General features: G+C 42.7%; 1 protein-coding gene across 1 annotated transcript; it reads right to left on the bottom strand.

Annotated features, from left to right (window-relative positions):
* Window positions 1–3,852: 3,852 nt before the first annotated feature.
* SNTB1 (syntrophin beta 1) lies at window positions 3,853–122,890 on the bottom strand. The gene is made up of 7 exons (XM_067290205.1): window positions 122,232–122,890; window positions 61,689–61,905; window positions 45,976–46,183; window positions 17,069–17,208; window positions 8,474–8,670; window positions 5,883–6,073; window positions 3,853–4,531 (listed from the first exon to the last, which is right to left on the bottom strand). The coding sequence occupies exons 1-7, from the start codon at window positions 122,758–122,760 to the stop codon at window positions 4,439–4,441; spliced, it is 1,575 nt and encodes a 524-aa protein (XP_067146306.1). The 5' UTR covers window positions 122,761–122,890; the 3' UTR covers window positions 3,853–4,438.
* Window positions 122,891–125,402: the final 2,512 nt, after the last annotated feature.

Raw genomic sequence — 125,402 nt, 5'->3', positions numbered from 1 at the left:
GCTGTTAAATCATGAAGTCACCTTTGAAGTCAGGAGCATCCATTTTACGTATGATTCCTAATTACTTTATAGAGTGTTTTTTGTTTCCTTCTGGCAAAATAGCCCCAGTAAACAATTATAAAGTAGTCTATTTATGAGTAGGAAAAATAAGATAAAGAAACTTAAAAATCAATGCTAGTAATAATCTGGAGCATGTGTGTGTTAAGGTCCCAGTTCTGCTTCTAGTGAAATCAAAGGCCAGTCAAGTGCCAGTTCACTTTTAAGCACTGGTAGGAGGACAGGGGGGAGTCTGGTTGCAGACTGAGGTTAGATCAGACTCTGTTTGAACCCAGCCGTGCTTAGGCATGCGAAAAGCTGGATGACATGTGCTTCCATATCCTGGGGGAAGGAGGAATACTTACCTTTCTTCAAAGAGAAAACACTTGTTTATTTGGCAAAGGCAAACTTCCAATGAAGTTCGTGATAACAATTTACCTGGTAGCACCTGAAGAGTTGCATTTGAATTTATAAAGCACCTTAAGGGAAATGGTGGTTCCAAAGATGTTTTTAGGCAAGTGAATAGGTCTTGCCCTGCTTGTCCTATTAAAATAAATTGACTTTCCCTTCTTTGTGGGAAGTAGGACAAAGGAGCCAGCAGGTGTGGGTTTTGTTTGTTGTTTTTAATACATACATACAGACTGTAATTCTTTAAGTGTGGACTCTTACAAAACATCAGTACGCTTCCCTGAACACATCACATCAGCTTTATTTTATGTTTTAACAAACAGCTCATATCACACTTCTCCAGTAACATGTATGTTCCCATATGTGTCCAGACCTTTCTAAAGGTGAAGCTTCTGCACAGACTTTCTGCTCCGACTGTTCAGCTTACAGGCAGCATCTTGTGAAAAGAGTGACATGCCCAAATGACACCTCTGCAGGGTTGCCGTGGTCTGCTCTACCCTGGGGAAGAGTGGACGAGCAGCCCGACAGTCGCACAGCTAACTTTTCTAGCTGGGGCTCTGAATTAAGAACTGAAGTGGGGGCGGGGGGAACAAGTGCTTTTTTCCACAGGCGTTTCTGAGAACTGGGCAAGGCGTGCGTTTGCCTTGCTCCTCGAAGGCCGAGGCTTGAGCGGATGCTTCTGTTCTGTGTGTGCTGTAACCACCGTGTAAGTGCCTGCGCCCGAGCAGGCCCTGCACCTTCGCAGGCCAGGCTGGCCGACCTGGCCCGGGACCTCTCTTGGCCTCTAGTAAACACCAGCAGCAAAAAAATGCCATTTAAGTGTGCTTGGAGACTGTCAGCGAAAGCACCACTACTGCATGATTACTGAGCTTACTTAATAAAAAGCACCAAGGCAGCATTGAAAGTATATTAATACTTTTTTACTGTTTTTTTTAAAAGTCACTCGGTCAATATGGTAAACCAGATAGATAGTTCTTTCAAGTAACTGAATTAAGACAGAATGACTAATGTTTAAAATGTATTTTCCCCAGCCCCAAAACAAAGTACAGCCTTCTAAACAGCTTGTTTGGGTACAAAGTAAGCTCACCTCACAAAAATCCAATAAATGACTTTATTAAATATATTCTTTTCCTCTAAAATATAAATATTCACTATACTCTTATAAATGTGGAGTAGGTCCATATTTCATGTGTCTATCCCATCCAAATATGAATCAGTCCAAAATCTGAAAATGAAGAAATAGCATCTGTAATTATATTTTTTCTATAAATATATATAATATGAACTTTCTTTGCAAACTGTTTAGTTATTCACTTATACTTCATATAGTACTGAGCACCTTAGATTACATACTGTGTAATTTAAATGTTTGTACTAATATAGGAATTTGTAGTATTTACAATGCACGTACATGTTAAGTATAACATTCCAGTGATTTTTTAAGTGTTAAAGGAATAAGGAGATAGTGCAGTACAATCTACATATGTATTTAACCTACCCCACAGTATGTAAGTTCTCACTTTTACTTCTGGAACGTTTATAGGAATCTGGGTGCAAATTTTTAAGTTATACTTTGGAACATCAATAAAATACTTTGCACACTTGCCCTGAAACACACTTTTTAAAAACTGCACACAGCACTTCACAACGGGATCTTTGAGTCTGTGCTCAGAGCCCTGCTCCCACAACGTACCGACTGCTTGCGGCTGCTTGTCCCAGAGGCTTCCAAAGCAAAGGACACCCAAATAACTGCTATGGCAGGTTGTGTGAATGGCAGCGAGAGCTGCGCGTGAAATGTACGTTTTGGAAATTATTGGCAAGTTATGTAATGTGTCTCCTAACTTGTGAATTTACGCTAGGAATCCAATTTTAACTGCAAGTACCGTGACAGTAAAAAAAATGGAAGTTTCCAGATCCATAAATCACCTTTCTGACTCTTTTTTTGACTGCAGGGAGGTGCTGGGAGTGGGGCTGCTACTCCAAATGCCAACTTAGCTACTGTCCTAAAATGATTATCATCTTCAGCATTTGTGACTTCAGCCTATCATCTTAAATTTTTAATTAGTTTTTATGATCAAGATACCTATGACACCAGAAATTAATTCCTACAATGTGAATAAACAGTATGACTTACTATTAACTCTCAAGACTTAGCTTAAAAACAACACGGAACCATACTGTGTTTTTAATTTTCTTTGCCAGCCAAGTGACATTAACTTCAAACTTATTGGCTTTCTCAAGTATGAAAGCGTTGCACTATTACAAGTGACCTTCTATCAACTTCTGATTTATTACTTCCTATACCGTTCCTGTCCTTCCAAGTGTGAATTTAGGGCAAAACTTTAAAAGCAACCAAAGAAAACACTACATGCAGCAGTGCTGCATACAACCTAAGAGCAATATCAATGCAATCCATATTCTGTTTCTCTTTCTTCCTACCCAACCACGTTAGGCCAATTTAGGATTTCCAGGTGCAGCTTGTGCGTATCATCTTCAATGGTGAAGGCAGTTTCCAGTGCTCCTGCCTTGCTGCCCCCTTTGTCCCCACTGTGACGGTGAACCAGGCTGACTTAGTGATTCCTGTGTTTTGACTTCAAACAAAAAAGCGTGGTGCACAACAGCAAATAGTCAGTTATGGGTACAGGGGTCAACATCTTAAACAAGTTTTACCAGCAAGGTATGCAGCTAGAATCACACCCGAATGCACTTAAAATTAACTTAAGCTAAAAAAAAAATCAAGTCTGTCTTAATGAGTTCCTTAATGTAGCTGATTTAGCAGCAGGAAAAAGGTCTAAGCTCCAAGTCGCTCTCACAGGTGCAGTTTCATATTAAGGCTTTTCTGGCAGTAAAGCTTGTGTTCCTGCCTCTGTGCTTTTCCTCAGTGTTGTGGAGCTGCTTGAGTAACTTTTCTGTTCTAATTTAAAAAACTTTAAAAAACAAGTCTTCCTCATTCCCCAGATTTGTTCTTCAATCAAGATCATTTGATTGACAGCTAAATCTACAAGCAGAATCAGCAGAGCTGATGAAGTGGGGTGGGGTAGGAGGACAGGGAGCTCTTAGCCTGACTTTCTCTTGGAAAACGCTGGAGTGGAAATGTGCTGTCACAAGCTTAAGTCACGTTTCAAAACGATTCAGCTAGCTTTTAACTGAGCCTGGGATCCTGGGTAGCTGAAGCTCAAAGTCATTTGAACCCTTCTGGAAAGGGACTATGAAAAATATGTCCTGTGTGCTCATTAATGAAGGATGCGCCCACCCTACCCCGTTGTGCTCTGTTCTCAGCGACAGCCTGGCTCTCAGTACATTCCTACAGCTGTTGTTTCAGGTTCACCTCTAGGAACATGCACAAGATGCCCTATCATTTAATTTGAAAGTGCCACTCAGCAGGGACCTCTCCCCCCCCCCCCCAGCTCTTCACTGACCACCTCTGTATTGCTTTAGAGCAGCCTATGCAAAGATGCGTACTTGCATGCTCTGCTGGGTGTTCAAGCAACAGGTTCTGATCCCCCTGCCGCCAAGAAAAATTGATTTAAATGGTGCACAGGTTAGAACAGAAAAAAAAATACATGAGTTTTTGGTGGTGGGACAATCTTATTTATAGAACTTCTCAAGCAACCTTGATCTTGCATTACAACCAAGTGCCCACTCTTATCTGCTTAGCCCTTTACTTATTCTATATAAACAAATACATTGAAATAGGCACAATTTATGATTCTGAAACTTTTACACATATAGTAAGTACTATACTCTTCTGCTGTCCAGTATGGGATTTAAAAATCCCGTTATTTACAATGAAATCCACTGTTTTCCTTTTCACGTCATCTCTTTAGCTGATCAAAATGAAAGCTGGGCCCTGGAGATTGCCAGAAATTACCAAGGCTCAGTACTGAACTCCAGTCTCGTGTACACTGCTAGCTGTTACAGGTTTCTAATGGTGACTGTACTTCCGATTAGCATGGTTGCTCCGTTTTTCTTAGAGGAAACAGGTGTATCCCATTTATGCCACCAATCCGAGTCTTGTAATCTTAGCTGACAGGAAGGAATGAATGATGAACACAATTGGCTTTGGACAGGAATGAAGGTCCAGTTGCTGAAATTGCAAAAGAGATCAGGTTGAGAATGATTCAATTAGATTACAGCTAAAATAAGCAATCATCTACTGAGTGTTTACTTGATTAACTGCTGTCCGGAATTTTCAATAGACTTTTATTAATAACAACCCTTTATCACAGCTGTCATATTGTCTCTTATTTGCAAACAGCTGTAAATATTTAAGCAACTGAAAGTAAGTAATAAGCATGTTGAGAGCCCATGAGATCCTTGAGTCTCGGGGCTTGCATTCCCCTGGGCGAGCAGCAGGACACTAGGGGTCGGACACTGCATGCACTTTTCCAAGGAGTTCAACCCCCTACATCTTTGCAAGCTCTGCTTGAGAACAAGAACAGTTGTGGGACTGCTGTGTCCACCACCCAGTTCTCATGCTTTTCCTTATGTATCTGCTTTTGGTCATTGTTAAAGACAAGATATTGAACCTTTATCTTATTCAACATGGTTGCTCCTGGGTTCACACAGCTGCAGGGAGCGAGACTGAACTGAGATTTTTTTCTTTTTCCTCCCCATGGCCACAGTCCAACCTCACCATGTGCTTGCTAAGTGTGAGAGCCTTGTCAGTGTGGGCAGTAGATTCAAGAGTAGGATAACATCCAAACAAACCAGATTTGTCTTTCATCAATCATATATCAATTTTATCAAGAGCTAACAAATTCCATTCAGAAGCACACTGACAGCCTGCACAATAAGCAGTTTGTAAAGTGCATGTTACCAGGGGTGAAGTGAAGAATTAAGCACCAGTGTGCTCAGAAACTGCTGAAAATTTTGGCAGGAAAGACCATGTTTGCATGCAGAGTTTATGGTATGTAATCTGCTCATAGGAAAAGCATCTTCTTTTTAGGCATTGTGACAGCTAACTTAGAGACCTATGGAGACAGTTTGCACTACATCTGTAGTCCTCAATTTTTTTCAACAACTAGCTGATCAGAAGTGTTTAAAACATAGTTTGTTCCTTTAACAGATAAAGTGCATATGACTAGGTTGGAATTATTATATCTCATTTGTAAGTATTTTGTCCTTCTACTCACAAAAATTTTAAAGTGCTGTGGATAAGTGTAACAATTCTAACATCTGGCCATGCAGGGATACAATTTGTTCTAAAATATAAGAAATCTTTCATCCCTCCTTGCATGATTTCACCATTTCATCTTTACTTTCAGTTTGTCTCTTTTTAAAGTCAGCTCACCACCAGGCACTAGGAAGCATAGCATCTAAATGTTGGTAGTGGAATCCATACTGGCCAGCTGTTATTAGCACTTTTCCACCTTACAACCTTAAGGCCCACCGAAGAGACAGTAATTTGCATCCCTCTTGCTAAACGCAGTACTTACAATTTCTCCATCCTTTCCTCCAAAGTCTAAATAAAGCATCCTAATCCCATCATCTGAGGACATTTTTAGTTTTTCGTAGGGATATTGTGCAATTGTCTTAGAGAAGGCACCATCTTGTGGTTCAGTTGTAAGAGAGAATCCATGTTCGTAATGGATGGTCAAACGGCACTCCTGGCTTTTATATGTGCAAGCTGAACAAGAAAACAAAATTTAGAATGTAACATTCTTAAAAGCAACAAATTACATTTGGCTGCAGTACCACACGTTAATGCTGATATCTGTTTTTACTGTAATAGTGAGAGTGGTGCCTTCCTGCAGTATATACATCCAGGTGCTGATGCAAAAACGATCTGATGACATTTAAGAAGATTCAGCAAGGCATTTCCTCCTTCCAAACCTTGACAAAGTCACAGCCACTCTTCTTGCTAAGTGTGACGTAGCCACAATCAATAAACATGTCACACAAAGCCTGACAAAAATTAGAAGCTGTAAAGAGTATCCCTAAAGAATTTTGACAAAGATGAAGACACTCTTGAGTCCTCATTAGTGTCACGGTAATTGAAAAAAGGCCCAGATAATTGTATATAATAGCTATTGCAGCAGAAAGTCTGCATCTCTCCCTTAGCTCAGAAACACAGAACTTGATCCAAATTAAGAAACAGAAGAGTTTAGGTGCGCACATCACAAATTCTCTTTTCCCCTTTACATCTGAACTCCTTTGATAACTAAGGTTTTTATCTAAAAGTTTCCCCGAAAGCTGTAGTATTCCTCATATTCCCAGCAGCGCCTCTGCTCCGGCAGAGCTGAGCAGGCTGGTGACTCTTACACAACCAAGCCAAGGATGCAGAAATTAAGCACTCATTTTTTTAATCATCTCCTCTCAGGGGCTCATGCTGGTAGCCTGTCTCAGCACGTGCCTGACAGCACCCATCTGTCCGCCTTCTGCACACCACGCAGCAGCAGCAGCTGCCACTTCCATTTCAGCCATGGAGAGAGAAGACAGCAGGGTTCAAATACTGATTTCCAGTTAGTGCTCCATATAAAATACCTTTATCCTTTTCAGGAGAGTGATGTCAAGAACAACCCAACCGACTGGCCCAAGCACACAGCAACTGAATCACGGGCCCTCGTTCACTCTTTGCGACCTTGGTAACCTGAGCTTAGTTTCTGGATGGTGGCATAGCTCACCAGAAGAAATGGCAAGGGCCCACAGCTACACGATCGCTTACGCGCTGGGACACAGACGTAAGCATGACGCTGCCAAGAAGGGATCAAGCACTACCTTCAGCACTGTGTTAAAAGAAAGGGCTGACGCCCTCCTGCTGCTTTTTGAAAGGAAAGGCCAAGGCATCAACATCAGGGGAGGGCGCTGGGCTCAAGGAGAGAGACCTGCTCTTGAGCTGGTGCCCCACTAATCATCGGGGTTGGCTTCAGCTTCATTCAGAGGCACTTGTAAATGAACCCAAGCTCCCAACAAGGTGGAAGGCTGGGCAGCTAACGGCCAGGCATGCCCGTGCTCAGGGACGCACATGAAGTCTTCACAGAGCCAGCTCTGGCCTTACTGTGGAGCAGGTTCATCATTTGGCTCTCAGTCATACATTTTTAGGCTGAGTGGAGATACAGCTCAATTTTAACAGCCCAAACAACCAGACAGCTAGTGAGGGAAGGACTCACAAATCGTATTGTCGTGATGGGCCCAGAAGAGGGCAGAGGGGAAGAGTGGACCGAGGAGCAGAAAGGGGGAATTCAGCCAGATGCTCAAGCCCAGCAGCGCTGCCAGATGAGGCACTTAAGAGAAAGGTGCAACCTCAAAGCACTAGAGCTGTTCCAGTGTAATAGCTGGGTTAATAAATGGGGAATTACGCCAGAGTATCTGCAGCTGATTACTTTTATTTCAGTCAATTTTGCATGTAGGAAGCACTGAGGACTGACACTGGCACTGGTGTTCAGTGACTCCCGGCTGTATCTTGAGAGGGAAATGACTAGGTGTCAGGATGCGGCTATGATACTGGTTTGTATTTCTTCACTCTTTTGAAGTGTGCAGATCTGGGTGAATAATTGAACAACTCACACTTGTGAACACACAGTATATATGGCCTGTCCTCCTCTGCCTCTTCCTTTTGCAGGAAAAACTCCCACCAGTCTCTCAGGTTTCTTGGGTCTCACAAAAATGCTCTTTTCTGTAGGTTTCTGGAAAACAGCAGGCAGCTGCTCCTTTCTACACCTGACAAGCACTTCTCAGCGACACACAGTCCTACACAGCCACACAGGGCTGGTGACAAACGTGTGTCTGAAACAGTGTGAGGAAAACAAGATGAAAAATCAGAATGACAGCAATGGTGGCCTAGTTTTATGGCACTGGCCAGAGATGCCATACAAGCTGGAGCTGGGTGGGAAAGCAAGGAAACAATATTTTCAGCACACAGAACCTCAATTTGTACATTTTTGAAATGAACCCTCTCTAGCAGAAATGACTTGAACTTCCCAGGACTGTGGACTAATGACTAGTAACCTTCGGCCTGTATAATAGAGCAGGCATGAGGACAAAACCCAAGGAGCATGTGTGAAGGGACACTCCACATGTTACTCACATGTTGTGATTTCTGTGATAAGCTCTGCAGAATTGTGACAGCCCTGTACAACGCTCCTTGTCCACAGTGAGAGGTCTCTGCTAGTCTCTGTCCGGAAAAGGTGGGTTTCGATCCCTTGTCTTGTACCAGTACGGGTTGCGAAAGACAAATCCACCCCAGACTGCGGTGAGCCTTTTCCGGGGCCAGAATGGACCAACCTGAAATTGGATTTGAAAATACATTAATGAATAATAACACCGACACAAGCTGGTAGTTCGAGCTGTTGGTAGTCTTACATATAGCAGTTGGGTGCAATGAAGGTAATTTAGTGCTGGTCGGATTTGCTGGAGCAATTTCTGCAGTGAATTAAGGCTTCACTTTATCCATACAAGGGGCAGAATAAGCAGCAGTGCAAGTGCCCACTGCACTGTCAGATCCTACGATGGCAACAGGCAACTCGGACCCAAACGCTGGCTCAGAGAAGGTAGCTGAATCCCATCCTTCAGCGTCAAACTGCATTCGCCATAAAGCTCAAGCATCTGCAGGCAACCTCTACAATAAATGCTGTCAGATAAAGTAACAATTCCCATAAAGTAACAAGTTCTGTAAAATACGCAGATGCCAAGTACCATCTTGTGTATACTTTGCCTAACGTAACTGTAAAATGCAAAATGCTGCAGCTATTTGTAATCCTGAAATTCTCTCACATATTGCTGCCATTAATTTTTTTTTTTTTTTTTGCCTGGCATGAACAATTGATTTCCTGTGACCAAGAAAGGTTTGTTCATCTGGGCAAACACTAATCGCAGGAAAGGTTTTTTAGAGATAAAATCAACACCACATAATATTTCATTTCTCTTTTAAGATAATCCGTTCTTTTTTCCTATGGAAATGTGGGACAGTAAATACAGAAGCCACTCAGGGACATCACCCTGGTTCCACTGGAAAGAGTAATGCAGAGGAGCTTTTCACCTTTGAGATCTAGGTACTTCACCTCAGAGGGAGTCACAAAATGAAACCAGGGAAATTCTTCTATAAATCTTATTTCTGTTTCATGTCTCCTGCCTATGGAAAAACACATCTCCTGTGTCTTTCCGTAGGCAAACCATATACTTTACATGAGACTATAAAACAAATATGTAACATGGTAGTAGAACACACTCTAAAGCATGAAACATTTGATTATGCTAATTATCTACTGAATACTAATTCACCCTTAAATTATTTTTTTCCATTGGGAAGAATAGCTGCCTTTTGGCTGCCATGACAGAAGTTCGTCATCAGAGATGTTTTAATAGGAAGAAGAGAAAAAAAGGAAAAAAAACTGCAGAACTTCAGCTTTTCAGATATTGAGACACTAACCATAGGGCATCTGAAATTTTCCAAAATTCCCTGGCAGTCCATGCTGATATTTGGGAGATGTTTGGAGAAGTTCTTGGGTACAAGGTCTGTGAAAGAAAGGGCAGACTAAACTGTTGGTGGGTACAGTGGAAGTAGGTCATTTTGCATCAGCTGCAAATCTGTTCTTCACAATCCAAAAAAATAATACGGGATATGGCGTCATGGTATCCCAAACACTCCAAATAAGCTAACCATGGTAAAGAAAAAGCAATGTAACCACTATAACACAGCACCCGTGTGGCTGTGCTTCTCCCAGGACTTGAAGTCCTCTCCCCCAAACTAGCTTAGACCTCTCTGTACAGCACTTCATTGGGCCAAACAGATGCCCCCCTCTTTGGTACCCGCCTGTAAGGTTTGCTATGTTTGTTCATGCCTAGGTACGTGGTAACTTTCTGTGATTTTTTTTGCAAATTTGGTGATTAACGTAGGAGACCAGGAACTAAAATTTCCTGTGTTTATTTCTGCTGCTTTCAAAAAAACCCTGGCTTCATGCTCTATCACCAATTGCACTGGCATTCCTGGTTTAACAGTGTATGAATGGAATGAAGATGTATTTTACAAATTAAAGTATGTTGAACACATCCAGCATGAACCTTGTTTCTTGCCTGCCTCCTCAGTCACAATATTATCCCCTCAATATCAAAAATTCAATCTCATTATTTAAAAATCCTCTTCTATCATACAGCTCCAGATCATGTTCTGAAAAGTCAGGCAGTTAAACATGAACTAGACAAATACGCAGCAGAATATTTGATAATATTTGTGTATCAACTATCAGCACTAATGTGTCTGGGTACAAGTCAAAGGATTCCCAAGCTTTAGTAAATTCACATTCCCCTGAACTGTTTAATTTACATAAAAGTTCTTTTCTCCTGAAGGACATACAGATACTTTAAAAGGCAAAAAAAATAGCCCTCTTGACTTCACAGGCAGCTTCCTCAGGCACGTGCCACCCGTCGCTCTGAACGCAAAGGAGCTCGCGTGACCGGCGCACCCTGCGCAGAACAGCCATAAAGGCAAGGCAGAACAGCGTTGTTAATATTCAACCGCGGTGGCGGTCCCTGAAGGTTGCACAGATGTTTCCAGGTTTATGAAATATCTCTGCAAGAGCACAGGAGCCCCAAGTGCTTTTTCCCTGGAGCCTGCAAGAGCCGCCAGAGGGCAGGAGAATGTCGCTAATGAAGAAGTGCGTTTGTGCAGCATTTAGGTAACAGGCAGTGCCTGTAAAACGCAACTTTTTGCATGCTCCGGAGAGCCATGAATACACTCCTGATCTTCTCTAGTTTCTCCCTTGTCTCTCTATGTTTTGGGGAGCTTTTGGGCATCATTCTTCATAAATGCCTAACAGCGAGAAGCATGTGGCACAACTCAAAGTGTTGGTGTGGAGTGAGACTTGCTGGGAGCCGCTTTTTATCCTAATACAATGAAAGGAGTTTCAAGCATTTGCTGCAACACCAAAAAATCTAACGGCCTCTTCGAGAAGGACAGTGAAACCAGCCCTGACATTCAAAGCAAGTGCTCAGCTGCTCATTTTAGATTTATCTCAGAGGAGGCTGTGACACAAGTTCATCAGCATTCAGGCAGCTCTGCCCAGTAGAAAGCCACTATAATCTGACCTTTCTTACACTGAAATCGCTCCTTATCCCTGACTTAGCATTTGAAACCTGTTCTAGAGCAGCTGTACTCTTTGGAAACCTTTGCACACTCAGCTTCTCCTTCGAGCTCTGCCCTGGAGGTAACCGCACTCCCAGACCATGGAGGAATGGCAGAAACCCTGCGCACCACGTTACGGACCTACATGGTAGTCCTTGGCGACAGAAATACTCTGCCTCTCTACGTGTTTGCACAGATGATGAATCGGTACCCAAACTCCACTCCCAGCTTTCCACCCAGGGCCCTGGTCGCTACCTCGCAATACAGCTGCAGGACAGCCAGACAGGTTTAAAGCAGTATTCCTGTAGCTGGTCTGCTGCATATTCAGAAAGTCATACAACAGCAATTGGTGAATATTTGCAACAACGGATGAGTCAGAATTACCTCGATAACAAGAACAGACAACCCAGTGCTTACAATTACCAAATGGTTGCACTTCATATTGGCATTAAATATTTAACAGCTCGAATGCTCTTTGGAGACAGCCCTCAACTTTGCACAAAAGCAACTTAGAGATACCTCATCTTCAGACTGCAGCATGTGGTGCTTTCTTTCATATCTGGCATGATAGATAATGCAATTTGTACTAGTGTTCTTGAATTTTACTGCACTGCATAAACATTCAAGATGTAATTATTTAAGCCCCATTCCCATGCTATAGGGAGACACTGTTATTCTTACTTCAGGCATAAGGAAAAACTGAAACAGAGATTATGACAAAAAGGTCCCTGGAGTCAGGGCTACGAGTCAATTGCTGTGCCTCCCAGTGTAGAGATTTAAAGGAACAACTTAAATCTCCTGATCTCAGTTTTATTTGAGCTATTGCTTATATTCCACACAAAGGTGGGAAAGACTGGCTGGAAAATATTTTTAGGTCTTAATAGCATCCATAGGTTGAAGGCAAGCTGATCAAAAAAAGAGGGCATGTTGAAATTCTGCTGTTAAAAAACACTGTAGGAAGACTGCAACCCTTCTACCACTTTCCAATTTTCTCTGCTCATTAAGTCTTGGGTAGATTAAGCATGACTCTGTACAGTATCTGGCACAGAAGTTTTCCAGTTTCAGCAGCTTTTCAAATATGCATTAGCTAAGCAAAAATGTTTTCCCAAGGACTCATAAAAATGTGAAAGATGGGAGCAGCCAGGATTACAACATGTGGTTTGCAAGCTTTCCAGGTGAAAAGTTCTAAATTGCACTGATCAACGCACAAGGGGGATTAAAAAATATGTCACGAGAAGGGTAATCACTGACTGAGTACCAGCACAGCAGGCGATACCAACAGCAAAGCGTGTGTATTTTTTTGGTATAACTATTTAGTCTGGCACATCCTAAAATTAGTAGCCTGCAGGGTTTTAATCAAAATGACCTGAAACAGTAAGTGTGATGATTTAGGGAATCCATCAATTTATATATCCTGTTCACCTTGGGGATTCATTATTTATCTGTATGTATCAGACTGCAAATTCCATTCCAAATGTCATGTTTGGTCCATCTGTTGTCTTTGCACCTGCATGTCAAATTCATGGTGATATTAATAAAAAATCATAGAAACATGCTGGAAAGGTTCGCAAGAGGTCATCCGGTGCATCCCCCTTCCCAGAGCCAGGCTGACTGTACCAATGACACTCCTGACAGTGTCACCTTTCCCTTAAAGTCCCCCGGAGAAGAAGATCACACACCTTTGCCAGACGATTTCATCCAGTACCCCACCTGACTACTGAGTTTCCCCCAGTACCTGCCCTGAATGTCCCGTGCCACAAATGCATCCCATTATGTCCCATTTTATCCACAGTGGACCTGGAGGACAACACATGCCCCTGTTCTCCTTGTGTCTTATCTTTTGCATAATTGAAAACTATTCCCCGGACTTCTCTAGATTAAACAATTCAAGTTTCTTAAATATCCCCCCATTGATAGTTTTTGAGTCTTATCAATTGTATTGCTTTCCTCTGGACCTTCTACAAGTAGTTGGCATCTTTTTGGAAGTGCAATGCCTCACATGAACGTGTTGTATCAACTGAGGTCCTACTAGTGCTGTGTAGGCAGGTTAGATTACTACATCCGTCCCACAGGCAATACTTATGTTATAGTCCAAGATGATTGCTTTCATTTTCCCTTCTCAACAACATTAACACTGTTGATTTATGCTATTTCACCATAATGCCCAGATGCCTTCCAGCAGATCTACTTTGCCTGCCATTCTCCACCCAAAACCAATGTAGCTGATTATTCCTGAGTGCCGAACTTTGCATTTGTCCTTACTGCACTTCATCCCATGTGTTTTTACAGGCCATTTTTCAAACCTGTAAAGACCCTTCAGCAGTCCGACACCAGTGTCAAGCAATTTCTCGTTCCCTTGCAGCTTGAAGGCTGATGCTCCTCAATTCACACAGAAATCCTGTTCAACACAGAGATAACTATCCCCTCAGGGCAAACCAGTCTGCTATCAAATCTGTAGTCAGGAGAAAAAGTAACTAAGCAGCCGGCCACCTAAGAAGGAGGTTATTTGGTAAGGTTAATCAGTGGTCACTGACAAAGGGGGCTGGCAATGCCCACCAAAGGGCTGCTTTTGCACATTCAGATGTGTGGGCAGGAAGGGGAAGGGTACACAGGCTGGGGACCCTGAACCAAGCTGCAGCTGATAAGAAGAATAAACAGGTTGAGAAAGACACAGGTGTTTCCGAGCAATGTGTACCTGCCTGCCCACAGCGGAGTGGTAAAGCAGGCGTGTGTGGTCTGTTCAGGAAAGGAGCTCCCGCAGCTTGTGTAGGATCCCTTGAGCCATGTGCAACACCACACATGTGCGGTAGGCAGGAACCATGTATTTTCACAGTCTTCATTTTCTAAAGGTGAGGAGCACCCTGCTCCTGGCAGGAGGATGATCCACCCCAGGCTTATCAGAAACGCCACTCCTAATTACCCACTTACCTTCCTCCTCACTGCCTGGATCAGCCTAAAAAGCCCTTAGGAAGGAAAGGTTCCCCAATGAAATAACTGGCAGTTTCTTTAAGTGACAATACCGTATTGCCCAACAATGTCTGCAGTTACTGTCATTTATCCCTCCTGACACGCTATGTTTCCCAACATGCCTAAGCCGCATTTTCTAAAGGCACTTATGTCCCAGCACAAGATGTACTGCACTCCAGCCGAGCTGAGCTAAGCCTGGAGATGTACTGCTTTGCCACGGCAAAGCCAGGTAAAGTGACTTTGTTGAACTGCCTTTTACGGCAAGCTAAAATTAGTTAAATTACCTCACACTTGAGACAGGCTAGAGGGTATTCAGACTGTTATCAGCAATCACAGTGGTTCAGCTGACAGGACGCTCTGTACGTTAGGACATCGCAACCTCCCGGTGTGTCGGAGCTGTGGTTATCAGAGGCAGGATCCCCCGTCACTTAAAAGAGCAGGACTTTGGTCCGTTTACAAATAACACCCTGAAGCGGTGGGGAGGAGTTGCATCACCTTCTGCTGGGGGGGCTCCACTAAAGGCAGCAAAGTTTATTTTGGGGGCAGAAGGAATGTGGCCAGATAACTGACACTCTATAAAACAGGGTGAGAAACTCATAAAGAAATAAAAGAAAGATTTTGCCTTTGAAACTCTCTTTTGGAGCACAACCGGTACTGCAGGCAAAGCAGTGCATGGAGGGCTCAAGGGGCTGCCCCGGACCTCCTGGGCACAGCAAGGACAGCGGTGCCAAGTGCTTCCTGGCCCGGCCCCCAGTCTCCATGGGCCTATGGTTATGATTACTCCCACCTGAGGCAGCCTGGCCTGGCTGCCCCTCCTGGTTCAGCCAAAAACTGCCATCTTCTGCGCAGCTCGCAGCATGCAACACCACCTGCCAGCAGTAATCATACACCGGCTGCGGCGCCGTTCCCTTGGCAAGGATTTTCATTTTCCCTCTGTGCATCACGCTCAGTTGGCTGTAGGAACACCAATATCCATGGAGCCCTCCTACGATGGACGCAAGGACTGCTGATACACAGTCCCCATCTCCTGAAGCCCTGAACACAGGCAGCTCCCAGCGTTACTTCTCTTCATGAGAGATTCCTCATCCCAGAGCCAAGTCTCCAGATACTCAACCAAAGAGGAGCAAAGGTCACAGAGAAACATCCCCCTCTAGTTAAAAACTCAGAGTCAGCTTCCACCTGGCACTGACGCTATCCAGAGCTCACTCCCCACTGGGTCAAAAACACTGGCCAGCCTTCCTGTAGCGAGGATGTTGCAATAGGAACCGCAATAAATCGCTGATGAGGACATTGGCCCAGTCCCCCAGAGGCCAGATTACCGCGCTGTGAGGCAATGCTACGTGCTATTCATCATGGGGCAGGCACCGTGTCAAGGCCTAGTGATGTGTGGTCAGCACATCCGGGCACAGACTCGTGCTGCAACACCTCACCCAAGTGTTCAGGAGGAATTCTTGCACTGGGTTTGTCAACCCTCACCGCCACCACCCACGGCAGGCTGAAAGCTTGCCAGTGTCCTGTAAAGCACAGGACAGTCTCCTTATTTTATGCTAATGCAGGGTAAGCCAGAACACGGCTTCTTGGGACGTCTGAAAGCTCTATCATGGGTAGGTAGATTGGGACAAAAGTATTAGCACAATTTACCAAGTTTAACTTTAATTGAATGATTTACCAGCAAAGTTTCAGCTCATTTGGGAAGAGAATAAAGAGAGGGAGAACAAAAATTAACTAATGAGAGTGCAGTAAGAGAGCCACTACTTTTGGCCACGTGTTCCCAGGCCTTCCGAATGAGAACCCATTGAAAATAGTACAATAGACGCCTGTAGGAAGGCCAAAACAATGAAACAGCAGCTCTTTCTCAAGCCCTTTGACCATATTGGCAGAAAAATGTGATTAAGATGCACATCAAGAACCACAGACCGTTTTCAGCCTATAAAGACAACCATGGGAAAGCTCTCTCTGGATTAATGTTGATGGATACCTTCGAAATAGTGTAGATGATAGACAGATTCAAGAATGTGTCTTCCGAGCTCAACATTTTAAGCTAAAACAGCCAGATACTAGCTGCTTAGAGTAGGAACATAAGATATGCTGAAATTAAGTGTCTTCGTCTTACGTACAAGCCTCCAGAAGCCCCAGCCACAGGTGGTGTACTGCACTTGGTGTAGTAATTTCATATCAGCAGGAGTATACCAGTACGTTAAACTTGGGGTAATTATTTCATAGTTTTCAGCCTGGAAAAGTAGCTCTGTTCTGAATGTATCTGCCAAGCTCTCAGGTCTGCACAAAGAGATAGAAATCTCATGAGATCAAGCTCTCAGCTTTTTAAGCACTTCTGCTTCTGGACCTGGGCCAAACTACCACATTCATAATCTTTCTGGTGTGATTTTGGCAATTAGTCTTGGCCAGAATTTGAAACTTGGGGGAAGTGAGGATGAACAGTTAAGCTGAACACATCAGCCCATTTAAGAAGAATCTAGTTCTTAAACCATGACATTGCAAGTGAGATACATGGCTATGCACCAGCTATTTCTGATCTCAGCTGATTCAGCCATTCCCAGAGCTCTTGAAGTGGCTATGACAAAAAGGCAAAGGTACCTGGTTGCTAGCAGGGGGTAGGTGTGCAGAGGGTTGAACCAAGCTTCCTTCATTCGCGGCATGCTCTCATATATTAAAAGGTCTTTCTCAGTCAAGACAACTAGCACTGGCTTCCAGTGCTTCTCGTTGTCTCCTGGCACCTGAAAAAGAGTAAAGTTTCAGTGAAACAGCAAGAGACAAAACTAGCATCCTGCAAAGCCTGCCAACATGATCACGTTCGGTCCTGGGCAAGATCATGAACAAACAAGAGTTTCACTCCTTTGATTTTCTGACTTCTACTGCCTGAATTTATAACCAGATGCATCAGAAATGGAGCAAGGAAATCTGCTGCTCACATGAGCACTACCATTTCCAAGCCTCCTTGCAGCCTTCGCTCACTACAGGCTGTTCCATAAATGCAGTAGTGGAAGAAAACAGTGACAGAGCTGGCTGTTACTTAGCTATGGTATGTATGAAAGAACCTAGGAAAGAATCTCTGCCTTCAACGTGTATTTATAATGTGTAGCACTCGCGTGTAGCTTTCAGATAAACCTGAGTGCTGGACACTGCTGCTGCTGTTTTTAGCTTTGTGACCCAAAAAGGCTACATCAGCACTAATGAAGAAGAGTGTCAGGTAGTAAAAAATTGTGTGTTTGGGAGCAGGTGGGTTTGCTTTTTTCCTCAGCAGCTCATGTTTTCATTGCTCCTCTTTCCTTCACACCATTCTTGCTTCCCAACAGCTTTACAAGTGCCAGTTTGAAAAAAAACCCAAACTAAAGCCAGGATCGATCTGTAGCATTGACCAGATCTCCTCAGAATTAACAGACTTTGCACCTACTTGCATCTGCAGAAGATGTCTAAAACCTGGGACATCTACTAGTTGGAGAATCCAGATGTGGAATTATATTTTGCAGTTTAGGCATGTTGTAGTTCACATGGCTACACAATCACATTTACAGGCATTAAGCATGGACCTTGATTTTTATTACTGTACTCTGGCAGCATGGAAAAGACTAAAAATAGATGGGAATATGAAAGGGTCTTAGTTTCAAGTAAGAATGAAGATCTTGGCTATCACAGACAAGTTCATCATTTTACTTTTGGTCCACAGAAAGAAAAAGAAACCACATTATGCAATAACAGTCTCATGGCCATGATTTCAAACTGGTATTAAATGGAATTAATTGGGTATTAAATGGAATTAAACAAATTCTGAGATTCATCAGAGAATCTGGTTGTGTACATGACTCCTTAATTGAAACCTTCACCAAAACACACTATCTACCTATGTGTTATGGGCGACGCCAGCCTGTTTGCCATGGATGTGTTTGCCATCCCTGGTAGAGAAAAATCCAGAAGGGATCAATCAGAAGCATCCCTACATTTAACAATAAAAAATTTAAGGGTCAAGCAAAGATCGGCCCAGGCTGGGAATGGCACAGCTGGGAACCATGATTCAGGTCCTTAAGCATGATGTGCCTGAAGTGATGAATTCAAACTGAGAACCACATTTGAAACTCTGGCATTTTATACCAAGACAGGGTTCAATACATTTCTAAACTTTTAAGGAAATTCAAGCCTGTAGTAAGAAAGTTTCACACCAGAACAGCAGCACCTAAAGCAGTCTTAAACTTAAGCATAAGATTTTTGGCTTGGACTATTTTTAAAAGATATTTTTCCTTCCCAATTAAGCTTTTCCAATAATCATGTTTCTGTTTACATCATTATTTTTTCATTGGTTGCACATACCTATATGTTAATAAGATAAAAAAGCAACTTAAACTGATAAAAGGTTCATCTGTTTAATGTTTTCAGGAGCATCAATATGCACAATTTTCTTGTGGTGAGTTTCTTGATATGCAACCTCTCATTTTCAAAAAGAGCAGAGTAGAGCAGCAGCTTAATTAACCCACCTATTAATAGAGTCCAGCAAGAATGCAAAATCCAAAGTTTTCACAGACCCCATGTACCACCCAAGCATTCATCATCAGCGCAAAGCGTCCGTGACTGGTTAATACCACAGTTATTAACTACAATCAATACCACAGTTCTTAGCATGGGGATAGAAAAGTAAATGTTACAGTAATCTTAACAATTAATTTTTGTGCACCTGCCTTTGTTCTATAAATATAGGGGTTTTAAGTACATATTTTTTCAGATTTTTAAAAAAGAAAATAATAGAATATAAACACAAAGTCTATCACAGGATGAAAAAGCAGGATCTTTAGATCCACAGTTGAGTGGAATAAGCAGGCAGAGTGTGGGGCTATTTTTCTGTTCTGTGACCACGAGCAATGTAATGACAATGGGAAGCTGTTCATAGCTTTTCTGCAGGACTACACACACTGCATTGTACTTTCAAGCAAACGCTCTGTTATTAGGTGGCTGGGTAGCCTGCTGCTGCTCCAAAAACTTTGGGGAACACTGTTCCCTGTAAACCAACCATGAGGAAGGGAATAAAATCCATTTTGCCAGTTGCTCACACAACTATTTGTGGGAGAGCAAAACATGCCAGAGCCAGGATTCCTCGCTGGGAAAAGAGCGGAGTCCAGCACGTGCAACCCAGCCAGCTGAGCCCACGGCTTTCCTCGCTCCCAAATAGCGACGGGACCATGGAGAAGACATTCCTCGGTCCTAACGTACTACTGCGGGCTTTTTCCCGGCTCTGCCTGAGGTGACCTGATGCAACCTCTCCTATTTGCAAGATGCATACTGGGGAGAGGGTTGGGGGAGAGGGACGACAGTGTTTGCCTGCAGGCTGCTAGGAAGCCTCACCTAGGAAAAAGGGCTCTGCGATACACACACTTTTAATCGCATTTTTTAAACCCTTGCCTGGATGATAGCTGTCTAATCGGTGAGGAATGCTGGTGTAAGCAATCCTGCTTCTATTTCAAACCTGAAGAAGGATCTGTGTGCCTGAAAGCTTGCCTGTTTTTTCCAGCTGTAACAGCTGATCTAATAAAAGATACTGCCTTTCCATAAAAACCTTGAATTGCATTACTATTCACCGATTTCAGCAGGTTTGGGATCATGCCATAACAGTTCAGGCAGTGCTGTTTCACAGCCAGTCGGCACTTGGCTAAGGTGTCAAAGAGGACATACTGTCCCAAAAATGATAATAGCAAATTCTACAAAGCAAGAACAGGGTCTGCAAATCCAGAGTTAGCCTATGTGGCACATCTTGAACGAATTAGTAGAGGAAATTAATCTGGATCAAGCAACAGTAGCATGCCAAACACGATTAAAATACCAAATTACAGTAGCAAAATACAGTAGCAAAAAGCAAGCTGTCTATTGGTAACTAAGTGAAGGATCTGTTCAAATTTTAAAGGATTAAAATCTGATGTATCATAAAGACAACATGAAATACTTCTCTAAAAGTATATTTAAATGTAATTTCAGGCACATTTTAGAGGCACTATTTTAGTTGTTAGCTAGGACCAGCTTCTCAGTCAGAATTTTGCAGTGTTCTGGCACTCGTGCTGCCGTCTCTTTACTCCACTTCCCAAGTGGCCGCATATAATTCAAAGTGCATTTATCTATGTTGCAGACAAATAAAATCACCATCTACCATAGAAAGCTTTTCAAACTCAAGCTCTTTTCAAAGTCAAAACATTGGCTCAAATCTAGATGAAGATAACTACAGAAAAGAAAACTCTTCAGCTCATCTCAGCTGAGTTCACTGCTTGTATTCACAGGTGAAATTGCACTTAAAGTCAATGAAGCTATAAATGTTTATAGCAGAGGTAAACTTGTTCTTTTTTCTTTCTAGACACATTGTGCCATAAGATTGAAGTACGCCAGTACAAACTTGCAAATGGAGAACATATTCTAACAACAACAACAAAAAATTCAGCAAAGCATCTGCTCTGCTGGTCACAACCCAGACCTTCTTGATCCTCAAGTACTCATCGTGAAGTGAAATCCTAGGTTTTTCCCTTATGCACCTCTCAGTTTTGCCTTTCCAAATGTAGAAAATAGTTCGTGTGTGGTGGGGACAAAACCTAACTTCTTTGTATACAGCCACCTTCTGGTTGGACATGGGACCATAACAGAGGAGAGCTGCGCTCATGCCTCACTTTGCCACCGACTTCCCATGCAAAGACTCTTTAAGTGCTCCACACCTCATTTCCGTAAGGCCGCCCTGGTCTCTATCAGGGTGGCAAGTGCTGCTGTAAAGCAAACAGATGCAATTATGAAGGCGGACGAAAAGCGTGGAGGAACAGCTGCTATATTTCAGCAGCTACCTGTGGGCTTAACAGTCAGACTTGGGCTCACACAAGACCAACAGTGTTTCAATGCGGAAAGCCCACTTGTCACTGAGCACTAAGACACACCAGACCCCGCCGCGCTGAGAACACGGCTGAGCAGCCGCTGGTCTTGACCGCCTTTGTCAGGGCTGGGCAGCGTCGCTCCCAGGCTCTGCTTCAAGGCCGGACCAGCAGTCTAAAGCACGGACTCTGCAAATAATGAAGTAGCAAGCTGAAGGCTGCTTGTGTGACTGTTCCTGCTGGTTTTATGGGGACTACTCACACGCTTGAAGGCCCCGGCTTGCAGCCTACCCTTAAAGAGTAGCTCCTTTGATACACAGCAACCACCACCGCATCTCAAAGAGGAGCTAGCTTGTTTTTCCTGCAGGCTATGGGAACCCCTGCCCCCCTTGATGGGTATCGCAGCTTCCAAATCTTTAATAGTTTTCACATGCAATTAGTTGCCATAAACGCAATGGGCAATTCAGTGAAGCTACATCCTTTTACAAATGGTTTGGTCCTTTACTCTTTCATCTACCAGGTCTCTCTTTCATAAAGTTTTTCTTTGAATTTCAGTTATTCATCTACTTCAGGCTGTCAGGAATGGATGAAAGAATACTTTTAATCTACGAGGCTCACAGATAATTAAATTAGAGGCCTTGGTCTATTCTGGAAAGCTGTTTTATATTTTCATTAACTCAAAAGGGACATTTCAATTACATTCCCTGTTTAGTAAACAAATTATATATTACCCCAGACTCCACTGCAGCAAGTATCCAAAATGTGGCCTTTCAGAGACCTTCTGTTATGGTAGCAAGTTTATGCTTACAATAAGTGGTTTAACTCTCCTCTCCCTCAACCTCTCCCCTCTCCCTAAATCCAGAAGTTATAATATCCCCTCACACAGAGTGCAAGAGGAGCAATCAAGAAGGGATTTTCTGAAACTTTTTTCTTGCTCTTTTCCTCTCTCCCCTCACTTAAAATCTTTCTGTGCTGACAAGAAATGGCCATGATACACACTGGGATATGCATTACGTATTTTCTGCCTTTATGTTGTCTTTTGATGAAGGACTATGTCCATGTTCAGAATAAATTTGATTCATTACAAAAACCTGCTTGTCAGGTCCTGAAAATAATGGCTGTGACTGAAAAGTATGCATTCGTCCAAGCCGAACAGCAGCAGTGCAGAAATACATCATGCAAATAAGACACAATGTGCATATTTCTGTGAGTTCATTTGATGGGAGGCAATTTTCAACACAAGAGTGGGCGTAAGAGACAGCCACAGGCAGGGGATATTAACACCTCCCACACCACACAAAGAGGAGAGGTGTTTTGCTGCTAAACTTTGTAGTTTTAAACAGGAAATAATATGCACGTTGTTTGGAGAAAAAGCTAATGAAAATGTGTCTGTTTTCGTTCTCTCTCCTCGACCTCAAAGGCGTCAGCTCAAAGGCGCCTTGTGCCGTTATCAGACTTGGATTGTAGTCAGCACACCCACAAATCCCCCAAAGGGCACGATACTGCATCCTGTGACCAGCTCGCAGTGACCAAGTGATGCACACATGATGTACACGCGTGGCAGCGGGGCCACGGGAACCGACGGTGAGAACCGCAGGAGGCAGAGAGTTGCGGGACCTGCGCTGGGTACCACGCTAAGTCCTCCTGTCTCCAGCCCAAGCAGCTACCCCTACCCCCTGGGGTTGTCAGAAACAGCCACCTGACAGACAGTTACAGTTACTGGCACTGATGAACATGCGAAGGACACCCATTCTTGCAACAGGTCTGTTCAGGTCTAAACCTGTTCTAAACATCCTTCAAAATGACAAGGCAGGAGCCAACTTTTGTCAGAAGTATCACAGTCAACCATGTCTGCGCGACAGTATGTTCAAGCTAATGTCCTGACTCTCCCGGACTAATACGGTGTTCAAACAGCTCTGGCTCATCTCCAAACAGCTCTAAATGTCAACAGAAGCATCTCAGTCCCGTCAGCATTCACCAACGCAGGAATGGTAGGCAATCTCCTTAGACAATTTCTACAGCCAAACAAGAATGCCCAATGTGAGTTTTGTAGTTGAGGTTTGCTCCAGATTTCAGTGAAGTCAACTGGAGTCTCTCTCACGACTCATTAGGTTTTGGACGAGGCCCTTGGGAAACAAGCCTAGGAGGCAGCACATCTCCCAAGGGTACAGAGAAGATGGAGCCAGACTCTCCTCGGAGGAGCACTGTTATAGGATCAGAGGCAACACCCACAAGCTGAAACAAGGGAAATTCTGATTAGATATTGCGAGAAATTGTTTCACCATGACGATGGTCAAACACTGGAATAGACTGTGAAATTTCCACCCTCAGAGATATTCAGAACTTGACTGGACAAGGTCCTGAGCAACCTGGTCTAACTGGCTCTTAGAGCAGGGGGTTTGAACCAGATGATCTCCCTTCCAACCTATATTATTCCATAAGTCTATGAAACTCTGGAAAAATGAGAGTAGAAATCCATATTTGGAATAGAAATTTGTGATTTAGGCTGCCCCTGAGTTACAGTTGGCTGTACAGTATCCCCCACTCATGCAGCTTTTTGTGCATATGTATACGTGTTGCACAAATATAGCATCAACATGAACATAGTAGTCATACAAATTGGTTATTGGAGTCCAAAGCGTTGCAGGCTGCTTCATAGTTGCCCTGTACCTTAAACCATTTATAGCAGAGTAAAATAGGGCAAAACACTTAATCCTTCTGACTTAGTGGAGTTTAACACTCTGCACTTCATTTGTAGTGGATTCCTTGCAAAAGACAAGGAATGTAAGGTAGTGGAAAAGCCAGCATCACATGAACTGTACTCAGTGTACAATATGCCTTAAGTAATATATTTAACAACTGCATGAGAAATTTTTAAAACCCAGATGCATTCTCTTCTCCTTATTCATGTGTCCACAGAAACTAGTTACCTAGATACATAGAAATCCAACTTCAGAGGACTCAAAAAGGAAAAATTATAATTCATGTATTTTAGAAATCTCTTTTGCATTGAGATAGGAGACTCTAACTTTCTGATAATGTCAGGAATATTCCCAGAGAGGAGACAACCAGGCAAGGAGCTGGGGATGTGGTTATGTGGTTAATGCACCACCATTTGTTCAGGACACTGACTGTTTTTCATGTTAGAGGAGGTGAAGGGAACTCTACTGTTTTTTTAAAAAGTATTCTGATGCTTTCTGAGTAAAACACCTTTTCTTGTATAGCAGCTTCTTCACTCCATGAGTTTGAAAGCTGAAATTTATTGGTGGCAATTTATCAGTGGTAAGATAGCAAAGCTTTGTAAACAGCAGAGGTCCAATCCTGAAAAGATGCAGTGTTGAGCTAAATGATTTCTGTAGAAAACCCTGTACTACTTCCTTTACTTTTCCTTTTAACTCCTCAGAAATTGGCAGGGGAGAGTGGGGAACAGAAGAGGACATTTCATCAACCCAGGGCTGAGGCAAGGAAGACTTGCTCAACTTGTAATGCACAAGGACAGAAAAAAGGCAAGTCAGACACTTACTTGGAAAGGTCAAAACAGCTCCAGCTAGCACTGGAAACTGAAGGTTGATAAAGAGATAGTGGAAAGGCCAGCTGTAGTTCAACTGACCTTCAAAGCCAGTTTGTCTGGGAACAAACCTGTGCTGGAAGAGGTCACATTTTAAGTATCACTTATAAAAGTGGAATAGGGGAAGGAGGGAAAAGGGAAGGAAAGACCATTAACCTTGGGCTTTTCTGATCAGTTACACTGACTGAACAAACGAATGCAAAATCTGAAGAGCTGGAGTGAGCACAAAGCCACTTCATTAGTACAAAAACCTAAGCAAAAGTGCAGGCGATCGCAACTACCTACCCACATGGCCTACAAGCATCTGTGTTTCACCCAACAATCTCTCTCTTCCAACATGCTCACACCACACGTTTGGAATAAAAGTGAAGATGATATTAGTAGACACCTTTGCATCTCTTGTGTGCATTTTGAGTTGGCATTGCTTACATATGGGATGTCTGGGCTCTTCAGATTGCAAAGTGAGGGTGGCCACAACTTGCTTTCTGAAAATGTCTCACAAACATGTAACTATAAGATTGGTGATAGCAGCTATCTGAAGTTTCATAAGTATTTACATAAAAATCACAATTAAAATGAGGAACAGACTGTATGTCTAAGACACAGCTCAAGCCTGGGAAAGATGAGCAGCTGTATTGTCTCCAAAATAATCACTGGACCTCATGGTACAATAATCCTAGCACTGGGGAAAAAGCACTGTACCTCCCTTTAAAATGGAGCAATCACCTTCCTCCAGTAAGCCAGCCTTGCCCTAGAAAACACTGGGAAGGGACCGCAGCATGGTCCTGTATCTACCACTTCAGTCCATGGAGCCATTTTGCACATCAGGCTCAGCTCCACGAGAAAGGGGATCATACTTGTGAACAGCTTTCAATTAGAGGCAAGAAAAGAGGTGGGGAGATTTGGAGGCTCTACCGTATCTCCTATGTATCTGCTCAAGAACAGATATGGTCTTGGATTACTGTTATTCAATGATGGGGAAAAGCAATTTTCCCCAAATTCCCACAATACCAATAACATCCACCATTATCTGTTACACTCTGCAGGTTGCTATATCCTAGAGTTTTGCTGTGGGCAGAGTTTTCTGTTCAAGACACAGTGAAACATTCTATGAGGAAGTTTATCCTCATTAGTGGACTAAAATGGTAATTATACAGGAGCAGAATCAGTGTAAAGACAGTGCAATTTCAAATCACTGACTCTAAAGAGTCTTTAATTTACAACTGAATCTGATTTCAACCAATCAAATAGGTACTATATTAGGATAAACTAGTAAAAATCCCCATTATCTCAAGACATATACATTTTATCTTTCAATTCAATAAAAATGCATTGATTTCTAATTATCAGCTCAAGTACACTTGTCAACAGAGCCAAATCAAATGTGAATGCTGGAGGTGGAGTTTTGATTCGAAAGCAGCTTGCAGTTTTTAATGATGCCTCAAACAGATGTAAAATGTCATTTGAAATGATTACACATTGTCTGGTGAAGGACAGGTAATCATCAATGTCTATATTAGAACTACAGTGACTGAAATTTGTCTGAGAAGATGGGTTGTGCCTTTCTCTGTTGCACTGTCTTTTCCAATATTCAGTCTCAGAAATGATGGCCCATCATGAGTTGCACCTTTTCAAGACTGACAGATTTGACTACTTTACTCAAGGGTCATTGTAAATCACAAGTGCTGGAACAAAAAATAGTAGGACAGCCATACAGAGAGAACAAGATGTTTCTTTGTCATTGTTATTATGTTGTCTCAAGGACAGTCCAGAATACTGTGTCGTTTCAGTCTACTGTGTCACTGATCAGTATTCAGTAATATTGATGGACTGCAATGCAATTAATGACATCAAGCAAATGAGTGAATTCACTACACTCCTGGCACAAAAATGTATTATCTTCAAAAACTATTGATAAAACCTTTACGCTATACATCATCAACTAGAATTTTCAACATGCTGAATATATCAGGAAAGAGTAGAAATATTCGGGAGCCTGTTTGTTAAAACAAAACCTTAAACCAGAATCCTTAACAATTTGCCTTATTTTGAAAAAATGATGAGCAAACACAAGGTGCTATCAAATTTGCTGAAAATTCCACAGTGTGGAATCCAGACCTGCTTATTTAGATGCTTAAGTAAAGATCTAAGAACACAAAGTTCCTAGATTTGTCTTTTGGGGTTTTATTTTGTTTATTTATTTGCCTGGTTTACATTTTCAAAGCTATTCACTTATTTAAAACCATATCCTTTATTAAAATGATGGAAACAGAAAGTTTGTATGTCTGCCAACACAATGTCCGACCTCCACAAGCTATCTGTAATACTCACAGAATATATCTGCTTGCTTACTGGGAAAGAAAAACTTGAAAAAATTAATTTACATTTGAATTTGTTAATTAAAAAGTTTCAGAGGCAGTTCAATTTTGGTCTTTTTTTTTGCCCAGAAAGCTAGCTGAGCTCCACAAGACTTCTGCCCACCAAACAGGTTTCCAGTTTGCTATACCTATAGCCAATATGGAGAGCTGGGAGACCTGGGTAGGTCTTCATGGTGAATCTCAGCATCAGTGGATCCCAGAAGCAGGGATGCCAGTAAAGTTAGGAAACGAACAGTTATTGCATGTAATATCCAATTCTCTATCTTTCTTTCCTTAAGGAGGATAAAGTTGAGTTTCAAAATTTCAAAGCACTCTATGAAATGCAATTCTTGTTTTCCACCTGCTTCTCCATGGTGTTGTATTGCACCCAGCACAAGTAAAAATGGTTCTTCCTCCCTTGCGATCAGTTTGCCAAAATCAATTCCCAAAAGAACTTTGTGGCACTTCTATACTTTGCCCTTTTGTGTTTCACAGAGCTCTGGTTTGGTATTTGTTAGTAAAACAGGGCTGAAAAATTACTTCAAAGATCCACTCATTGAACCCCTGCTCAAGAAGAGATAAACTTTCTTTCCAAAATCTCTCTAGCCTGTTTTTTAAAATCTTCCATGATGAAAATCCCACAAGCTCCCAGGTAGTCTATCATAGTGCTTAACTAGTTTTACCATTGGGAAGTTGTTTCTTGTGTTGGAGCATGTGCCATTGTGATCTTGGGGATATTGTGAGGGCAGGTATTACAAGTTTGGGAGACAAATAGGAAACGTGTTCTTGTTTTTTAGCAGAATGTCTTCCTAAGATGGTTATTATTCTAACCCTCTCAGAGGTAATTTTAGGAGAGCAGTGGTCACAGAGGAAATAGGTAAGTGGGAAGAATGTAGGAGAGGAACTCCAGAGCTAGATGGTAACTGTAGTCTGTCATTGGGTTCTGTAATTTACTGCTAATTAATAGCTATCACCACTATGTACACAGTACATGAATAAACACACACACATCCCTGTTGTTGCAAAAATAAATGACAAGGGAGCTTTAATGGGTAACCAGTATTGCCAAGTCTCATCAGCCAAAGCTCCCGTGAAGACGCTAAATGGCCTGAAAATCAGAGTCTGAGGTTCACATGGTATTTAAAATACATTTTGAATACTTATTGATCCATCAAACTTTTTTTTTTTTTTTTTACTGCTGAACTTCCATACTTGCAAGCTTTTCTCTGCAACCAGGAAACCCACAACGAAAATGAGAGCTCAGCTTTTCATAAAATCTCTTGATTTCAGAAAATGGCAGGAGAAGAAATATCCCTAAGGTACAAAGGCTCATAATAAGCTATGAGGGTTGTACCTACAGTCAGGACAGTCATAACAACTCAGGATGTGAGCTGTTATTTCTCATTCAACTGGCATTTCCAACGTGATTTTGGGGAACTGCCCTAGGACACAGTCAGCCCGAAGCTTGCCACTGACGGAATTGACACCACGAGTTCCTGCAGCACCTACGGTGGTGGCCAGAGGCAGCACGTCCCCAGACCTGGTACTGCTTATATCACAGGATCTGAAAACATCACAGCGCAGAGGGTTATGGCAACAACTCTTCTAACTAATCTATTATCCCTGACAAAAATGTAGCAAATATTGAAGGGCGTGTGTTAATAGGAACTATGAATATTCAGCACAGCCATATTAGCAAACTAAACATAAAGAACCTTCTACTTGGCAGCTATCTATGCCGAGTTTTAAATTAGCCAGCAGACCAAATGGATTTAGTGCTGTGCCGTGTTACTGCATCTAGATTACTAGAAGATATGCAATTAGGGCCATCAATCTACAGACCCAAATCCTACAAATATCAGCAAATTATATGCTATAAGCTATGCAATTTTGAAAGCTAATGCTCTTTATCTGTTTTTAATCCTCAGTTTTTCATAGTTGTGCTATAACCGTAGCATTTAATTACTCAGAGGACAATTCTACTGAGAACTGAACATTTCTCCAAAAGAAGTATTTTGGAGGAATAAAGTGAAGTCAATTTCCAGAGCTAGTATAAGCCGATTATGTCCTGGGGCTCAGATGAGGAACTAAGGTTTCAGATTTAAGAATCACCCCTGAAATATTTATTTTAATAAAACACAGAACTTCCTGGTAACAGCATTAGACTTTCATACTTCTTTACAAACAAGTCACATATCCAAAGTGAAATGCTTTTTGGCATGAGAGATATGCGGTCTCATAATCCAACTGATTTCATCAATAGAAGAATCCTCCCTGCTGTGGCTTAATAAATCACTCCAGCCAGCAAGTGCCAGCCATTTACAGTAAGAACTAGCTTAGAGTAACAACACTAAAAGCAAGTGTAGACCTAACATGACTTTTGCAGCTACTTCAAAGTGAAAACCCAGACAGGACAAACATATATGAAAATTATCAAATTCACTACCCCTAATTTTACCCTCTGTGTTAGAAATGTATTTGCACTGAAATCACTGAGAAATTTTACAACTTATTTCTTCCAGTTTTATTTCTACTACCAAGATAAGTATTTGTCCTTTTTTGAGCTCTCTCTTTCAGTCTTTACTGGCCTAAACATCTTCTTACATATCCTGCTATAAAAATCAGAAGCAACTCAGTTGAATATAGAATAGAGTATAAAAATGTGCAAAAAGAAAACTACAAACTACGTGCTTCACTGACATTGTCATTTGCTAATATTCATATAACTCATTTCAGAAGTATGGTAAACATGATCGGATATCGTACCAGTGTTTTCATACCAAAATTCCTGGATTTTTAACTACTGTGTTTTCCATTGGCTTTTTTATTTCCTTAACCATATAGAAAATAGTCAGGCACCATTAACTATTTGTAACAAAACAATATATTAATTAACACCATTCAGTGAGAATGAGCTGAAAATCATGTTCTTCGCTTGCCAGAAAGCTTCCATTTCTGTCTCATGTTTGTGTTCAGGACTAAACATAGCTACAGATACACTACTTGACATAACTGACCAAGGGAAAAAAAGAACAACTGCTGTAGAGATTTTTCAGAAACAGCAGCCAACGAGATTTTCTAAAGATAGGTAGGGGGTCAGAAGGGCTTCACCTTTTCATCTTGGAAAAATTCCTTACTGACAGATCTTTGATTAAACTGGGCAGAAATAGACTAAATCCCAATTAAGACATTCATATTTGTGGCAGGGCTTGAAAGAGAAAAGAAAGTGATGGGGGAGAGTAACTTAGAGCATTTTCTAGGCTTAACCTTAAAAATATAGGACCTGACTTCAATTATATTTATATCCATTCAATTCTAATGACGTCAGTGGATTTACTCCTAAATTATGCCAGATGGAAATCAAGCTAGCTATTACCACATTTTCATGCATATAAGCAGCACCTCTTTAAAAGTACCATTTAGTCAAAAGTACGTCCTTGGACAACATGCATCCTCAGAAAACCCAATTAAAATCAGAGGAAGGGACAATCAGTGACAGGGAATTTTAGGGGACAACTACACAGAGTTAGGAAGGGGAAGGTTGTTAGGAAAAGGGGAGATCCTAAAGAAGCTTCCTTTTGTCTTATCTGCACATAACTCTCACTGCTGCTGAATCTGAATGGTTCTGGGCTTTAAACAGATAACTTCTGGGGCTAGCACATGACAACACAGTGGCTATTTGCTTCCCCAGTTTAAAGCAAAAATCTGTGTGATCTACATTACCTCTGAGACTGGTGTTCTGACTTTTTTTTTTTAGCAGAGCAGCCTGCAATGCTCCTGCTGTCAAAACTTTAACATTCAGCCCCCTTTACAGATCCGTTCAGGGTTACAGGTGCAGAGCAGTTATCGGTTAGAGGTTGGTTCCTCGTAACTGGCGTTCAGAATTGTTCATTGGGTTGGATGCAATCTTATAACCACTTCCCACTTCTTCTGCTTATGCTTGCAAATATCCGAGCAGCTGTTTAAAGCTATCTGACCAGGGTAGAGACTGAACTTTTACTCAACGCTTCCCCAAGCTAATGGAAATGGATGATATATGTGGTCTTTGATGAGTGCAAACAGCCCCTGTTTCCAACATGAACTGAAAGAACACAGAGAAGCTAAAATTCCTTCCTCTGAGGTCTCCTCACAGCTGTAAAGAATTAATCTTATAAGGTTATAAATGGTTCAGAGAGGGCTGGTCTTATTCCTTTCCATAGGGGGGGTTTCAACACATTCCAGTCCCCTCAACAATTTGGACACCTGTCTGCACTCAACAGCCCCTGCACGGCATCCATGGGCTGCATCTTCCCCCGTCATCTTCCCACTGGCTCCCATTACGCTCAACTGCCCAAGCTCTCTCCCAATGCTGCCATCCCTCCTTCCTCCAATCTCTCCTCATCTTTCTACGTTCGTTCCCTTTGGCTTATGTCCCACAGGAACAAATACCATAGCAGAAACACAACATCTGTTGCCTGGTTCCATACGTGTTCCTTCTTTTACCTTGCCTACTGAGATGGTTAGATTTTGGAGCACAGCCTATTCCTATTATTATCATTTATGCTGCAATCCAGCCCAATGGCATTCCAGGTTTGGCTGCTTCTTCTGCCCTCTTCTGTTAACGTGGCTCGTTATGTTATTAAAGTGTTACATTATTAACCACAACAAGCACCACCAAAATCAGTGTTGCAACTGTTGGAACAACAAAGCAAGAGCCCAGTAATCAGTCAATTCTTCCTCAATAAACAACTCTTCCAGTAAACACAAAAGCTGTGGACCTGCAGACAAAATGTCACGTAAGAAGTTTCCCAAACTACCACATGCAGCTATGCAATCCCTCTCCATGCTACACTTCCTCTGCGGTATGTCCACCACCAACAGCCTCTTCCGTCTCTTCCAATTGCTTTTGCTCTGTTAACATCTGACTGCAGTTTTGGGCACACAAATTTAAATCTCCATTTTGAAATTTTTCTTAATGTATTCTTTAACCCTATGATTCAGGGATCCAAGGGATGATAAAGCATTTTTAAGGGGAATGAAACGTGTGCATTTAAACCTAAGGTACTAATGTATTTCCCTCCTGAAGGGCACTGCAGGAAGTCTTGCATATGGGATGAGATGAGGCCAGACAGAACAGCATACACTTATTTTCATATTAATATACAAGCTTTTCTCTCCATAAACAAATGGGTAAGTTTCTCTTTCCATAGAAGCTTTCTCTGTAAAGTGATTTTTTTAGACTCTTTTCCATAAACATCACTGACATTTCTAGTATAAAGCCCACAAAAATGGCTATTTCCATACTATGTATCAGCAGTCTACTCTGACCGGTATCTGCAACTATTTTCAGTACAAGATCAGTAAATGAATGTTTGCATAACAGCATCTGTTCAGCAGAAATATATACGTAACCCCCTTCCCCCTCCCTCCCAAATAACACGATGTGTTCGCACAGTTTCAGGAATCGTCAATGTGACTAACAGTCATTAGTGACCAGTGATTAAAACCCAGGTGTTTCCTTCCAGCACGCTCCTGTTACCGTACGAGAACCTGAAACACAAGGGATCCAAGTGACAGCTGAGAAAACCTTTATCAAAGTCCATTTGGCTTCAACAGTAATGTCACCACGTTAGGAGCAGGAGGGCTGACCCCCCTGACACGTGCATGGTCCTCCCTGTGTATACACGAAGAAACAGGCCTGGTCGCTTTGCTACAGAGCCCATTTTTGTGCCCCGCTTTTATTAAACAGGCACATCATGCAATCTGATATATACCCTTCCAAAGCAGGGGGCAGAAACACGCACTTGAAAAAATGTCGCTGCTGGTCTATCCAGGTCTCCAGGAAGGTTCACAAGAGTCCTGCAACCGGAGCTGGTAAGAACGGGTGTGTTTTGCTGAAGCTGACAGAGTTAAGCCACCGTATTCAGGCTTGCTGACAAGACACTCACTGCTCTTAACAGAGTGCAATCTAAGTGCTAGTGCTTTTCATCAGCTTTTTCTGATTCTTCTCATTCCCATCTCCAACAGGTTTAATTTCTGATGCTTGTCATACCTGTGGCTCTACTGCCACCTGACTTTTCTGAAGAACTAATAAGCTGCCCATCAGTCTAAACTGGGTTAGAGGAGAAAAGTACTTAATGCCGCCATTAGTGCAGAAATAGCCATGATGCCAGGTGACATTTCAGCATGACCTGCTCTCAAATGGACTGCATAGCTTTCCATGGATCCTATTTTGTGGTTATTCCTAAAGATTGTTTACCACATCTATGCTTAAATTGCATTACTTCTGTGTGCTGTGCAAAAAAGTCTGATGTCATTGCAACAGGTTCTGCAATGAGGTCAGGTCTGTTAAACTAATACCTAATTTCTTTACAGCTATGGTATGTCTGATGGGATACATCCCCAATGCCTCACATGTGAGTGTGAGGACACTTCACTTCTCTTATGACCAACTTCTCCAAGACATGGTAAAGATGAACTTGCTGCCTACTGATGGGGAGCTCTACCAAGAACAACACAACTATAGGGCAATTCCTCATACATCTAGAGAGCTTCATGCTTCCAGAAGATCCTGTTCTGGATTCTCCTACCCACTGACCCCTCATTCTCAGGTTGCCCTGATACAGAAGCTTGTGCTCCACAGAGAGCTGGCTAGTCATATCATGCTGTTTTTCTTATCTTGCACCCAAAGTCTAATGTGAATATCAAAGACTGCATCTCTATGTACTTTGGGTTTTTCCATTTGATTTCATTTGATTTTCTATTTCAGGCAGTAACATTCTTTCAGCGTTATTGATCAGTTTTCACAGCGTAAAGAAGAGGACATAAAATTGTGTGTGACCTGTGGAGATCACATTTATTCTGCCTCTGCTTCTCTCTCTCTCCTGCAGCTGGCTGTTTAGGGCTTATATTAAACCTGAATGTTTTGCTTTCTTGTGTTATTGTTGTGCAATTCTTCCTTCCTTTCCTAATCCTTAAAGTGAGGAAAACGGCAGGGAGAAGGATATTGTGCCTGTTGGGATTTTTGCCCATCCCTCCATGAGGATGGTTAGCAAGTTACTGCCTAACAGCAGCCGCATGGGAAATGTTTTGGACTGTTACTAGGTAGAGGCTAAATCCTGGAGCTTGAACCCTGCAAGCCTGGCATCACACGAGTCACAGCTGGGCTGTGTGCAGATCCAAATTAGCATGGCCCTGTCCTGCTCCAGAACAGACAAGTCCCAAATATAGCACAGAGGACTGAACCTTCTATTAGAGGACCCATATCTTCAAACTTCATCACTAATTGTAGGCAATGTGTCAGGTTTAAGGCAATTCCTCTGATTTTTATGGTCTTTCCCTAGATATACACTTGTAAAATGAGATTAAAATTTGGTCCTTTGATTGAAGTATTGCTTTCAGAAGCAAGCAGAAACATCAGCTTTTGCAACTCATGATGCTGACTGTTTGTGCTAACTCAGCAGTTGGTCCCAGAAACTTTTACCTGTGAGGACAGACGATCTTCCTTGCTGAGGGATTTCTAAATAAGGTAACATGCAGCTACCAATTAAAAAAATATAGCATTGCTCTGGAATTCTGTGAAATGCCGTGATAATCACTGCACAGTAATCTGCGTGACAAGGTTAAACCTAATGTTATTCAATGGCTGTTCCCCAAAGTAGATTCCCTTTCGGTAGTAAAATCATTATCTTACTGTTTAAACATTCAGGCTTTCCTCTCTATTTCACAGTCCATAAAGCACCTTTATGATGCTGAGATTTTTTTTTTTCAAACAGACAGAAGACGGTTTGTTTTTCCTGCTTTGATTAAATCCTACATCCCACAAGCAGTGAACCTGTGATACTGCTCAACAGTTTTTAATTGTCTGCTTCTATTAAGATGCCAGCACCGTATGTCTTTTCTGAAGCCCCAGTGTGATTTTGCTACGTGCCTGGCATCAGCACGGTCAGGGTTGAGGTTAATGTGTACACCATACAACTCATTAGCTGTGCATTACTATCAGAGCCAAAAATCAACATGATTGATCCAACAATATGTTTGGGCTTGGGACTGAGACTCAAATGAGGTCTTACCAAACGCAAAGGTCAGCAACTTGGCACAAAATTTGCTGTGCGCAGAGAAAGCTTTTCTTTCAAACTATTCATCAGGGAAGGTACGAATGACAACTAATATGGGCCTCATTAAAAACAAGAGGAGGAAACCCCTTGGAGAGGGCAAGGAGGCTCCCTCACTGTCAATTTGTTTTTTCAGTCCTTTGCTAAAGCTTTTATTTATGTTACAGTAAAGACAATGCAGAGCTTAAAGGTAGCTATGGGCTTTGGGGGTTAGAAGATGGGTTGGACTAATTATCTTGATGTGCGCTATCAATTACTGTCCAGTTAGGCAGAGAGGATAACTCTGCAGGCAGAAATAAATCTTCAGATTTGAAGGATGTGGGGGAAGGAAATGAAAGAATTTTTTTTTTATTAGCAGTATTATTTCTTTTAGTTAAAACTCTAGTGTCAAAACATTTTCTGTCTTAAAATAACTAAAACAAAACAGACACTAGCAAAAGAGTGGGAGAGAGAAGAAGAATGCTACAAGCGACCTTTTCAACTAAGGGATTTGTTTTAAGTACAGTTCTTAGGAGGGTTTCACTCGTAACTCAAGCGTTCTTGCCGCAGTCAGGCCCGGAAAACGGTACTTCAAAATATGCCATTTTGCATATGGCATCACCACGTTCTTTTCTTCCTCAGAAACCAAAAGTGTCGAAAATGCTACTGATACAACAATTAGGCAGTAAAAGAAATACTTTCCTGCAGTCTTCCGCGTTGCTGTATTGCCATATAATTGTCTAATAGCACATTTTTGTTAGGGCTGTCATGGTATCATGGGTATAATTTTATTTTTACAGGATATGATAATAAGGTAAAAGGCTGGCGTTAATAGCTTTAGAAGCCTATTACATAAACAGAGGTTGAGGATTAAAATTGGACTGAATTTGTAGTTTGCACTGAGCAAATGTCTTGCCACAATGAAAACTATAGTGCATATAACTTTTCCCCCACCACTATTTCTTTTAAACCCTCCTATTCTTCTAAAGGTCAATCCCTCTTTCCAACAGAGAACTTAGATTCCTTTCAAGGTATTTTTAGAAAATCTGTGTTTATTTTTTTTCTGTTAAAGCTTGTTTGGCAAAACAGGATACAAAGCATGTTGCCTCTGCTTTTGCCAACAGTGATATTCAGCTATTCTGCAATATTCCTCAGACATTAACCAGCTAAGCTGTCCTAAAATCACTTGCGAGTAGGGACCACATACCTCTGAATGGAAGCTGAGTGGGAGAGCAGGATGCGGCAACACTATACAATAACACAAGGGAAAAAGCAAATGTTTTCCTCAGAATTAGGGCATTTTTACTAGGAATGGCTCCACTTTTGCCAGGAGTTTTCTCAGCTGGAAACAGCTAAGGGTTTTGGTGGGGGGGAAGGGCTGCAGGGGAGAGGGAATATTTCTTTTTTACAGCCTATTCTGCTGCTTGCTAATCTATTTATTCCTGCCGTCAACCAAAAAGCTGAAATGGGTGCGTTGTTTCATTAGAAATAAAACCTGACGACTGGGGGGATAGGAATTCATGTCGGGCAGAGCCTGAAGGTCCAGGTGCCCCCAATGGACCTGTCCCTTCTCCTTGAAGGTGAACACACCAAACACACCTCTGATTTTTAACTTAGGCGTTATTAGAAGACAACAACAGCAAATGAGAACGAGGTCATTGGGAACAGAGAAAACTCAGCTGGATGGGAACTTAATGGCTGACAACAAATCTTGCCCATGCACTGTGTCCCAGCAGGAGGAGCAAGGAGGGCTTTCCTTCGCCCCACAGCTTGGCTCCCGGCCTGTCACGGTCCCCGCTCGGTCCCCAGGAAAGCCATCTCCCCTCTGGCACCTGCAGAACGTGGCAGCAGGGCTTTTGTGGCAGGTCCAACTTTCCCTCCTTCCAGGCAGACCCCTGCCTCAGTGTGAAACTACCCCAATACACCTGGAAACCACTCGAAACCTGGGGCTATTCCAACCTCTGCCAAAGCCAGGCAACGATTGGGTCAGGTCTTTGGTACGTCTCCGGGTCTAAATCTACCTCTGGGAAAGAGCAATAGGAATGGAAAAATGCTAAGTCTGTCAAAGCATTTACTCTCCAACTATGTGCCTCAGAGTTTTAATGCAAAATTGGTTGATTTTTGCAGGAGGGACATTCCTTTCCTTTCAGACTTCATAAATGCAGCCAATAAGCAGAAAAATCCAAACAAATAAGCAAACAGAACCAGTACAAGGGTAGCCCAGGCCATCCACCTGCGCTGTGACGAACCACCACGTGGAAAGGCCCAGCACGAAAGAGCATCGGGAAGGCACAATACAGCCTTTCTCAGCTTCCATCTTGTCCTAGCGACACATAACAGCAGTACATCAGCCCTGGGGATGTCAGAGGAATTCTGTTTGCCTCGTACAACTGAAAAGGGCCCTAAGGGTCCATGGGGAGCTGCTGGTGCACAGCACTGTTCAGCTCAGCGCGGCCAAGAGGGGCGATGCTCAGGGCTTCCCTACTGCGGGGGCAGTCTGCATTTGCCTTGTTCTCCATTTCAGTGGGGTTTGCCCCAAAGCTAGTTTGCCCCTAGACGCCAGGTCTCTTTGGTCAGCTCAGTGTCAGCTTGCTCTGGTTCACCGCCTGCTCATGAGTGCCTGCTGAAGGTAGGGTGCAGAAAACAACAGGGCGGGAGGAGGCCAGTTCTGTTGGCCCTCGAAGTGCCTAAAATCATTGTGGACTGGCACCTTCCAGTCCCCACTGACGGCAGGGCCACGTGCTGGCTCAGGAGAGGTCTTTGCTTCTTTATGCAGCATGTCTTTTACTAAGGAAAGGCTCCTGTTACACTTAAATCACATCTGGAAACCAAGGGGCATCATTGTCTCCAATCCCTCCACTGTCCTTGCAATATTTACTTTCAGAGGTTGAGAGGAAGAAGGAGGCCTTTCGCCTGCTTCTGAAGGAAGGGGATCAAAGCCTTCCTTCACATCATGCCTATACATCTTCGGCTTTTTTCCAACTGAATGTGAATGCAAATACGTTTCAAAGCTGGGGAGCTCCGAGAGGCGAGCTGACCTGGTACGTGCACAAGGGCAGGTGGGTCCTTCTGGGCACATCCTCCTTCAGCTGCTGAGGCAACAAGAAACACTGAGAACGCCCCAGGGCAGTCCCTCCTCCGGCAAAACCGAGCCAGCAGCTCAGCTCTGGGTTACGTAGAAGACAGGGTTAGGCTGGCAGCCGGTGGGGGGACGCGGGAGCCCAGCCCGACTCTCCTGCCACATGCAGCTGTTGGGAGGACGGCGCCGGAGGAGCTCACGGAAACAGCTCCTATACCCCAGGGAGGCAGAGACAAACCCTCATTTCCTTTTGGCGCTCCTTCTCCCAAGCTCTGCGCCCTCATTTCCTCTCTCGGAGCTGGGCCGCGTGTGCGAGCGAGCCAAACGCAGAGCCGCCTCTCGCCGCGGGCCCGCCGGCAGCCGGCCGCAGCCCTGCTTCGGCTCCGCATCCCGTGTGGGAGCCTGCAGCAACACCCCACAGCTCACAGTCCCTCCTGATTTAGGACGGCAGCTGCTAAACAAAACTTCCCAGCAGTATGCAATAAAAAAGAAACTTTCTGCTCATTCCGGGGGTTCAAGTGAACAGTGAGAGCAATGACGTGCTGTATCTTCACTTAAAAATGAAGACAAGTGTTATTAAGTCAGTTAAATTAAAACTTAGGGAGAAGGAGAAGAGGCAGAGTGAAATCACCTCTACTGCCATTTGGCCAGAGCACTGGGACTAATGCAGTCCTTGTGGAAAGGACTGTGGGATGTGTGGGGCCCGATTTTATGCTTCAGTTCAAATTCTGTGAGAATAGTTTTACACATTAAGGCTAATGCAGGCACAATAGCACTCATTTAGCAACGCTCCATAATTATCTGCTTAGAGTAGCCTCTTTATTTTATTTTATTTTTTTTAACTAAACTATATTGCAAAAGACTAACTTTCAAGCTCAGGTCTTTCAGTCTCATTCCTTCCATTTACCCTCATATTCCTACAATTTTTCATGATTTATCACCCCAATCTTTACAGTTATTTTTCTTCCCAATCCCCTATACTGAGCACTTTTGCTTGACTTGTATTTATCATTTGCTTGGCTATCACTGGCATGGGAGGAAATAACGTGTACGATGGGAAAACCCTAACAGCATGGTGAATGAAATGGCTATTTTTAGTCAGTTTTCTTAATATATCCATCTATTGGATGCACCTGAAGCAACACAAGAACTGATGTTTCTGACACATTTGATCAGTGGCCTATGGAGGAACCTTACTGAATCTGGGAGAGGAAATTACTCTTCATGCTATTTCAGGTTTACGTCTTTCCTAAGAACAGGCCGATCGTTATCCCAGATAATGAAGACTGTTAATGTAATTAGGCACTCTGTTGTGATGTTTTACAAAGCAAACAAATAAGTTCTGGAATTAATTAGCCGCAAGGTCAAGCAGCACAGGGCAAAGCAGGACTCATCATTTTTACTTAAGTGTTTCAAAGTAAATAATTAGCCAGGATTTAAAAGTACAATTTCTAATTTAGGACACACAGAAGATTTTCCCATTTGAGGTATATGAAGTCTCCAAAAGGTCAGATTAATTTTAAGATTACTGTCTTCTATATATTATCAGTGTGATGAGTCAGATCCTTTTCTAACCTCTCAGAACAGGACGCCTCGACCAAATTACTTTACTTTTCTTCCTGGGCCTTATAGTTAGGTAGCATTTCCACTCACTACCTTGAGGGCACATTACAAGACCCTTCTTCCTGTTCATCTTTCAAACAGATGTATTAAAAAAATCCCCACAGAAATACACAGATGATTATTAAAACAGAGACTGAAAGAAGAAAAAGAAAGCTGTAGAGACTAGAAATTGCAGTGAAGACCACGCTAGCCAAATCTAATTTCCTTGCAAAGAAATTAGGTATTTGAATAATAGCTTTCATAGCAAACGCTAATGCACCTAGCAGGCCATTTATCTGGTTAAACTATACACTTATTTGCAGTAGGGGTTAAGACATTGTGCAACCAAAAGTTCACTTAAGTTTCAAACATGCGCTGGTAGTTTCCAGGGTCAGAACAAAGACATCAGAATTAGTACAACAGGGATTTTATTCCTGAATATGCCACCGGTTCAGTTTGTGCAGTCTGATGAGTCAGCTAACCCGATCAAGGAGTTATATGCTGCCTAAATAGGTAGTCCCCATCCCTACACCTTTGCAACATGCTCCCCCTGCTTCTCTTGCACTGGAATTTGCATTTGTCAAAAACCTGCAGTGAGCTGGTTTGGGGATCTAAACCCGCAGAAAACTGTCACCACCCCAAAAAACCGGAACGTGCTCTCTGTTAGTGTCATGCCGTGCCCTGGCTCGTTACAGGGTGAGACGAGCACTAATCACCACTGCAGCGGGAGAGCCGCAAGCAGCCCCAGCCCAGAGCCCTTCAGGCTGCCACGTAACGGGTTTGTAAAACGCCGTCTTGCCACTGCTCTGCTTCTGCACTGAGTCACAGGGACCCAGTTAAAGCCAGATTTCATTTGATGATGTGAAATAAAGACCAAATGTTTTAACTACCTGATGGGTTGGTGTTTTCTACAAAGATGTTTTCAGCCTGCTGTTACAAGTCTGTTCTAGGAATTCAGCAATAATAAAAATTTTAAAACTGATGCATCTCTTCTCTTCTTTGAAAACCTGTACGTGGTATCTGTTATCAGAATAACAATGCAGCTCTGTTGCCGTCTACTTGTTTTGCAAACCAATGAACTTACTTGCAAAGGAAATGGCAAAAAAAGAAGTCTTCATTTTAGATTGGAAAAAAAAGACTCAGCTAAACTTTCATGTCATTTGACTAAATCTTGTTTGGACAGCTTGCATGTCTCACAATCTTACTGTTATTGCTCATTCTTCAGCATTAGAGTGAGAGCAGGAAGATAAACATAATACTGCAATGTAGAGCTTGATACGGAAGAAGATCGCTCTTCTATGACACGTCCCACACTTCACTTCTAATACAATGATATGGTTATCTAAGGGTAGAGGAGACTGAACAGCCTATAATACATTAACACACTTTTCATTTCACAGATAGTGTCACGAGCTGAAAAAGAACTCCGATTCACCATGCCAGTTTGGTTATTTGCCCTCCAGTATCAGGTATTTTCTCCACTCTGATCTACACATGAGATTTTTGAGAGCAATAATACATTTGCCCCAAGCATACAGAGCTATGTGAACATGGGCAAAATGCTGGAGTTAAGATCTAGCAAGAAAAGCCAAGTGAAGAATTTTTCTGCAGTTTCAAATATTAACATTATAAAAGACAACTTGCAGCAACTCCTATTTTTAAGTTTCTCAAAGGAGCCTTGAGACCATTTCTAACAAACCCATTGTCTGTTAAGACATTTGACATTCAGAAAGGAGAATGTTCTCTGGCTGCAGAAGCGCTTTTGCATTTAGCCAAGTCTACATTCAAAGTTTCACTGGCACAGCGAGCACAGTTAGAGACACAGAGCTAGGGTTTTTGTTTCTGTTTTTTTTTCTTAAATGACCTAGCTACAGCGTTGATGCCTCACTACAGATTCAGCTACCCCTTGAGCAAGTAATGCTTTGCTTGTATGGCCAATCACTCTGCTGAGCTGGAAGAAAACTACCTCCGCAAAAACACTTTTGCCAGAACACCTTTTTGTGTTTGCATGAAGGAAGCCAAAATATAGATATGACTTTTTGCAATAATACCTTGTTCAGTTGGAATGGACATACAGAGTGATAAGAATAAACCACCGTTTTCTAAACGTTTTAGCCCTCTAGCGCAAAAGCAAAATTTTCCCCTCGTGAAAAAACTCAGCAGTATGTGGGTAAGCATGATGAGAAAAGCAGAAATGCCTATTGCAACTCCCCTGTAACCCACTGCCTGGGCAGAGCTAGAGAAGAGGGAGAAAAGGGAGATGGGAAACCTATTTCTGAAAGGATAGAAAGGATTCCTAGAGAGCAGAGGGACAGTTAACATGTACATGGAAAAGTTCCTCAGTTAGGATTACATTATTAACTTCTTTTTTGTATTAGGTCACCAGAAGTGTCTTTATAAGAAGCATTAAAAAAAAAAAAGTTCAGGAAAGATTAAAGCCCACGTGGAGCTGTTGCCTCCTGCTTCGCACCCTCGTTAATCCCACCAGTCTTGCTGAAGTGAAAGAGAGATCTAAGATGGGGAGCATGCTCACATCCTTGCAAACTGGCACTTAACATTTCTGCTGGTAACAGAAAAGCGTTAGGACACTGGGGACTAACACAACTCCCTACTCTTTGGCCGGCCTCAAAAACCCTCCTCACGAGGGTCAAGGTTGGGACAAGGTTAGCGTCTTAATAAAACAGGGAATTTGGCATCTCTAATGATTGCTTCTGGCTGTTTTCCTCCTTACCTATAATAATTTCCCTGTGAGTGCTCTGCTTTCTTAAAGGCAAGCAGAGCTCATGGCTGCAGGTGCTTGACCTGCTGGAGGCCGACCCCTTCGTGCACGCCACGGGCAAAGGGAGGGGCCTCCCAAGGTGGACCTGCCCAATGGAGGAGGCTTCAGGCTCAACACCGCTATTTAAGGGCTGTCTTCGTGGAGAAGCACTTCATACATGGAAGAATTCTGCCAGCATGCAGTTACATAGTACCTTAGATAACCTCCTAATTATTTTAACGTTACCCACCTGAGAGAGACTCAGCTAATGAATCTATTTTTGTAGGAATGTAAAGGTTGAAGTTGAGAGCTAAGCTTGGAGCAGAGACATATAAAAAAAAGTCAAACCAGGAAATACTTTAATGAAAGCTAGGAGTAATCACAGAAAATTACAGTGAAATTTCTATGGGATTACATTTTGCATTCCCAAACAACCAAAAGGATTTGTCACAGTTAATGTCACTCCATTTTGCTGAGAATTCACTATAAGGATAAGCTATATAAGTAACACAATGTGATGCAATAAAAGCTGTCTTAAAAGTTACAATCTAAGATGCTTTTCAAAATGGAGTTCAGATTTCTTCCCACTGCAGTCCATGGAAAAATGACAACATATGCCACAAAAAATCATAGAGAAAATACTAATAATAATATCGGGAGGAGTACAAGCCACATGTTTTATTCTGTTGCTATTAATAACAAGGTCCACTCCCCCATGGATTTGCTTTCTAAGCTCTGGAAATTAGAAATCAACCAGCAGTGGATGTGGTAAGGAAGTTCCCTCCAGGAGAAGAAACCGGGTATTCCTGGTGTGCTTCCAAAAACCACCATAGAACTGAATTTCTGCCCACTGGCTAACTCAGGTTTTGCAGGAGGAGCTGTGTTAAGGGGAGCATCTAGGAAATGCACGGTGGCTAGCACCTAGCCCGGCTGCCCCCAACACCTCCTCTCACACAGTACATGGCTGCATCTCCTTCTCTTACCCTGCAGGTTAGCTTTCTTACATCTAGGATGTACAGCCCACTTTCCAGCAACAAAATAAAACAATTTAACTTGTTTTTTTACCATATGTAGTGATTTTCTTTGCTTTTAACCAGGTCTCCAAAATAAGAAGCAGCTGGGAACTTTTGACCTCACTCCACTACTATTGCAGAGCTCTGGACAGTTAGTTCAGTGAGGAAAACATGTTGACTTTTCAGTTACAATGTCATTGCAAATCTCTCAGGGCTAATTCTTGATGACAGCCTTTCTAAATACCCTGGAACGTGCACAGAACCACAGCTTGGCCCTATTAAAGGCAACATAAATTTTACCACTAAATTCAACAGAATCGTGAGTTGGTCCAGAATGAACAGCATGAAGTAAGATCTCAGCCCATAAGGCAAAAAGAAGAGGGGGAAGAAGTGTGCAAACTAGAGATTACTTAGTAACTGCCATGAAGAGGGCAGGTTAAGGTACATCCCTCTCCAGATGAAGAAACACTACTTTCAACACTATGAAAATAGCAAACTATCATAGTTTTAAAACAACAAGGTATATTTCTATAAAAACTTTCACTCAGAAGAATCAATTCAGCAATAACTAGAGAAAACGCTTGCCCATCAAAGAAAAAAGGCTATTCAGTGCCATCAACACTGTATCACACACTAGCTTTCCCAAATTTTTTAACAGTATTCACTTCCATTTCTTATTTAACTGTCCTATTGGTGGCTGTGCTGCTAAGGAACTGGACTCAATTTCACATTTCTGTTTTCACCCCACTACAAAGCATTGTTGATCACACACTTCATAAGAAAACAAAGGAAATTCATAAAAAAGAAGCATGCATGTGTCCTCTTAAAATGATGTTAATTTATGAAGCATAAGGCTTATATATGATCTGCTACAGAGTATTAACCCTTTCAGAGGAGAGACTTTTGAAACAGCAAATGCCAGTTATACTCAGTTTTTCAAAAGTTTATGGAAATGCATACAAAAGGGAAAGCAAGACTAAGGACCCCCTTGCTGTCCAGTTTAACACTGCTAAAATGCACTTAGGCGTTGGAATTTTAACCAGTAGCTGAGATTGTTCCCTCCAGTTTTACATTCTCTACAGCACTAAGCCACAGGTTTCTGCCATTTTCCCCACTCTGTAAGCTTGGATGGAGGAACAGGAACATTTATAAAATATATTTGAAAAGTTTTGCAACCTTCACCTTACTAGAAGGAGTGTGGACCTGACCCACACTTTACTGAAAAGCAATGATGTGTCCTTTCAACGAATGCTAGATGGAAGTATGGGAGCTGTGTCTGGGGCTCCCATATTTCTATCTGTAAAATCTCAGGCAGAGCTAAAAGGTACAACATACCTTGCAGGGCAACCATAGTCTGCCTTATGCACCTTTGCTGGACGCATAGGTTGAGAGGATAGAGTACACACAGTGGGCTTTTATCCTGGACTTGAAGGGACCCAGCTCAAGGGGTAGAGGTGCTCTGAATGGCCACCCAGGCAATATTTGGGTGGGTGGTACTTCTAGGCACAATATCAGTGCTGTTACAGGAGTCAATCCACGCATATCAGTTAGCACAGGCCTGAAAACAAATTCTGAAAGTACTGAAACCAAATTATCTCATACTGATACTGTGCATTCTTGGGTTCACTTCCCACAGGCCACTGGTTTGCAAACTATTTGTCACTGGCCACTGTGGCATCAAAGTATTTTGAAACTTAGACTGTGCAAGATGGGGGAAAAGCTGCAACCACATGCTCAGCCGGGGAATCTGCCTTCTAGGAGGATGCCCTCGAATGCAGCATTGCATTTAAGCAGCGCGCTCCCCCGACACAGCAGGGAGAATGGCCTCACGCACCAGCCTGTGCCCAGCTCTTGCGGGCGGATGCAGCAGAGTGGTGGACTGCAGGCCAAGCAACCGGTTACCCATGAGGAGCAGGAAGCTGGAGTCAGTTTTTGCAACTCAGAAACGTGCGCTCTTGACAGATCACGAGACTTTCGATCTCCCAGGAAAGCCTTTGCTAATTCGTATACAGAAGCAAAGACTCAGGGGATCTTTCAGGTATAAAAAAAAAAATAGCACAAGTAATACTTGGCACATTAGAGGTCATCATGAAAGCTAAATCAAAAACCAGAATCTCATTAAGCCTCTACACTTTCAGTCAAGGCTGAATTCAGGAACAGAGAGACAGAGACAGAGTTTAGAAATGAAAACAAGAATGTTTTAGTTACCTTTTCTGCAAGCCAGCCTAGATGCCTAATCTCTCGACTTCCAGCAATCCCTGTTTTACCCAGCTGGTCTCTGACCTCTGCAATCACCCTGGGGATGAGATCATTGACACTGGAGTGGATGGCACTGAACCAGGCCTGGGCTGTAGCCGAATCCTTACTCCTTAGAATCACGGTGTGCTTGGCATCAGGTGAATGAACTTCAATAAGTCTAGAAAAATGGGGGGGGAAAAACATTATGTTCACTCTAGAAACTCAAATACTGTTAGGTGGCTAAATTTGTTACCTAGCTTACTGTTAGAGTTAAAAAGCATGATACTAGTATGAAGACCTACCACTAAAAACTTACCTTTACAGTGGCTGAATTTAGTGGGATCCACCTGGTTATGCCTGTACTGATGCTACCATGAAGTACTGATCCTTACAAAAGGGATTTGCCCATGTCGATCCAACCCCGCATCTAGTATGTCAACAGGAATTCCAAATAGAAAGGCAAAAGTAATTAATCTATTACTTAAAAAGATACACCGCTGTTTTTCCATGAGGCTATCTCTTCCCGCTCAGCAGTTCCTCAGGCTTTGAACTCTGACACAACAACCACCAAGGAACAGTGACTGTGGACAAGCTGGGGATAAGCAGCTGCCTTCTTCAGCTGTACATCAAGGCACCACCAGAGTTTTTCAATGCACTTATTTTATATATGCAGAGCTAAATGAAAAAGCCCTAATCCTAAATAGAGAAGTTTTCTTGGGACTCCACTGTGGGTTCAGTGACACCACTAAATATGAACCAGAAACCCAACTTAATTGGCCTTCTCCATGAGTTACAAATATCCTGAATGCTCCATTTAGATCCTGATAGCAGTGTCAGCAAGAATGTGCCAACCACAACCACATGATTGCTGCTGGCAGGCATCTTTCATGGTTTTCTTAATTCATGCGGAGATAGATGTTTTCCCCAAAAAACATGCTTACTAGACCATCCCGTGGGTTTTCACTCCACAACTGTGGTTTCAAAGGCACAGATGAACACAGTTTTCAGGAAAAATAATCCTGTATGTAGTGGTTATGGGAATTGTGCCAACACCTTTGCTAACAACAACAACAACAACAACAACAACAACAACAACAACAACAACAACACCCTTTTAGAGAGAGTTGCAGCTATTTCAGCTCTGTTTTTAGTGAACTATTAGTTAGTGGGGCTCCGTGTGCTCTTCTATAGCTTTGTGGGCCACTTTCATTTGAACTTATAAACTAGCACAATAAGTAATAGTCTGGTTTATCTTTACATAGTGACTGCAAAACCAAGCCCTGGTCATTGCCTATCACTCAGCTCCGTATCACATCAGTGCTTTTTCATTATACATGTCCTGTGACTTCCCCTCAACACTACCCACACAAATTCAACGTGAGATTTGAGACCAGCCATGTACTTGTGTATTACTGCATGATCCCTGGGACACATAATGCCTCTTTTCTCTAACAGAGAAGTAATTAGCACAGTGGAATTTGTTGGTGTTGAGGTTCAGGACAATACTGCAATACGAAATTTGTTATATAATCACAAAATCCTGCAAGTTGGAGCTTAATTAACAATTAACAATTTTAAATTAATTGATTAAAACAGGCAGAATCCAGAAGAGAACCCAGCTCTATCTGCGCCGTTCTCTAGTGCTAACAGAATCAGGACTGTTGGTCTTTTGTTTGTCCGTTTTGGGAAGGGGCTGTCTACACGTAGACACTGCTCTAAAAATAGAAAAGGTCAGGATTTTCCAAACTAAGCAACTGAACAGTCCAGGGTCCTAAATCACTGTTTAGATAGTTTTAAAAGTGGGTTGATTTTTCAGAAAGTGCTGAGCTAACACAATAGCTCATGTTTCCTCAGTAACACTACTGGAACTCAGCACCTTCGGAAAATAAAGTCCTGTATTTAGCTATTCCAGTAGGTACAGAGAATTCAGCTTTAGGTACTGAAGAAACAATTCCTGGTCACACTATGCAGATCTGATGATTAAGAAAATTATGTTTGTAGATATGCACTTTCCTCACCATATTCTTACTTTTTTTAACCGCAAGAAAACGCTGTCTCCGGAGCAGTTACGATTCAGCTATTTGTGACCGATGAGCATGAAGATCATACATAGCTCCCACACCCTTTTTCTGCCATTGATCAGAAACTCCTGCTCTCTCAGTGCCACACGAACTTGATCTTGTACCCAGAAAACAATAAAAGCAAACTGGACTTGGATTTTAAAAGTACCTTGTGGTAATTAGTGAAATGTTACTTCCTACTTAAATAACACTTTTTGTCATGAGATCTCAAAGCATTTTACAAAGGGGGTTCAGTCACAGCATCCCCATTTCACCACTGGAAAAGCACCCAAAGAGGGGATGAGATTTGTGCATAATCCAGAGGAGGCTGGGAACAAGCCAGGAATACCACTCACTACTTTCTGCACTCTGTCACCCATTTTAATACTTCTTTTAAAGGGAAAAATTATCTGGACAGCAGGCAGTATTGTGCCATTTTTCAAAAAGGTTAACGCACAGTATGGATTTGGTGAAACAACGATCCATACAGAGCTTGTGATTTCTGTACAAGAGCTCCCACCTCCAAAGTCACTGCATATCGTGCTGTAAACAAAGCGCTGAACAAGTATTATAAAGACACAGAAAAAAACTGCTTCTTTTTCAGTTACAAAGGAACGGCAGCGAGCTCGTGTCATTTCTTTTTAAGTCAGATTTGCAGCAAGTTTTGGTTTAAAAATAAACTATCTGGGGCTGACAGTCCTTCCAAATGGCAACTTGCTTCCCTACAAGCTGGAATTAGCACTGGAGTAACACTTCAGTTCTATTTAAAGCAAGCGGATAAACATACCAAAAAGTATTTTGCTAGCTGGGCCCTCATCTGTATGTATTTCCCTTGGTGATGGCTATTTCAGTATGCCTGCAGTAGTTCTGGCCCCTAAAATAATGAGCCTTTAGACAACTTAGACAGTAACTTTTTTTTTTTTAGGTGACTCAAAACTATGGAGTGCTGTTTCAGTTTGACACCATGTAACATATTCCAACATATATGCATTCTACTGTGATATCAGTGTATATATTCTACTATATATATGCACACACACAGAGTGCCTTGTTTGCAAAAATATTCTTAAAATACCATCTGTCAGCGGCTGCTAATGGAGTTATCTGGGGACTGGTTGTCAGTCATCGAAGTTTGATGGTGATACACCACCAACTGCAGAGAGACTACCTCGTTCCCTTAGCTGAATGACAGGAAGGTTGGGCACTATATGCTACATTTTTCAAAAGGGAATTCAAAACAAGAGTAACTGCTGCACTGGCAGCACTGAAACTGAGCCCTGCTAGCCACAGCGCTGGTCCAGCCTAAGAAAGACGTCTGCAAGTCTCAGGCCTGTGCAAGCTGCTAAGCAGGTTACCCTCTTTATTCATACAGTAAGAACCCAAGCCTAAATCCTTAACCACCTAAGCTTTGCTATTGACCTCTATGAGATCTGGGCATTAAACTATCTACAAGAACCCAGCTTTACAGGTTTCTGCTAAAGATCTAGGACTGCCATCTTTGCAGTCATTTGAGACAGAGATCCTGATGGAAACTTCCCAGATACCCATGGGCTCCTACTGCAATCAGATGCTGAAAGCGCTACATCCCTACAAACTCTTCCATCTTCTGCCTTTCAGTGTATGTTGCTTTGATTCACCAGTCCTTTTGGATACTGCTTTTAGTTTAACAGCCAACTGATGGCCTTTCCATATTTTCTGAAAAGCAAAAAAATACCAGTGACCTGAGTAAACTCCAGCACTGAAGTACTTCAGTGTTTCCAGCAGTTCCGCCACTGTAGCTTTGATTTGTTCCCTGGCTAAACTGACCACTGCTTACTGTATTATGTTTATCTGCAGTTCAGTGATAAAGTTCCCTTAATTCCCTACTGAACTGAAATATTTAGGGCAATGCCACAGCTGTGTTTATTCTCACACTCCACCACAGTTATGTAAATACTGCATATGGAACTGTTTCTGATAAAGCCCATACCAACCCAAAGGAATTATATGTTAGCTCTAGATGGCTGCCAAGATGCGCAGCATCTCTCCAGCTTGGCAATGCATATGAATGATATCACATTTTCTCAGAGATCATTTGGCAAACCTTATAATAAAGGAGTAATTTTCTCTCTCCTTCTCAAAGAGTTCCACTGAGCCAGGGAATATTTCCCAGCCTCCCGTTTTCCACTTGCAGAACATGGGGTTGACGCAAAATCTGAATTCTCCCAATGCCGTAACCTTGCAAATAAGAGACCAAAACTCGCTGCCTAGCTGGATCCAGGCCCTTTATTTCACAGAGGATCGCAAGTAGTTGAAAGCAAATGTTTGACAGACCATATTCATTCCACATTTGATAAGGCCTCCTTGTGTAGGAGGGTTCATTATCTAAGAAATACCTTTTATCAAATCTCTTGAAAGCACTTCTCCCACCAGCTTTGGCTTAGGACCAAATTAGGCACTGATTTACACTTTGTGCCTTTTCCTGGGTCAGATTATGTATTCAGTGACTGATTAAAGTGTGGAGTAAATCCCTTGAAGTTAATGATAAGCTGGAGCCAGAGTTATTCAAGAGCATCCCACTATATTGATTTTGCACCAGCGTAGCCAGGAACACAAATCCTAACACTGACTTTGCAAACTTAAAAGGGGCTCAAGGGCCAAACTTCTCAGACCATTTCCTCCGTCAGTTGTCTTGAGAAATGCACATGAAACAGTGGGAAGTAAGTTTGTCCACTTCTGAGGGTAGAAATATTGGAAGCTTTCCAGTACAAGTTTGGCCCTGGGGATTTGGAGTAATACATTCGGAGGTGATATTTAAATAGTTCTAGTTGTTTATAAAATAATAATAATAAAAATGCTAAGGTTCTTGTTTAATTCTACATGCAGCATCAGGGGATAAGCCAGGAATAAAGTATGTTAAAATTAACAAATGGAAAATTCAGGTTTAGCTTCCAAAGAAAATGTTCCATAAAGAGACGAATAGGTTGTGCTGGTTTCCTAGCACACACTGAGGAAGTATCTTCACTTGATGCACCTCAAAGCAGGTGAAAACAATTTTACAAAGCAAGCGCTATTTGGTTATCAAGTGGAAGTTTTCTATGGGAAAGTCTCTCGCTCCCTGTGCTGTCACAAGGGTACCAGCTGTATTAAAAATTACTTGCTGACTTTCAACTTACAGCAGTTACAATGACGTAGCTACTTGTTCCTTGGGAGTTGGACTACACTTACGTCCAAACAGAGGGTGCATATATCACTAACGAGCTGTCACAGATGATTTCATCTCTATTTGCTGCCAGCTGGGCCTTAATAAAAAGGATATCAGTGGAGTGGCACAGCATGCAAGTAAGGAAAGGACTTGGTTCTGCGCTGGAATTGTTCACATTAATGTGTGCTCATACCGACCAATCTGCACAACACATCACGAGCCACCTTTCTCTACCCAGAACAATATATTTAATATTTTTTAAATGTCTACGGACATTAAGAAGCAGAACTTGTTCCACACATTGCCCAAAAAGCCTTTTATCTTCCTTCTCATTCTTTTCTTTCATGTTCTGGTTGTAATAGTGCTGAATTTTGATGCTGCAGAAATACACAGTCCAACCCTTTTCACTGTGGCTAACTGGATTCTGCACCCAAACAATGGCAAAAGTGCTGTTTCAAGGAGCAGTGAGGTCAAGTACTTGGAAAAAAAACCAGGAATGATTTCAGAGACACAGCGGGCACTGCCGAAAACTTCTTTAAGACTAGGAGCTGTTGTGATTGGTGTGGTAAAAACACTGACCACAGCTCCCTGAAGCAAATCTCTGTCAGCGAAAGGGATGCATTAGGGCTAGGGGAAAAAAATTGTTTCAGCCACAAAAGCTGCACCATTAGGAAAGCCGCAGCCAACTTCGAAGCACAATGCTTCTGCAATTAGTGCTCAATCTGTGCTAAGTAAAGAGCAAGTGACTGTAGATAGTATATAGTGGTAAGGACTGCTTCAGACTGGGAAAGTCCAGGGAAGAGGGTAGACAACCTCATGCTGCTGCATATAAATAAACTTTCATGGACTTAGAGAAGAATTAATGTCTTCTGAGAAAGAACAACAGTGTCACAGTTGCTGGGAGGCAGCAGCATAATAGGACCCAGGAAAAAGAAGGACACAAGATCCATGAGCGTGGATGAAAATGAGTAAGGAAAGGAGACATAAGATTTGGGCTGCTGAAAGATCAGCTCCGGCTTGCTGATGAACTGCCATGGGAGAAGGTCTTGCTGTAGGGGACAAACAGCAGGTCCACCTCAACTGAGCAGCATGTGTCTGAACATTGCATTGCTTTATATGCCTTTTTGTTTTATGTGATCAAGAAATCCAAGGGGTCATTGATTAGCGGCCCAGTGAAGCAAAACAGAAGCCAGACTGTTCAACAAACCACAAATTCCATATAGATAAGTTATTGGCCTCTGAGCCCCATGGAGAGGGCAATACCTGGGATTCAGCATCCCAGAGGCTGAGTCTCAGAGATGCTGCTGACCTCTCCTGCGACTGTGGGCATATGTCACCCCACTGCACTTTCACTATTGGCAGCACCGAGTTAGCAACATTCATCTTCTCATTTAACAGACTCAGAGATCAATGGAAAAGCTCCGTGTAAGTGATGAGAGGAAATAACTACTTCAGTGTAACTCTCTCTCATTCCTACTATAGGAAAAGAGGACTTTCCATCAGCAGAAATGTGTGTGAAAGCAGGAGGGCTGTTAAGTGGCAATAGGGCATTAAAAATAGCTATGTTTACACATACAGTGTAAGCACTAAAACACAGTCTCGCTACCTACTGGCATTTAGCTGGGGGACCTAAATTAGGCAGTTTATCACTGTAGGCTCCCAGTGTGGTCAGAAGGAATATACATGGCCGCTGCATGCCAGGCAGCCCCCTAGCACTAAACTGACCACAGGGGATGTCTCCTCCTCCTCACTGACCACAGAAGGAGTCCAGAATAAGTAGCTAAGCTAGGAGAGATGAATCCAGGCTTCAGGACCTCCTCCCCACATTTATCATCTCTTGTTCACGTGGATGTTCATGGATGTGACAGGTCATGTATTATGATACAGCATTTATGCAGCGCCACAAGACTGCAATGATTTGCTGAGAGACTAAAATTCCCGGACTCTAGTTTGCCGGTGTCATTTACACAAGGACGGCAGGGAGGGCAGCAAGGCAGGAGAACCACAGGAAACTGGAAGCCTTGCATTTCAACTCTCTGTAGTTGGCAGATCTCCTAGGTGTTAAAATTGCTCTCCAACAGTATTTAGGGGCAGCCTGGATGTCAGCACTTAGCTATATACACCGTATGTACAGACAAACATAAAACACAACTGTTTTCCCTTCTCTGTCCCTCCCTGCAGTAGTCATACTGCTTTGTTTTTTCTCTTGGTCTGTGATGTATCTCTTTGAGCATCTTTCTTTCCTCATCTCAGCAGTGTTTTAATTTTCTCTGTTTTATGAAAACACTCACTCAATGAAGTGGGTTGCAGTATTCACTCTCTTGGTTCATCACTTTGCCTTGCTAGTTAGTTTACTTCTCCATCACCATTTCTTAGTCTGTTCTCCTCCCTTCCCCCATGCATATCTCAAGACAGCTTCTTATTATTCCCCCTCTCCAGATCCATTCCCAGTTACTTTATTCTTACTTCCATTCCTCATAGCTTGTTATCCAAAGTTTTTCACAGAAAAGAAAAACTTTGGTAAAAAGTCTGTTCATCAAAAATCCAGCTGAAAGTGAAGCCAGGCTCAGTTACTGACATCTCTGTACCACACACATCCTAACTTGCCACTCACTTGCCACGACACATTTTATTCCTGTCTGTCAAGCCACATTCAGTCTTTTTCACACATACACACACACACACAGAGCTTTATTTACACTCACACATTTGCATGCCTGCAGACACATGCAAGAACACCCATTTTTTTTCACTCATGCAGGCAAGTGCTCTTTGCCCATTCCCATGCCATTAGTGCTGGAGATGGGAATGATACCAGGAGCTCATCCATCCAACAGAGAAGGACTGGGAGGGGAGAAAGTCCCATGTCATTACACACAGGGAAGAACATGGCGTGTTTTTCAAGAGAAAACATGTCTAATCCCAGACCCTACAGTTTCACCACGATCTGCACAGACTGAAGGTCAGTCATGACATGTTCTGACCATCCACTTCTCCACTGATGTCTCAAGCATGCAGGAGGACAACTCCAGTGTTTTCTGCTCCACCCCTAATTCCTTGACACATACCCCCAGCAATTCACATCTCACGCAGTAGCCCAGAGACTACTACAGATCCTTAGGACATTAGAAGGCTATTTGCAAAATGATTTAACAAAATAAAATTGAACACACTTTGCAAGAATTCAACCCAAAACTGGAGTAAATAAAAGTAGATGAACATTCAAAGTTTCAAAGTTCCAAGAAGGCCGAGAAGAAACTGAGGCTAAGATCCCAGTTCATAAGACCTAGAGCAAAAAACTACAACCGATTTGGCTGGTACAGAGTTTCACAAATGATGGGAAATATCTGTTCATAATAATGAAAAACAGAATAAAAGAATTAGTCTTTCTGTCTAGAGGCTTCAGAGTTTGAGCTCCTACAGGGTGGGAAAATCGCCCCTTTGCAAGACAGATGATTACAATCTGCAAAATGCACTGGAAATCACAGACCTGTCCGAAGAGCAGATGATGCAATACAGGACTGTCAGACACCCCAGCCTGAACCAATTATTAACTGTTACTGGTTAATAATTTGCCCCCAAATTCTGTTAAAAGAGGAGAAATACAATCTTACATGCCTCTTGTCTAACGTCCCTAGCCCTGAATGCATTGACCCTAGCTACCCAGGAGAGACCCACCAGCCATGCCGCTCTTAAAGAGGACATGTTCACAAGTTTCTCAGGCCTTCCAGAAAGGAGATCCTGCGGGACAGCCTAGCTCTTCGGTGTCACCAAACACCGCTCCAAATGGCTCTGCATTTGGTGGCTCTGGAGTGGCCAGAGCGTGACTAGGACTGGAGCTCAAGGTCCCACACTTACGACACCTATAGGAATTGAATGGGATGCTGTAAGTGCCTTTTTAGCTAGATCACCTAGCTTCTCTCAGCTTGAAAATAGAGACAGGTGGGTAGCTTTCTACTATCTCCTACTTGTTCCCTTACAGTAGATAGCAGGTTTTTCAGGCCAGATTGGGGGTTACAGGATTACAAACAAATAAGAACACAATAAGAAACATCCAACTTTACATGAAAGGAGGATTTGGATCCATAAAAGTAAAATAGTTGAAGGTAAGATTAAAAATCCATGTTCACCCTGATATTAAATTCACTACCCATTGTGGGCAAGGATGTAAAGGGCTTCACAGCAGTAGATTATCCTTATATAACAGACTGTGCACCCTGCAACAGTCTAGCACAACAGGGTGATTTAAGGATGGGAGGGATAGTCGACCAGAATTTCACCCTGATTATTGTCATTTTTGTTCTTCTCTGCATTTGAATTGGACCCTTTTAAGTTGCTTTACTTTAATGTTGGATTGCTGATTTCTTCCGTAGTTTAACATTAATCTAAACAGATAATAAGCACAGCCCACCAGGAAAAAAACAATAACAAAAAATCTTGATATAAATCAGGACCTTGACTCTAGCAGGCTCAATGACTTCTTCAAAGGACTTATTGATATTCAAATAGCAAAACATGTCTGTACCAATAATGATAATTAAGTGCTATAGCTCTTTCATCCAAGGATCTAAAGTTGTGACTCACAACAACACCATGAAGTAGGAAAATATATTTTCTCCATTTCACAGAGTTTGTCTAGAGCCAGAGAGCAGCTCAGTACCAACATGAGGCGCTAGACCAAAATCCCTTGGGGTTTTTGGATTTTTTATGCTGGCACTGTCATTGTAATGTATTCATCCTTTATTGTATCTCTACCATTGCTCTCTCCCCCAGGCATTTATACTTCCCAGCTCTTTCTTTTCTTCACCCACATCACATGGTAATAGCAATAGAAAAAGAATCAAACATGGAACAAAGTTTTCTAAACCAGCATCCAATTCTGCTAAATACGTACTATCCATGAAGAAGGGGAATTTTCTCCCTCCTCAGCAAGCACAGCAGAACTGCTGCTATCCACCCAGGGCTGAAACAGCTCCAGGCAAGCCGCAACGGTGTCAGCGCTGTAACACAAATGCTCCATCGCCTCTTTAATCCTGGATCAGGGGCTCGGTCTGGGCACAGCACCTCACTCCATTTGTACTTCTATTAGCAACCAGCAAACTGTGCGTTGTTGGCTGTCCCTCGCTGAGCACAGCGTTATCAAACTGTTCACCTCTCAATTAAGGGAGGAGAGACACAAAGCAAAGTAAGACAAATGGGAACAAGAGCAGCCATAACTCGCACACTGTAACATGGTCATTCGTCACGGCACCACCTTGCCCTCCAGGAGTCCAACACAAGGTATGTGAGCCAGTGCATCAGCTCCCTTATAAGCAGGAAAAAAGCCTGAGCTGCAAAGATGCACACCTAAATCACATTGCTCTTCGACGAGAATCCAGCCTTTGTTTTGCATAGCGATGGCTGCACTGGTGTGGCAACTTCAAAGCACGGTCACGGTTATGAAGCAGGAAACAGGCAGGGTGGAGCCCACTCGAATGTTAACCAACAAGATGTCCAGACAGTCCTGCACTGTCTAATACTTGTCTCCGTGCTTCCTCCCTGCCCCACTTGGCTGCCCTTAAACTGTATGTGTGTGATCCTGAAGAGCTGCAGAAGCTAAAAACCCTTCATCTTTTAATTCCTTCTTGTAATCCTTCTAAAGAAAAATAGTTGTGCTTTAGAGCAATAGTGAAATTGAGAGTCCTGGAAGAAGGGCGGGTCCCCAACTACATGCACTCATCTGTTGTAGATTCTGTTAAAAAGGCATGGAATTTCTGTTCATATTCAAGCTATCATATATAAAAACAATGAATTAGCTTCACAGCTAAAAATGCATTAGAAAAACATTCAGAAAGTCCATTTTTGGACTGTTCTGTTCTATAGCAGTGCCACAGCTCCCTGCCTTCCACTTAAGGATGCTTGTATTTTTATCTCACCTTCACACACTTCTGATGACTTCTTGTGTTTGGAACTTGCATTCATGACTCAAGTTTTTTGGTGCAGACTGGTTTTTACTATGTCATATTAAAGCTGGTTGAAACTAAGTTTTAATTTTAAAGGAAGTTTCAACATTTGTTTTCATTCCCTATTGTGACAAGAGTAAATACATCCAAATTCACTAGAATTTGTTTTACATTTAAGATTTTGAAATTTCATTTCAGAATCACACAGGGATTTTTTTTCATGTTTATATAACTTCCCCACTCATATCATGCCAATTATAATGCAAAATGCAAGTTCTCACTGACTCTAAATGCTATTGTGCACTACTGATACGTTATTAAATAATGTACAAAAAGTTTTCAGAAAGACTGTGTGCAAAAGGAATCATTTGGGTCAAGTGACATTTTTGCAATAAGTCTTGCAAATACTTTTTTCACTGAATCAGTGTTTCATGTAAAAGCTTAAAAAACTTGTTTTAATCAAAGCAATCAACCAGCTACAGTCTGTAGCTGCCTTCAAAGTAACCAGGTCGCAACGTGCCTCATGTCTCCCAGTAATCCTGGAAGGTGAGTGCCTAGGGGCGGCTCAGTGGCGCAGTGCTCAGGACGAACGCATTCCAGGGAATTTGGGGAATCCAATTCCCGCACTATTTTTAAAACATACTTGCTGAATTTTATCTTCTGACTATTATTCTCAATTCAACCCTTAAACAGAAAATACATAAGAAAACTTCCTTGTCTACTATTCCAAGCATCTACAGTGTAATTCTGTTAGACCCCACAAACTTCCTGGACTTGCTGCCATTGCGTGTAGCTGCAGCCAGTATTGTGAAATTGTCCTTAGCTCAGTCTTCCTAGCTTAAAAATCAAAGCAATCTTTCCCTATCAAAGGGCCAAATCCTGCAACGGGTATGACAAGGAATACCTTAATCCCTAAGGCTGAGCCCCTGCTGAAGCTCCCCTTAAGGATCGCACTGCTTTGAACTCCTGCGACCGGGAAAGTGATCTGTGCACACTAAAGGTTGGCAGGATCATGCCCAAACTTCCTGGGTTTAGCTGAATGACCTGCAAGCAGGATTTTAGGGTGAATTCAAAAGAAGAAGGAAAAAACCTTCAGTCAGTGCAGCATGGCCTCACCTCCTACAGTGAATATCATGCCTCGTATACTGAGAACAGCAGTACTTTTATAGCAGATCCCAAGACTCGAAAAGTACAAACAGAACAAATTTCACCTTACGGACCAATTTTCTTCTTCTTTTTCCTGTTCCTTAAAATCATCAGCAGAAACTGATGAAAAGCTTGTTGTGCCGCAATAACATTTACTGCTTGTTTGTATTAATCACGGTGAGCCTTCCCCCGTGTCCCTTCACCGAGGGGGGAACCCTCCCTTGTGAGGCCGACATTAACCTTTAACACTGCCACGCGGAAGGACACTTGTCAATGAAAATGAAGGCAAACAACACATGTAAGTGGTAATTACTTTAACCTCGTTTATTCCAGCCTAAAATATAACAATGGCTCCTGTGTCCAGACAAGCCTGACACAGACAGATGCTACTAAAATGCTCTGCATCTTTTCTCCTGTTGCTGTGTTTGTACTATTAAAAAATATTTTCCTACACCCTCAGACTTGGCATTGGTTTGTATTACACGGGATTTTCTCTTTGGTGTCTTAAAGCTTTTTAAATTTATACTTGTGCCACAGTTCCCTGTGCAACAATCCTCTATCTGCTTAAGAGTGAACATGCAGGCATGTTAAATGGAGGAGACATCTGAGAAGCGCTGGCTCTAAAAGCACCCAACTTCACTCCCACTCTGAAATAACATGTTCTCCGGACTGTTTGAGGATAGACACAGACCTATGACTACCTTAACTCAGTCCAGTCTTTAAGGAGAGGCAGAAATCCGATGCAGGGCTACCACCTCTAGTAAGAAAACCAGGGGTGTGACTTCCTCCTTGCCTGTTATACCCACATTTCACGCAAGTTTTCTAAGAACTAGAGATGATTCAGTTTCAAAAAGCAGGCATTTCCTTCAGGGTCCTTTAGCATAGTTACTTTCTCATGCTCAAAGTCAAACCAGTGCCACCTGGTCCCCTAATGCTGCTGTGACATGATCTCAGCCTGTAATCTGTGCTGGAAAAACTCTCGCACTGTGAAACTCATGCTTTCCATGTCCATGCTTGGTCTCAGCCATCTTTGAAAATTCATTCAGATATAGATAAGAAGCCCTTTTATGGCCAGCATAAGCTTGGGCAGTCTGCCAGCGGTGCTCCTCTCAAACACTCCGGCAAAGCAACCCCATCAGTAGTAAGATCTATGTGTGTCAGGTCACTGGGTTATAAAACAGGAGTGTCATAAGCATGTAAGGACACGGTTTGGGCTCTGCTGTGAACAAGGATCCAGTTATTTCTGTGGACTCATATCACCATCCTGGGATACATTTCAGTGGGGGAGGGTCACTGCATTGTAATACCATTTCCAATGGGAACTATCAGTTCCAGTATTCAGAACTGTTGAACAACAATAAATCAGTAAAGACGTGAATCCACAGGATGCTACTATTACACTGCAGCTAGCATGAGGGAGAAGTACTGCATGCTTGGATGGAAAAATCCACCTCAGACTGTATATTACATTGTGTTGGGCTACAGTAAAAGTCACAAGTCATTCTTTCCACAGGAAATGACAGCAACACCAAATGAAAACCATGATAATAAGCAATACGACCCTCCCACACATTACTTCCTAGTAGCACCTAAGAAGGTTCACATTTGTAGAACACTTCAGAAACTTAGCTCCATCACAGAAGTGCCATGTGCAGTGAGAGCTTGTCCCTCTACATCCGTCTTACCCTTCAAATGCATTTCAGGACTAGGAAAGGGACAGAAGATGAGAACTATAATACAGCCAAAAACGAAGGAAAAAATTCTAGAAGACTAAAGCTAACAGGCATAAAATATTATGTTCTGGTGATTCAAACCAGGCAACTTGCATGGTGGTTTTTTTAGAAACAGTCCATGGCAGAGAGAACCACAAGCTGTAAGGCTAGCAGTACAGCTGTCAAACCCCAACATTTTAGATTACACATACATGTGCAGAAAAAGTGGTCCATATCAATTAACATCTTGAGCTAAACTTGCAAGGACATTTAAAAAAGAAACTGCTAGTACTAATTACTGTTTTACAACTGCACTTTCATAGTGGCCAGCTATCACTGCCTATAGTACTGACTACTTGATGAGTTGAAGACTGGAAGGAAAGTAAAGCAATACTAAACAAAAAAAAATTGGTGGCAGTGCAGGGAAAAAAAATTTGAGAAGAAGGTAAGACAAATACAGGAAGAAAATTACACAGCTACTGATAAAGTTTCTGAACTGCAGTACAAGAGAATACAGGGGAATCCATCCTCCAAAATCCCCTTCTGCTCGCCCCCTTCTCGTTATTCTTCTCTGCAAATGAAAACGTAACTTTTAGTCGTGCCTATATGTAAGTGTTGAGAATCAAAGCCATTCCAAACAGCTTCTTGATAAGCCAGTGCACTGGAGAAGAACAAAAAGGCCATTATTCGGATGGAAGAATCAGCGTGTACTTCTAACCTGACTGGTCCCTTTTTTGCCGGCAGCTGTTAGAGCAGGGATCAGTGAGTGTGCTGGTGTGTTGCAGCTGTTCCACGTATGTTATAAATAAGGGCTAGTAAGCTCATCCTATATTTAGCACTAGGAAAAAAAGACAGGAAGACACGGAAATTCCCCATTCACATCTTACAAGTGGAACTTCTCTCACATTTTTGACTTTAATACCCAGAACTGAATGGACAAAACAGGCCATTCTTAAAACACGACTACTAATAATAATAAAAAAAAAGAAATTGAAATTTAATGGGATTAGATTAAGTCAGCCTGGAAGATGTAATCAATTATGTGTACAGTTTTTTTCTTCAAAATTAGCCATTTGATCAGGGTGAAAACAAACCCTATGAATCTATTTCTAATAAAAATGCTGGATAACTGCACTAAAGAAATTTTCTAGCACTACCCAAAACTGACAAGTCTGTATTTCCCCAGATACCTCCACAGAGTGCTGTGAAATGACTGTAAAACACCTTGAGATCTCAGGTGGAAGTTGTGTGAGAAAAGCTGAAGAGCCTGACCATTAACTCAAGTGGATGGAGCCAAACCCCAGATTCACATGGGTCACCAGGGACAGAGTCTGGGCCTTGGCTCGCAGCGGATAGGGCGGCACACGTGGCCCGGCTCGGAGACCCGTGCTTTCGCCACCCATGCTGACAGCTGGCTAGTGGCACACCAGCTCCAACTGGGAATTCACATGTCCCTGCCGGGGAGCTGGGCGCTAAACCCAGCGCCTGGCAGCTCAGCTGCAAGCACGTGTCCTTGCTAGCTCCTTGCTGGACTGCTCGTCAGTCAATCGGCTGCTCATCAATCCCAGCGCTGAAAAGACCAACAGCGATCCAGTGCAAAGGCAAAACCCCAGTCCCCAGCAAAAAAGCCCCTGCTCACCTGTTCTCGGGGTCTGACAGTGTCATGTTGCGTGTCACGTAGCACATCTTGAGTGGGATTGTTTTTTTGTCTCTGTGGATGGAGAGAGAGAGCTGTGACAGTGGGTCAGAAGATGCACAGCCCAGCCGAGGAGATTCGGGGGGAGGCGTCTCCCATCCAATTTCTGAAACAGGGGACCCTTTCTTCACGTAGGGTGTTGCTTCTCTCATATATTTCACTATGAAAAAAAAAAAGCAACAAATAAGCAGATATTCAATAGTTACATCCAGTGTGAGTTCTTCGAATTGGTACCAACCGTTAGCACGCTTTATTATTTTTATTTGTCTAGCATCACAACGTTGGAGGCTGTGCAAATACGTAAGACCTAAATCTAGAAAGATTCCAGCCTATCTCAATACGGTGCAATGAGCAAAACGGGAGAAAAGAGCAGAACAGGAGAAATAAGAACCTACGAGCTACAGGGGTGTAAGGCCAGGAGAGGCATCTGCCCTCAACTCAACAGGCCTTATCCAGTAATTCCTATATACAAGTTGAGGGTTGGATGAGGTATAGGAAGCCTTTTTAGGAGGACATTCAATCAAGTGACAGTGAATCTATTGTTCCCCTGTCTAAAATGTTCCAGCGACCCCCCCAGCGCTGAGAAATCACGTCTCGCTTTGTTCGCACTTGCCAGTGTCCTGCCACCCATCTCTACAGGTGTTTCTGCTTGCTGGAAGCCGTTCTTCTAGCTGATCTGCTTGTCCATACCATGTGGAGTAAACAAAGATCGAGTCGCCTATTAACCTTCTCTTGGGTAAATAAAACTGAGGTCAAGTCATTCATGGCACTAGAGGTATCAGATTAGATCTGTTCTGAGCTCCTTACAACACTATTTTTTTCTGTACAGAAAGGAAAAGCGAATATAGTGTTTCCAAATGATCTTATTTGTACTGCATACCGAAAGCAATGCAATGCCACTCTTCTGCTCCTACGTCATATTCCCCTCTTTAGCAGGCAAATACTGCAGTGGCTTTTTTTGGTTTTGAACTCTTCTGGCAGTTCATGGCCAGTTTTGCTCCAAGCCCTTCTCAGCATTGCTTCACTCCTGGATAGCACAGATCTTTTCCTAACGGTGACCTAGACAGTCCTTGGCGCTTGCTATCCTGTTTTCAGACTATATTCAAATCAGGCCGCTTGATCCAACATTTGGCTCCCGTTTGCATGCTCCGCCTCGGCCTTTCACTATAGTCAGCCTCGCACTAATTTTCATGTGCTACGCTAATTTTACCAGCCACAGTTTCATCCTCCTGCAGGAAGCTAACTAAGAGCTCAATCAAGAAAAGATCTCACGTTTCAGCATACCGGTTAAACGTACACATCTAATTTACCCAGGCGTATTATGGCACTGGGCAGCGGCAGGTCCCGCCGGGCGGCTAACTCGCTCCTGTCAGCCGATCAGGCTCGCGACTCGAGCAGCCGCGAGGTGAACTGAAAGGGCGGTAGCGCCGGGAACTTATTTGGGGGAGTTATTAAAACACGGTGAGAGACAATTTCAAGCAAATAGTGCAGATCATCATGTCAGTTCTGTTGAAGAGCCTGGGAATAATTTAATAACAAAAAGATGGATAAATTACGAAAGGGCAGAGTGGTGAAGGAGGTTAAATCAGGGAAAGCAGACAGATTTTTTTGAAAAAAAAGCAATGGAAGCATTCAGGGGAATAAAGAACGAGAATAGTGCTTCTGTCTAAAGACAAGGTTGGTGATTTCAGCACTATTTTCAATGTACTTCAGATCAGCTTTACTAAGAGAGATACCCGTGCAAAACGAAAGATCCCAGGCTCTGGGAGCATCTACTACCATCTTTCTTCTAAACCATCTTGCTTTTGCTCTCCCCTCTTTTTTTTAATCTGCTAGCTTCAGTTATAAAGCTATAAAGACTTCTCTGTTCACCTATTTACCAGAATATTCTTCTCTGAGAAGGATCATTTGTAATTTACCAGAAATATCGTCCTACTCATCATGATGTTCTGCTTGGACTTCTTGGTCCCATACTATCCTAGGTAATTAAAATTCATTCCGTTATTGCTCAGAGAACTGCTGTCATGAGATTCTTATGGGTTTCCAGAGACTAGGAAGACAAGAGGCTTTACAAGTGATTTTATGGTCTTTTTGCAGATATCTACCCAGCTTCCGTTATCCTAAAGTCTTCGGCACCTAAGTCTCGAAAACAGTGCTCATCTCTGGACACCCCATAAATTATCTGATTTTCAGAGGTAATGAATTTGGGGGCTTTTGAATGAACAAGGTTTTTGCCAGTGTCCTGTGGATTTGGTTTTAACAACAGGCATCTCACTTTGGTTGTACTTTCACAGCCTTTGAGAAACACAGAGACTGAACAGATACAGATGTGGTGAATCTCTTGTTGCTTCTGCTGAACTCATATGATTTTGTCATTAACTTAAACGGGAGGACGGCCAAGGTTGTAAAAATCTGGCTCGACAACAAGCAGAATTTTTTTTCTCTTAAAATTAGAGATTATCAATTAACCAGTTGCAGAAGTAATCCGATGGGCTTTTGAACTCTGTTACAGTGACATGCCAGCAAATGTGATGATAAATCAAGGTCCAATCCTGTAGCTACTTCATATGTGCAGTTCTCATCCTCCTTCAGCTGCAGCTCTATGCACTAGACCTGAGCATCTTTTAATTAAGAAAAAGAGAGAGTGGAGAGGGGAGGAAGGAAGCTGAAGTAAAAAATTTGGCTCTAAACCTAAGCACTAAGTGGGAACACATAATGTGAGTTTAATTCCCAAGGCATGGGGATAGAAGAAAAGAGCCTTCCCCTCCACATGCCAAGAAGCCAAGTTTCCAGGCAATGCACCGGCGAATTCATGACAGGCAGCTGCACTATTTTAGTGAAAAGAGGACGCGTTACCAGGAGAAGAGAGCAAAAACACAACCCTCTTTCCACAAACCGAGTCCCAAACTCAGCAAAGGCCAAGAAAATTACCTTGAGGAAAAAAGTCCTATGAAAACTCATGCCAACACCTGAACTCCCAGACATCTATTTTCTACTAACTTCCCATGGGGAATGGATACTCAGACCCAGAGACTTATAAAGATCCACTAAGGTATGGGTAAAATACGCTGCTGAATGCCATCCTTGCTACAAAATTCTACAGGAGAATTAAAAAATAAAATGAGTTTGTTCTCTGTCTGAAAGGAATAGGATTTTGGTAGATCTCTGCTTTCCACTAAATACTAGCATAGCTGCCTAGATTTGTCACTGAGTTCTGTTTGGTTTTACAAAACAGATTTTAAGGTTCTGGCATAGTCAAATGTGTTTCATTTTTTAATAGCCCCCAAATGAACACACGTAAATGTACAAATGTAATGTGTAGATGGAACAGGTGGCAGAACTTGACCCAATTATATAATTCTTTTTGTATTATTTAAATTTCAGAGCCACTTTTTTCCATTTGGCCCAGTCAATGGTTGCAATTATATGACCACAATTAAAGCCTAGTTTATGCATTTAGCTGAAATAAGGTACACACTGTTCCACGATGATTCACGAGTTTTATCAGCAATGATTTCCTCTTTACCTCTGGATGCTGGATGCAAATACTGCCGAACACTGTGCTTTATACCAATGCACCATGAACCCTACTACACACAGCAATTTATGGTGACCCCCCTCACGTCTACATCCCACAGTCGGTCCATATCCCACTTCTTAGTCCTTCCAGTTAAAAAAAACAAGCTGATGCCACTACGAATTATAGGCATATTGCTATTCTGCATGGCACTATCCAAGAATCTTGAATGCAACAATGTTAACTGAAATTATACAATTCAATTCCATCATCAAGTTATAATACCAGAAAAAATATAACACACACTATTGGACATTAAAGTAGCAATGTTGATAATATTCTGTTTTCAGACCATTACACTCAGTACATAGAGTTACCTTATGGATACAGTAATACAAAGGCAGGCAGTGACTGAAAAAGAAAGCAGCTATAGAGAGCACTGTTTTTACATACTTTTTAATTGCCAATGAACCTACCTAATAGATTAAAGTCCAAAACTATTTAATAAAAAGAAATAAGGCATGCCATTGTATAACAACTCTGAATTATGTAAAAATACTCTTTCCTAGTCTTTAGGCATGTATACATATGCCTACAGAATAAATATATTTTTATATGTAGGTATATGTGTGTGTATATATATGTGTGTATATATATATGTTTATACATATACATAAAATTATTAAATTCTCAAAGACCACCGGGAAATATTCCAAGAACACAGAATTCAACTTGCACAGACTGAGAAAATTTTCAAATGGTTTCATTATTATAACTCAATTTACTGATAGACTGCAATTTCAGTCAAGAGTTGCCTAAACTCATGCATTCGATGCCATAGCTCAGCTCCAGAGATCCTTATATTCAGTACTAATTAATGATCCATGACCTTTTGGCGCACCGCAAATTAGAAACTGCAGTCGAGCAATTAAAATTCCAATCTCTGGAGCTCCCTTCCCCACAACAGCCAGAAAAACGGAAGTGGCAGTCAAATGAATTAATTCACTGATACACATTGAAATACTTCACATTTATTTTTTGATCTGCAAGACAGGCAGTGTAGCTTCCAAAAAAGTACATCATTTATACGCAGTTCTGCCAAGTCCCAGCTCTCCACAATTAATCCTTTGTTACTGTTCACAGATGACTTTTTTTAAAAAAAAAAAAAAGAAGAAAAAGAAGCAGGCTTTTAATGAGAGAAATACTATAGACCAACTTGGTGCGGTTCTCGGCCAGACACAGTTGTGAAGAATCTGGGTCTCTTCTGACACATTCAAACTGTTTCCTAGGAGGGGAAAAAAAGACCGCTGAAGCCAAGCCAGGACTCTAAAGTAAAGCTCTTTCATTGCTCTAGGAATGAGGACAGGAAATGTAGGTTTACGATATGAAAGTGAAAGGAAGAACATGCCCTAATCTGCTCAAAGAAAGACCATCAAGGACTTTGACTTTGCAGGGGAAAAGCAGAGTCCTTATGCATTCGTTCTCTCCTAAATAAGCAAGCAGAGAGGACTCCCAAAGGCGACTACAAGAGAAAACATCACCTAGAAGCCTTCTAGGACTATATTCCAAGGATGTGCTAGCATTAATGATACCTACACCCAAAGAAGCAGAGGAGAGGAACTAGGCTAGCCCTCCATCACACCTAAAACTTAACCCTGCATTTAGGGATCAGCCTTTGGAGTCACTCAGGTCCGGGGAACTGAAGGTGATCAGATGACGTGTCTTTATCGGCTTATTCAGTAAGAGGGGACTGTTTGAGTCTTCTGTGCTGAAGCGAGCACACCCGAGAGTCTGCAAGTTTATCGCAGGCGGCAGGGCATATAAAAGATTTTCTTAAAAATGTTTCCATGCTGGTGCTGCTCTTGATTAGTTGAAACATTGTTCAGTGCCTAACGTGTCAGAAGCACGTGAGGCCCATGCTCCAGGTAGACATCTTCCAGCAGGAAAAGGAGAAGACAAATGAGAACAAGCATCTCTGAAGTTGAGGGTAACACTGCTACAAGTCCAAGTTAACAAGTCAGAGCCATTTAACAGCTGATGAAGTGATACTGTAAAAAGAAAAAAAAAAAGGACAGCAGCAAACCCTAGCATTATTCACTGTATGTGGGTATGTGGGCTTCTGGAGGACAGATGAGCCAAGCAAGTCACCCATTTAACACAGTTATGTCATTTTGCTCAATGAAACATTAAAATACAGAACTTGCAATGCAGCAGTTTCAGTAAGGCACAAAACCAAAACGTCCCAGAGCTAGTTATATCTGAAAGGAAAAGCCTTGCCAAAAATGTACAAACTGTGCCAAACTATGCCAGTGTCAACGCAGGGTGTCTTACACTCTTGTCAATGAACGCGACTCAGAGCTGGAGAAAGCTCTGCTGCACTGGGATTGCTTCAGTATCACGACAGCAGAGTATCACGACATCAGCATTCGCCTCGTGGAGTTCACGTGAGAGATCAAACTTTCACTAAACTCATGCAACTGCCCTCACAATGGTGAAGACATAAAATGCGATGAGAATCCATCCAGCTACCAGTGTCATCATCAAAACTGAGACGGAGGAGAGCAAATACTTGAGGAAAAGAGTTTATGAATCAGATCATCTGTGAAGTTATTTTGTATGAACCTTTCAGCAGCTTTAATGTGGGCATAAACAGAAAAGCAGAGACAATAATACTGTTTGTGAGTGTTTCTATGCAATTTTCTATAGAAACATCTGTTACTGTGTTCAGACAAGTAACATCTAGTAACATCTCTGCTTTCCCCCAGTGCTGAAAGGGACTTGACGCTGTAAACCTCTTGATCTGCCAGGAGCATGAGATCCTCACCACAGGGACATGATACAAATTAGTTAAAAGAAACACCTTGTGAGAATACAAATCCCATCTACGCTTTGCTCATTTCTAGCACTGTAGTGAGACAAGGATGAATTTACTATTTTCTGCTGTTTTAAAACAAATTCAGCTGAACTCAGCATATATTGCTTGCTCCCTTAAAGAGACAGGCTTGAATCTCAATTGTGATGGGCTGTTTTTAAAATCTTTTAAAAATATTTTCAATGTATACATTTATTATACTTTTTATTTAGAAGACATAAATTAGCGCTTTTTAAGAGAAACTTCAGAAAGATCCTGGAGACAAACACACCTTTAGGCAAAGTTCGTCTGAATGGAAGGCAAATGGTGCCAAAAAGACTACTAGAAAGCAAGCAGGCTTCAGGTTCGAGCCTTCAGTGGGCTACAAGCAGGCAGGGTGAAAAAGATCAGCAATTGTTTTGTAAAAGCAATTATGAAGAAATTATGAAAAAAATTATGAAGAATCTTTCACCATGTTCCTTTTAACAGCTGCTCTTACAAAAGCTGGGGCAATGTTAAGGAGTAGTGGTAAGCATCGTCATACTGCTACACTCAAAAAATGAAGATAGCTCCTATTCAAAGCACCTTGCTATCAGCAATTTTGCATGAGTGAGAGAACCTCTTTGCCAGTGAAGGGAGAACTCTTGCAGTCGTGACAGCAGACCAAGGGATCTGCATGTCCAGGCCCCAACAAATTACTTACTACACAAGCTAGTTGAGGTTAAGTTTGTCTGTTACAAACAGAAAGCCCAAGTGCCATCCTTATTTCCTCTGAAAAGTAACAGCATTAAAAGATAAGCAGAATGCGCGCCTCCTCTCTCTTTGCATCGGCACAGAGGAAAAACAAGCAAACAGTTTGGGCTGGATGATGCCAAGGCACCTGGGAAGGGGGGAAAATGGGCGGCTGTCAGGAAGCCAAGTCTCTGAAACCTCCTGGTTTGAGTAACCGGAAGAGGGAAGAGTGACCAGTCACACCACGTCACCCACAGCAGGTCCCAAGGAGGCCCATAACTCGCCACCAAAGAGATCCGAGAAACGGAGAAGCTACAGGAGCAGCCCCAGAGGCAAGTCTTCACTGGAGCCAAGGGCAGCCCCTTTGGATGCCTTCTTCTCACCAAGTACACCAGGGACATCTCTTTCTCTGATTTCCCAGCAGTTGTGGAGCTGCAGGTTACATTGCCCGGCCACCCCTTGCCTCTGCTGTAACACTGAAAGTAGAGTCTTCAGAGAGCTATTTTTCCTGTTTTCTTTTCTGAGGCTTTGCCTATGATGTGAGTTGATTCAGCCACTGATTCCCTAAGCCTGATGTTCTCCTTTAGTAAACAATTCTTTGACTCTTTCTGAGTTTCCCAGAGTGCAAATATTTCTAGGGAATGAAATATTAAATGTTTTCTTTTTTTATGCAGCACATTAATTTTGTCGACCGCAAAACCTAGGAAAAATAAACCCATTTTCATTCCTCACCAAGCCACAGTTATTTATATAATCCATATACAGCAAGTGTGAGCAAATCATACAACCTACTCCCCCACAGTCTTTATCAGATGGCCTGAAAACTTCTTTTAAAATTGGCATCATCCCCCCGTGTCTCTCCGCTTTGATGTGAAGTTTGTCCCTGCTAATGCTTCCCCTGAGCTCCTGTGAGTTACGGTATCCAGTTCTAAGCACAAAGTCCGTCTCTGAGGCTAACAGCATACATGTTGAAGGAAAACAAGGTTTCACAAATAAGGTTTCAATGCTGGGGGGGGGGGGGGAGGGGGAATTTTCGTAATGTTTGTATTCAAAATAGCCTAATGGAAACTAAACAAATCCAAAATTGTGTCGTACAGAATCGCAAAGAGTCCCAAAGCTGGATGACTGATTTGATTCAGAGCTCTAAATACCAAACTCTTTCTACCACTTGAGCTGATACAGTGATCTAAAGCAGTCACCGGTTGCCAGTTATCTGGTATAGAAAATTTCAGACTGGCAAAATCATAATAAACGGAAGACAAACTCTTTACAGTTATGGTTGCTCAATATTTTCCATTATAACTTTCACTACTCATACCACCTACACTGACTGTGTTACAGTTTCACTCCTGCTCCTTCAAGAGACTATATTTATTTTAAATTTTAAAGTTTCTTTTTCAATACATTGGATCCATTCAGTTCTGTTTTATGATATGGCACTAACAATAAATGTATGAATTCTAGTGGCCAGGGTCCATAAGTTACTCATCTGCCTTTTCAGTATGTTATGTTATTTCCCCAAAATAAATATATAGCTATCTATTTTTTCATAATCTGAAAAAGTAATTTTCCCTTGTAAATATTCCATAAACCCCACAGGTTTGATGTTTGGTCAAAAAGGAGATGCTTACGGCTTGCTACAGAAGGAGACGCTGGCTCTGTAAAGAAGAGCTCGCACACAAAGAAAAGACTGCTTAGTCTGCGGCTACAGTGCACAAGTGTGCCATATCTGATAAACTAAAAATTTAAAAAGACAACTGTCAAAACTGCAGACAGCAGCTAAATAACTTACTCAGTCTTTATGTAAAATGTGGCATTGCTCATTTACCACATGGACTGTGACATTATGAACCCTGCAATTAAAACTAGGCAAATCTTTCATAATGGAAGCAGAAGACATCGGAAACAGGCAATTTGGCAGCTGAACATGGGGAAAAAGCAGGTCACATTTTGAGGAGAATCATTGTGGGTCCTGTGAGTCACTCACTGGTAATCAGACTGAAGCTTCTGCCTGTCTCCAAGGCAGAATACTTTGTAAGTATATAAAAAAAAGTTTTCAGTTGCATGATATTAGGACTGAATTGCCAAACTCCTTGCAACTCTACTCAAAGCACAACATAAAATTTGGCTTCATGTAAAGCAGGGCAATGGAACAAAACACAGTATTTCTTCAATAGACTATTGCAGTGCTCTGATTCCCAAGGACTGTCTCATATCCAAAATTCTCTTAAATTAGATCTGTTTTTGAAAATCTTTTATCAAAATCTCAAGAATAAGTCAATCCCAAATTTCTCATGCACTGTTCATACTTGCTGTTTCCCCTCTCTCGTAATATTTATAGATCCCTCTCCAATCACCCACACGTTCAGATGAAATTCAAGGTGCCTGGCATCGCCAGTATGCTATAATTTTTCTATTTACATTTGTAATCTCAAGTGTCAGAACAAATATTTCAACCACTAGTGATTATGTGAAAAATACATAAGGGCATTACGGTTTTAGAGCAGGCTGTTATTTCAGCAGTCACACAAATCATTAAGTAGTGCAGGATAGACTGAAAATGGCACTCGCTGAGGGAAATTATTATGCTGTGTATGATTACACCTGTTTTAAAGATGGCTAAACCGACACAGACAAGTTAAAGTGCCTTCCTCAAAGTCACGCAGTAAGTCAGTGACAGCGTTCTCAACACTAAACTTAATTTCAACTCCTTCAGGACTTTTCATTTTTAAACATCCCAAAGGGATCCCAGTGCAAGTGAAAACTGGATTCACAATGCCTAGAGCCTTCGCTATATGCAAGGACCTTGAAGAGCTTCAAAGATCCCCAGGGTTTATTTTGTACCACAGAGCTGCAATCACTTCCAAAATTTCCAAGTTCTTTTTCTTCATCCTTCACTGGGACAACACCAAGGGCTTTCACAACAAAGGAACTCAGGGCACTAATTCACCTATGAACTCTCTGTAATTCCAGCGGCTGGGATATCCATAGAAAGGCATCCTCACTTTTGGGAATCTTTTCTTTTGCAGCCATTCCAACAGCAGATAACAATGGCCATACCCAGAATACTCAAGTGCCAGTGGTTATAAATACATACGTATATATGTATATAAATACCTACACACATAAATATACACACACACACACAAACATACATATACATACATATGGACACTGCTGAAGTTCAGAAACTTGGACTGCAAATTCCTATGAGTGCCCATATGCCTGCCTGCCTCTCTCTCCTGCTCTCATTTAACCTGGAAATAGCAAAGTTTGGTAAATTTGGAGAAGCATCCGGTCAGCACACAGGAGTCGCTTCTACGCAACAAACACTACCACCGCAGGGCTGCTGCGCCACCGCAGTTCAGCAGGGCCCTGACAACGGCAAAAGCACAGCAGCTCCTCTAGACATAAGGGAATCTGTACAGTAGCCTTGAGATTCCTATATAACTAAGAAAAAAAAAAGAATCATAAAACCAAAGAGGTCCCTAAATCCATCATTTGGAACTGGGACGAGTCTTTCTGATCAGAGGTGGGGATAACATTGTAACTACATTTTTATTTATTTTAGTGTGGCTCAGTGGAGCTCAGGACCCTCTTTGCCTGGTGATGAAGTCTAAGTCCTGTTTGAATCTGCTTCTGCCCCAGCTGAAGACATCTGCAAGATGACCCAGGAGGTGAGTGGCAGACCTGGAGCGGGACTTGGCTCCACACCCTATCTCCTTCCTGGTCTAGAGACCAGGACAAACCACCCGAAAGCAACCTGCAGCCAGACAGGCTGCTAGCTGAGGCACTGGGAGGAAGGCAAGACCTCACGTTAGATCACCCCTTGCGCTTCTGCAGCCAAGAGGCAGAACAGGGGGCAGGACTGCATGTCCAGAGAGGGCAACGGAAAGATCAGGAAAAGCACGGGACAATGACACGCTAAGCCATGTGCTTATGCCTCAGTGCTTGGGCTCTCCTTTGAATAGACTTCTGTCCTCCCAGAGACTACGGTTTTCTCTAGAAAGAAAACACCAAAGCCCTAATAAACTACAACGATTAAAGAATAAACACACTAACCATTAGCATGGCTGTTCAGAAAGCACTCCACATTTTGAACACAGGAAATTCTCAGAATAGCAGCAACCAAAGAGATCACACTGAAACCCAGTGGTGGACCCCAGGACCATGGCACCACATACTGCTCACCGCCAACCGCCCCAGTGGCTCACAGTCTCCTACCGAGGCAGTAACCCTTCAGTTCTCCTCCCTGCAGAGCTGTAGTTATTGTATCTTAAAAAGTGTCGCTGGTCCCTGATGGAACACAGTCCACCTGGAACTCCAGAGCACAGTTCAGTTTCGGGGGGAAAGGAAAGACTCATCTTTATGGCAGGTTGATTATTTTTAAATAGCATCACTTAAAACTACTCTGAAAAATGGCATGCTACAAGGAGTCTCTGAAATGAATTAGCGAACACAGAAAAGAAGAAAAACAGTGAAAAGCCTCATGAAAAATACTACAGATCTCCACACAGAAACTGGAAGTTTTTCCAGGAAAGGACTCTGTGGGGTGGTTTGGGCTGAAAAATGTTTTCACTCAAATTCATTTTTTTTCCTCTACAAACAAAACATTACTTTGAATTGGCATTTCTATTTAAAGTGTCCTTTTATTAGGAAAGAAGCAGAGTTAGAGTTTAAAAATTGCATAGAGTGTCCCCTGGCATCCATTTTGTTAGATGGAAAATTCATACAGTTATGATTCCATTAGGTTTCTTACAGTGGACTGGGCATTTAATCAATGAGAGCAAAGAGCAACTAAATAGGGTTAGGCTTCAAATTCCTTTCAGTGAGAAGTTAAATCCCCATTAGCTTTGTGCCATAAGACCCTGTGGGTTTAGCATGCAGCTTAAAAGATAACTCTGTGAGGGGTCATGGCTCTTTACTGTAGTACAGAAAGCTTATTTCACAGATGGCCCTGCAATAATAATGTAAATATAATCCTGTTTCAGTGGACACTTTATCCTTCCAGAAAACAGGCAATGTCTTCTGTCCCAGAAAAATCGCATTAATCTTCAATTTAAGGGCAAAGTAATTCCCTGCTTCTTTCAGGCTGTATTATGCAGAATTAGAGAGACTTGCCTGGCACCATTTGGATGCTCATGCCAGGATGTTCATCCCACCTCTCTGCAGGACGAGACAGACACAGGTTGCTTACAGCAGCTGCTGAGCAGCAAGCGCAGTTGACTTGGCGCATCACCGCAGATTTCCTCACTGCCCCAAATGCCAATTCATAGTGTTCCAGATTAGGTCAAAGCCAGGTTAAAATAGCGCAACCTATTCTTTTTCGTAGCCTGCTAAGTGCCTGTCTAGTCCCTCTTGGTCAACTTCAGCCCAGGAGGCTGATAACAAAGGCTGGAAAAGAAACTGGCAAGTCTCAGCAGAGTCGCAAAGGGTTGCCACGAAACGCAACCTTATTTCACATCATCCCAGCGAAAACTGCCTGTTAAAGCAGTGAGAAGAATGTTAACCTGTTTGTATCGCAAATTGATTTGCCATTGGTACTACTGTAGCACCTACCCTGCTCAGCCAAGATGTGGGGCACGGCAGGCTCAGAAGCTGTGCAAACACACAACGACAAGGCGATCTCCTCCCCAGCAGCTCCAAAGCAAGTGCCAGTGAAGAGACAATAGGGACGTGACAAGGAAATAACCAGGCAGGAAAGCAAAAGTTCAAAATCATGTTTGTATCTCCCAGTGTTGTTACAGTTGTATTGTATTCCCCTGTAACAGAGACAGCTGTAGCAGGTGGTGTTTGTAAAAAAAACACTGGAAAACCAGGAGGAAGAAAAGGAAACACGAGCAGGGCTATCCAATTGCTAGGATACATCGCTAATTAACTAGTGGGAAAAATTTTCACTGTGGTGTTATCACTTCCATTTTTCATAGACGGAATGCATCAAGACCTAAACTATTGCGGCACCCTCGCAGGGATAAGGGGGGTTTTTGCACTGGGGTCTTTGCTTTAATTCTATATTCGATTCGTATAGCGGTGTGTCTGCAGCAAGGCCATCTCAGGCGAAGGGGAGCGCCCCGCCGCTTGGGAATGCCCACCGGCATTTGCGTGAGCAGGGAGGCTGGATTCGAGGCGCACAAAATGCAGAGTCCTCCGTGCACACACAGATTAACTGCAGAGGGTCTGCAAATCCCTGCACTGACCTTTACATTGGCTTGGCCTCATGTGTTCAGGCCAGTTCCCAAAGAAGGAAGAGCCCGAAGGAAAGACCTTCCGATATATCTGTCCTGTAAGTCCTGAGAATAAGCCTGTTAGAGAAGTAAACAAGCTGGCAAGGCAAAGGAAGAGGGAAAGGGAAGGATGGTGTATGCACATATTAGCCATTAGCATAACTGGTTTTCTCTGCACTCCAGTGTGGGAGTAGCTTTCAAAAGAGGAGCTGAAAGCATGGCTTTCCCATCCAGACCCTATATGCTTTTACAGAGGCTTGGGGAGACGCAACAGGGATAACTATCTGCTCGAGGCATGTTTGTTTTATTTAGTTCAAGGGCAGGTCTCTCTTTCTACTTGCAGAGAGCACGATCAGATGATATCAGTTCTTTAATTTCTTCTACAGCAGCAGAGATGGGCACAGCAAGAAAAAAAAATCACGAACAGAATTTCTGCCTCAAAGAGTTTATGATCCAAGGATCACTTATGATGTCTGCCAAAGTCAGTGGGTTTATCTTCACTGGGAATTTGATCAGGCCCAATGGTTAAAGCTGAAGGTGTCAAAAGGCTATAAACAGGGAAAGAATGAGAAGTGAGCATTAACACTGGCAGGAATAGCTGTTGAATCCCAGCCCACCGAGAAATAGCTCTAATGCTTTGCAACCAAGGGAAAAAAGTTGGACTTCACTCGTATGGACCAGGCCTTGGTGAAGATCACCATAAACAACAGCGTGGTTTAAATATCTGTGTCCCCAAACTCAGGGTTGACTCTTCTCTCATCTTGCACGCCAAAGGCCATCAGAGTATTATCAATGCATCTCTGAAGAGATCACTCACATAAATAAGCTGACCTTTGGGCTTCTTGCCATAGTAAGCTTGTGCTCCAGTTTTTAAAGGACAACTTTGAAACTCTAGATTTCAGCAAATGTCAAAAACTGAAAAACAATTCAATATTTATACCGTGCTCTGGAGGCCCTCAGGTTCAACCTTGTAAAGACTATTTCTGTGTTTGTTCCCCATTGCAGAGGCAGTAAGAGGCTAAAATAAAGCTGGTGGCAGATTGAGAGCCTAAAGTAAAATTTTTGAGGAACTCTGAGACCAGTCTGCCTGGCTGGCTCTCGCATTTAAGAAAAGAAGATTTGGCAATGGGAGAGGATTTTAAGCTAGCTGGTGCCAGAAGTATGCTTGTGGTATTTACACCTCATTTGACCCACAGGAACTGGCAGAAACTTTTTCCCTGCGTGGGTAAATAACGAGCCATTAGTTATCAGAAGTTAGGTGCCACGAATATTGGAGTGCTGTGTGTGTTCTTTGTTTAACCAAGGATTATGTTGTAACTGTATTAGGAAATGCACTATGGATTAGAGAGTGTACAAGCCTAATCACTGGGAAAGAGGACAGGCCAGTGAAGTCCAGAAGTAGGTGCCAGTGCATACAGCAGTTTTAGGCCACCTCAATTTCCTCAAGACTTTTCTTCACACAATTTATATTGCACTGTCTGCCTCAGCCCACCAAAGGGCCAGGCAAGACTCCTGGGCACAACACCCCTCCTTCTCCAACATCTTTTTGCCTGATCCTGTCTATTCTCTTAAAATTAACCTTCTCGGGTTTCTCATCATCGCCTCCTTCAGAGGCAGGACTGGAAGACTCATGGGATTCTTCCAGTCTTCCAGGCACCGTCCCCACACCTCCGTTTCCTTTATGTCCACTAGGCCCGGCCTACGCTCTGTAGCTTACAGGTCTTCCCCTTTGGAAACAGTGACATTAACAATCAATGACCAGAAAGCCTTCTTCAGGGAAAGTGTTTAAGAGCTAATTTAATAACAACAGACCAATTAGATATACACAAGCCAATATACTAATATATACACCTATGCATACATATTCAGACATACATACTTCTCCCCAGCACTTACCATGTCTCAGGATGTCATCTAGCATGGCATTTTTGCCTCCCCCTTCTTCCCAAAGCTAACAACGTGATCCCAGCAGCCCTACCTCATCAATCTCTGGCACCAAATCAGGATTTTGTTACTCTACCACGAACTGCACAGCAGCGGACTCCCTTCACGCTAGTGTCTGCCCAAAGCCCTTCCCCACCTCCCCGCTACGCACGCGCCCTGCACAGCCCTCTCTCACCCCCCTCAGCCAGTGCCACACCACTGCCTCCCTGCCGTGATAGCTCACCTTGCTGCCCGAGCAGTGATCCCTTTCGCTCTCTCCCTCCACAGCCTCTAACCTTCGTTGTAAAGTGGAAGAAGGAGGGAGAAGAGGAGGAACGGAGATAAGCACCATTGCCGGGGCAAACTGCCTTTGCCTGCGCCCCCTGCGTGCTGTGCACAAGCACATCCTCGCACCCGCAGTCTCCACCATACCCCAGCGCCTCCTGCACCTCTCCTGCCCCAGCAGCGCCCTGGGCTGGGGCAGGCACTGGAGGAGCAGCCTCTGGGCTGAGCTCCGTGGCTTGCAGGGCTGCTCCCCGTCCCCCGCGAGGAAGAGAGAAGCGTCCCTTGATCTACGAGTAGAGCTGCAGTGAATGACACTAACACGTTCGTGCTGGAAATTCTACTGACCTACTATAGTTTATAGAAATTTTGCCCCACTGACAAACTGTATTCCGAGTATTTGCTACACATCAGTATTTTTGGATTACTTCACAGCAGCTCAACACCCACCACAGTGAGATGAAGTTGTCACAGTGGGTCAGTGCCACTCACCAATCCCTCGACGCACAGAGAACGCTCTGATATGTTGACAGTGAGGTGTCAGCACCTGACTGCAATGCAGCCGACAGCCAGACCTCTGTCATGCCAGGAGGAAGTAGAAAACAAAATATATTTAACAATATGCGGTGAAATTAAATTTTGAGAAAAGGATTTAATTGGAGGACATCCTAAGGACAATGTGGACAGAAGAGCAGCAAGCAAAAAAAAAAAAGGGGGGGGGATAAAAAAAGAAAATTCAGAACTGTTATTAGGGCCATCATTGAGAAGTTACCTAACAAGGTGAGCAAGCTCATTACAGTCCGGCTGCCTGCTTCCTGTTCTCTACTTTCTTCTAGTCTTCAGCATGCTTCCAGAGTGTTAGCTGCAACGGTGAATTTTAGCTATATTTAATACTGGCAGTAATTAAATGGTTATAAAAATGTGAAGCTGGAATGCTGACAAGCTCTGTGAGCGGCATTATCAGCCCTAATGGTCGGAGAGTCAATCTGCTGCACTTCTCTAACGGTTTAAATAATGTTTGCCAGAATCCTCCAGTCAACACTTTCTCCCCCTTTTCTTTTTGCATCACGCGGCAGTAATCTTACAGCTGCCTGCTGTGCTCAAAAGATGAAAAGCTCAAGAAGTTCTTCAGGAGAAAAAAACAACAAAAATACCTCAAGTAATTAAACAATGTTTCACCTTCCAGCAAGACTAACCAAAAGGGCAACAAATAGCTCCTCTCTCTCTTACACCCCCAAGCGCCCCCCCATGACAGCAACTTTAATGATCTATTACTTCCTTCTTGTGATTGGAAATGATCATTTTTTAAATACACACCATAACTGTGGGGCTGATGCCATTAAGCTCAAGAACAAGGAGGTAGATTTACACAGAAATTTGTGACTAGGGTTTTCTAGGTAGATGAGATACTCTTGAACAACATTACCGGGGTGAAAATGGGCTGTGCTACCATCTTGGCGCTTCCCCCACCTCTGACCAAAAGCTGGTGCCATTTCCAGCAAAATGGGAGTTCACCTAAAGCTCCTAAAATGTTTCTGTAGTAGCAGGGACTCCCCTTCCACGAGGGGAAATCTCAGGAAGCCGGTCTCTGAGTCGTGCTCAAAGAGATCTGAGCAACCCCGCGCTGTCCCTGTCCCCTCCCTCGCTGTCCCTGTGTTGGTCCCCACCTGTGGTAGATGCGAGGAAGCCAGGGCCCAAGTCTGCCCACGCATGTTTTACCAGCACATCCGCCCAGAGCAATCGCTGAACCCAACTCTTAGTGTTTACAGAAACAAGGCCTTAAAACTGCAAGTTTTGCCAGGAGGAAAAAGTGTCTTTTTTGTTTTGCAAAGCAGATGATCCAACTAATAAAAACAATCACTTTACTCTTATCTTCCTTTCTTATCTCAATCACTTCTCCCCTGCCTGCTTCATCACTTCACCCACCGTGGCCTACGTGGGAGGCAGCGCTACAGCACGTGACGAAGAACGCACGGGCGGACAACATTGTTTTGCTGTTTCTGGTGCAAAGGAAATCTCAAAGAGTCTTTGCTTGCTCCAGTTCCTTTAAAGCAAAGCCCCGCGAGCGCTCCCTCCGTGGGAGTGAGGATCCCGCGCGCTACAGCAGAATAGATGTGGGTTTCTCTCCCGCCCTCACAACCTGTTTAAAAACAAACCGCAGCTGTAAAGGCAACTATCTGAACTGAAACACTTCAATTCTTATTGTGAGTGCATTAAATGCACATTCCTCTGACATAGGATATCGCATTCAAAGTATCACTGTTTTTCTTTGAACTTAACAGCTACTGCTTAAACAGGAGGAAACAGTGCTGTGTACACACGCATGCCCAGTTTCCTGGGTACACTCAGGTCTTCCTACTTACCACTCTGGATAGTGAAAAAACCCAGACTATTCACACGAAAACAACATGCTCATTAATGCTGTGTATTGTAGTCATTTATCTTATTACAGTTAATGAAGGAAATACAAAGGAAATACAAAGGTGATTTTTTCCTATTTATTCCTCTATATTATATTGCTTCCTATTATACCATTCTTCAGTAGCCTCAATTAAGCATTTCACTTAAATGATGTTTTCCTACTGTCCTCTGCATACGATACCCTGACTACATTCCTTTTTTAGGGCGCTCTCTGTGCCTTTACCCTCTTTCTATGACAAAACCTACAGGAGTCTTCCAACTGATAACACCAAGGAGGGGAAAAGCAGAGATTAGCACCCAATTACTGTAGGTAGGTCAAGGTTAATCCCACAAAACTAAGCCTAGGCAACTGCTTGCTCATTTCCTTTCGCTATTATTCTCACCTCTCATCCCTGTTTATTCCCATTGACTGTTACACACACTTTTCACCTCTCTGCTTTAAATTCTAATCTCTTTAGGGAAGGCACTATCACTATCCCCTCTTATTTGCTTCTGCATTGCCTAGGAAACATTGCAGGGATATGATCTTGATGTTTGCTGGAATGGAAAGAAAAAATTCAGTCTTGTTTTTGGATTATGTCAAACTGAGGCCCAACCCACGTAAGTACTACAGCACACAACAGTCCAAGTGACGCCTGCCGAAAGCGGTAAAGGCAGGAGGAAGGAAAACACACCTCAGGTCTTGGACAATATACTCTGCCTCCTTGGCCAACAGTGATCAGGAGTCCTGATTCAACCACACTGCACTCAACAACAAACTTTACAGAGCCTCTGAACACACTCCTCATGCCTTACTTTTACTCCAGCAAAATTGTAGTATAGTCAGCTTCTTGCCAGGCAATGGAAATATGGTATGATTTGGCCTCTAACTCAGTTATATTAAGACCATCACTGTTATTCCTGACCAATTTCCTTCAGGTCCTTTCCTGAGCGCTTCCCTGCATGTATCCAGGCAGCTGATTAAAATATATATATATATGAGAAAAGCTGAAGCTTGAATCAACATTAAAATTCAATGTCCACATCATAAAGCCAACTAGTATCTGGCCTATCGCAAAATTTAGACTATCAATGTTAGATTACCAGTCTTTCTGTAATAAATATCTGAGGATAAATTTTGCCCCGGTGAATGGGCCCAGTTCCCACCACGGTCAATGAAACCTGCTAAAATAGAACACAGTCTGGCCTAAGTCTTGTGAAACTAAATTTGGAGGGAGGAGTGGTGAAAGTGAAGGCAAGGGGGAAGAGAGTTTGGGTTTTTTTGTAGCACTCTCAGGTTTAACCCAACAAGGAAAAACCAAATGTTGGAACTCTTCAAAATACTGTGACAAAAAACTATTGCTCTCAGAAAAGCTCAACAGGCACAAAGAGGCTCCACATATTTTGCTACAGAAAAGGCTCAGATGGTTTCTTCTCAGTGTTAGAGAAAAATTCCACTATAAAATTCTGCCAGCATGTTCCTACATTGCACATTTCTACTCATCATCAAAATAAATAAATCAATATATCCATAACATTTAAAGACCTTGGAGGTGGTTTGTAAACCTGGAATCTCAACTGCATAAAGCATGTTCTTCAGCTTTAGTCTGAGAATAGCCAGACCAAAAAACTGGAAAGTCTACATAAAAATAATACATCCTTGTAAATGCATACCATTTTAGGAATAATTTATTTCAAGCTGTAGCTTCTTATTAAAGATGAGAAAGCACAGAATCCCAACCTCTATGCTTCAGTGTGTGCCTCCAACACACACTGCTGTTAAGCAAACATTAAATTAAGAGAACTACAGAACCATGGCACATCAGGAGGTTGTGTGGGCAAGATTTTGATTCCCATCTATGGAAGATGAGGCCATCTGAAAAGGTTATTTTCCAGTTATGAGGTTAGAAATGAAGCATATTCTATAATGGGTAGACTGATATATGCAATATTTTATTGTGAATATTTAGGAATTTCCAGATTTAGGAAATGCCTGGAATGCTTCCCTTTACACACAATTCAGCAGGCCAAGTATTTTCTTCCCCCTACCTATTGATCTTCTCTATTAGCTACACAAAGTGAAGCAGAAAACTGCCACCATATTAAGGGAAATGTTTTAATTCTTCTCGCTCTCCATGGGTGTGAACTACTACAAACAGCTCAAAGAAGTATATGTCTTATTCAGTACTCCGTTAAGGAAACTTAATACAATACTCAAATGAGTTTCAACTGTATCCTCACAATTTAGACAGAGCTTTAGGAATGGGTTGGGATGAATGCTTAAATTGCATTTGCATTCTCCATGCAAGCACTCAGATTAAACAAAACTGTTACATAATTTTAAAGCAATTAAGTTTAAAACAGAAAACTATAACAGTCTTGTAACTTGTTTATACTAAAAATAAAGACATACAAACCTATACAGTCACCTAAGTTACGACTTACAGTGAAGGAAGAAGTTATGGAACACAGTGCAAAGTCAAGATATAGCATAATGTAAAGGCTTATTTTAAACTCAGCATCAGCGTCTTTTATCCCTTGCTGCCTTTGACAGAGCTCCTACTTCACTAATTATGTCATGGTAAACTCTGTAGGACAGTGGGAATCATGGCAAGAAAATCAAATCCAATACACTTCAGCTAGCTTGTAAGAACAAACTGGAATACCAGGAGCAAACACCAAGTGTTAGCTTCTGCTCAGTTATACATTTGCCACCTATAAGACAGTTTGATGTTTCATGTGTGACACTGTCACCAAGAGGGATATTGGAACTGGAGAAAATCTAACAAACATTGACGCTCCTGAAACACCGAACTATCTGGGGCAACTCAGGCCTTGCTCTAAAGTTGCCACTGAAATTGAGTTGTGTCTTGGGTATTCAGCACTCCCTGAAAAATTATGCCCTAGGGGTCTTGGGTGTGCAATTCAAAATCCAGAAATTCATTGCAAAAAAGAGAATGCCATCAATGTAAAGCTTTAACTTAAAAAAGTCTAACAGACACACAAGGTGCTGCTGGGGAAGACTTCCAAGCCTGGGGAGATAGAGAGAGGACAAGCTATGGAACGACAGATATTTCTTATATCATGTTATCTTGGGAGAATATTTGCTAGTGGAAAGATTGAGTAAATCCTCTAAACCCATCCACTTTTGCATGAAATCTTGACTTTGGAATCATAAGCAGAAACTAAGGTTGGTGATATGCTAAAACAGCGATAACAGAGAAGCTGCAAGTCTTCACATCCTGGTAAAGCGTGCCCTGATAGCATAAGCACACTGCTCTCTCAATAGCCAGCTAGCAGCTACACACGTGACGCTGAACTCATAAGGTCCTCTTCTCTCCTGTTTAGTTCCTGGACAATAGTGTCCATAAACAGAAGGTCTACTCCCATGGCAGAGGGCAGAGAGGAGGCAGTCACAGTGTGCCACACTCCTTGTTGAAGAGATCAAGCACGGCAGCCCTCACAACAAGAAAAAAAAATTGATCAAAGATGACAGAGACTGTCAAATATATTCTCGAACATGGCTGGGTGGATAGACTTTATCAGTGACAAGCTAAAGGAAATAACCTGAGGCAAAGCCTCCTTAGACACCAGAAAATCTACAGAAGGGAGATTGAAGTATTTTCTCCCCTATGCAGATTCTTTGGTATATAAGCAAATATACAGAAGCTCATTGAAACTCTTCCTGTGTTAGGACATTATGAATGTCACTCTCAACCCTGGATTCTCTGCTGTTTACAAGGCATGAGTTCACACTGCAGTCTTATTATAATATTTCTGGCTGATTAATTAGATTAAAAAGTCAATCATCCAAAAAACAAGATTCACTGGAAACCAGGCTCCATTAATTCTGAAGCTGTCAGACTTCATTTTTCTTACAGATAACCAGGAAGCCAAATTACAAGAATAGCAAACATCAGAAGACTGGATTCCTCACAGAATTAGTAGAGAGGACCCAAGCCCCAAATAACCAGTTTGAGTAGGAACCTGCACCCTGGCAGTAGAAAGTGACTACCTTGCAGAACACACGGCTGCTTTCAGGCTGTGCCTCATTCTACCTAAAAGAGACCTACAAAGAGAGTCATCCCCATTCAGCAATGCTTCAGATTGGCCCAGATGGGGCCCTTGATGGAGGCTTAGTAGATAACTACGAACTGAAGAGCCATAAAAATTACGTTGCCTAGAAGTGCTCTTCAGTTCAGAGCTCATGGCAATAGCAGGTCAACAGAAGCATCTAGTGCTACAGCTGGCCATAACACACTAAAGGATTTGCTTCAACATCATTGTCAATCCCTAAGCTTAACCAAGCATGGTGACATTGGTTTTTAAGACCAAACAGACAAGAAAGTCTTGCTGTAGAACACAAACCAGGGTCTGGCTGAGTTCCCAAGACTTTAGGAGATGATTTAATTGTCTCTGCTGCTCTGGCACAGTTAGCATTTGGTAGACACATGCTGCTATTCCCTCAGTGACCATGCTGGCAAAATCGAATGACTGAAAATGAGAAGTCTTGGGGAAAAAACAAAGAAAGCTTTTAATGTGATACAACACAATTTATAAAATCTAAAATGAAGAGAACAGCCAACAACATGGCATAAAGGGAGGGATTCACTCAGCTTAAACGACTAGCTTAAAAACTGGCAATCTCTATAGTTCATAGAGATAAACAGACACCTCAAGAGGGCAATTCACCCAATGCTTATTGTAAAGTGGGAAGAAATCAGCTTTTGGAGCTGCCAGTTTTTTTCTTTTCTTCTGTCAACAATAGGGAAGTGTCAGTATCTAGTCTCAGCTCGCTGTCAAGCATTTAGCTAAAGTTCAAACGAATGAACATCAGAAGGACCAAGAGACTCCACTTGAGCAACCTGTATTTGATTTTGCATCAAATCTAATATTTTAAATCCAAGATCATATCAGCCAATTATAATTTATAAAGGCTGAAGTGGTGCTGCAAAGACTTAGGAGACAGAAAAATAAGAGTAAATTAAATGCTCTGGAGTTTCCATAAGGTTTTTTGATTACATTACCATACCCAAATCACATGCATATACATTATTCTTTTGACTGCAAACCATAATCAGAGATGGCAAGGTGGTTCATTACCTTTCCCAAGTCCCAGTTAACTGATGTTATAGAAAGAATACTCAAAACCAGCCATCCCTCCCTTTCCCATCCCTCCCCAAAGCTATTCCAAATCAAAGGTATGGATTATCCCATTTCCAGTATACAGCTTGTACAGGCAGAGATATGACAGAGGCACCCCAGAACTCTTCTAAGCAAGTTTATTTTGATGGCATTTTGCACAGACTACGAGGGATGGATGAATAAAGAAAAGAAAGACTTACTCTTACTTCTCTCAGCAGGTGTGAAATTGAATAACCTTTTAATGCAACTGTGTGAGGCAAAACTAAATAGAAAGATAAATTTAAAAGATTATGACGATCAAAGAATAAACCATGCATTCTCCTGTTTCAAACAAAGTTACACAGTGCTGTACCCCTACTACCAAACAGTAGACGACACCATTCAACAGGCATCTAGAGGGTCCAGGAAAAACCATGTCACGCACATCCCCTACAGCAATGACTTGTTTTTCTTGGAAATCTCTTGTGGAAGCCTGAGAATTTTCAAACATCCTGCTTTTTGTCTTCACAAACCAAAGATCATAAGTGAAGTACCAACAATATACAATTTACATGTGATGACCTAACAGCTGAACAGGCAAAACACAACTGCCAGGCAGTCTTACTGGTCCATGGGTAGATGTCATGTTTTATGTAGTCTGATTGCCTTCATTCCACTGCTTCACTCAGTGATGCCTCCTAATAAAATTATCAAAAATTACAATTAAAGGCTGAGTTGTTAAAACACACAAACCAAAGAACTCATGTGTTTGTACTAAACAGTGAAGATTTTCTTCAAGGAAGAAATAAATCCACAACCTACAATAATTAGTTAATGTCTTATATGTGTTTTAATTGTCATTTTCTTCTACTTACAAGAATAAAGAGATTTTACTTATGTAGTTAAAACCTGAACTCTACTCCAAATCCTCCTCCATCACTGAATCAGCCATCACCTTTCTACATTTTTAATGGGAAAATGACAATAACTAGTCTTAATTGGACAGGAGAAACTAAATGGCCTTATTCTCTATTCAGAGATAATTCAGATATTATAAATAAACTTTCTCCACTGCAAGCACTATTCTCAAAAATTATTTCATAGTTTAGTCTAAATTAATATTCAGGCATAATGACTGTATCCTCAAAGCAGAGTCAACTCACTTTTCCTCTAAGGAATTGAAGTGTCCACATGGGAAATTCTTTCTGAATAGCTACATTAAACAACTGACACCTACGGACAAGGCCTTCCATCACATTAATTCCCTGTGCTCACATTGTCATATGTTTTCCAGTCTGACACGCACAATTTCAATGCACAAGATAAAAGTTAAAGCTATGTGCTGAGGTCTTCCAGAATTTGTTCTGTTTGAGCAGGCCAAATTTATTTGAATTGTTAACCAATACATATTTTTGGGCTCCTCATGTCTAAAAAGTATATAGAGTAGCAGGGCACATGACTTGTCAGATAATGTCAGCACTAAGATGGCCACAGTGTTCAGAAAGTAAAAAAAAATGAAGTTATGGGAAGAATATCCAGAAGGCTTACCTTAAAGGAGGTGAGGCATAAATCAAACAAAAAAAAAAATCCACCCTCATGCCCCAAAACATAAGGAGATCTAAGCTGACTAGAGCAAGAAAGAACATATTTTAGTTTGACTAGGATATTCTTGAATTAATACTTTATTATTATTATTATTATTATTATTATTATTTAATTCCTGGCAATAAAAACAGGACACTGACCTCTCTGCCACAATTTCAATCAAGGATGGGTGGTAAAAAAAATGGATGGAAAAGTAAAGCCCCAAGGAATTTAATTAGTAGCTGCAGGGTAGAGATTCAAAGGCCAAAAATTGTTCCAACAATGAAGCAAATCCATTCTGTGTTCAGACCACCCTTCTATTGAGACAGTCTCTTGGATACAATAGAAACAAGATCACAGTTAATCTCCAGCAGAGAGAACTACATGGCTTGGCTAAATCAAAGCGGATATCCCTTCCTGGTGCTCTATCAAAAAAAAAAAAAAAAAGCCCTGCTGACAACAGCAGAACTTAGGAAGTGTTAAGTTATGAGGACACAGCAGGACTGCTGAGGTTGAACCAAAATTACTTCATCATCTCTGTTTTGGTTAGCCTTTTTCCTCACTGATACACTGTGATTTTACAGACAGACATTTATTTTAGCAGCAAGTATTAGGAGTGAGTTAGTTATGGACAGCCTGTGCTCTGCTCCTGGGTTCCTTTCCACCTTGTCCTAATTCCTACAGCTGGCTAGAGCTATACAGCAAATGAATGTGGTCCTTTGATCTGTCATTGATTATTGATTTGTCATTTGACTACTGCTCAGTCAATGAACAACTGAATTTTGCCCAGTCCTCAACTTAAAGAGATTTAAGAGAGAAAGAAAGTCCAAATTCAGTCCCAGAGTTAACAGGGAAAACTTTAGCACTTTGTCCTACTGGAAGAAAGTAGACACTACTCTGGCAAAAGATATAGGTAACTCCAATATAATCTGCTCTTGGCTCCTTCCCTAAAATATTTCAGACTAAGTGATTCATCCTGATTCACTACAAAGGTAATACATGAGACTGGTGTACACACAGACAAAATCATTAATCCCAGAGAGAGTTACAAAATACTCATATATGCTTCTAATCTGAAGAAACTTGCAGTAAGCAGAGCTAAAATGAGAAATCAGTTGAGTCTTTATTAATAAAGAAGTCTGCAGGGAAACACTGCTGTTTTATGCAGAAATTCTTGTTCGTGCATTTGTAATCTACTTCTTTACAAGATTAAAGACTTTGAATATCCTCTTGATACAGGCTTTGCTAGCACATACAATGGGCAAGCTTCTGCCAGGCATGTGTTTGCTTACAAAAATCAGAGACATTAAGAAAAGTCTGGACGTAAAGAATCTAATTACGAAAACACTTCCACTTCTGAGAAAAGAATGAATAATGATGACAAATACATGCACATTTAGGAAGATCAGTGTTCTCTTTCCCCAGCTTTACAATATTTGCACTAATATTCTGTCATTACCAGAAAGTTACCAAAGGAAAAAAGTTTGCCTTCTACCAGTTTTTGCCATCACTGCCTTCTCCACATTTCACATATATTTCTTGGAAGCCATCGTCTCTGACTTCTAGGAAGATGCTCAATTTTTTTACAAAAGTAATGATAAATGAGTCAAAAGAATCTACATTTACCTTCCTGTCCTGGACTCATTAAGCCAACCTTCAGAAGATTTTAATTAATCATTGAACAAAATCATACAATAATGCAGGCTGGACGGGACCTTTGAGGTCATCTGGTCCAACCCCCTGCTCAAAGCAGGGTCAACTTCAGAATTACAGCAGGTTGCTCAGGGTGTTGTCCAGACAGGCATTGAATACCACCATGGATAGAGATTACACAAACTCTCTAGGCAACTTGTTCCGGTGTTTGATCCCCACATTGTGAAGATTTCTTGCCTTGTATCTAAATCGAAATTTCCCTTGTTTCAGTTTGCAAAATTAAAAAATAACAACTATGACAATTTGAGGTTTTAATAACTGCAGCGTTTGCGAATTCCAAACCCTCAGCACAGAAGGTAAACTAGAACTGGGGGTGGAAAGAGGTAAACCTGACTGAGGCACTCAGCTGAACTCTCCTAGCCTGTGAAGGTTTAAAATGTCACAGTCCCCACCAATGCTCATTACTGTCCTCACAGCCATCTGCAGAAAAGTCCACCAAACAGGCAGTGTGAGTATCTAGCTACTTCAGTGCAAAGTCTGGTAACTCAACCTAAGTCCATCTCCACTGGCTGCTAAGGTAAGCAGAGGAGGCACACACACATGGTCTTTTGCACTATTCCCACCACAGATTCAGCTATGCCAGCTGAAGGTGCAGGAAGCTTTGGACCAATGCTCCACCTGCCATTTCCAGACGGTGTCAGTCGGCCTCCCCTGTCCGTGCTATTAGTGCTGGTTTGTTAGTATGTGTATCAAATTCTTCCACTCCTAATCCACTCTTTAGGAAATTTTTAAGTTTTACATACCGTGGATTTTGAAGATTAAAGCCTCAAAACACATTGCCTGGATACCATCGATTAGATAAGATTCCTGAAGAGAAGGTTATGCAAGAAATTAATAGACATAATGAAATAACTCAGGAAATACTTCTGCATTGTTTGCTCCATTAAACTTGTCACTGATGTTTCTTTTTTCATATATATATATACACACACATGCATACATACATATATATATATACACATACATACATACAGTAGAACTATTTTTTGAAGGAAAAGTCAAATTTAACAGGAAAGCAAATAAACTCTGGTCAACAGCACCACAGACAAAAACATGTTTGAGTTGGTCTGAGCATTTTCAAAAAGTTTTGTTGAAATATGCAGGCTCCAAGCCAAATGTTTCCTGGAGATACACCAGAAGGTATCAGAAGGTCTACAGCTTGCTGGTAATTTCCGACGTAATACTGACTCAAGTAAAATATGTCAGTGTATTTTTATCTCAATACAACCTCTGTTGACAATTCTACTTCCTCAAAAAATTTAAAAGATTTTGTCTTCACTGCAATAAAGACAAAAATAAGCATCAGAACTGTAAAAGCTATTTCCCAAAGCTGGAAGAACATCACATGAATAAACTGTATATGCCTGTTTGTATAAATCAGCTGCAGAAAATTTGTTCCTTTCCTCATTCCCATCAAGAAGTTTTAATACAAGTCTTGTATCACACATTTAGGATGTAAATGAAAAATAAAATGTCAGGATTTGGAGCGGGAGGGGGAGGATTCAGTTGTCTCTGCTACAGATCAGTCAGACCATTCAGTCATTTCTAGAATAAACTTGAAACAGCTTGGTCAGCTGAGTCACACAATTTTTTTACTGAAGCAAAAATGACAACTACATTTATATACAAAACAACCAACCAAACCCAGAAATGCTTGCGACATAGTACTTATCCCCATTCAGTGTCACTGGGTTGTTCTCAGTGGTGGCCACGGTCTCCTTCCCATAACACTATGTGGACATTTCCTTCTCCACGGTAAAGTCATCTCCTGGTTTGTGCAAGTTCTGCCACTTGTTTTGTCAGGATACTCGATGCCACCAGCCCTGCATTGACAATGGTACCAAGCTGGGCTCGCAAAGATATCACTGCCTAAAAATACATTTCTTATTCCGGTGTCTGTAATCAAACATGACTTAAAATGATGACACGTAAAAGAGGTCACCCTTAAGATGAAAATGAAATATAGAAGGATGGGCACAATAAACAGACTTACTGACCCGTATCAAGATCTTCCTTGAAACTTTTGCAGTCAAGACTTGAATCGTCTTAAAGAAAATGTCTCCAGTTTTTGATAAAGAAGTGAACAGCAAGACACAATATTTAAGATGAAAAACAAGACAGCATGTTGGCTTTTGGTGATCTAAATCTTGACACCTCTGGGATCTTTCCTCATCGTATCAAACTTCACTACAAAATCAACTTGAAAGGCTTAACTCATGTCAAGGCAGAAAGCCATACTGGATTACAAGGAAGCTAAATGAATAATTTGAGGTCACAAGATAAGACTGTAAGAGAACAGGAACCACAGATCTGCGACTTGCTGCTCCAATCCTTACGAAAAATTCTCCCTGCGTTATTAGGTTACTGGGTACAAAAAATTATGGTAGATCTAGAGCAACAGGCAAAGTTATGTGGAGGTATGACAAACGTGCTAAATTTTATCAGCATTAAATTGCTAGAACAGTCAGTAAACTTATTCAGCTGAGGCTCTTCTCTCTGAACCTACATCCCATCTATCATAAGCAGAAAAGCAGGAAAAAGGGAGAAATAAGCATGCCCAAGTAATACAGACAAAACATGACCTCCATGCAAGACCCAACTTCTGGATTTCTTTTTCCCTAAATCACCTTAAAGGACTCAATTTCATCATCTGCTCAGGTCTAGAAATTTGCAGGGCACAGCTGTGATTTTAAAAATCTATGGCCACTATGATATCCATAATGCAGCCTGCTGTAATTGGACTGTTTTGACAGATAACCTCATGTTCCCCTACTGCTATTAGCTCACAGAAAAACCCTTAAGAATATATATGCAACAGCGATAGAAGTCGCCAAAATCTAGTTTAATTTGCAGCAAAGGCATGAGTAGAATCACCTGCTACTTGAGAAAGGAAGGCTATGCTTAAAAAATGAATAAAACATTAAATACACAGCAGGTAATCAAATGACTAAAGCAGTTTTGAAGGGCTTTTTTATTATTATTATTATTTTTGGCAGGTGGTACTAATGTAGTCTATCTGTTCCTAAACTTGAGTCTCTCAATTGGAAACACACCGTGCAGCTGTTGTGCTGCAAGGCTGAATTAAACTACTTCTTAAATTCTATACCAAGTAAAAACCTCCTACTAAACTTCATAGGGTATTGTATTGTATTGTATTGTATTGTTTTTCATATTTGTAGTTCTGTCTGAATAAAGACATGCCAAAAAAGCCTATGTTCTGTCAATCCATTCCAGATCTAAGCCTGATCACATGTTCATGTCCAAGTTCCCTACCACCTGTAATATGACTATTCCCTCTTTTTTTGTATATAAATCCACTGATCAGCGCAGCAAAAAAGACTTTGGCCAGTCGACCTCTGGAGAAGGCAGAACACAATGTCACCAAGGATTCCACCTTTTTTGTAAACAAAAGGCCCAGACAGAAAAACACAGCAAGCCTGTCATTTTTTTCTAAACGCACAAAGTACTCTAAGTGCTAGAGCGTGTACTTTCAAACTCCTTATGTAACCTGTTACACTTCAACAACAGGGATTTTCTGTGTGCTGAATAATGTAGCAAGAAGTCTAAGAGCAGGGAGCTGGCTGCAGCCAGCGAACACAAGGGGATGGAAGAGGAGACACACATCTGTCCTGCCTCTTGGATTCAAAAACACAGGAAGAAAGATGGAAGTCTGAACCCAGCAGGAAACAGAGCATCAGAATCAAATCCCTCGTGTGGTACTATCGGGGGGGGAAAAAAAAAGAAAGAAAAAGAAGAAAAAAGCTCTCTCTTTGCTACTCTACCTTTGACGCTACCCCCTGAGCTGCCTCTATGCCAGTCCATTGTATTTGGCCATAACTTTATTTAAACTCTCCTTAGCCTAAAACTTGCTTTTTCGTACTGTCTCATTCCCCTCCTGTGCTCGCCAGGATGATATTTTTGCATTAACAGTCATATCTTTAATAAACACCTGCTTTTCCCTACTAATTTAACCAACATTCTAGAAGTCCTCACTATGGCTTAGAGTGTATAGAGAGGCCACTCCAGAAAGTGGATTCAGTGCTTGTTTCTCTCCGGAAGTACAAAATAGGTAAAATCCCCAGGGCAGAGGGAGAAAAACAAAACACACACCCAAACACCCTGAGACAAATCAAAAAAGTATTACAACTGAGCAGCTCTTGCAGCGTAGGTATTTATCCACTGAGAACTACAAGGAAATCAAATGAGCTATTAATTTTGTGAAGGTCACTGAACAACCATCAGGTAACAAGATGCTGTCACGACTGACATGGACCGAATTTCAATCGCCAGTGGAAGGCTTTATTTTGTATTCCAAATTTTCTGACCAAACCAGTAAATGTTCTCAAGGCTGCTGGTGAGCTGAGAGCCAACAGGGTTCATAATATTTCATGTTAGGGAAAGTGAGGTCTGCAGTACCTTAACAATCTTAGGACTAACAGCAGGGAAGAATAATATTAAGACTATACCACAATAACATACCATTTCTTGGGATAAAGAAGTTTTCATTTTTGAGGACTGTCAAATTAGCACTGTTTGCAAGCACAGATACTCAAGCACCTTTTCACTTGAGTCCCCTTCCTCACCAGACTCTGCATTCACTCTCGCAAGTCTCCTGGAAATGAGGTAGAGGGCAATACACCATCCTACTAACACCCAAATTTCTTTTTTGACAAACCCTACCAAAACAGCTGTGGTCAGCACAGCAGCAGGATTCCAGAAAAAAAAGAAAAAAGGCAGCTGTGAGTAAAAACAAGGTAGATGGATTAATATGGAGAGAATTCAAAGTGGAATAAAGCTGAGAGGTTTTACCTTATTTAGTGCCCAGGAGTGTATTTGAAGAGTGTATTTATCTGCTGCAGCTGCAGAAAGTCCTGGGAGCAGGGATGTGAGTGCTTATTTCCAAGAGTTTCTCTCATTAGCATTTTTACAAGGAAAAGGGCTGTTTCCAGGAGACACAATTTTCAAACTATTACTTTGTAATTGCTAAAAAGGGGAAAGGGGGGGGGGAAGAGAGCAGCAGGAAAAGGCAAAGGGGTGATTCTGCCTCCTAGTTTGCAGGCATGACACCACCTGTGGCCTCCTTGCTTCCATAAAACCTGCAGCTGGAGCGCTGGCTGCTAGGTGGATTCCTGCAGTCTGTTACTTCAAGGGCAAAACCATAAAATGAGGATTAAAAAAAAAAAGTTATAGAGCTAACAAAATGTTAGCATATACTGCTTTAATCATGCATACGCTGTGTTCCTTCTTCCTCTATCTTGCTGATGCTATTATTTAGACTATGAACACTTTGAAGCAGGGACACCTCCGTACGGTCTTTTAAGGCACGTAGCGTAATACAGACATGACAGGCCACTGCCAAATAGAATCAGAAGTTAGGCAGCAGATAAGCTGGTGAATCTTTTCACAGGGCTAACTCATTAATTAAGGAATGTTATTTAACAACAAAACCCAAAGTGTCCAAGCCAGTGAGAGTTTGCAAATAGCTAAGTAGTACAGCTGTTTAAGAATTTAAAGATTATTATGTCCAATTGGCTGAGAAGACTGGAAAAGGTTGGCATTAGCACTGGCACGCTGGGACTCCCTGTGAAACCATGTATGTATTTTCTCTTCTTTTCCTTCTCCCGTATATGCAGAAACTCCAGTCCCTCCCCTCATAAGTCCCAGAGCAACTGTCACCTGTATCCTGCTAGGGCTGACAGTAAATTAGCACTATCTGCAAGCACCTTTAAAATTCAGTCCTCCTTGTTCCTGGCCTGACGGCACCAGCATCCTCCCAGTCAATTCCTAACATGTCCTTAGCAGCTCCTGCATGGACAGAGCTTCCCGCTGAGGCCGGCTCTGGCCTCACGCCAAGCAACGCAACATTTCAGCATCATATCAGCAGTGGCCAACGCAGCATAGGAAAGCGGTTTCGTGTCTTCATCAGGTCTTAACACTGACATCCAAAATCGGTGTTTTTCAGAGATGATTCCTTGACAGCTTTACTGAAAGGAGCACTAAAGGCAAACAGCAAGGAAGCAGCTTAGCTTTTTATCCTGTTTGCTATTTAGTACGAGCACATGCTGGAGTATGTCAGGCTGGCTCCCATGCTTGCCACATTGGCATGCCATATCGCTATGCTCATTTCTGGTTGTGGAAGATACACAGATATAGGATAAAGAGCCTAATTTCTCATTTTTATATATTATTACTAAAAAAAAAATAGAGACTGAGGCTGCAGATTCAAATCCCAGTGCAGGAACTGGACAGCCACAGCAGCAGTATGCGACAAGGGAGCACATACCACAGAGCCAGCACTGCTGGGAATGAGGGGTTAAATTTGCTTTTCCGTGTTTTTAGTAAAAAAAAGTGCATAGATATATTTTGATTTTTAAACTCGGTCATTTTTAAATTCATGATTTGTGTCACTCTGCTCAGCTGGAAATGAGGATCCAATTAAAAATGCAGGATATTTTATATAGCGGAACCACCCTACACACAACCTGCGTCTGATTAACGTACGATTTTCCAGTCAGTGACCACCACCGCTTCAGCAGTTTGAGTTTCCTTAAAACTTTACCGGAAAGCACACTCTGCAAATATTTGTTCCTATTTTAACTCTGTATTTAAAAATAATAATAATAATTAAAAAAACCTTATTTCAATTACATGAAAAGCTCGTTTCTGCTACCAGCCCCCCCCCAGCTCTCCCTGCTGCCACCTCCCTCCCGGCCCCTTCCTAGCACAACAGGCCATCCCGCTACTCGCTCTCTCCCCTCCTTCACCTTAGATCAAGCGACTAGTTCAAAAGTTTAAGTGAGAGGAGGCTTGAAGCAGACACCACCACTGAAGTCAACAGACTTTGGGGTTGTACTGGAAACGGGCGAGAAAGCTGAGGCAAAGAGCAGCCCTCAGGCCTGTGAGGGGGCTGCAAGATGGCGCCCGCCCCTCAGCAGGGAGCAACGCCGCCACCGCATGGCGCCGCAGGCCGGGGCCGCGGGAGGGCCTCGTCCAGAAATGGCAAATAACTCATCGCCTTGTTTAGGTGCGTTATTTTCCCGCTGACGGAACTGCGGGATCTGCCTGGCCCCGCGTGGCTGCGCTGGGCGCCGCGAGGAGCCCGGGGACGGCAGGGCGAGCGGGGCCAAGTCGCTGCTGCGCCAGGGGCCGCGGTAGCCACCTCTGCCACACTGGCCCCCGGTGCCGGAGGCGTCCAAGGACTTCGCTGAGCCTTGTCGCGGATCGCTGTAGCTCTAGCCTTGTCCCTCACAAAATTTGGACACAGAGGGTGAAATTATGCGGTGTGATTCAGTGAACTCAGAAGTCGTTTTATCGCGGTGTAATTGAGATTCACCGGCGTAATGCAGCTGAAGGACAAACGCGCTGGCACACCGACGGGAAATCTGTCTGCGTCAAGATTTAAGGATGTGGTAACAGACAGAGAGGTTGAACTCGGGAATCACTGAGAAAATTAAATCAGAGAATCACTACTGGAAACCTCTCTGTGCGCCTTACACCATCACCACCCACGTTATGCTGCGGTCGAAGTGAAAAATTGTATTATTTCTTACAAGCGTGTCCAAAGGGAGTCTGCCACGGTTCTTCACAGGACACTCAAATCCCCCCAAGGTGCTAATCATCTCTTAATGCCCCCAGCTGTTTTCTCTCTGCCCCACTCACTGGTATTTTAGCTCTTCAAGGAGACAGTGTTTGCCTTCCAGGCCTCCAACTGACAGAGCAAGCTGGACAAAAAGTCATTTAAGGTTATTTTAAACCAATCTGGACTGCCATCCAAGACAGTTCCATAAGGGATTACTGAGGAGATTAACATTAGTTCGTACAACTCAGTAAAGAAAGCTCAGTGTGGTAGTGCAAAGGGCTTCAAGAACATTGGCTCAATGCTCAGGGACAGGAAAAAAGAGAAAGACATTGATAGTAAGCTCACATCTCCAATACTGCATTCACTTCTGGTCACCGCATCTCAAAAAGGATTTGGAAAAACAAGAAAAGGCACTGAGAAGAACAAAAAGGGTGACTGTAATTATATACCAGCTTCCAGACATACCAGGAGACTAAATACACTACAATGTGTTGAAAAAACGTGCTTGATGATAGATATGACAGAGAAAACAATGATTATTCATCACTTCTCCTACCAAAGAACTAATGAGCACACAGTGAAATTATCAGCTAGCAAGCTTAAAAAAGAAGTATTTTTTACACATACTGTAGTACATTTGTTTGCCACAAGATATCACAGACATCATTTTGAGTATTCTTGAGTTTAAAAAAAAATTTCCTACAAATTCAGGGAGGTTTGGTGAGCCGGTGGCTATGAAATGTGATGGCCAGGATCCAACCCCTGGCTTTGGAAGCCCCTAGCTGCTGACTGCCAGGAGACACAAGTATATAAGGATGCAAGGAGCATCTCATCCTCATGCATATTAGAGTTTTCCCCTTAATTATCAGCTTATTGGCTAGTATCAGAGACAGGCTCCTGAGTTAGCTGACATCCAGCGTACTCATAAGGACTTTCTATGTTTTGTTCACACACAGGGACATATCTGTAACATTGTTTAGATGATATATCACTTACACAAACAGCTGAAAGTTACCCACCCTTTGGGTGCCAGGCCATGGGAACCTTTAGGAGAAGGACAATTTCCCTGCAGCTTTAGAAAGAAGAGGCTTTACTACATGTCACCAAAACAAGTCTTTCAGAGAGCATTCTGCTGAGCGGAGCTGTGCTCATGGCCCCATCCCTACTCCGTCACCCAGGCTGTGGGTCGAGCCCTCTGTGCCTGTCTCCAAGGACTCATACGAACTGCTGTTGTCACCAGAAACACGTGATGCAGACAGCAGGCTAAGCTGCAGGAGGAGGGCTCTCTTCCCGGGAGGACCTATGCTTTGCTAGTGGCTTGACCATTTTCTAGAGTCACACCAGGCAAGGTCCCTCCTGAAGCCTGACCTACTCCTTCCACCTCCATGCAGTCAAGCCCTCCTTTTTCCTAGCCACAATAGGATGAAAAAGAGTTAAAGGAGGAAGGGCATGGTGAGTGGAGCAACTCAGGAAGTGAGGGCTGGAAAAAGAGAGCAGACTTGCTTTGATAACTTGGGGAAACAGGATGTTGCAAGGAGGCCAAATGCCCACGCTGTTCCCATACCCCAAAGCAATGCTGTCCAGACTCTCGATCCCCCCTGAGGTTTGTCTTTATTTTTAACAAGTGCAAAAAATCCCTGAGGCAACACTGTACTGACAGATATAAATGACTCAGCTAGAGATAGACTGGCTCAGTAAGCCCCAAGACTAATTTTCTCTCTAGTTCCTCCCTTCCTCAGAGGTAATCTCATACCTTTGCAATAACAAGATAAAGACAAAATACATCTCTGGTCTGTCTGCAGGGCTGGGTCAAGAAAATACTATGCATCTCTCAATAGCATCGAAAACTACCCAGAGGCAGAAAATTCTGCTTTTAGTCCACCAAAACTCTAAGTAAGCACTTGTTACTTTAAGTAAGTTCTGAAAAGAACTGACCAAATCAGTGAACCAAATCAGTCTTGCAACTAGTAGTCTCTTAACCACCATAAAGATGATTGAAATATCACAATCCTTAGACTACATAAAGAGAGGCTACTTCCCAAAAGAGACTTCTCTTGAGTAAATACAGGAATTTTGCAAAAGCACAACTATTCAAAAGTTATTTAACAGTGGCACAAATAAAGAACATCATGGACTTTTGATTAGAAGTCTGGAGTACTAAACCTACCAAGGAATTAGGGTATCATGTTCCTAACAACACATTAGGTTTCCAAAAAAAATTAGGTTTCCATATCAGATTAAGATTCAAGAAAACACATATTCTTTTTTGTTTTTAAATGTCCTACAGTCCTAGTGCATTCAAAGTAATTCTCCTATTTGGTCATCTGCTAAAGATGCAACAAAATATCATTCTTGGAGTAAATGTAGTATTTTAGTTCTTTTCATATTTAAAGTTCCCACTGAACTGAAACATACTATTTGTCCCCTTGCGATTTAAGAGCGAGTCATTTCATTACTAAAAATCCAGTGGATTCAAGGCTTAGCTAGAACAGCTTCTATGGATTTCATTTTTCTCCGTATTTTCCACCAGAGAACCCCAATCTGCTTTACCGTCATTAAAATTAGCATCTTTGCAAGTTACTTGCTGATTTTGAAAGGGGTCAAATTTCTGTTGCTTAGCTTCAAAGATGCTATGCTCTGCAAAGAAACACACAAACATCTTTACACATAACTTTGCCTTTCAATTAATACTGTCCTTGTAATATACTGCTTCGAGGGAGGCGTTCTCCCAATTTTGTGAGCAACTCAGATACTGGAAAAAGAAAATGAAGAGTAGAAAATACTATTGCTCAAAATATGAGGACAACTTTCTTAGCTAGCCTGTAACCAACCCAATACTGAAACAAGGACGGATTGCACTTAAATTGCACTTTTTATAGGTTTCTACAGTCACAGATGACTACAGATTTAGTGTAAAGCAAATATAGAACAGAAATGGCGTGAAAACTCATGCAAACTGTAAGGCCAAAACAGTAGGCATTTTGAGCAGTTCAACTTCTGAGCAATCTTTTTAGTAAACAAATCCATTGCATTTGTGCAAGCAACTTGCCCAAATTTCAGAGGCTTCTTGATTCATTAATCATGTCTGAGTGTTCAAGAGGTGACATGGGTTTACTGTAATCAGGAAGCTATACTAGGAGTCACATAGGAGAGGGAACCAGGAAAAAAAAAAAAAACAGAACAATGGTGACCCGAAAGACATGAAAGTACAGAGAAAAGAAAAACAGAGAATCAGTGGGCTCCTTCTGCATGTGGATGAAGACTCACCTCACAGAAAATTTCACAAATGCAGGCAGACCTACTGAACAAAATGGTATGCTAGTCTGACTGCACACCCTTTCCACCAAACTCTCCAGGCATCAAACTCATGCAATTTGCAAAGAACATGCTCTGGCTCCTATTTTTTTTTCTCCTTCAGTGTTTCCTGTTCACACTTTCTACTGCTTTTGTGAAGCCAAAACCTCTGATCAAGTACTAGATTAAGAGAACACACATTAGAAAAGCATTCTTTATTCCTACAATTGAACAAAGCTGACATTTCACATACATTCATAATACCGATCAGCTAAAAGGTTTTACAGGGCAGATATGCTCTCCCCCGGCTATCCATATCCTTAATGGGTTCTTTACTAAATCTATAAGTCAGGACAGGATGGATTGCAGATATTTAAACAGCAAAATTAATTAACGAAATGCAACTACTTCCTTTGAAGCTTTAGTAGACAGTAACAATTTCCATTTATCTATTTTTGCGTGTGAATTGGAAACATTTGTGAAGCTCAGCATTCTTCTGTCATGGAAATTAAGAAACAGTATTTTCAAACACAAATCATCAGAAATCCTGGATACAAGTAAAGGCCACTAGCTTCACCATTGTGTTTTGGCAGATCCCCTGGATTAGATGGCAGATGACTAGTCATCTCTAACTGCTATTGTTTTTGGAAAGGTTTTTTACATTCTCAGATAAATTTCTCTGAATAAAGAGCATGTTTACCACATCTCCAATTGCATTTTCATTTAGGGAGGAGATTTCTAGATTTATCAGCAGTAGTAAACTTTCATGACTCACACACGCATTTTGCACCTCTTGTTGCCGCCACTGTTGCAAGAAACAAGCCAAATTCTCCCATCTCCTCCCTCTTGTGCAAACTGACAGGCTCCAAACTTTTGAACTACCGACAGCTTTATACTCTCCAAGGAGTTCAGAAATGTGTAGCTGAGACCTGTGTTTGGCCCCACCACTGAAACTTGGTAAGGAGTTACGTAGCTAAGGCATGAAGTTCACAAGCCAAGAAAGGCTTTGCAAAGGAGTTGCTTCTGCTCCACCGAAGTGCATAGATTCTAGTCGGCCGAACTCGTTTTTCAGGGAGGGTGTCATTTCTGTGAGGGTTAGAAACAGATCTGTATCAAAAAGTGTTCCCCATGCACCAAGACCAGAACTTAAAGCAAATCCTAAAGAGAGTAAAAAGTAAAAAGGGAAATAAAAAGATGTCTGTAAATTCAGATGTTAAAATATTATGGGCCAGCCCTGTAAGTCTGATTATAAACATAAAAGCCCACATAGTGAACATGAAATGCTGCATTTTTCCACCTTGCTTAATTCACTGTTCAGTCTGCCTGCCAGAGAGTTTGGGTCGTAAAACATGCTGTCAAAAGAGAAGTGAAACTCTCTTTTCACAGTTATTCTGTAGCTACATGCCTTGCCTTTCATCTCATGACAATGCCAGTAATATTCCAAGATCTTGCTCAGCATGGGAAGTTTTTCCTTTAGATAATAAAAATAAAGGAAGATGTTTATTCAGCAAGAAACAGAGACCCAATACTCTGCAGTGTGCTTTAAAAGACAAAAGAAAGGGTAGTCTCAACCATCCCTCCCAGAGAATCCCACATCCAAAGGAAATGGGAGGACTCCTCAGTGATGAGATGCTCTTGGTTCCTCCCCTGTGAAGTTTGAGGGAGCACAAATGGCTGTTTGGTAGCTCTGGAGAAACTAGGCTGCAGGGCCAGTAGAAAGAGCATGGAAGAGCAAGAACAACTACAGAAATAAATGTATAGAAGAAGCATGACAGATTTGAAGCTTACTACAAAAGAAAAGAAAAACAAAAACAAAATCCCAACCCTCCCCACATTCTCACAGGGGCATCAGGTACAATTACACAGCCGGGTGCTCTGCCGGTGACACTCTCGCCATTCCGGTGGCATCCATCCCACAGCATCTCTGAACAAAAGGGATGTTTGTAGCTCGCACTGGCCACTTCGTATACTGCAGCTGGTGGCTAGGGGCAGGATGAGAAGGCATGGAGGGAGAGGAGAGAAAGAAGGTAATTTTACTTTATCGTGTGTTAAGATAAACGGTGATACAGTGCCACCATTCATCTACTCTACATGCAAAGCTCTCCCATAGGGTTTCTGACTATCTTCACTGTGTACTTTCTCATGGGCACTTAGCCTAACACTGTTTAGGGAATTTTAAAAGGTAACCTGAAGCCCAGAAACTCATGTAGCCGTAGCAATCTACATGCTTGCTTCTTTCATCATTTGCGGTGTTTTTACAGAAAACCTCAGAGAAAGGCCAAGTTCCTTGCTGAGGCCTGTTTCTGCAAAGGGCTCGTGCAGGTCAGTGGTCTCCTCGCTCCTGGTCCTGCCAGGACGCAGCCTCTCAAGCTCTTGAAAGTCCGCTCAGTTACTTTATCAATGCTAGAGTATTACCCAAATAAAGAAGCTTTTGTGCATATTTCTCACAAACTGTAATAAAGTAGCATGGAAAGGGATGTATGAGGCGTCACAGCCCATCTGTCTGCGCCATGATTTATCATACCTCCATCATTTTGGAGAGATGCCATCAAGGCTATTCTCATAAAAATGAGAGTGAGGAGTTTCCATAGCCTCCCTATTCTAGTGCTTTTTAGTCACTTCTATTAATTTAAACAATCAAAAAATGAGTTAGTAACTGTTTCAGACAGTTATTATTTTCTTTTCTCATACTTCCCCAAGATTTAGAAGTATTAAGTAAATTGATATTATGCTCAAATATATCAATCAAGGGGAAAGAAGAGAAAAATACCCAGACTAGAACAATATATTAGTAAGCAGAGAATGCTCTTACCCCAACGAAGGCAATGACTTATTACAAACCACGCTTTCAAATTACAGGCTGAAACTGGTTAGCACGAAGTTGTCATTTCTCTAGCAATATAAGCAAGTAACGAAGTTCCCCATGCAGCCTCTCAGTCCTATTCTTGAATCACTGTTTGCTGCCTCCTCAGTTGTGTTGATGACACTACATCAGGGAAGAAATTATAAAGGGGATCATAGGAACTGATCCAAGTTTTAGTAGTCCAATTAGATCCCATTCAGTAACTTGCATGAGAATAGTGCCACAAACTGCAGCTGCAGAGCAAGGGGGGCAGCAGTGGGCAATGGGACCAGAAGAGCAGTTCAGGTCGGGAACCTTTTTCATCCTGTTGATAAAACACATAAAAACACACTCCTCGTTTTCAGCTGGACGAACCAATTCACTGCCCAACTGCAAAAGCACCAGTACTCATGTAAGGGGCAATTGAGGACTGTACGGCCAGGTGCAGAGAGCAGTGCGATAGCCCCAGTTTAGAGCTTCCTGAACTCAATTTTTTGCTGGTTTAATTCCCTGAACCAGCCTCCTAGAAACTCAGATAAATGCCTGAGCTAGGCAAAGGAGAGACGGAAATGCACAGCTAGGGATGGAAGGAGGTCAGCACCACAGCAGCAACAATGTAAAAAAGTTTTAATTGTAATGGGACTACAACCCCATGCTCCTGATGTTCATTAGCTCACCCCAGATCAATACATTAAAGTCTCTAGGTCACGCAAAATTGAGTTTCCGCACTGCAGCATTGAATCTCCTGGAAGAGTAAGGGCAAGGACCTGGAAAGCAGCTGCGTGCACTAAGTAGTCAGGACTCAAGTCCTTAATAAGAAAACACCAAGTCATCCTGTGGGCATGAGGCAGTCAGTGCTGACCTAAGGTTCACTACCCCTTTGCACAACCACAGGAGTGATTCAAGCTCCCGAGTTCATTTCAGAGCTTTCAGCGCACTGCTTCTCTGTCTGTTTTTTCTTGCATCTTTGCAGGACTTTGCAATTTTCTAATTTAGCTAATGAAGATAGATCCTTACAATTCTGGGGATGGCTTCTGAATTTTTTGTTTTAAAAAGAGTATTTTTTCTAAGAAAGAGAGTTTTCAAACATTCAAATGCCTGCTAGTCTGAGCAGCATTGCAAAGTTAATGTGTCAGAAGAGCATGCAACAGAACAAAATATTGATAGAGGTGAAAAGAACTAATCAATGGAGTAGCCAAGAAACTGGAGGAAGGAGGCATAAACAACAGAAGTGAGAAGCAATAGGTTAAAAAAATCAAATCAGTTAATAAAAGGACAGGGATTGAATAAAGAGAGGAGTAGTATATTTTTAAAAAATCTTACATAAAAGAAATTCGAGAATTTGGAAAGGTTGCAGAGCTCAGAAAGCTAGGCAAAAAGCTATAGCTCTACAAAATGGGTAGGAAAGTCAATGGAATTAAATGGCCTCATGGCAGAGCAAATATGGAGTAGTCAGGTCTAGCACGAAACAAGTCATCCAGATCTGGCATCAATGAAAGCACTAGAAAAATCATCAGGAGTCTCACACTTAATGTGTGATCAACTGTACAGTGTAGACCAAATTTAGCATGCTCAAGAACTCGAAGGTTTTATGACATGTCTCTGCATGGCTAGTGAGAGCATGAACTAAGGGATTATCTACACAAGAACTCATTCAGGAATAAGACGTATTTATTCTCCAAACGAGATGTACGCAGGTAAAGCTGCCCCTCTTCAGATTCCCCTCCTGTCTTAATCCAAATCAGCATTTAAGCATACCCAAGTTTTAGTTCAATCTGTGCTTTGCTCCTGGGCACCATAAGACTGGGCTGTCCTTCATCTTGCCAGTTGGAGGTAGTGAGGGATGTCTAATTTTCTGACTCTTTCTCCTGCACTTCAGCTATAAGATCATTCTTCCTGTTATCAAATCGACCCAACCTTTGTTCAGGACAGGTACTTTAGCTTCTGAAAAATTCCCCACTCCCACACACAATCCAGGAGACAAGCCTGTATGAGAGATTTGTATCAATCCTTTATACAGCAACACATGGTTATGTAAAAGCTGGGACACGCAAGTACTGAGACAGAATACAAAGCAGGCAAGAAACACTTTTTAACTTGTAAGTGACACAATTAACACTGGAAATTCAAGACACTCATGTAAAAGTCTAGCACTTCCCAGAAAAGGGGTTTTTTTCAATAGCACGATTTTCAATGCTACAAGAAATCCTGGCCCTGCTCCATCACTGAGTGTTTGAAGTTGATTTCGCTGGGCCCAGATTTCATCCACTGCATGTTGACAACAAGACAAGCCCCAGCATGATGGCTGCAGTTTCACAAGGGCTTTGCACTGATCTTAAAGGCAAGCTGTCCCCCAAAACAGGCCTTATATGACTCAAGCTTCCCTGACCTTGCAGGCAGCCAGCTTGGGGACCTGATGCACCTGCATAGAAACGCAACAGATCCCCAATTTGTGGTGTAGCCCCAAGAGAGCTATTGCCACAGCCTGGGGTGGGGAGGCAGGAATGTGGCATCAAGGCCAGAAGGAGGGCAGGAAAGTCCCGCTGAACTCAGGCTGCAGTTTCACAATACGCTGGCTTCAGCGACAAAACCGTCTCCCCAGTTCCTCGTCCAGCCCCTCAGCACTTTGCTACCTTGTGCTTTAGTCCACATTTTGCCACCAGAACCATTTTCATATCTGCTCTGCAAACTCAGTCACAGTAAAAAGCACACATTAGGAACAACCTCTTTTTTGAAGCATTACTTTAGTCCAGGTCATTAAAAAAAAATCTGCTTCTGACATGGTACTGCACACGGTTAAATCAGCACAACCAGGGAGAGCTGCCCTGCACACAGGTGGGCTGGGGGACGAAGGCATTGACCTTCTCAGGCAAGCTTTGCTGCCATGGCCAACATACAATGCAATTACACACTAATATTCTCAAACAACCTATGTGCTTTTTAATATTAATTCCAGCTAAGATATGCAGCACTTCCTGCTCTTGGGACTGCATCCTGCTCTGAACAAATTCTATATTTCCCTTAAAACTCCTGGGAATGTCCTGGTCTGGAGAACCACGGAACTGAGCAAGAAGTGCGAAATAGAGAACTGTCCTCAGGCAGCAAAGACAAAGCTTGAAAAACATTATAAGTGTGGGATTTATCTCTGGTAAATTTAATCACCTAAAAGTCAGCTTTCACTGGGGAAACAGACCTAGTCTCCCTACCACCAGCAAGAAGGGAGAGAGTGGCATCTCTCTAGAGAACTATTTAGCTCATTTTTCTGTCTGTTGACCATAATGAAAGCAGGGATGCTTGGCCTAGCCTAAATGCCTAACACAAGAGGAATCCTCTCTTAAGGTCTGAAAATGCTCGGGAAAGGGGAAACAAAAATAAAATCACAAGTATCTTTCTCAGCTGTTTGCATTCTCTCAGAATTAGAAACTAAGATTTTGGGGGTGGCAGAAGTCACTGCACATGCAGTAAAAAAGCAGTATAAAGCAAGCAAAAGGAAGCATTCAAAAATACATGCAACTTCATTTTACAAAACGGAACGAGGAAAAGGGGGGAATGACTTCTCCTTTCAAGCAGAAGTCCAAACAAGTTAGATGATGTTCCTTTAAGAACGAGGACTGCACCCAATACTTCATCCCTCAAAACAAAGTCAAATTCATTTTTACAACTTGATGGAAGTCTAGGTTAAAATTTCATTTCGCATGGCATCTAGCTTTGCATCTTTGTTAAAACACATTCCCTGTTAGCATATCTCCCAATTATTCAAGAACTTCAAAAATATAGAAATGGCTCTTTTCTGCACTCTCTGAGTGCTAAAACAATGACATCCCCTTCACAGTTGCTTAAACAAAATTAAGCCCCAATTATAATTATGATAGTGCTTGATGGCAAATTTAAGGCTATCTAGAAATCTGGGCTGCAGTCTGGCTGCAGGATCCACAAGTGGGAACCCCTGCAGTTTCCAGCAAGATCTGAAACTACTGAGGAGACAGATTTCTCTGGCAGTTCTGGTATGAGAAAGTTATCAACAGGTCATTCTCCTTTCTGTCCCATGTGATATAATATATGACCGCAGGTCATGATAGCATCACAGTGACAATCCCATTTCACACGGTGAACGCGCTGCATTCCTGAGCTCCAAAGGGAAGAGCATTCCCACGACTCTGAATGTCAAGGTACCACGAGTGTATTTCCTTTCTGCTATTGCTTCTGCAACATGCAAATCCAAAAACTTGGCCAAGAAGTACTGCAAAGCTAACCATGCCCAAAAGATTTGAGTCTCTCTTGGTTTTCTTTGCTGAAGTCCAGCTCACAGCACAACTACACCCAAGTAGAAAAGGATCAGCCTCCGAAAAGTGAATAAGAGGAAAATGAAAAGAACAGACTTTGGATCCAGCACAAAGTTTCTTAAGCATTCAATTTCTAATCAGTGTTCCTAGACATTAATAATTCTGTCTCTCCTGGCAGCCAGCCACTGGGCCTACCTCTCATATATGATTACCATCACTGTTGATACAAATAAAACGACACAGAACATTTGGAGGTGGCGGGCACATTTAGCGTAGGCTCTAGCTTCACGACTGTCCATGCCACAAGCCAGGCTTCTTTTCATTAATTGGGGTGAAAGGGGCTGTAGCACAATCAGAAAACACTGAAATCAGACAACACTACCCACATAGTGGGCAGGGTGCAAAAAGCATTGGCCCTGGTAATGGAAACATTTCACGCTTTGCTACAGATAATTTAAGCTCAATTAACCTCACCACCTTACAACATGCCAAGCTGAGCTGTGAGGATATACAGCGCCAGGAAGGAGTCCAGCAATCCCACCCGATGCATAGACATTCAACAATGCTCCTACTAGCAATGATTTTTAAGTGTCTTACTCCTCCTCTTGTCACGGGTAATTCAGATATAGCAGAATTCAGAGGTGACCAAAGCATGAGTCGTACCAACAATACTGCCAAAACCACAACACATGCAGATAACTCAACTCTCTGTTGTTGAAGATAAGAGGTATTGCAAACTAAACTCTGTTGAGCACAAATTGTGAACAGCTCCTGGGCTCTCAGGAAGCAACTTAAGTTGAACAGAGTTTATTTAGCACTAGCAAAAACACCAAGCACTTCAATATTGTAAAGCATCATACAAACAGAAAGGGCAGAATTGGACCCTTCAAATCAATTCCAGGTCTAGTACTAATTTTCATGAGGGCACAACTAGTATCTCCGTCTGAAGTAACAATTATCATTTTTTGCCATTGCTAACTTGCTCCTATAAGGTATTCCTACCAAACACTTGAAAACTAAATTTCCGAAAAAAAGAAACAAAAGCAGCTTTGCAAAGTAACACAGCGCCTCTGTGTCACTCAGCACTCCTGATCAACAGCCTCAACAGAAATGCAAGAGCTCCATTTCAAAGGAGCGATTCTGAGCCTCTACATGGAGAAGAAAATCGTTGCAAGGGAAGTTCCTTGTGAAGCCTTGTGACACAGCTGAAATACTTTATGGCCTAGGTTAAACTTTGGCTAATAAAGATTTGAACTGTTTAACTGCCTGGTAGACAGTTCACTCAGCAGCATTTTAACACGGACATAGAAGAGGCACTTGTATCCCGCTCGATGACAGACAAGCCACAAACAGGCTGTTGCTCTGGGTCAGACCCCATTTTGCTCATTCCCTCTGGAAGAAGAGCGACATTTGTGCTCAGGACACAAAGCCCAAACTGTCTCAGAGTTGGACACCATCCTTCTCACTGGCTCTGAACACTGATTTTAAGAGTTTTTTAAAGTTTAAGGGGGAAGGGTAAAAATGTAGCTAATGTCACATGCCCCCAAAGATTGTTAAGATCAAACATAATTATTTTTAAATGCTGCACTTTGAGAATACTTATATCAAGTGCTCATGGAAATCTCAAATGCATAAATTAGAGTTTAATTTGTATATTCAACATTACTATTCTTTAAAAAGAAGTTAGTCATGCCTACATTTTTTCCGGTGGAAAAAACTGTCTTCTGCAAAATGGTACTTTTCTCTTTGGCAATTGCTACCGTTTGCGTGTTTGTTTTGGTGCGGCATGGGTTGAGAGGGAGGAACAATAATGAAACATTAAGACTTTTCGTTCTCACTTTGATTTGTGACAGGTTCAATAGCAAGCAGTTTTATATATAGCTTAATCAGCACTCATTTGCCCACAGTACAGGAAAAACAACGACATGGGTCCTTGTCTTGTGGAGCCTTACCCAAATGAGTAATTCATAATTAGCTTCAACGAAATCTATTAAGATACTTAATGTCTACAAAGGTCATCTGAATGTGGGTAGTTGCAGGATCAGGGCACAGAGAGAGAAATAAACTTCAGTCACAGTACAACTGCTATGGAGAATACCATATTTTGGCTGCCCTTGTTCCTTGTCCACTCCTTTTCAGCCCAGAAAGTGAAATATTTTCATATAGTGTTCTTACTCACTATTTATTTAAAGACTTTGAAGAGACAGCGTGATGTACTTTGACTTTGCAAGTGCTCTCAGGGAGTACCTGTGAGCAAGAGCTGCTGATCCCAGAGCAGCTGGGGAGGGGCAGGAGCGAGGCCAGTGGGCAGGAGGAGCACAGGAGACCGCCAGCCTCACCAAGCCCCTCATCCCCAGCCCTGCAGTGGTCCTGCTGCCACCTCACCGGCTCAGCAGTGCCGCACTGGGATGCTGGCAAATGTCCACCCAGGAGCAGGCAGAGGCTGAAAGGGCCTCTCTTCTGGAGCCCTGGGGCCTTGCTTTGCTGCTGTGACTCACGCAAATATTCAGTGGGACGATTCAGAGGGCTGCATCATTGGGCCAGGCATCAGACGTGACCCCCCCAAACAGCCCGAGGCCTGGGGGCCGTGCAACTGAAGCACTGTGCCTTTTGTATCAGACACCCCTCATTTTTTCTCCTACCTTTTATTAAAAAAAAAAATATTCAGAAAATGTACCATTGCAGGTCTGCCTCTCACTTGACTTTTCTGAATCAGCTATTATGCTTTAACCAGGTACTCGTCATTAATACTGTAAGAGCTTTCTTTGAAACACTATTCCGAAGGTATGATTACAGGTTTGAAATTAGGGGTTAGTTTCAACTCCCTATATTTTCTAATGCTGCCTATATTTAAAAGAAAAAAAAAAAAGGTAATTGGATTGCATTCCAAGCCTGGAGACTCAGGGCTCCTGAGCTAACCAGAAATCTCCAAACACATCAGACTAGAAATACAGCACAGTTGTAGCTTCCGTACTGTCTGTCATGATACCAATTCTGTCACCTTTCAATCACTTTTAAACTTTGGTTGCAGCTTTGCACATCTTGAAAGATAAAGAAATACATGAGGTTTGGCTTTTAGCCAGAAGGCCATGGACAGCTGGTAGAGCTTGCCTGGACACATCATTCATCCCCAGCAAGGCTCTGTCACCGTACTGATCCACAGACATCCAGCTGGGATAAAGGCAGAAGGCTAACACTTTGTGCAGTTACTTGTTCAGCTACAACTGCAAATTTTCTTGCATAATCAGTCTGATAAACAGCCAACTTTTTTCTGATGTTGCCTTGCATCCTAAAGTTGGAAACTAGAAAGGAGGTGAGCAGTATGCAGAATGATCTGGGGAGAGAAGAGTGTCTGTTGTGGGGTGGGAGAAGACACATGGAGATTTTGGGGTTGGTGCACTCTGTAAATCCAGAAGATCTCCAGTTACTGTCCCAGTCTTGCATTACACACTGCAACAGCAGTAAGTCAGGGCTGAGCAGCAAACTGGATTTTTTTTTCCTGGAGAACTATCCACCATATTGAAAATACTAAAGAAAGGACAGGTGGGCCCTTACGATTTCTCCTGCTCAACGGGAAACAGATGAAATTTCTGCTGGGTGCAGATTTTTGGAGAAAAACGTAACTCTCTATAAATCAACCCTCACCTGAAACCACACTTTTGTTGTGTCAGGAAACAATGATTGTTTCCTGCTCCCCATTAGATATTATTTTTAAAGTGCCTCTGCTGTTCCAGAGTGCAGAGCCAGCTCAGAAAAGGAAAGAAAATACGAAACATCCTTTGGAAAGCTGTTGATACAGTATCTCCTGTCATCCTGGAATTCAGAAAAACCTTAGATTTTGCAAACAAAGGGGCTCTGAAGAAGTAACATTTGGACACATATCTAAATAAAGACTCTGACTTTTCAGAGGTTTTCCCATCATTAACATTCCCGGCTTTCAGGATCTGAATCCAAATCAGAACATTTTGCTTTTTAAGGATCCAAAGCTCAGCCTCAGATTTGACTGTGCTGAATTATTCAACCTTTATGATTTGCACTGAACAGTAGATTAAGAAATAACGGCTGTTTAATCAATGATTTTTGTACAAGTGACTGAACTCAGAGACTGACCTGCTGCCATGTCTCTTTTACAGTGCTTTCGTTCATTAGGTTTTGGGGATTGGGAAGGGAGAAAGGGCAAACTGAAGAGGTTGTGGGGAGGTGGAGTATGGAGTGAGGTTTACTAAGCAAAGTAAAGCAGCGTGTTTACACATGCTCAACTAAATATTTGCGAGCAGGTCTCGTTAGCCATGTAGGAAGCCGGCAAAGTGAGTCAATGCCCAGGAAGGACTGAAGATCTGTCCATATTATTTTACTGGAGAATTAGTGCAATAGGTATCTGAGACAGGATAAAGTTGTATCAAGATCAAGTCAAGACAGACTCCATCTATTTCTATTTTCGCAGAACAATTAACTTAATCTACATAGCACTGACAACAAGCAAATTCTGTCCTGGGCATGAGCAAATACACATATGACACTTTAGAGATAGTTAAAAAGTGCTACCTGCATGCAGGGTTCACAGTGTTCGCTGTATGTGTGCACCCACTGAAACCTTGTTATATGGCTGATAGACAAATAGCTGTGCCTGCCTTTGGGCAGTGAACAGGAGAAGAGCAAAGAGAAAGAAAAACAAAACACACACAAAAAAATCTCTTATTCCCCCTCAGAAATCATCTGTGATCCTTTGTAGTTCCATGAGCACTTCTTGATTCATTCCCATATATAGGGCTCCACGTGCAAGTCTAACAGAGCAGAAGTTAGAAAGATGGCATGTCTGCAGGCAAAGTCTAATTTAATTTACAGCTGCACTAAGCAGATACTATTAAAGTTGCACCTAGAAGAGCTATTTTAGGCAAGTTTTAGAGGCTAAGAAAGTTTCTTTCTCATTTCCCTCTGTCTTCAAAGTTTTACTGTAAGTTTCACAGAAATAAAGAAGCATACCTCTATCACTATGAGTAACTGAAAAGATCAAACACAAACACCTTACAGGAACTCCTGTAATAAATCACTTGTGACTTCTCCACTTAGAAGCATATCTGTCTTGGCTCATAACAAATACACATCCTTCTCCACTTTACACAATGCGTGCATTGACACAAAAGGAACAGAACAAAGTGATTAAGAAGAACAGCATGTCTAAAGTTTCTAAAGAACAGCATAAATACATTTTTTTATACAAATGAATCACACATTTTAACAAGATTGGAAAAAACTACTGCACTGAGCTGGTCAAAACTTTTTGGCCAAGAAAATTTCCTCTTGTTAAATATGACATGATTGCAAAGATTTTCCATGAGAAGAATACACCTCGGATAATTCTCTGCTATTCTACTTCAAAAATTCTAATGAAAAAAAATTTTTAATATAATTTCAAATCAACCTTTTGAAAGCAAATTGCTTTCTTATTTAAACCTGAAATGTCATTTCAAATTAAAACATCATAAAGATTCCACAGAAGCCAGTGTGTTTTCAAGTCAACCCTTCCTTTCCTCCCTCAAAAAACAAAAGATATTTGTCCATCAATACCTTTTCTTAAGAGGGAAAACCTTGAAAATCTTCTAAGGTGTTAAAATTATTTATGCACACAGACAGAAAGCTCTGGCAGTACCTGAATGAAAACTCAGACATATAATACTAACATTTCTTAAGGTATGTTCAGCAGAAAAGTTCGATATATATAAAATAAAATCAACATAGAATGGTCCTAGCATAGCAGTTCTTTCACAGGCACACCCCAGAATTGATTTATTTTTATTGGGTTAAATTTAAAATATGTACCTAGACTCAGTATTTACTTCTTCAAGGCTTTGCAGACAAAGTGCTGCTGTTTTGATAGTCTATCCCACATGTTTATTAAAATAGATATAACTCAGTGAAAGGAAAACATAAAACTGGCAGAGGACCATTTTTAGTTTCAGGAATATTTTACAAGCCATCTTCTGGAACTTCATATGTCTTTCCTTAATGGAGCCTTTCAAGGCTGATTTTAATGTGTTAAGTGGAAATTCCACTAGTTTGTCACTGCAATGTTTTCTTTAAGACCTGTCCTCATACATCATACAGGTACGGTTTATTTATACAGACAGCCATTCATTGAATGGACTAGGAATGTCTTAAAACTAGTTGCTTTCACTTGCATTCTTCCGGAATTAAAACGCTGTTTTCTTTCAACGCCTGTTTGGCTGGACACTTCTGCAGGGTTTCACAAACATAAAGAAGACAGAAGTTGCTAGCAGTTTCCTTTACTTTTTTTAAGGCAGGAATACAGATTTCCTCCCCAAAGCTAGGCAAGAGGCTGTGTCTATAAATGCCTCAGCATCAGACAACAAACCAACTGCTACAGCTGCAAAGAAGAGGACAGCAAAAGCCAACCAAGCAAGAGAGGCTTCAAAGGGATTAGCTGTAGCATCTGTAGCACCTCGAGATTCGTCCGCAGGTTTAAATGTTGCTTGTATCTCTCCCCAACAGCATGCTCAGGACTTCCTCAGCTGTTTGAGGAATTTGAGCTATGTTAATACTTTGACAGGCCATTTACCTGAGCAGTATCTAAATTCTGCTGCTTGAGCTAGACAGGTTTAATTTAGGCAAACCATGGTAGTAACACCTGGAGCTCTACACCAAGAGCCTGTGGTCACCACCCAATTCACTCCAGCTTTAAGCTGGTTCCCTTTTTCTTGCCCAATGCATATCTTTCTGACTGTACTCGACCAGCTGTGTACTCCTGCTCTTCACCCTGGAAGAGGCTTTCCAATGGCACAATATGTAAAGCCTCCCTGTGCAGCACTGAGCGAGGACAGCCCGCCATGCTGCCTTTACAGCGGCGAGTGACTTGTCCCTCAATATGCATTGAATCAGCCCTTCCAGATCCGACAAAGCCCCAGCAGCCTAAAGTCAGTGCAACCATGCTGCCTCAGCAGAGCAACGACATTTGAAGGTCCAGCCCAAAATGAGGAATGTCCACTGACCGGGCTGTTCATTACAGAAATATGTACATAAACACCTTTTAAAGTGTTTGCCTCTGTGAGCAGGTATGTATTTATACTATAAGTAATCCTACAAGAACCCTTCTGGTTCTCTGGAGACACCTCTCCATCCCAGACATGCATCGCTGACGGAGGTCATGTACTAGCAGAGTCAGCCACTGCACAGGACAGTAAAATGAGGCAAAAGCAGCAGACAGTTACCAAAAATAATGTATTCTTTGGAAAGCACCAGTAATTTGGAAGGTTTTTTTCCTTTTTTTTCTATCCAGAGCATCTCCAACAAGCTGTAAAGATGTTGCGGGGGGAGGGGGGTGGTAAAACAAACCCAAAGAACTTAAGCAGCAAGTATTGAAGGCAAATCCTGCTCATCTCATTCCTGGAAAATACTCCTGGAAGTCCAACAATTAAATCTCTCCTTTGGCTTCAAGTCAGGGAGAGAAGGCTCCCGGTGGCTTTCGCCCTGCAAGAGTAAGACCAACAGGAAGCTGCCTACTACAAGAGAAATCACTTCTACCACTACCTCCCTGCCAGCCCCAGTAAAGACTCAGTCCCTGCTTCCAGGTTGTTTTGCAATGACTAATCCTGAACTCTGGGATCTAACAGAGAAACTCTCGCTGTTTGAGTTACAATTATTACTATTAGCTTAAAGGAAACCTCATAAGCCACATACTGGTAACATTAAACCTCTCCAGCATCTTCACCTTCCCACACCACCAAAAAAAGCACAGCTGTCTCTTGCTCCTCTTGCAAAATCAGAGCCAATGATCGTTAAAACACACGTGTTAGCATAATAAATCATCTTGGAAACAGCTATTATTGAAATAACTGTCTTTAGACAACAGTTGGGATATGTTATTTCCATGGCATAACTTTCAATAGTCTCTCACAACTATTTGGTTATGTTAAAAGTCAGAATTGTTATTATGCCATCAGAATACGCCTATGGCAAATGAAATGTAAAGCTTAACTAATGGCCATATTTCCCTGAAAGGGCACATGAGGTTGATAAACAGTCACATGAGGTCATATTATCTGTTGGAGCAAGCCAGTCATGCTGTGCCTCCTTTGCCAGAAGAAAATTTATATCCTGACTGTGTTCTCTTAAAAAAAAGGAGAGTTTTTTATATTTATTTTTATATTAAGACATGTCTCTGACTTTCAGAAAAAGGATCCTGTTTCTCAGATACTTTATGCAATAACAGGAACTTATGCTAATTCATGCCATTAAACTGAACAGAACCTGTTCACACACACACACACAAGATACTCACCTGTGTGCTTACCAGAACAGACTCACTCCTTAGATTCATGTCTAAAGATTTCAGCTGAAACGTCCCTGAACAGCGAGGAAATAAACCTAACCGAAGCCTTATTTTGGATGACTTTTAAAGCTGTGCCAACAAGCATGACTTCCAACAGCTCAGCAAAAAGCTGCATAACATTTTAAGAAGGAGTGTGCTGTATGTTAATCATTTCTAATCAGAGACAGTTTCTCCACATCTACTGTTCTGGCTCATTTCCTTACAATTAAGAGCTCCATTTTACTCAATTGCTAGAATACAGATGTGCTACTTTGGCACTGACCTGCTGTACTGTACCCTTAGTATATACACAGTGAGAGCCATAACCACTTCAGTAGTTCAGATTCTAGACAGAAAGAACTAAAGCCAAACCATAATAAACGTGCACAACGGCAGCAGTCAGAAATTCAAGCCTGCCAAAGAGCTATTCAGGAATTATGACCCTTGATTTAATTTACATGAAGGAACGAGTCTAACCCAACAGCAATCCAGTACCTTGCAGTGAAGCAATCTGATAGTCGATTCGCAGTTGATGCACGCTTACTGAGAGAACGGGCGGCTCGAGCTCACGGCAGAACATGAGATGCAGAACGCCTCCCTGAAGGACATGTGTCCTCGCTCACTCACACAGACACTCAGAGAAGACAGGAGAGTTAAAGCCATGCTTCCTGTTTTCACCTTTATCAGACTATATGTAAAATACTTTCACAGAGAAGATGACAGTCTTTGTACACAAGTTTGATAACTTCTGTTCTGGAGAGAAGTATGTTTTGACAGCTGAGCAGAAGGTGATTGACTCTATCCTGTCTTTCCCAACTGCTCATTTGAGTTAGCTAAATAAGTTTCATGTCCTACTTCATTACTCAGTGCTCAAAGAATCTGCAAGGTGTTGGATGCTGTAATTTCAATGAACCCCCTTCCTTCCAAAAGTGGAAGGCACAGAATGCAGTGGATATATTGGCCATCTGTTAAAGCATGGAGACAGAGACACACAGAGGGGATTTCTTAGTCCTGCTGCAAAATAGCAGCTGTCTATTTAAGACCATGAAGGAGGCTTATAACCCACCTTCCAACATACAGCATGAGCGACAAGTACCACTCAGCACATTCTCACTTCTACATACCTTGTAATTTCTCACAAACTTATCCAGCCAGAATCAGTCATGCATCACCTCAAAGGTTTTCCAATTTATTCACTGCAGCGAGGAACCTCAAGGCATATACTGAATGCTGCCAGTCCTCTGATGCTCCCTATCTCCACAGAGCGCTTTGTGCCACTGCTAAAACGGCCTATTTATTCCTACTATTCTGTCTTATTCTTAGCTGTTTTTCAATTTGACACAACACTTCATGCGTCTTTCCATGATGACTCTAAGTACAAACGCGCTAGCAAAGACCCTCAGCATAGATGCAGCATAGACAGCAGCATTCTTCTTTGCTTGGCATAGTTAACAGTTTGGAGAGGCGACATAACTGAATAAACAAAGCTCATGTCCGCTGGCCCAGCTACTTCATGCCAGCTAACTGGCACTGAGGTCCGTGGTGACCTCACTGCTGCTGTGGTGAGATCACGGAGGGGGGACACCAGACATGAATCTTGCTCACCTCAACCCACCAAATCAAGGCCAGCAAAAATTTTATGCAGGCTACATTCAAACCCTTTAGCAGCTTCTAATCCAATACATAGCTAAAAGACTTTTTGAATGTTCTAGTAAATCACAGCTACCATCCCTTCTTCACCACCTATTTTTCTGAGCTGCCTGAAGAATTATTACAGGCTTGAAAAGCCAGAGTCTCCTGTGCACTACTGGGACAGCTTTGTTCCCATCACATTTTGTTCATTTATGCATGCTATTGCTCCCTTGAACTACTGTTTATTCCAATTTCCTTTCTACTGAAGTAGCTGTACCAATCCTAACAAGTAGCCATGGCAACCTAATCTCAGAGAATAAAGTACAAAATAATCCTATAATCAGAAATCTATATTAGAAAAATGAAGTGGAAATAACATGTTCTTGAACACTAGAAGTAAGTGACCACTGGAACAGACTACAAATAGTTATGGTAAATTCTCCAACATTTATGAACTCTCAATGCACACAAATGAATTCTGTACTTAAGATCAAATTTAGAGATAGGTTACTACTAGGGGAAAGTCCATACCATGTGTTTTGAAGACAATGATATTAAGAAAGTAAAAAAATCCTTCCAAATCTATATCTGAAATGATCAAGCTATTGTGATCAGCACTTGTTATCATGCTAAAGAGCAAGCTATGTAAGATTTCACAGCAAAGGAGCTTCAACTGGGCTGTTCCAAATCCAAACCGTGGTTTGAATAATGGAGACTCTGTTACCTCTCTTGGGATGGATGCATAGCGAGCATTTCCAATCCAACTCCAGTAGGAGGCAGGGACAGGAACGGGCCACTGCTGTTTGTGACCACCCGTGTGAAACCTAGATTCCCAGGGGTGTGGAACTGGCCTGCAGTGAAAAGGTACCTGCCATGGCAAAATTAAGATACAGATACTGTCTTGTTAACTACAGCAAAAGCTTTAGCCTTTTAAATTCATTCTGTCCAATGGTTTTAAAAATTCATCAAACATTTGCAGCAAATTTTCAGTTTAAATTTTCCCAGTGGAATTACTGCTGGAATTTTAGAAGATGTTTTATTCTAGTTGTACTTAACATGTATGCAGACTATATATTTGCAATTGAAACCTAGATCCCTAGACATATTTAATCTTCTAAGCACCATTAAGGAACTGGAGCTAACTCTGAAGGAAAAACAAGATCCAAGGTGGGGGGTGAGAGAGGAACCCTGCACTTGATCCAAATCCAGGAATATTTTGCATGCAATAGCCTTACTTTCTTTACAGTAACTGAGAAAGAGGACTCGTACCAGATTTATTGCAAAGAGGATGTACTGATTCTTATCAGTGAAAGGCGATACAGACTGTCTGGACTGTGAAATTAGTCTGTAATCTAATCTAATCAATGAATGATACATCAAGTGCTCCCACTCAAGCTTCCCCATCAGCTTCAGACAGCTGAAACGAAACTGAGATTCTCATAGACTTCTTTGAAACAGTCTTGCTGAGAATGAGCTTACCTTCTTCTCTACCTTTCAATTTCACTTTCAAACAGATGTGTGTAAAGGGCAGGCACACCGTCTATAAAGTATGATATAGCCCCTAAATAGAAAGAATTTCCCTAACTGCATTATTTGCTGGCACGAAAAAAAAAAAAGTAGAGTGTTTTCTCCATACATTTACTGGAAGTGTAAGGAACAACTAGGCACACAATCTGCCATCACTGAGATTTACAGCCCTGATAGTAGCAAGTAGTTAGGTCACGAAGGCACTTAAGTGTCCCGTGCCTCATGCCTCCTCACGCTTGCAAGGGACGCACATTCTTGGGTAAATAATGTATTGTGTTAACCTCCCCCAGGAATTTCCTCTTGTCAGTACGTTACTAAAAGAAACATGAAAACATAGATAAGAGAGAAAAATACAGCCAGCAAGTAGCCCCTGCCTATTTTGCACTATTTCAACACACTGATAATTCACACAGGTGGAATTCCTTTGCTTTATCCAAGGAAAATTTTAAAGGGGTAGGAAGGGGAGACTCCTTACAATTCTTACAGAAATATGGCTTGGAAATCAATACATACTACTACGTACGGCAGGCACCACGCTTATGCTGACATTGCTTTAATGCAGTAACGTTCAACTTGCAGCCTGCAGCCTCCTGACAGTCTGTGGGTTGCTCCCAAGAGGCCTGCAGAAGATGACTACAGCTTCTTGTCTGTAGGCTCAAATTTGCCACATAGGGGGTTGCTCCTCCGTGGAAAATTCCCAGAGTCTGCAAACACGGAGAGGGTGCGAGAGCCACTTCTCTAGGGAGCTCTACCTGCCACCTTGCCCTTGTGTCAGCTTAACTGGGAATCACTCAAAACAACCAACGAAAAACTCTACCACCACTAAGACGACTCTCCTCCTCCTGCTGCTTACCTCCACCGTCACAACCAGAGGCTTCCCTGCGCTCATGTCACAAGTTAGCAACTCTAAAAAGAGATCCTACAGCCAGCTAAACAAACTGTTTTTTCTTCTCCACATCTAAATACAGCATCAGGCAGAGGGGTCCTGTCCAACATCAGCAGAGACTACTTCAAGTTTTCCTTTTTCCACAGAGGACACCAGTAAAGTACAACTTGCTTGGCCCAACACAGCGTGCAAGAGCATGCCAAGGGACCGCTCTCAGCAGGATGAGATAGAAACAAAAACCTTTTGTGTCCCGAGAGCCACTCAAATGCAATGTGCTTCAAACCGCACACGAGGGGCTGCTTGATTTTCCAAAGTGCTTATTTAAGAGGACCCAATTTAACAGAACCCTGGGGAAATTATATGTACAAGCCATAGCTGTCATGATAATTTTAGCTGCCTTCCCAGCCTGCAAACAATATGCAGTGTGTAAGGAGACTGCCTTGTCTCTCGTGGAAAGAAATCCTCCACACTTGTGAGTGCTGGTGAGAAGCTAAATCCACAGAACGTACTGAACATCTGAAAACACATCCGAGGCCGGTAATCCCTACATTACTACTAACACTGCCGCTGCTCACCGACTGCTTTGCTCTCCACACACTCGTGTCCTAGCTGTGGTGGAGCACTAACAGGAAATTAAAGGTGGAAGAGGTCCATCTCTCTCTTCTTCATGGCAGTATTTCTTATGGCTCACCTCCTTCCTCATCATCACCTCCTTCTCCGCTTGAACCCTCTGCCTCACAACTCCATCACCTGTTGCCTTAATTTCCTTCCATTTATCAAATCCTACCTGCTTGCAAGGCACCTGTCACCTTGGCCAACCCCGCAGATCAGTGAGAAGGAACTGATTTATATGACTTTAGCTTAACAGCTGGACTATACAAGTGAGACTAACATCCTTCAGGAATGGGAAATGAGAGGACAGAGCAGCCCAGAGCGGCTATTAGATTTGTTAGAGTAGGACCTCTCACATTAGGCTTTCCAGCTGTGCCACCCCATAACCACACAGCTATTGCGGTTATGCCACCTCTAACCCTTTTAGCAAATAACTTCCTTTTCTACCAGCTCAGAGGCAGCAATCAATACAGCAAAAGGAGCAAATGCTGAAATCAAGCATCACCCCATCCCTTCCCATCTTTGCAGACCTTCCCCTTCCTGGCATTTGCCTCCGGTGTCAGCCCTGCCTCCCACACGCAGTGCGGAGGAAGGGAGGGAGGGAGAGAGATTTTCTGCTCCTTTCCTCCCCATACAGGAATGCAGGAGAGACTACCATTTAGTGCTGAGTTGGTAAATGCCTCATTTCACTGAGCAAGCAATTTTAGGAAGGCCACTATATAACAGAAGGGCTCCAGCACTGTGATGTTGGGTGTGTTGAGCCACACTGCCCATATCTTCAGTGCTGATAACCTCTGTTCTGCACAACCTTAAGACCCTTCCCAGGAACACACAACACCCAGAGTCTGCAGTCTCCCTGTCCCACCCGTTAAATACGCTCTAGTGCTCAGCACCTTTTCAATTGCATCAAACCAAATTAATCTTTTCTGGTCGCGAAGTCATAAGCAAGTCTCAGAATCTTCCTGAAAATGTAAATGTCACATTTTGACATTGGAAATACATACTGGCGCTGCCCTGCTAATCGGAGAAAGTTCCTACAAATGAACTGTTCAGGGGTTTTCCCTTGCCCCAACACAGCTGGCTCTTTTTAATACATAACTCTCTAAGAAGTCAGGAAATAGCAAAATTCCTATTGTCTGGAAGGAAAGGAAAACCAGTCTAATCACGAGGTCTGACACAAGGCTCTCCCTCCTACACTTTAAAGGAAAAAAAAAACTTTTTGATTTTCCTTCCTTTGGTAATAAAAAGACCATTTTAGACCGTTACTGAAGAAAGAGCTTCAAAGTGGGAAATTGAATCTCAGAGAATTGTTTTAAATGGCCTGTTTACACAAGCCATTCATGTAGAGAGATTCCCTGCTGAACTGAATAGCACCTCCTGGGGCAACACCGTGGACAGTTCTGATTTTGGTTACACTGCTAAAATAGCAAGAGAAAGCCAGGAAAAATACAGATTACAGTGTGAGAATATTTTAACTATACAGAAGGATGACTACTGAAATTGCTCTGGATTTACAAATTAACAATTCCAACTATTGTATTGCAGAAACAACCACTGAAGCACATCAGCCTACGCCTCCACAGAGCAAAGAAATCTGAGAAAACAGCTGCATGGGTAAAAGCAGCGGAGAGGAGGGTGCTAAGAGCCCATGCTGAAACTACTTGATCTTCGCTCCTACAGGGAACAAAACTGAGTCTTTTAAAAGACTCGGACAGCAGCAGTGTGTTCAGGTGGCATTACTGCATGCACTTCACAGAAGGAGAGAGTTTTGCAAGCAGTATATACATTACTGACTAGATCACAGCGAAGGTCAGCTTCTGTCTGGTCTGCACCCTAGGAAGCCCTTATGTTGTGTAAACAAACCAAAGAGAGAATTTAGATGAAATAGCCCCAATTCAGGCCTTGGAGAGAAGTTTACATTAAGACCTTGCAGGTATCTCCATAAGCGGTTTTGCTGAAGAAGAAACGCAGCTGGGTTATACGAGCTGCACAGGACCCCGGAGAACGGGGAGGCAACGGCCCACAGCATGCCAAGTCCCTCTGGGGCAACACCTCCTTGGCAGTTTTCACAGCAATGTGGACAACACCAAATAGTTTCTCAATATACACTACTGCAGACCTGGGCAAAACTGTCTCTCTTGCACTCGCTTTACTGCACAGAACTTATTCTCGAGCTTTTTGCCTAGCTTCATGCTGGAGTTGGTTGCTCACAGCTAATCTTCAAGTGTGTCTCAGTGACCTGCAGCAATGCTTCCCTTTGCTCCTCAGGATTAGAGCAAAAGATCCTCGGTGCCCCAGGAGACAAAAACACGCGGGACCCAAAGGGCTGCGGGACTGATCAGCCAGCAGCGCCTGGGGTCCGGGGCGAAGGCGGCTGGCACAGGGCAAGGCACGTAGCGCGCCCCACTGCCGGCCACCCCGCGGAAGTGAACTCCTGGGCAAAGATGCAATCGCTGTATCAAATACGCCAAGGGCGTTTTTGAAGCTGCTCATTCTCTGAGGTCTAGCAACCAAATTAATCCGTGCGAAAAGACGACGATTAAAAGCACGTGAACGCCTCTCCCCCCGCGAACTCGGTGTCCTGGGGAGCCTTGTGCTGGTGGTGACCGCTCCGGGCCCCGGCACCTCTGCTTGGGGGGCACCGTCCCTCCGCGCCTCCTCCGCGTACAGCAGCGTGTGCTCCGCGATCGCTTCCTCCAGCGACTTCTCGCAAAACTCCCCCTTGTCGCCCTGCAGCAGCGAGACGAAATGCTCCGCTCTGCAGGGATGTGGCGCGGTCGCAGCGCGGAGCCGACCCGGCGGGGAGCCGCGGCCCCGCACGGACGGGGCGGCCCGGGGCGTCCTGCGGCCCCGCACGGACGGGACGCACCGCCCGCCGGCTTGAGGACGACAGCTAACGCCCGGCTGCCCGGCGGGGCGGGGAGCTCCCCTAAACGAGGGGCTAAACGCTGAACACGCGTCGTCGGGGATCCCCGCGCAGCTTGGGATCGGGGTGGCGGCGGGGGGGATAAACTCCCGTCGCGGGAACGACAGCCGGCGAAGAAGCGGCCCCGCGCCGGGCGGCATCTCTGCACACCCACCCCCCCCCCGTCCCCGCGCGGCAGCTGCCCCGAAAGCCTCCCCCCGGGGGGGCGGGAGGGCGGCCCGGCCCCTACCTTCCAGCAGCACCTCCTTGCCGGCCCGCTTGAGCGCCTGCACCGCCTCGTCGTGGGTGGCATCGCGCAGGTCGGTGCCGTTGACGGCCAGGATGGCATCGCCCACGTAGAGGGCCTGGGTCTGGTCGGCCGCCAGCCCCTTGAAGATCTTGCTGATGAGGATGGGCATCTTGTTCTCCTTGCCCCCCTTGATGCTGATGCCCAGCCCGCCCAGCTCCTGCTTCAGCACCTTCACGCACCGCTTCTTGTTGGAGACGGCCTCGGGCACCTGCTCGGGGCGGTCGGTGAAGGCGGTGCGCACGGAGCCGCCGCCGCCGCCCTCGGCCCCGCGGCTCGCCGCCGCCCCATCGCCGCCCAGCCCGTTGTGCGCCGCGCCGTCGGGGCGCTCCTCGCCGCTCAGCACCAGCGCCTCGCCGCCCAAGTTGGCGAGCACTTTGTGCCAGCGCTCCCGCACCAAAACTTCCAGCCAGCCGCTGCGCTGCGCCCGCCCGCCGCCGCCCGCCGCCGCCGCCGCCGCCGCTACCGCCATCTTTGGAGCATGCTGGAAGCGGCGAGCACGGCGGCCCCGCGGCGCCCCGGACTTCACCCGCGGGGCGGCGGCGGCGGGCGGGACCCGCGATCCCTCCCTGCCTGCCTGCCTGCCTCCCTGCCTGCCTCCCTGCCTGCCTGCCTGCCGCGGCCGAGCGGGGCGGGGCGGGGCGGGGCGGAGCGGGCGGCCGCCCCCTCGGGCCGCGCCGGGGCGGACGCACCTGGCGGCGCCGCCCGCTGCCCGCGTGCGCGAGTGTGCGAGGGAAGGGCAGAGCACGCGTCACCCTGCTCTTCGCTCTCTGCAGGTGAGGTGCTGTTGGCAGAGAAGGCTTTGCTTTATAAAATGCGAGTTTGTTTTCCCCTGTGCGAAGAAGCAATTTTTTAAAATCTCTTTGAAATAAGGGGATTGACGCAAATAGGTGACACAAATAGCCTCTAAATTTTAGTTGTGTCAAAGCAGATTGAAAGTTGTTGCCACGTCCTACGAGAACGAAGGATGAAGGTAGTGAAGGACAAAGGCAATGGGAGCTGTACCACCCCCTCGCTGTGCCCCCTACCCTACCCCCCCAAAGTGTCGCCCCTGCACGCACGGAACAGTGTAGGACGAAGGCAGCGAATGACTGTCAAGGGTGTTTTTGTACATTTTGAGGCTGTTTTCTTCACCCTTTTGTGACTGGGTTTTAAGGCCTAGGCAGGCTGCGTTTCCCACTTCGCAGTCCCGCATTCCCCATCCTCCCAGGAAGCAGTTTGTGTGCCGGTGTGGGGCTCAGGCTCCAACCTGGGCACTAGGAAGGACAGGACTGCCTCACTGCAGGTCTGGAGCAGCCCGGGGGTCACTGTCCCCACAGCGGTGCCACTCCGTGGTCCCCGCATAGCTCCTGAACCGCTGGTTCGGTAGAGTGGCTCCGGCTTCATTCGCGAGCTGGGCTGAAACCAGCAGCAGCTCTTCACCGTTCAGGGTGTGGGGGACCAACACTTTGGGGGCCTTGGGGGTAGGGTGAACAGTGTGGGGGGAGTACAGCTCCTGTTAATATTAACTCTCCCAACATGCTCCTCGGGGCACGTGGGTCCCAAAATGCAGCATCTTGCTCCTCTCTGGAGCGGTGTCATTCATTTCTGGCACTGCGGTTTTGCTTCTGGGTACACTTCAAAGTGCCTCAGGTTAACGGGGCTGAGCAAAGGATCTGCATACTGCCTATGGCCCTGGCGATCTTGCCTCGCTTTAGTAGGGTCTATTGGACCATGCGATATGTGTTCCCCTTCCCCGCAAAAGCCGGTGGATGGGGGCCGCTGTCCTTCATCGGCAGCCTCACCCCCAGCAGGAATGCAAACTGGCGTCAAAGCAGAGCGCTAACCCGCGGCCGTGGGTTATTCAAGGATAACGGGTGGGTGGAGAAAGAGCAGAGGGAAGACAGGTCTCTTAATTTCTCATGTTAATTAATGCAAGGTGGAAAAGCTATAATTAAGTATTCAGGGCTGTGAATCCAGAGTGTCCCGTTAAACCTGAATAAGATATCTAAGCCCTAAGAAAGCAATAGGCTGTAACACACCCTGTTCTCCAGCATCTCCTACTAGCTAAAGTAGCTTCTGTGCAGCTTCCTGGGTGTTTTTTTTAATCCCATTCCAAGGTGCCAGGCTCAGAGAATTAATGTGCTTATTCGGTTCCAGCAGCTTCAGTTAGCTAAGAGCAAGGATGGGGAGAAAAGGAAAGGCATGCAAAAATTAGGTGTTGCAGTGCCGACTATCATAGCACTCAAATTCCTCTGCAGCTCTGTGTGACCAGGCCAGGTTACAAAATCAGGCATTTCTGTTTCCCAAGGGATTAGCTCTTACCCATTATTTTATATTTTTTCTTAATGTATTACTAACAAATCAATGCTGCTGCTAATGGAAATGTGTCTCTATGTATTTTTTAAAGTCATTCCAGAAAATTTACAAGAAAAAATGTTCAGATGGTTTCTGTCCTGTTATAAAAAAGTAATGCAGAATGGAAAGGAAATTTTTAATGCTTTGCACTTTTCTGTCAGTATACGATGCAGCTGGCTCCTGTTTGCTGAGCATCTCTGGTTTTCCTGTGGGGTTCCCGTGGAACAGTGTTGTATAGACAATTCACTGTGTGTCACTGAGATCTGTGCTTTTCCAGCTATTTTCCTTTCCCAGTCCTGCGGAGGTAAATAATAAAGTTTCCCAGGGCCAACATCCGAGGTGTTAGTGCCTGATATGAAGAGTCTTTATAGCAATCTTCATTGCCTCCTCCTTCCCCCTCCTCCCCACCTTGGAGCTGTAGGAAAGTAGAGGTGACATTGTAATTTAAAAAATAAAAGTAAAAAGAAGATAGTGCAAGGAATGCTGTGGTACAGTCCCAAGGCAAACGGTCTCCCCGCTTGTCTCCCAGCCTGGAGACAGGCTACAGTCCTTGATACCTGATGTTTTCGTTTCTCTGTCCTGAGGGGTGCTGGCTCCTATTTGTGTGTACCCCAAAGCTGTGGCCGCTGAGCTAAGGGGAAGAAGGAAGAGGCTTGTCAAGACTTCTGCCCTTGTATCCCTGCCAACATTGTTATCCTCGGCCCTGTCTCAGGTCTGTTAATCACATCTAGAAGAATCACTTCTGAAATACAGGTTAATGCAGCAGGAGCAGGAGCA

This window comes from Apteryx mantelli, chromosome 2 (genome assembly GCF_036417845.1).
Source record: "Apteryx mantelli isolate bAptMan1 chromosome 2, bAptMan1.hap1, whole genome shotgun sequence".
NCBI lineage: Eukaryota > Metazoa > Chordata > Aves > Apterygiformes > Apterygidae > Apteryx > Apteryx mantelli.
Note: the sequence above shows the minus strand (reverse complement) of the source record. Positions and strands in the feature narration are given on the sequence as shown.

What these genes read in the sequence shown, in the direction of transcription:
- SNTB1 (XM_067290205.1), bottom strand. Translation starts at nt 122,760, where the DNA reads ATGGCGGTAGCGGCGGCGGCGGCGGCGGCGGGCGGCGGCGGGCGGGCG. An exon ending in TATCACAGAAATCACAACAT is followed by an intron (nt 6,074 to 8,473) that starts GTGAGTAACATG and finishes TTTCTTGTTCAG; the next exon opens with CTTGCACATATAAAAGCCAG. An exon ending in GAGGAAAGGATGGAGAAATT is followed by an intron (nt 4,532 to 5,882) that starts GTAAGTACTGCG and finishes TTGCAATTTCAG; the next exon opens with CAACTGGACCTTCATTCCTG.